Source organism: Caloenas nicobarica, chromosome 15, assembly GCF_036013445.1.
Source record: "Caloenas nicobarica isolate bCalNic1 chromosome 15, bCalNic1.hap1, whole genome shotgun sequence".
Taxonomy (NCBI): Eukaryota; Metazoa; Chordata; class Aves; order Columbiformes; family Columbidae; genus Caloenas; species Caloenas nicobarica.
The window spans coordinates 11,533,320-11,675,336 of record NC_088259.1 but is presented as its reverse complement, the minus strand read 5'-3'; the positions used below and the strand labels follow the sequence as shown (position 1 = coordinate 11,675,336).

The 142,017-nt window shown below is 43.7% G+C and overlaps 6 protein-coding genes across 7 annotated transcripts; 3 read left to right on the top strand and 3 right to left on the bottom strand.

The window, feature by feature from the left end:
* Positions 1-24,695: 24,695 nt before the first annotated feature.
* TAF4 (TATA-box binding protein associated factor 4) lies at positions 24,696-61,450 on the bottom strand. Its single transcript, XM_065645527.1, has 16 exons — positions 61,129-61,450; positions 58,134-59,213; positions 40,895-41,061; positions 40,210-40,329; positions 38,406-38,525; positions 37,520-37,642; positions 36,395-36,484; positions 35,039-35,293; positions 33,609-33,753; positions 33,124-33,238; positions 32,326-32,495; positions 31,594-31,724; positions 30,830-30,955; positions 29,989-30,045; positions 29,787-29,906; positions 24,696-26,120 (listed from the first exon to the last, which is right to left on the bottom strand). Exons 1-16 carry the CDS (start codon positions 61,442-61,444, stop codon positions 25,953-25,955), a joined length of 3,303 nt encoding a protein of 1,100 aa, XP_065501599.1. The 5' UTR covers positions 61,445-61,450; the 3' UTR covers positions 24,696-25,952.
* A 14,608-nt stretch (positions 61,451-76,058) lies between these two features.
* LSM14B (LSM family member 14B) lies at positions 76,059-88,412 on the top strand. 2 transcript variants are annotated; one of them, XM_065645542.1, is made up of 10 exons: positions 76,059-76,279; positions 80,775-80,938; positions 81,289-81,424; positions 81,877-81,993; positions 83,805-83,975; positions 84,089-84,169; positions 85,207-85,368; positions 85,546-85,699; positions 86,576-86,755; positions 87,107-88,412. In XM_065645542.1, exons 1-9 carry the CDS (start codon positions 76,159-76,161, stop codon positions 86,745-86,747), a joined length of 1,278 nt encoding a protein of 425 aa, XP_065501614.1. In that variant the 5' UTR covers positions 76,059-76,158; the 3' UTR covers positions 86,748-86,755; positions 87,107-88,412. The 2 variants fall into 2 exon arrangements, with proteins under 2 accessions (XP_065501614.1, XP_065501613.1); XM_065645541.1 differs by having other exon boundaries at positions 76,079-76,279; positions 84,092-84,169.
* A 723-nt stretch (positions 88,413-89,135) lies between these two features.
* On the bottom strand, positions 89,136-94,996 carry PSMA7 (proteasome 20S subunit alpha 7). Its single transcript, XM_065645654.1, has 7 exons — positions 94,810-94,996; positions 93,142-93,268; positions 91,615-91,739; positions 90,726-90,848; positions 90,234-90,353; positions 89,616-89,678; positions 89,136-89,363 (listed from the first exon to the last, which is right to left on the bottom strand). Exons 1-7 carry the CDS (start codon positions 94,903-94,905, stop codon positions 89,271-89,273), a joined length of 747 nt encoding a protein of 248 aa, XP_065501726.1. The 5' UTR covers positions 94,906-94,996; the 3' UTR covers positions 89,136-89,270.
* Positions 94,997-95,545: 549 nt separating this feature from the next.
* On the top strand, positions 95,546-108,253 carry SS18L1 (SS18L1 subunit of BAF chromatin remodeling complex). The gene is made up of 11 exons (XM_065645725.1): positions 95,546-95,621; positions 99,025-99,101; positions 100,483-100,567; positions 101,359-101,503; positions 103,090-103,287; positions 104,282-104,446; positions 105,380-105,481; positions 105,875-105,967; positions 106,504-106,623; positions 107,788-107,915; positions 108,119-108,253. The coding sequence occupies exons 1-11, from the start codon at positions 95,553-95,555 to the stop codon at positions 108,143-108,145; spliced, it is 1,209 nt and encodes a 402-aa protein (XP_065501797.1). The 5' UTR covers positions 95,546-95,552; the 3' UTR covers positions 108,146-108,253.
* Positions 108,254-112,345: 4,092 nt separating this feature from the next.
* On the top strand, positions 112,346-118,119 carry MTG2 (mitochondrial ribosome associated GTPase 2). The gene is made up of 6 exons (XM_065645730.1): positions 112,346-112,633; positions 113,485-113,632; positions 114,180-114,295; positions 114,912-115,130; positions 116,234-116,372; positions 116,777-118,119. Exons 1-6 carry the CDS (start codon positions 112,346-112,348, stop codon positions 117,142-117,144), a joined length of 1,278 nt encoding a protein of 425 aa, XP_065501802.1. The 3' UTR covers positions 117,145-118,119.
* An 11,190-nt stretch (positions 118,120-129,309) lies between these two features.
* On the bottom strand, positions 129,310-131,828 carry HRH3 (histamine receptor H3). Its single transcript, XM_065645771.1, has 3 exons — positions 131,548-131,828; positions 131,111-131,277; positions 129,310-130,188 (listed from the first exon to the last, which is right to left on the bottom strand). The coding sequence occupies exons 1-3, from the start codon at positions 131,756-131,758 to the stop codon at positions 129,310-129,312; spliced, it is 1,257 nt and encodes a 418-aa protein (XP_065501843.1). The 5' UTR covers positions 131,759-131,828.
* Between the last annotated feature and the right edge of the window lie 10,189 nt (positions 131,829-142,017).

Here is a 142,017-nt window from a genome sequence, read left to right as displayed (position 1 = left end):
ATTGTTGTTATTTTACACCTCAGCAGAAGTTCATGAGGAACAAAATGAGGTTGCAATCCTCTAGGGGAAGCTGGCAAGAGTCACAAATCCATCTTTGTGGAAAGAGATTTAAGCTTAGGTCCAAATAATTAGTTCTATACCCAGGCCTTAAGCTAAGGGGATGTTGAGTTCATCTGCAGAGGCTGCAGAATAACTTCCTGGAAAGCTGCGTTAGGCTCACGTCTCTTTTGCACACTCATTTATAAAGCCGAGGTTCGGAGCAGGGCTGGACTCGGCTCACGGCGCGGGCAGGGTGACCCCGCGTCCCCGCCGGCATTGCCGGGAGAGGCTTTTACATGGGACCAGAGAGACCCCCTGGCTCTATAGTGAACTCATTTGGATAAAAAAGACTCTTTTTTCCCCTATGTTCTGCCTTGTGCTGCCATGGCACAGGAGGACGTCTGGTGCCATCAGCTCATTGGGAAAAGAAGTCCATTGAGGCAGGAGGAGGGACGCTCCACACATGGGGAGCCAGGAGGTCCGACTGCCTTCCCGCAGCAGATCTCTGCCTTGGGAAACTCAGCAATGAATTAACAATGTCTTTGGCACCTCTAATCAGAGATACAGCTAAGGAGAGTCTTGTCTGTGCAAACAGTGTGAAAGCTTTGGGAGACAGAAAGTGGAGTCATCCTCATCGTCCCATGGGTTGTTCCCTGCTCTCCTCCAGCATCTGGATAACCTCTTTGTGGAGGAGTTCACAATGCAGAGCTGCTGCAGACCAGTGAAATGCTGGGCTTTTCCTGGGCTTTAGCTTATTCCCACAGCATCCCCGCTCCAGACACAGCCAAAGCAAAGGCAGGGCTGAAGGATTGTCCATGCATCAGCCTTAGTAACGAGTATGTGCTCAGAAAACATCACTTTTCATCATTGCTCTCCTCCATCACAGCAGCGGCCAAGAGTCTTCAGGGCAGGAGAGCACAGTGAAATGGTGCCGGGGCAGGAAAAGCTGAAGAAAACCATCTCCTGAAGGCATGCAAAAGGGAGGGTGTCAGCCCAAAGTACAGAAAGTTAGCTACATAAATTTCTCAAGCTCACAATGCAAGATAAAGCTCAAGCCTCCCCCAGGCAAAGAGTAAAAGGGTAAAAACTGTCCCATTACAGTGAGCCACTTGAAGCCTTTTGAAATATAACAGCGGTTCCTGTTGCACGGGTGGGAATCCCTCCTTGCTCTGACTGGCCCCTATTGCAGGAGCACGTGCTGCAGAATTTCATCGTGGGATTTTACCCCCAGCTGGTTTTCCCCTCTGCCCAGGAGTCAAGCGGAAGAGCTGGATCTGTGTGAAACTCCTGCTGGACCACACACCCCCTTGGCGAGCCCCTCGTGTTGGCCCAGCTCTGAGACCAGCACTTTGGTCTGGAGCATCCAGTCCTGCGCCACTGTGGAGGAGACACAAGCTGAATTTGTCTCTCCCCACCCCAAATCCCAGGGAAGACCCCAGTCCCATACAGCCGGGGAGCTGCTGACCCCCCAGGCATCACCAGGGCAGTGGGTGTTTGCACCCTTGGGGACACAGGGTGGGTGGTTTGGGACACCTGGCAGCCTCCGATGCCCCTTTTGCAGAGCACTCTGCAGCCTCCCAGCCAAGCTCTTCCCCTCCACCAACACAGCAGAAAACTCATGAGACCCCAGAATTCCACCCTTCCTTCGCATCTTCCCTCAACCCCAACCAGAACTTGTCCCACCTGCACCCACCTCCCTCTTTCCCCCCACAAAGCTCCTCTCAGATGCTTTCTGAAAGGGTGGAAGGTAAATCCTTCAAGCCACACACAAGCTTTAATTCCCCCCTTGCTGCCAGGGGACATAAAACCACCACGCTCACCACATGAGCTGTCCTGCCAGCCAGGGAGTCAGCTGTGAGCTGCAGAGACCCAGCAAACTCTGCTCACACACCATCCCTCCTGCTCCCCATCCAATGGCCCAAACCCATCGGGAAGCATTAGGAAAACCCAAATTTCCATTCTTCTAGCCAGGAGGGAAGGGGAGCGGTGGCCACATGTTTTGGGGACACCGCAGGGATGTATTTCTCAGGCTACAGCTGCCAAAGCTCCGCTCAGAGGAGTGATGGACCGTCAGCACATCCCTCTGCCCGCAGCCGGCTGCGCTTTCCCTTATTTATTCCCTGCTTTGAGCTGCAGCGTGTGGCTGCAGAAGCATTTGGAAGTTTGCGTAAAGGTTTTATTGCTTTATTTTTAACCTCTGCACAAACGTCTACATCATTAGCTTGTTTTCCCCACCTCCCCTTCCCGTATTACCTTCCCTCTGTGCTTTTCTCCTCCTGGCCATCCCTGTGCTCCTGCTGCCTGTCAGCAGAGTGGGATGCGGAGCTGGGGAGGAGATTTATTAGTGCTGAGGCTGTTTTGCTGAAGGAATTGGTCCAGAGTTTTTCAGTGCCACATGCAAAGGTGTGCATGCACAAGGTCTGGTTCTCCACCACTCAATTCATGTCGATGTCTTGACCCCTCAATTGCAAACAAAGCCATCTCGGTCCCTTTCCCATAGCCCATCTCAATAGCAAGGACCCGACATCACCTTCCTGCATTTTACATCTAAACCCATCACAGCAAAGCATCCCATCACACCTCTTGCAACCAGGAGGTTAAGAAAGCGCAGGTGCTGCAAAATTTATCACGCCTTGGCATTCCCGTCTGATCTCTGTGCTTGTCCACAGGCAAGAAAGAAGCAGCACAGATTTTCTTTTTTCTTTTTGAAGATGCTCTTCTGCAGTCTGGGTACACGTGCTTGCTATCTCACCCTCATCGTGACCGGGCCTGGCCCCACTTTTCTGTAATGAAAACATCCCATGTCCTTGTCAGCAGGTCTAACCGCGCAGCTGGACACACAGCACATAAGGACACCATAACTTTTACCCAAACCTTGGCACAGAAGGGGCCCTTCCCTCCCACGGCAGCCGTGACTTGCCATTCCAACAAGCTCTTGACACCTTGGATGTCAGAGGTTGGTTTGCTGCCACTGATGTCAAAACTCACCCCCCATCCCCATCCAAAAACCGGCATGTTCAGGGTTTCAGATAATCTCAAACCGTATTTTCAAGGTGGGGGGTTGAGATATGCAGAACAAAAGTCTTCCAAAATAAGAATTCTGCCTCTGCAAATATTAGTGATGCAGTTGTCGTATCGGGGATTATCCACCGTCATGGCGTGTAGAGGGAAGATGGATTTCAAGATGATAATAGGAATGACACACGTTGCTTTTTCTCTCTTTCTGCTGACACACAATTTAGCAGTCACTGCAGAATTTTCTTCCCATTTAAAACTTCTGTTTAATAGCCAAGAAGCTCATGTTAATTCAGATGATCTTTTCTGCAGTGTGGTAAGGAAGGGTGCCTCTTTTCTATAAGGTGGTTTGTTTTGGGTTTTTTTTTGAGTCTCGGTGGCTGTGTCTAATCAAAAAAACCCTCCTGTGGCTTTCTAAAGAGTATGGAGTATGTGTCCTTTACCACGCTATCAAATGCCACTTGACCCAAGGTTGGGTAGAGTCAACGGTGTTTAAAAATGAGGCTCTCCAAGAAGCGTCTCCTCTGAAGAGGTGCCCACAAAGCTTTTGCAACCCCTTTGCAGGGGATTTAAGTGGGCATCTGCCTGTCACCCCGAATCCAAGGCAGGAAACCTGTGGCAGGCAGGGTAGGCACCAGTGGGGACACTGTGGGCACAACGTGGCCACAATGCAGGGGCAGCGTGACCACAGCGTTGGGACACGGGGCTGCAGCACCAACAGGTGCCCCCAGCTCAGGGCAGACATAGACTTATAGAATCACAGAATAGTTTGGGTGGGAAGGGACCTTCAAAGCTCATCTAGTCCAACCCCGTGCCATGAGCAGGGACATCTTCGACTACATCAGGTTGCTCCCTCAGCCTCTGTTGCAAGCTGGACCACCAGATGGTTGGGCAATGCAGTGTATGTTTTAGATGCTCTTCTTGGTTTTATTCCAATTTTCGTGTTTCCCCTTGGCCGACCATGCCCCGTCCTGAAGCCATACAGACCAGGGATGTGGGCTGCCCTGGCCACGCAGCGGCTGGCCCTACTGAGAGGAGATAACACCAGCATCACAGCCTTCCTGATAACCCACCTTTCCCCCAAGCAACAGTGAAGACGCCGTCTTGGCAGCTTGTGTCAGCTGGGAAAACACCGCTCGCTTTATGTATATATTTTTCCAATGAAGTGTAGCTTGCAGTAAGGCTAACCCACCGAGTTAACTTCCTCCTCAGCTAAACAAACAGCAAAATCATTACAAAATTATCTCCTGTGCATTAGAATTGCATATATTCACTTATCCTATAGAGCAGAAACACGGGGCACTGCTTAATTAAAGCTGTGGGTGTAGAGGCTCCAGGAGCACAGATTTGGCATGCAAATCTCTGGGCGTAAGCGTGCGGCCAGGATACATATGGAGCATATTAATGTTTTGTGCGTCGAGCCCCGCTGTTTAAAAAGTGGTGACTAGACCTAGTCTGAAGGAAGGAGCCCTGGTGCTGATTAATCCTGGGCTTTCTGCTCTTGCTGAACTTTATTTATTTACCAAAAAGCATCCTGTGCACAGAGCCAGAGAAGCGAATGGCATCTTCGCACCAACCTCGGTGAACGCCATCCCTCATCAGAAAGCTCCTCCTCCATTCCTCTCCCTGCCCTGAAATAACTATTTAAACCCAGCGTTTTCAACTTCTTTTTTTGTACAACATAATTCAGGTTATTGCCAAGAACTGCAAATTGTTTACCAGCCTCATGCAAACAAAGGCTTCTGATCAGCTGCAGAAGCACAGCCCTGGGGCTTTCCAGCAAGCTTGAATTCTTTAATTACTTAACAAAAGCTTAGTCTTACCTTTTTATTTTTTTTCTTTTCCTCAGCTGTTACCTTGGAAAACTACAATCCTGGATGCCTTCCATATCGCACGCTGCTAAAAAACCTCGTTTAGTGATGATTTTGCCAAAGTAGTTCCCAAGCTGAGGTTGAAGCGGGACCGAAGCCGTGCCATGGTGAGGAGAGCTGTGTGACACCGGCAAACTGACATCGGCAAAACATGTCTGCTGGTAAAAGCTTCTCCTGAACACACACGCAACTGTGCTCGTGCACACACGCAACTCATGAGCATCTCTTACAGCTCCAAACCCAGCCTGGCGCTGCCCCACGAGCACCCCGGGGCATCGCCCTCTAATTTTAGAACCTTGATCTTTGCTCTTATCTGGTTTTGATCACCAGGACCTAAAAAGAAGTGGTTTTGAGAGAAGACAAATTACTTTTGACCATAGAATCATTTTGGTTGGAAGAGACCCTCGAGATGATCAAGTTCAACTGTTGACCCACCCCTGGCACTGCCCCACGTCCCTGAGAACCTCATCTCCGTCTGTTCAAGCCCTCCAGGGATGGTGATTCCACCACTGCCCTGGGCAGCCTGTTCCAATGCATGACAGCCCTTCTGTAAAGAAATGTTTCCCAATATCTACTCTAAACCTCTTTGACGCAACTTGAGGCCATTTCCTCTGGTCCTATGACTTGTTACTTGGGAGAGGAGGCCAAAACTCTCCACGCTACAACCTCCTTTCAGGTAGTTGTAGAGAATGAGAAGGTCTCACCTCAGCCTCCTTTTCTCCAGGATAAATATCCCCAGTGTAAGTGGGAAGGAGAGCAGACACCAGGAATGCACAGGGTGGTTCATGCAGATAAAACCCGGTTCTGCTCCAGCAGCCAGAGGAGAGCGAAAGGCTCCTCCATCCCTCAGCTCTCATCCAACATCTACACTCCACCGCCACCACAGTTAGAGAAGAGCAAAGCAGGTGGAAAGTAGAGTTTGCTGTAATTTTTAAAGGTGGCTCGGTTTTTTTCCATCTCAGAAAATCCTCCAGCCCCTTCCATTGAAGAAATAATTTGCACATTTTTTTAAAAAATAGTTTTTTAATAAAGAGGCAGAATTTGCATTGCGTTAACTGAGTAGCAGTTCAAGGTGCAGATTAATTCACTGTCAATCTTGGGAAGGTGTCTGCGGAGGGTAAATAAGCCTTGTGCACAGTCAGTTCAGTGTAAGCTGTCATTGCAGCCAATGCATCAGCCAGGAGAAAAACATAACATTGGCAGATCTCTGAATACATAAATAAAACATGCTCAGCACTTGCCATCAGTGAAAAAATTAAAAAAAAAAAAGCGCCTGCATTTCTAGCTCCCCCTTCATTCCCCCTTATCTATACCACTTTGCTTTGTAGCGTAAATTCAGTTTTCAACATCTCTATTTTCACACATCCAAACGGACTCTAAGGAAAGGAGGGAGGGATGGAAAACAAACCCAAAAGTTTGGCAAAGCTGAGAAAAATGCCAACTCAGTGCAGAGGGAGGTCTCCAGCCTCATCTGCCCCGGCCCCCGCCAGTGGTACCCGGGGCTTGGGGAGGGGGGGTCGGCTGGGGGTCTGAGCCCCCAGGACACTGTGAGAACTGTGGTTTTCCAACCTGGGCCCTGGACGGCCACAACATCCACAGCGGTACCATCTCCCAGCCCTCCAGCAAATAACTCTGTCAATTCTCAATCAAATTCCTGGCAGCGCGGATGTCGCAGTCAAATGCAGTAAATTGATTTGCCATAAGTCATATTTACTGTCTCAGCCATAAATGTGTCAAACCCAATCTTTTAAACTGTAAATAATGCCAGAAATTCCCTCTTTTTTTAGAAGCTTCCACTACAAAACTTCCAACAGAGAACTGGAAGTGCTGTATGGAAGTATGGGAGTGTTGAGGTTGCATTTACAAAAAAGATCTGATCCGGACACGTTTTGCTTCATCCTCTGGGATGCATAGCAGCCGGGGAAGCCGAGGCAGAGCAGGATAACCCTGGGGAAGATGCAGGTGAGACCCTCGTGCCCAGCACTCCCCAGCAAAGAGAGGAAGGTCAGAAGGGAGAGCTGAGATGAAATATTTTGCTTTGGGTTTATTTACCCTTCAGGTCCCAGGGGAATTGCACAACCAGCGCTACCAACAACCACGAGCCTGTGGATACTTGATGCTTTATTTTGGGAGGATTCAATAAAAGCAGAATGCCACCAGCTCCAAGACCAGCCTGCTCTGTCCCCACGCGCTGAGCGTTGCCTGTTGTTACTTCCAGAGCTGCCTGTGCCTCAATCTCTGCCCCATGAACAGCGATTTGGGCAGCTCGTCCCTCACCGAGGCCATTCCTTCCAGCTCATTCAGTGTCTTAGTTCCCACTAAAACACTCACAGCACCACCGAACCCAACACGCTGCCTAATATTCTGCTCTGCATCACGTCCGCGAGTCAAACGCATCTGTCTCAGAAACACACTCCACAGGCTGCTGCGAAACCGAGGAGAGACAGAGCTGCAGTAATTGATGTCAAACTGCCCTTTATGCCAGCGTTTCGGGGGCTGATCTGACAGTACCAATGGAAACCACAGCTTTGGTATAAGAGAACGCTCTCCCCGAGAAGGAGACCGAGCTCCCGTCCTCCCCCTGCCTGGAGGGGAAACATCTCCCCCAGCATCCATCACCTCCTCCCCGTCTGCCACGAGCATCTCGACGGTGCTTCTCACCTCTCCACTCCCTTCCTTACACTCTCTTCTCTTTCCATCTCTCTCACATCTCTGCTGACAGGATCAAAGCTCTCCACTGAAACTCATCTGGTTATCACAGACATTCATCCCCATTTCCATGGAATTACATGAGAAAAATCAGCGTGTGTGGCTGCAGGAGCGGTGCTTCCCTCCGGCATGTGGGGAGGACCACCGGCTCCTTCCTCCAGCCCTTCCCAGCCTCTCACTCTCCCACCACGGGTGTCACCATCCCAAGGAGCATGTCCAAATCCATCCCAACAACGGAGACCCATGGCTGGAAGAAGTGGGTTGGTAACAAAGGTGACAGGATTACAGCAGCGAGCTCAGCCCCGAGCTGAGGAGCCTTCTGTCTCCATCACGGGGCTTTGCCTCCAAGGTTACAGGCTGATCCCACTCCATCGGTTCTGTGTTGACCTTGGAAACCAGGGAGAACAAGACCCTTGGTGGGACAGCCTGGTGAGACAGCCAGCAGTGATGGGTCATGGTGGGGCCAGGACTCCAGATGGATGCCTTGGTGGGTTCCTGCCCTGGTATTTGCAAATAGATCACTGGGGAAGGGCTGGTGGATCTGGGTGTTACGGTGGTGAGACAGCCGAGTACAGCAAGACCTCACCAGGCGAACCATTGCTTTTTGCATGCAGCTTTCTAAGCACCATCCCAACACACTTTACCACAAACAGCTGCCCCGGTGCAACGCCCGCTTGTCTCCCCCCACCAAATCTGCTTTAACACCCCCACCATGGTTTCACAGCTGAGCCATCACCCATCCTGCAACCTTTCATGGGGTTCCCCCATGTTCTTAAATTACAGGACCCACAGATGGGAGAAGTTCACACTGGCAATCAGAAGTAAGGGCATCGCTTTGTGAACTTCCAGCTCACTGGCACTTTCTCTGATCATTAAAAGCCTGAATCCTTTGAAGCCAAGCACAAATTTCCAACTAGCCGTGCTCAAAACCAGAAGGTGCACAATGGAGATAGCAATTAGGAGCAATTGCTGCATAGACAGAGAAATAATTGATCGATATTTCTTTGGATGAGCCCAGCGCTGGGAAAACAACCGAGCTGGGGTAGAATGTGCTCCCTTGCCATCCCTGTGGCATTTTTCACAGTTTCATACTACTGGGGTAGAATTCAATAAAAAAGGGTCTGTGATGGATTTTGCTCACTAAATATTGAAAGGTGGTAAGGATCAGAAAGACCTGGGAAAGGGCACTCGCTCCAGATGGGATTACTCTGTGCTGAGCAAAGAGAGGACAGTGTCAGTGGGTACCTACCTCTATAAACACCACCTCCAAGCACCCAAAACACTACAAAGCCGAGGCCTGACGTATCCTTTATTCATTTTTGCAGCAGGTTTTCCAATTTGTGTCACACTCAGCATCTCCTGGGGCTTTGGCTGGGAGCCACCAGTGGCACAGAGGACCTGGGGGTCTGATCCTCACCCGTCAGTGTGGGATGCCCCTCGCCCCAAGCGGGCTGGCTGCACAAATGCTGTGTTGCATATGCAACAGCACCAGTTTGTCTCCAAATCTCTAATTCGCTCAGAGTTTCTACAGGATCTTAAATGGACTCTGAGTTTTTTAATAAATGGGCCGTTCATATTCCCTTGGCTTTCTACGTTCAGCAGTGTCAATGTGTTTCTAATGCAAAGCCTTTGGCAGAGCTTCCCAATGAGCCTGGCCCAGGACTCGAGTCAATGAGATTCTGTATCTCAAAATAAGATTCCTGTTTTCCTATGCTGCATCGGACTAAAGCCAGCCTAGCATAGGAGAGGTTATTAAACCCAAAACCCCCATATGCATTAGATCCTCACAAGAACAAAGCCTTTCTTTAAATCAAATAGAGAACACAGCCCCCTCCTTCCATTCGCTAGCAAAGTTTAAACCACAAGGATAATGTCTGTCACCAATTAAGAAGAAAAATGTCCTACACTAAACAGTGCAGAGGGGAGATGGTGGTGGTGGATGTAACACAGCAGTGAGGGAAGAGCATGCTTGGATGCTTGATTCAATTTGGGCTGAGAATTACATGCTTATCTACACTTTTTCCAAGCTAATCAGAAATTTCACAGCTTTTCATGAGTGGCTCAGGAACGATTACCGAGGTACCTGCTTCCAGCTGACCTCAACAGTGCTGTGGGCAGAGTGGCAGCTGCGCAAAGCTTGGGCTTGCTTAGTTCCCAGCTCAACGTGGACTCACGGATGTGACACAGTTTGAGCCACAAGGTCAAGGTCAAGGTCGGGCATCCATCCTGTGCTGGTGGCACCTCCCGGGAGGAAGAGGAGGGGAGCAGCCGTCCCTCCTGCCTCCCTGGAGTTAGTCATCTGGCTGAGAAAGAGCCTAATGCAAACACTAATTACCCTAATTCTGATACAGTCTAAACTTCCTACGCCTGGCTTTGTGATGGCAGTGTTTCTTTTCCACCATTTGATTGGGTGTGATTTTATTTAGGGGAGAGTGAGCACAAGAAAGCAGAGCCGAGCCGTGCTGGAGCCACTGCATGTGTAAAGGAGTTAACGCGCTAGAAGCTGCTTTCCTATTATCTGGCACCTCAGTCACTACGTAATCAGACATAAATGCAATATGTAAAAGAGGTGCAACATTTAAAAAAAGCACTTGAAAGTTGCTTATAGTTTTGTTCCGTACAGACAGCATTGATCTCCGAAAACATGGGCATTTCAAGGTGCAAATGAGCCTTCCCTGCTTCTTACAGGCTTTTCTAGTGCTTTGACTTCATGTAAGCGAGGTTAAAGAAGGTGTGATAGGCATTTAATTACAAACACACCGAATTCCTTTGACAAGTTCAAATGAGAGTTTGCCTAAGCAAGAATCATTTCAATCCCAGCGCAGAGCCACCACGTGCTCTGAACTGTGCACAAGGAGGTGAAGACAGAATAATTTAAATAAGAGTCAGGGAAAGCAAATCCTTTGACTGCAAAGTTCAGCAGGGAGAGTTGCTGTTTTTATACAAAGCTACTGATCTTGAGGGGGAAGCATTTGCAGATTCGGTGAGGGAGAAACGCAGAAAATTTGCTCAGAAGTCCAAAACAGAGACTCAAATTAACGGAGTGCGGGAGCTGACGCTTGGGTGAGTGCTGCAAGAAATAGCCGCTGAATTTTGAGCCGGAATTTTTAAATGAACTCACCTCATTTAGGCTTGTGCCTCTCCACATATTCGCTTCCCATGAATATTCAAACAGAGCAGAGAATTCGTTGGCAGGAATATTAGCAAAAGCAGTGCCAATATCAGAGCATATATTAGCCGGCACTGGAACGTATTCACAGGGAAGTACATTTCAGAGCCGTAATTGCACTCGGCGGTGCTGGTTCAGCGGGGCCTGGCAATGCCCAGCCTGCGCGGAGCCAGGACCCCCCCGGGCGAGCGATGGGTCCAGCACCCCGGGCACACTCGGTGTCCCCAAAGATGGTGGCAGTGTCACCCACAGGGCTGGCAACCCCTCACAGGGGTAGCTACAGCCAAAGGGTGTAAAAAACAAGCGGAGGGGAAGAAAGCTGCAAAATAGAACCAGGGAGGGACTTATCCCGGGGAGAAAAGGAGGAGATAATCATTAGAGTCATAGAATGGTTTAGGTTGGAAAAGACCTTTAAGATCACCAGGTCCAACTATTAACCCAACGTTGTCAAGTCCACCACTAACCCATGTCCTGAGAACCTCATCTCCGTCTGTCCAACCCCTCCAGGGATGGTGACTCCAGCACTGCCCTGGGCAGCCTGTTCCAATGCCCCACAGCCCTTTGGGGAAGAAATTGTTCCCAAGATCCAACCTCAACCTCCCCTGGGGCAACTTGAGGCCATTTCCTCCAGTTCTATCACTTGTTACTTGGGAGAAGAGACCAACCCCCCCTGGCTCCAAGCTCCTTTCAGGCAGTTCAGAGATCAGGTCTCCCCCCAGCTCCCTCCCGCTCATGGCCCCCTTGAGAGACTGCTGATATTAATGAAGATGAAACCTGGTGGGTCTTCAGCAGATCCCATTCTCCTCAGGTGGGAAGGGAACACATTCGTCATCCAATGGCAGCAAAACCTTGTTAATGCCTTTGATGCCTTTTGCAGCCGAAGCGTCATCCCTGCAGTATTCACAGAACAGGGTCTGCAGATCAAAATTTAGGGAAATTGCTCCTGAGTGGTACTTAGCGGTTGCCCATCAAGCCCCCTCCCACCCCACGTCCTCCTCAGCCCTTTGAAAATGCATTTTCTCATGGCAGCAGGAGGAGGGCTCGTACACCACTCCCTTACTTGGCAGTGTCCATATATCTCAGGAAGCCTATAGACAATGAAATAGGTGACATGCCGAGGGAAGTGGCACTGAGCATATGGCTCTGCGGTGTAATATATTCAGAGAAGTTTGATTTAAATGTAGCGGAGAGGTAGGTGGAGGTCCTACAATCTGTTTAGGGAGAGCCATGCCCTTCAAAGGAATTTGAGGTTATTTGTGACAAAATAAAATGTGACATCCAGCCAAGCACGAGGACACCGGTGCTGAGAGCATGGGGATGATATCAAAGAAATCTGCAGGAGATGCTCCGTTGTTGGGGTGTTTCTGGACCACTGGGCTTGGCTCAGACTGTCCCACCGCTCAGAGGTCACGCCACAGCAAGGTGCCTCATGCTAAAAGGCTGGGTCCATGCCGAGCAGCTTCCAAGGCTTTTTCTGAGCTCCCAAACCTTAAAACAAAGAAAAACATCACCAGAGACCGCACGTGCTGGCTCCTGCCCTGGGGCAGGAGGGGGACGATGCCGAACCTCCAGCCTGCAGCAGGGACACACTGCTCCGACACAGGCTGCTCCACGCAGGGCTTAGAAAAAATAATTAGGTAGAGTAGTTTAAAACAAACACAGCAGCGTTCTGCTGCTCAGATGACCTTAATTAGACTGTAAAGTGGGGAAAACATTAATAGGAAACAGTGCCTGCCTGGAGGTGATGAATAAAATGCATTGATCTCCAAGTACCAACTTGGCAACTCTTTGTTTGGAGGAAAACATACGATTACAAGTAGCCCAAGAGTAAATATAGCACAGAACCTCATTCACCTGCTCTGGTACAGGCTGGTCCAGCACGTCTCTGCATTCAGTGCAGGACCAGCTGCCTGGAGCTACGGGTTGGTTTTCTGTAGAAGTTTGTGACAGAACAGTCCTTCCCGACCTCGAAGCTTGGATCTGTGCAGCCACCCATGTCCTGCTACCGAGGCAGAGTGAGATTGCTGTGGAAAATCCCACTTGAACTGACAGATGCCAGAATGAGGAGGTCTTAGCTCACCCACCTGTGCCACATACGTATCACACCTCGTGTTGTGAGCAAACTCTGAAAAACCTCATGGGGTTACTCGCCAGTAGAGACTCGTTTCCCAGTGCTTCTGTTCCAGCGGCCTTGAAGTCTGGAGGGTCGGTGTGATGTGCCGACGCGTTTGGAGGGCACCTGGGGCTGGACGGAGCCGGCTATTACATTTGGTACTTGCTGGTTGCCAGCCCGGCTGCAAACTGATTCTCCACAGAGCCAGTCATTCATTACTGGAGCTGTTTGGCACAGCTGCATTTTCTAGGGCACGTCTGCGAGAACGAAGGTGAATCTCTGCAAGAGCAGGAGAAGAGAAGGTTTCAGCACTGGGATATTCCTGGGGCTCTGCAGGCGGCTTCCCCAGCATGGGATGCTGGCAGTGAGGCACACGTGTCTTCTCCTTCGCCCTGCACAGCCTGGGAACAGATTTCATCCCACAAAACTCCTTCCTCCCTCTTAACACGTGTCCTGCGAGGCTCCGCAAGTTTTCTTCCTTTTGCACCTCGTGGCGCCGCGATGGCCGGCGGCAGCCACACAGCGATGCCCTCGCTTGCTGGCAGAGGATGCTGGCACAGCGGAGGGGGAGAAGCAAGCAGGGATTTTGTTGGTTTTTTGCGTTTAACTAAAACCATTTTCTTATCTGCAACAGCTGAGGAAGTCAGAAACTCGTGGCAGAGGAGCCAGCAGCGAGCTGGATTTCTCTCGCTGTTCAATATTTATGCCTTTCCCCACCATCCATATCCACAGGGTGTTTTGCTGGCCGCTTCCCACCTCGTTTCTCAGTCTCCAGCATCCCTTTGCCTGTCCCGTCCCCTTCTGCATCTCTCACAAAGCCAGAGAAAACCTGCACCCCGTACCCCAGGGTACACACTAAGTGCTGAAAGACGAGCAAATACAGCATCAACATCTGATTTGCACCAACACCCCCTTTGCAGGCTACAGCAAGGAACCTGGACAAGTTCTTCTATGTGCGTGTACTTTCCATCACCCACATCCCTCCTTTTCACCTGGAAGCACTTTCTGTGTCCCAACTGTAGTGTCATTTTTATATGACACATGCTTGTCTTAGGATATCTTTTAAGGAAATTCTCTGCAGAAGTATTTATTAAATTCCTTTCCAATTCATGCTTGATGTTATCATACACCAGATGGAGCTAAATAAAAACACCACATGAGTGCTGGAGTATACTGATGTGATAGATATATAATAATTAGTATGTGCTGTAAAGCTATTAAGGCTGAAAATCTGAATTATCTGTTATATTTTCCCTATTTCTACAACATTTCTCATAGCATGGTGACAACCAGCAACATTAGCATCCAAATACATCTTTTTAAGGCATATACAGACTGTAGTATCTGCAATATTTATCCTGGTGTGACTCAGTCTATCTGATAATAACAGAATAAAAGCAAAGGCTTCTCTGCACAGCAGACAGCGGCATCCTGGTCCGGATACACCAGATCTGGATCGATTCCTCCGGGTCGGTGGGTGCGGGAGCAGCAGAGCATCCGTGCTGTGAGGATGGGCAGGGACACAGGGACAGCGGCCAGGGCGTTCAGGGACAACATTACCGACTGCAGAAGTGTCATCGCACACTTTGCAGAGAAACCAGCGTGGGGACACTGCTCCCTGCTTGCAGGCAGCAGGAAGACAAGCAGCTCCATGCTGCCGCCTTGCACGGGATGCCAGCAGAGAGGAGCGCGTCTGAGCCAGCGCGGGACTGAGCTACTGCAAAGACATCCCTGAAACATCGCGCGTCTGTGTTTTACCCTCTGGTATCCCTTAAATTAGTGGACCAGCATTCCTGAGCTTGTTTCCGATGGCTGGAGCTGCAACAGCAACGTGGTGCTCAGAGGGACGAGCTGCCCAAATATTTACCCGACTTCTCCGGAGAGACAGCAGCTGGCAGGGAATGCTCCGGCCATGGCAGCAGCTCCGAAGCATCCATACAACTCGCTTTGGTGGAACTCCCCTCCATTCGTGGTTCTCCTCTGCTCAGGCAGCTTATCCCATGGGTCCTGGTGACATTAAGCAGGTGAAGCCACCACTGTGTCCCACACACCCGTCCTGTACAGCCAAAAGCACCCAGACTCACACCTCCCCGTGCCAGACGCCATTGCCAAAGCAGAATATCCGTATCACGCAGCTCAATGATCCCCCTTTCCTCCTGCCCTCCTATATTTAAGATAAAATTAAACCATAAGGCTTTCCTTTGATTTTTAATATTCTAATAACTTGAAGCACAGCAACAAACAGCAGCTCCTCCAAGACCGGGCTTCACCACATGAGGTACGTACAGGGAGAGATGGCCCTTCCCAAACAGGACCACAGTGCAAAGATAAACCACAGACTCACAGAATGTCCGGGGTCGGAAGGGACCTCGAAAGCTCCTCCACTGCAATCCCCCGCCGGAGCAGGAACACCCAGATGAGGTTACACAGAAGGTGTCCAGGCGGGTTGGAATGTCTGCAGAGAAGGAGACTCCACAGCCTCCCTGGGCAGCCTGGGCCAGGCTCTGGCACCCTCACCGGGAAGAAGTTTTTTCTCATATTTAAGTGAAACCTCTTGTGTTCCACTTTGTACCCATTGCACCTTGTCCCATCATTGGGTGTCACCGAGAAGAGCCTGGCTCCATCCTCCTGACACTCACCCTTTATATATTTATAAACATTAATGAGGTCACCCCTCAGTCTCCTCTTCTCCAGCTCCAGAGCCCCAGCTCCTCAGCCTTTCCTCACACGGGAGATGCTCCACTCCCTTCAGCATCTTCGTGGCTGCGCTGGACTCTCTCCAGCAGTTCCCTGTCCTTCTGGAACTGAGGGGCCCAGAACAGAATAAACAAACAAAATCATGATTTTCTATTATGTTGCATCAGCTGTGTTTTGCTCATCCTACCATCAGGGCTGCAATGGGAGCACAGTGACAGTTTCCAAATCCTGCCTAAGCCTCTCTGCTCACCTTTCTGCTCACATTAATAACTGCCAATAATTAGCTCGCAAACAGCCCCGGCTCTAACCCACACCCTTAACCTCCTCCCCTCCTCATGCCCAGCTATCTCCAACTATTTAATTATTAGCCAGGATAGTTTATTTTATTTGACTCCCCAGTTCAGCCCTGCTGTTACCGCATTAACATCAGCAAGACGAGAGCTCCCCATTTCTTCTGGCCCACTGCTCTGAGCCGCTAATTAACAATTTTTAGCAAAGTAAAGCAATGTGACACAATTCAATTAAAATGACAAAAGGAGGGTAGAAATGACATGTTTCGCTCAGTGATTTTTTTCTCTTTGGTCCAGGCAAGGGATGAGCCCGTTCCCCTGCAGCATCAGCACCAGGGATGCAGCAAAGTCTTCACACAAGCAGGGCTGGCGCTGGCCCTTCATTTCCCCAGAGAGAAGCTCAGCTCTGCACCCCAAACCCCTCCTGGGTCATCGTGGGGATCCCTCACTCCCACTGGAAATCCCCTGAGCCTTTTCCCGTAGGTGGGAGATAACACGCCGGGCAAGGATTGCTGACAGCGCCTGTTCTGGAAGCAGCGGATGGAGGGGTTTCTCCTACCTGTTTAATTAAACATGTTAAGAAACTGCAATGAGGAGTTTATTGGATTTTCCCCCATCCCCTTTTCAATGCACTGGAGCTCATTAAAAAATAAAGGGGAGGGGGGGTGGTGTTTGCTGCAAACACAGCTTTCAAATAAGTTTTAATTTAAATAATTAAACAGGCAGCATTTATTTTTCGTGTTGTTTTTATTTTCCTACTGGTTTCCTTGTCAGTTTAGCTGAGATTTAAGGTGCTTTGCAGCAGGGGGGTGGGTGCACGCCTGTGTGATGCTGTGGGCTCTGGACGCTCAAAGATGCTCCAGGAGTTCAGAACATCTGGCCAAGACCTGTGGGGGTGGTCCCATCCCATCCCATCTCTCTCAGATGATAAATGTGTCATCACAGGGTCCCCCCCCTTGCTCTTGGTCTCCAGGGGCTACGTTGAACTAAGCAGCTGTCCCTTTCCCCTGCAACTGCAGCCAAACCTCTGGAGGTGGTGTTTTCAGTTTTTAAAGAGCTTTAGGGTACATTAGACAGGATAAAAATTTTATAAGGGAAACATGATACATTTTTATACATATAACCCTCATGTTTCAGGATAAAAGGCACCTTCCAGCTGCCTGGGGTGAGTGGGAAACTCCTCCACAGGGTGCATTAGAGCCTAATTGTTTGTTATGGATGTTACTTCTTGCCCTGTGGGTATTCACTAAAACCTATGAACTCTCCTGAACATACACACAACAACAACAAAAAAAAAAAGAGTCTGATTTTTTTTATACTTCTGACTCCTGCCTCAGCTGGCCCTGCCCAGGGGACACGGCTCTAGAAATGCACCTCCCGACAGATTCATCTTCTTCCCCACGGCCACATGTCCCCAAGCTGCTGGCACAGCCCGCCCCCCACATTCCAAGCAGATAATGTCCCCACTGCAGCGGGACATGTCCCCTCCCACCCCCCAGATAAACCCCCCTGCCAGCCCTGCTAAAACATCACCAGTTTTTCCTATTAGCAAACGCAGTCAACTAACACGTTTACATTCGGGTTGTGAGCGGTGTCACATCCCGTAAGTGTCTCAAAGAAATACTTGATGATATTCTCTCCCTCGGTAAACATATTGATTAGATTACAAATAAGATTACCGCAGAACGCGGCCCTTCGCAGACAGCCAGGCAGCACCTCTGCTTCCCCCTGGCAGGTACGTTCGAGTTCATTTGTTACACAAGCTCTTGATTATTGCGATTTAATGCGACTCTGCTCTTTCTACCCCCACCCCAGGGACACCGAACAATTAGCAGCTGCATTTTGGGGTGATTATAACACACCTTGGGGGTGTTCAGGAGGCAAAGAATTAAAGAGCAAAGGACTTAATGACCTAGAAAAGGCAGCGGTTCCCTGACACGGTGCTGCCCGTGGGGAGGTTTGAGCTGGAATCCGCGCAGCGATCGGGGCCGAGCCAGCGCCTGAGCCCTGGGGTGACATCAGAGTGGGGTTTGGGGAGCATTGCAGAGGTCTGTGGTGACCCGGGCACCCTGGCTCGACCCTCCACTTGCTGCCGGTGTGGATAAGATGGGACGGAAGGGGGTCACCCCGTGCTTGTGCCCACAGCCTGGCCCTGGGCCCACCTCTCCCCATCACAATATCCCCCAGTGATGGATGAGGGGAAAAAAAATCCACTGCTGCTGAGCTCAGACTAACAGGGATTTAGGGCCAAGAGCCACAGGGAAATGGTGTTTCAGCCCCAGTGAAACCCGGGCAGCAGGGAAACCCACCCCAGAGTGCTTCTCCACGCACAGAAGTTCTCCTGCAGAGGCACAAAGCAGCTGTGAAGTTAATCCTGATGAGAACCAGGACAGACCCTGCTCCACAGCCCCCATTCCTATGCCAAACAGTCCTCCCAAAGCACATTCTTGAGATATTTGGGATTTTCCGCTTCCCGGCTCAGCTTACCTTGACCCTCTCCAAATGCATCTTGTATTGAGCCTTGTAGGTTTGTAACTTGTAGAAATCACAGCACTTGAAAGGAGGGAGGAAATTAAGAGGCGGTGGTTTAAATTGTTGGTTCTGTGTGCACCATGCTGTTTGACACTGATTTTCTTACATCTTGCCATCACCAGAAGTTCCCTTTGAACACCCGTGTCCTGTTCTGTGAACGTTTTTAATCGGCAGCTCGCTTTGTTCCGTGCCCTAGCTTGTACTTGCCTTCGCACTTGTAAGCTCGCAGACATCTGCTACCCTCAGCGACTGTGCCCTCCAAAAAGACTTAAATACATAAATAAATAGTCTGGGGCACCCGTTCTGATCAAAGTCTGCTGAAGCACACAGGCCTGTCCTTGTTGCTCTTTTTTAATTTATTTTTTAATTAGAGGTTTGGGGTTTTTTCCCTACCGCATCAACTAAGCTACATCCCCTTCCCACTTTCTATCATTTAGCACTCAGCAAATGAATAATTTATACTTTGCATTAAGCAGAAAAGCATTCCCCCCACCGCAGCCTGTGATTTCAGCAGGACTGCGTTTCATCGAGGTGGGATGAGGAGGGATGGAAGATGCTGTCGCCGCGTAGCCGGGCTCAGAGCACCATCTGCCGCCTGCCTGTGCGCGGCTCCGGCCCTTCCCTGCGCAGGGAGAGATGGATACGGCACATTATTAATGAAACAACAGCAATTACAGAGCATTTCCCAGCCCTGGGCTTCCATGTGCTCCCTCAGCAGGGGTTCAGCCGAGGCAGGAATGGGATGTGGTGTTAATCCCCTCTGACAGGTGAAGGCACAGGACGGCGAGGACCAGCTGCCTCCATGACCTTCCCCTTCTAATATTTTCTTTCCCCCCCCCACCCCCAGAAATCATTATTTTCTTCTCCCTCAGCCACGCAGCACCAAAACCCCAGGGCTGACCTCCTTACTTTCTCCCACCCAACTCCACACTGACCCCAGTTTTCTCCCATTAAACTCCTGCTGAACATTGAACTATTTTGCCAACACTTTGAGTATTTTTTTTCTCAGCTTCTCACACTTCCCCTTTCTCCCACTTCCAAATCCAGTGACAAAATACAACAGAAATGTTTACTAGATACAAACCATAACCAGTAGCTTTCCTTAAGCAGCTATTAACACCCCTGTTCTCAGAGCGAGCATCCCATTGCACATCTTTCACGCACAAGATGAAACATTTGAAAGGCTCCTTGCTGCACAATTGCAGAACGATCCCCTCTTACACCTCTGAGAAGCTTTGGGTGACAACTTACACCCCCCAATCCTGCAAAATCAGCTTTAGGCAGGACCAGAGATACAGGAGACCTGCGGGGTCACAGAGCCGGCTGTGGGAGAAAGGAGCTTCCCTACAGAGACTTATGTATACATGTGTGTATTTATATATAAATATCTATAAAATCTATATATAAACATATATCTACACATATATTATGTGTGTCTAGATAAAATAATCAATCTGGGATTGGGGAGCCGCAGGCGCTGGCTCAGCGCAGCCTGTGCCCACCCAGCACCTCCCGTCCTCCTTCCACAGTGGCAAAGTGACTTTACAAACTCACAGCTGAATCCAGCCCCGGGACACCAGTTCCCATGTCGGGGAGGGGACGCCAGCACCGGGGTGTCACCCTGTCCTCACCTTCCCTGCAGCAGCTGCCCCCACCCCAGCCCCGCTCACCCAGCACAGGCTTCTGTTGCCAAGGAGACAGAGGATGCTCACACAGCCCTGCTCTGTGTGTTGTGTAGGTACCAGGGGCCTGGTTTAGCTGTTTTTTTAAATTTATTTCCATTGATTATGCACAGGACCAGCTTCTCTCACATTTAAACCGACGTGAACACAGCAGCAGGTGCAGCCTGCGGGGTGAAGCCACCTCAAGCTTCCAGTTTGCTCATCCCCCGGTGCTGCCTCAACATCTCAGCTCTGCTGCTGGGGGTATGAGGGTGGGGAGAGGGGAAGGTCCCACACACACGAGCTCTTGGGCATTTTGCAATCAGGGAACTGAGAGTTTTGGGGAGTTTTGCTGGGTTCAGGCTATGGCATCGCTGGCCTTGCAGGGACAGGGAGGGACAGAGCTCCGTTGGGATTCAAGGGAGCAGCTGGAGTTCAGCTCCACCGGCACCTCTCTGCTCTGCCAACACAACTGTTGTAGGGTTGTGCTCAAAACAGAGACCCTGAAATATCTGCAGCAAGAATAAGCGTAACACACCCAAAACATGCTCCCAACATTCAAGAAGAAAAAAGGAAGAAGCGAAAACATCATCAAATCACACACCTCTGCTGTGCATCTATATGAAATTTCGAGGCACTTAACAACTCTTCTTTCTCAAACACAAATGATCAACCCCACCAACTGCATCTCAAGGTGAAGGGCCTTACCTACGACTTACCCAGGTTTTTCCCTCATCCTTCTCGAACTGGAGTAAAGGAGCCTGGGTGCTCAACGGTGACGCGCCTGAGATGACATTAAGGATTTTCATTTTCTCTTAAAGCAGCTGTATCCAAACATCACCACGTTGGTCTCCTGGGAAATGAGATATATTGTTCTTCAAAGCTCAATCTGTAATAATTGGGCAATGCTTCAATGTGTGTGTTTGAAATTAGAGCACCAAATGCATCACAGCAAACTAGAAAGCCCTTGCAGCTTTTTTTTTTTGGCAACTTAATTTTGTTATTGGATTGAAAAGTATGTAAGTGCTCAAATAAAACCATACAGTACTTTTACAGTGCAGTAAAAGTGAGATTTGTTATGCATTTATTCAGTACTTTTACAGAAGCTGGTACGTATCACAGACCAAATGCTGCTCATGTTGTTTGTACAAGTTGCCTATTGACTTCAGAACAGGGAAACTCCCAGGAGGAAACCAAACGGGGTGCAGCCCAATTCCTTACAGAAAACAACAGCAAATAAACCGAGCAGGAAAACAAAGGGAAAATATGCCGTGTTTCACGAGGAAAGCTATTTCTGAAGTGGCAGAACAAAAGTAAAACCAGGTAGCGGCTCTGAAGCACGAAGCCTCCCCAGCACCCCCGGAGCCCCCGCAGCCCCACATCCACGCAGCACGGAGCTGGGCTCCCCCAGGAGCCACAGGAACACAAGGGCCACGACTGAATCCGAAAAGCAAATTTTAAACAACTTATTTCCCTTTCTCCCAGCTCGTTATGTCATTGGGTAGCAATACCACCACACCAAATCAAGGAGTCCTGAATTCCCCAGCTCGGTCTCCGGTGCAAACCCTGTGCCAGATGGCGATGGGGGAGTGGAGAGAGCAGGTTTGGGGGGGGATGGGGACAGAGCTGTGCTGTTAAAATGCAGTTTAAAGAACAGTCCCAGTTTGCAGCCTGTGGGATATTCTGACTGGGAGCGCCGGGACACTCTCCTACAGAGGTAACACGTGTTGGGTGAGTCAAAGGCGGGTCAGCGAGGCAGAGCCGGCGTCAACGTGCCGCCCTCCCTATTTATCCCTTCAGGGAACAAATACCTCCCAAATTTGTCAGCTTGACAACTTTCACAAACACGGAAGCATCACTTGCTAAAAAAATATCTCAAAATACTGAGAAGCCAGGCTTACACACATCGCTGTTTGCATGACATTTCCAAAAATCTAAAGATTAGCATCAACTCATAGTCCCCAAACCTCTTCCTCTCTGCACTTTATACTGTATTTTAATCCAGTAGGTTGACCTGCACTTGCCTAAAGCCCTGATTTGTAAAAATCCTTGCACAAACACTGGAAATATTTAAAGAAGGGACGCCTCCCACCTTGAACTCGCCAGCACGGGGGTTTGAACGCTCACCTGGACACACGGAGCTACGTACCCGCTCCAGGGAAACGCTGCTGCCGAAATCCTCGCTCCAGCCGTGCACCCAGCAGAGCCGCAGCCTGGCCGCCTCGCCCCCAAAGTTACGGCTCTTCTCTGCAGATGGACAAATAGCCATAAACATAAGAAAATGGTTCAAGTTATCATCGTATTAGACTTCTCATACCATTATTTGTAATTCAGACAATCACGGAAATATGGTGAAGCTTCTTGGATCAGATTAAAATCTTCAATAAAATTTTAATTACTGTGGATTTGACGGCATTCATCAGAGCATTGGTGCATGCATCTCTCACTACGTATTTCAATAGCTTCCTGAAAACGCTTCTATTAAATTATACACCTGCATAATACAAAACTCTGAGTGCCTCATTATATCCTATTTGTTCTGCTGACTTTTGTGCTAGAAAAGGATGATACCAATAGTTCAGGAAATTTACAGCTATGTGCTATCTAACCAAAGGCGTTAAAAAATATAGAGACATCAAGGCTTCTGTCAAGCAGGGTAGAGAGCCCACCTCTAGGTCACACACACAAGTGCTGGTAAACTCACAGGCAAGGGAGAAGCAACATGTCACTGACATGGGGCCAAATGTGATAAAAAACAGTACAATAAAACATCATGGACTTATCCATGGAGCTTCCATGGGTCTCCAACACAAGCACCTCCAGTTTTGAGGGTGCTACAAGGTTGCATCACTTTTTGGATGAAGGAAAGGGACAGTAAATTCTCTTGCACACTAACTGTTCCCATTTTGGAGGAGCTGCGCAAGCCTACGGGCCAGAGAAGTCCCAGTTTGTGTCTTTACAGGTCACCAACACACAGAAGGGCTGCTGGACACAGACACTGCCCTGGCCACACCACCCCTCCCCACGTATGACCTTGCTCTCAAACGTAAGGTTTCCGAGCAGCTTCGGAATAGTCACTTTTTTATCATAATAATAAAAACAAGAAACAAACAGAAAGCTATGAACAACTCACCAGCCATGAGAACACCTCCCGAGGAGTGTGCCCGCAGCCCCGGGAGGCAGCGATCACTCCGGCACCAACAATACAGCGAAGAACCAACAGCCCTGTCACAAGTGACATGAGTTTGAACTACCACCGGCTTTTCAGACTACAAGAACAGGAATTTCTAAAAGCTGAGAATAATCCTATGGAGTGGAGGGCTGACTGTGCACTTAAAAACCGTGTTATTTAAAACAAACCCAAGAGCTATGGCCTTACCGACAATCTCTCCGTCCTCCCAACTCCCATGGCCTCCCCAGCATATCTCCAAGCTACAACCTCTACTGAAGAGGGAGAACAAGTACAGCATACTGTGTAACATTAATAACTTTGATTTTTCAAACACGTCTTACTCCCAGCTTCCTGCTGGAACCAACACCTGCAGATCAGCTTCTTCCCAACTCACCTGCCACAGCTCGGCAGACGCTCGGTCGCTGGACGGCCAGTGATAATGAACATAACCAACAATTAAAGGGAGGCTCGGACAACGTTTTGGCCAAAAGCAAAAGTCGTTTCTTCCCACTTAGTAACGTTACAGAATTTGAAAGACAGTTTGGAGTTTACAGACAATTAAAAACTTCAGGTAAGTCTCAGACGTGGTAAGCACATCACATGAGGAGCTAATCTGGGTTTTTGGAAAGAACTGGTGTGGTGAGGAGCGGATCCGAGCTGGGCTGAGGGCCGGGCAGCAGCAGCCTCTGTTGATAGATTTGTCTGTATGCAAGAAGTAATTATCAAATTCATGTGATTTTTCTATCACATCACAACTGCGAATTATCTTTTTTAAGTTGTTCATGAGAGGGGGAATTAAAAAAAAAAAACCACAACAAAAAACCAAAAGCTAAACATTCAGTACAGTGCGTCAGAAATACACCACCTCAGATTTTCATGTTAATAATCAAGTGTGTCCCCGATTAAATTCTTTTATAGTTGTCCTCCAAATTCTGTGGTATAAGTTACACCTTCTTCTGAAAACCACTGCAGTTAATGGCATTTGAACGAGCGGGCTGCCCTCCAGGAGAGGGTGTTTTATTAAACCTTCACTAGACAAAACTAAAATACTTTTAAGATGTCTTCAGAAACCTCCTCTGCTTAAAAAACAAATAAACCAAACCCCACCATCCATTGATTTTTGTCCAAGACCCCTAAGACAACAATGAGATTTCAAGATTCATAACATTAAATACTTCCAAAGCACTGACAAAACAATATAAAAAACCCAAAGTGCATATTTAGGAAACAGCATCCCCTCAGGTAGACTAATCTTTTACTGTACCAAGAAAAATAAATCCAAGAAGAGAAAAGATTTAGAGAGAAAAATACATTAGCAAATACAGATAAATTTGTTTTTAATAAAGGAGTTAATTTTCTTTCAATCCTATATAAAACAATAGCAATTAAAAACTTCATTTTTGAAAGTAAAATATTTACATATGAACAAGTAACTGTGCAAAATTTACATGAAAAAAAAAGGAAAGACAGGATTTCCTAAAAGACAAAATAAAAGGGGTGTAACAGTTGTCAGGTGTTGATAAAAATACTGATCAGCATTCAGTTTACACGCAAGAGAGTTAAATTCTACCATGAGAGTTCACACAAAGAAAGCCAAAGTATTTACAGTCATAAAAGTACTATCAATAGACAATTTAATACAATAACCTCTGAAAATATAAAGAACCAATTAGTATATTTGTAATAAAAAAATAGGTACAAAGAAGGGACTTTGCTCTGGACATCTTTAAAGTAGGCCCACAGCTTGCATACAGTCTTTTAGCAAAATAATTATAGTTTACATAGCCATTTTTATGTTATGTGCCAAAAATTATGTACAATTACTGACAAAATACACCAACCATTTTTCAACACTTGATTCACACTGAGAAACAGTCTTTTGATGATTCCTCTCAACTTTGATTTTATTTAATCTAAGCTTTCACTTTAGCTAAAAAACACAGTGCAAGTAAAATATATTTATGCTGAAAAGGTTTCTCTTTTTTTCCTTTTTTTCCTTTTTTAACTTTACAGCTTTACAAACTATAGCAAATAAAATGCATTTTTACAGATGCTGCTAAAACATTCAGAAGTAACCCTCCTTTATGGGATTTCAGGGCCTCTAATAAGCAATAATGTGATTAAAATTGAGGTTATGTTTAAAATTAACTGTATATCCCTCTAGATTTTGAACATTTGGGGGAAAAGATAAATATTCTTTAAAAATCAGTTTGCTTTGCTAACTGACTGTTTAAAAAAAAAAGCTAAATGAAATGAGGTCATCTGCTGTAGACAATACGCCTATATAATTGATTTAGTTGAATAAAACTGAACTAAAATGTACAATTAATGTTGAAACTGCTACAGGGCTGACAAAGGGTAGCTAGTTATTTGCTAAACGATTCCATCAGTCTTTATATATGGCTTGTTTGGCAAGAAGGCCACTCAATCAAGAGATGAGTTAAAATTTAATTGTCCTTTTATGGTATCCACAGGCCTTGTAAGTATCCTCACTGTTACAGAAATGTATTTCTCTTATATCGAAGAGTTTATTTATAAACAGGAATATAAAACTGTTCCATGTAAAGAGGTGGTTGTTTTTTAAACAATATCCCATTTGCTTGTTACAAAAAGGCGTAATTTGCAAATATATAAAAAATGTCCTCAGGCGTCTCTCCGTCAAAAATACCTTGATCTTTTCCGTTTTACTTAAGGAATGCTTTATATAGCAATAATGAATGGCTTGTCTCTCGCTCATTTTCTAAACAAAATATGAGGTCCCTGAGGTTCACCCGCGTTATCCTTTGTCGCGTAAACTGTCTGGTTGTTCCGACTCCAGAGCTGCCCGGGACTGCTGCGCTCGAACCAGATCCCTGGAGATGAGAAGAACAGATAAATCACAACGTGCCAGGGTCCCCAGGTATTCCAAAAGTTTTCAGAGAAAGCACGTGAGGTGAGAACCAAGTGACTAAGCACGGGAAGCTATCAAACAGCATGCTGTATGCTACCAGATCAGCGATTTCTTTTTAATTCTTATTTATAAACAAATAGTCGAGCAACCAGAAGTTTTCAGTGACATTTAATACAGACCAAAAACACCCCAAAGCCCTGCTCTTATCTGGAGGACAGCGCTAACGACAGGTGATCCCAACAACCAAAACAAGAGACAGGATTCTTCACAACATCACACAGATCCCAAGGGCAGCCCTGGAGCTCTTGACAAACTGGGGAGTAATCCCACCCCCTGGACCGTCAGGTCTTGAATAAGGTCCTAGATCCCCCTTGATCTTCACAGCCGGGTGCCATGAGGTCTCCTTTTGGTGACAAGAGCTGTCACCAAGCTCAGGATTAGATTAAGAAGTAGCTACGTAGACACAGTCAGACATCCTCTAATGATCTCTGAATTCTTCTCCATCATCCACCAACACTTATCCCTCTGGTACACACTGGTAGCTATCTGCACAAACCAGCGAGATAAACAAGTAGTATATTATTATCTTTGTCACTTAAAAAAGGAAAAAACCCAAAACAATTGATATCTTGAGAGATACCAACATCCTTCAGCTGTTTAGACACACTGACTGTTAAGTGAGTTATAACACAGGTCTCCTGGGGCTGACCCCAATGCATCTTCGCTTGCAGAAACCACAGTTCTGATACGATATATATGATTAATGCAGCTCTTCCATGACAATTACGCTTTCCTTCATAAAAGCAAGAAAACCTTGGAGTGCTTTAAAGTAACCAGCCATCAGAATAGGCAGGAACACCACCCAGTAACAAGGTGCCTTGTCCAGTAATGACTGGGATTTGGTCGCATTCTCTGCACAGGCACCAGAAACACTTTTTTTTGGCAGCAGGAGGGGTCCGAGGGCTGCGGGGACCTGAGCAGCAGCACTAAGGCACAGTCGCCAGCAGATGGCATGCAGAGACCAAAAAACAGCTTTCAACTCCAATTTTGAAGTCAGAAATCTTTTTGGCAGTTGCCTGTTGCCGATACCTTGCTCTTGGTGTATTCATGTAAATAACAAAGGTGTTCCAAGCGATTTGGAGCAGGTTATATTTCTGTGGCTTACCTATGGATTCTTTTTTTCCTCCAATTTCATTTATTAGAATAATGTTTTATTTTTTAACAGAACTTCAATACTCAGTGACACCAGAAAGTCTGAACACATTCCACCAGGGAATAAAGATTTATCTGCCTGAGAGTCTCGAGAATTTTAAAAGGCTGTTCTAAATAAGAACACACAGCCTTGAGAAAAGCCCAAATTTAGAGTAGTGCACAAGGCTGCTGAGGTTCACACTAATACAGTCCTCTCTACCTGTGAAAGTAGACTATTTATGATCAGTGCACATAATTGATTAAGAAACTAATCTGAACGTGTGCTGGAAATTACCATCTCTGGGCTAGTTGTACACTGGGTTCTGAGTGGGTACGTTTGCTTCACCACACAGCTACCAGTGAAGTCAGACTTTCGCTTCTCAAGGAAGTCACCTCTTAAACCAGCATCAAATCACTGAAATTCTGTAGTTAAAACAGTTTAAAGGTTGGATTTTCAAAGGGATATTTTAAGTTACTTGCACAACTTAGGTGCCTCATTTTCATCAGCTTCAATGGAAATGAGAAGATGCAGAAGAGCACTGGATGCAAACTAAACTTTGTCAAATACATACATGTGACTACTACCGAGATAACAGAATGGTTGGAAAGGTTCTTAAATTTTTTTTTTACATATTCTTTAGTAGAAGCTCAAGCCTGATTTTATTGTGTACACTATCCTACTGTAAATGCAAATGTAAAATTTCAGGAGTCTTCAAAGACAGAACAATTTTAGTCCTGTAGGCATGGAATAAGTTAAGAAGCTTTTGGTAACTTTCAATAAAATCACGTGGATACAGAACTCTAGAACTGACAGCAACCTGTTATGTTGAATTTTGAAATAAACCAGTACAATTACTACTTAGAAGTGATTTTACATGTAATTAAAATTCAGCATTCCTAGACATCAAAAGCTTACATTTACAGATCTGTGTCTAAGTAATGACAAAGCTTATTTTCCACACTTGTAATATGCCTGAACTACAAACTGCACACAAATGGTGACAAGTGGAGCTCAATTCAAAAGTGTCAAGTGACACGGCAGCAAAAGCGCAGCTGTGAGTCTATCAGATCAAAAGCAGCTGGTTCTTAATTAAACAGACAAAAAGATTAGATTTCCAAGAAACCTGTAGTTAATTGGTTAACCAGTAAGTGATTAATCTAGGATAACTAAATTAGTCAGATTTAGATGAAATACAAACAAGTGTTCACAGTAGATGTAAAAGACATTCCATAACCTAAGTGACATTAACAGACTATTAACGTTGCGCAGTTGAGCCTGCGTAAGTAAGCAATGCCAACGTTAATGCTGCATGAGATACTTCAGCGTATTCCTCAGAGACGACTTCATTTATACAGACATCTATCTTTGTAAAAGTGCCACATGCTGCAATTTTTATCATTTCAAACCACATTTATAAACCTTCAATACAGTAATTTCTTAACTTACATTTAAAGTCTTATCACTAACAGGTATTTTAGTAAACTTCAAAACCAAAAAATACTTTAAAAGATGCTCAAGAGGCTCCATTTTTCATTAAATAAATATAACATTTACTAGTATTCAGATTGTTCTCTAACATTTTTATATCAAGCACATGTAAATCATTGCTTCTAGCAATTCATTATAAAAGGAGGTGAATTGTTTTGAAACAAGAGGCTTTTCTACAGTATAAATGCTTTAGCACTAAAAATTTGTAATGCTCAGGGAGTCATAAACAGAATTATTAAACGATTACTTTCCTGCCACTTGCTATCAGATCCAAAACTCTGCAGGGAAAAATCCCCAAATTATGAAGAGAGCTTTTGGCCCCATAAACGCCAAGTTTCAAGAAGATTTTATTGTTCTTTAACACTAGAGAAATCCCACGTTGCATGTGGGACGTGGGTTAGTGGTGGACTTGGTGGTGTTTGGTTCACAGTTGGATTTGGTGACTTTAAGGGCCTTTTCCAACCTAAACAACTCCAAGATTTTATAATCAGACGGAATTGGTCAAACTGATCTGCTGTAGAGATACTGAAACTAAGGAAAATCAACAGCTGAAATAAGAAATTAGGCAAGTTCCTATAACCTGAAGCTCCTGCTGTCCAATTTAGTAGTGATTCAGTCCTACCTCACTCACCTCTGCAGCATTACTCTGCACTCTTAGATTGGCTACAACCACAATCTCTTCCCAAAACTCTGGAAGTCCGAAAAAAACAGACTCAAGAGAACAGTGATGTCTTTGTCATCATTCCTCCAGTTCCATCAATCAGGGAATGACAACTCAAATTTTATTCCCTATGCTGCTACACAGATGCTAGAAATTGATCCTGGCCTTGAAGCAAGCAAATCGGAACACAAAATACACTTCTGCCACTCAGAAAGCTTCCGCAAACTATGGAAAAGGTTTTTACAGAGGCTGACACAGAAAAAACAAAGATTACAGTGACACTGTACCTCTGTCCCCGATCCAGATCCCGGTGAATCTACTTTCCTTTTCTTTCTGGGACCGATGGCAGCTAATGCAGTCAGGTTGGCATCCCTCTGTCTCATCTGCGCTAGCTCTTGTTGCTGCATCTGCATTGGCCAGAACAAATACAGTTCATTATTTTTCTTTCAATTTCCCAAAATAAGAGTTCATACTAAGGTGAACACTTACCTCCTTCGCCTTCTGTTTCAACCTAAGCTGCTCTGGATCTTCTTGTCGAGATCGAGACTATGTTGATAAAGGATGAACACAGAATAGTTGGAGAGAAATAAAAAAAAAAAAATTCAGTTACAAAAGCAGTTAAAGAGAAGTTTTACATAGCATATGAAAGTTTTTCTTAAACTTCTGCAGGAAGCGGAGAATATCCACCACTCCTGGAGAGGCCAACAGGGGAAAATCTAACAGGAACCAACTGAAATGAAGGTGTTGGTTCACAACTTATGTGCGAACATTGCACCACAAAAATTGGATTTTGACATTGGCAACTCATACTGGATTAACAGACCCAACAGAAACCCTGGGCTGTTTTATGAATTATTTCTAGAGTGCTCCCGCCTAGTTTGTCTTATTCATCCTATATTTGTGTCACTGAGTAAAACGACAGTCTAATGATTACGTATGTGCTCACATCAACTGCTTCCTATTTATTGTATTTCTGTAAATCTTTCTGAATTCTATTTCTAGTTTCCAAAATACCTGTAACCTCTCTGTTCAATTTAAGAGTACCATCAAGCTATGAAATTATCTTTTTTCCCACAACGCGAAGTGCAAAAACTAAGTTTCAAGACCCACTTTAATTTGGGAACACGCAATGAGCCTGGCAAAGCAGCCGTCTCACATGCTTTACCATGAAAAGCACAACAGAGCTCTCACTAAACAACATATTAATCAAGTTCCAGCTTTGAAGATTAGTCTTCCCCTTCATTGCAAGCACTTTAGAATTAAATGAAACTCTGCGGTTTTGACGTCAAAAATGACACTTTGTAAATGTGTGTGAAATCCAAGCACTTGCCTTTGCTGCACGCATTAAAATTTCCCTTTCTTGTTCATCTTTACGCTGCTTTTCTATTTGATCAAGTTGTTCAAAGAACTTGAGCTGTGCCCGAACATCACTTGCTTGTTCGTATCTTTCATCATCCTGAAAACACAAATATGTTTCCCATTACATTTCTTAAAAAACAAAGTTGTTAGCTCGTACTGTACTGTAGAAGAACATACACATTTAAAGCTCAAAACGTTCACTTTGTCCTTTTCAAACAAATAGCAAGCGCATACTTGCACCAGTCAAACTAACTAGAACTCTTAAAAGCATTTTGTTCTATTCTGTGAATCATCAGATTTTTGACTTCTAAACTAATGTCATCACAGATTTAGCATCGCAAACATTTCACAGAGCTGTGGGGGGGTTTTTTAAACGCTGTTTAGGCATTTGCCTATTAAGAACACACATCTGTCAGATAGAAGTCTCTTGAGAATTCAAAGCAGTGCTTTTGTCTGCCTGAGGTACAATCACTCAGATTCTAAACATTTGACATAAATAAAGGGGAGGGTACACTTTCTCTGTATTTGTTTTAAAAACATGTAGTATATGCAAGCCGTGGAGTTCTAGTCATCTATGTGTATTAATATCTTAATGTAAGATGAATCAGTCGAAGAGAATAAACAACCTAACTTCACAGAACGAAGAACACCTGAAGTCACACGTTATTGCCAACACAATAGTCTGCTGTATTTGTGCAATTTTGCCATTTTATTTGTGCAATTAAATACAGTTACCTTGTAAGAAATGTTCTTTTGTTGAGCAGTCTCTGATAATTTTTCCACGAGGTTTTGTAGTCTTTGTTGTGTAGCATGCGATACATAGCTAACTACATCAGGATGGATTTCTGTTATTCCATGTTTTTTACCTACGATCAGGACAGAAGTCAACTGTAAAAAATGATTTTACAATGCAGCTAAATATATGGCTGATCTCAGTCATGGGAATTTAAATGCTGTTACCAAAACAAGGCTTTCAGGTATTTCTCAGACAAGCATTAAATGGGAAATGGCAAACATACAAAAATTTACATCAGCTTAAAATTTAAAATCTCTTAAGAAGTGCTGTATACTGCAATATAACAAGTATTCGAAGAATGCTTTTTGTTCTACAATCTGTTCTAAACTAGCAAGTAAATATGATAAGTAAGAGTTTCTGGTTTTATTTTTTAAAAAAACAAATGTCATTTTTGTTACGCCTTATCAGTTTATACAGTCAGAATTTTATCCAGGTCCAGTAACTTTCGTGTTAAATTGCCATCATTTTAGAAGGCAACTCTACAGGTTTGCTGTCCCTTAACACTATTCTAATTTCATAAGCTCAATGATTGCCCACGAGCATCAGAATATACAGAAGTTAACAACTCCAGCAACTTTAAACTATTCAAATCAATTTCTATGGAAAACGCCTTTGGTTAAACCCAAGACTGGTGAAATTTGTTTATTAAAGTTCAAGAAAAATCAACATACCTATTTCTAATATCCTCCTTTGTAAAGGTGCTGGGAAAAGGAACGTTTCATCTTTACAGGACCTCGTTAATGTGCCCACTAGCTCTGAGTTTGTTGCCAATATCCGAGCACTTTCTTCTGACAGGTTGACTCCAGCCATTGATGCAACATCATTAATGTCATCATCATCCCTTAAGAAAGGAAAATTCATTATAACCATAACATTTAGTTCTTATCTGCAAACAATGCAACAATCCCCAGCTGCATATAATGAATTCCACAGTGAACTCAAATACTCATTTCACTTTTGCATTTTATTTGCTCTTATTATATGATAAAACTGACATAATTTGATTCCAAAGAGCACAGAAAGTATTTTCACAGTTTTGTACTTCCTAACTGTTTTCTCGAGATCCTTTCTTACACAACATTTCAACACCTTGAAAAACAAGAGAACAGACACATGTCTACCACAAAACAATAATAAACTGCACTCATCACTGCAAGACAGGCTGTACATCTGAATAACCTAAGCAGGAGTGAAGGAATGAATTCTGTTTGCTTGTCCAGGCAGCAATTGTTTGTGAGGTCTGATTGTGAGGTCTGAGTGAAGCACACTCTTAGTGCCAGCTAAACGCTAAAACCAGTCTGGCACAACTATGTCCATGGCTGTGCATTGAAGTCTTTATTAAAGCTCAAACCTGCTCACAGAAAATCTCTCTCTAGTTCTTGCGCGTTGACCCAGCCCGATCCAGCACCCTGGAGCACAGGGACAGGCTACCCAGGAGCAGGAGCACAAACAAGCATATGGTTCCTCACCTAAAAGAGCCTCCCCCAGGTTCTTTCAGTTTATTCTTCTGAGCAGCAGCTACTTGTGTCGAAACGGTGGCGATAGCTTTGTTTCCAGGTAATACGGCTGGTTTTACCACAGGTACTGTAAGAAGAAAACCAAGATTTGTGCTCTGTCAAATTTCTGTGAGAGTTCAGATTTACAAGCCTGTCACGCGTAGTAACAGCAACGTGTCTGGTGCAAAGACTTTACCTTTATTAATATTTTCTGACAGCATTTCACCCACCTAAAACAGGATCCTCCCACACAGTTCCAGCACCCAAACAATTTCTCTGACTGTAAATGCTGCCCTGACACGTGTATCCCCAGTCACCACGGCACTATGCACTGGAGATTTTAGCAGCCCTACAACAGCCATCAGACAGCTACGAGGCACTTCAGAACCGACATTCAGAAACCAGACTTCAGTTAATTCTGTCAAACGTGGCATAAACCAAGTATCTTGACCCCTTACCTGTCTGAAGTTGATTCAGTTGAATTTGAGGAGTAGTGAGCATGATACGACTGTGTGGTTGCCGCAACGCTACCATTGGTGTCTGTGTCAACGTCACCTGTGGAGGCCTTATCAACGCCCCTGCTTTCTGAGGCTGTTGGATAACCTGCAAATAGTAAGAAAAAAAGAACTGTAAACAATCGGAGAAATAACTAAGGCTAAGAGTCAGGTGGGAGGAACAAACCCTAACAATCAACTTGTAAGCTGTGATCTTAACACATCTGTTCATTGATCCAGAATCAGCCCATCTTAAGGTATTCAAACATTTATTCAGATATACTGTACCCTACAGGAAAATTAATATTCCACTTTCTGTAATACAAAAAAGAAATCACTAACCTATTTCTAATTAAAAAACTCAAACATCTATATCACAAAGGTCCAGTTAAAACTTTCTACATGTGGTTTCTACATTAAAGATACAGACGCAAACTGGATCTGCCTGAACAAGCTCTAGAACTAAAAATAGAGACATGATGATAAAGATGGTAAAGATAATCCAGCTCCTTCTACATGTGCTGTTTTCATCCAAAACCAGCATAAGTTACTGCTGTGTAATTTTGTACTACTGGATTGTAAAGAAATCTACCAACTCTGCCTATTTTGCTAGTTCCATTTCTATACCTCTGCAAGTCTGTCTTTTGCTACTGTTTTACATAGTTAAGTTAAAGAACAAATGGTTTTATTGTAAATCCAGTACTAACTTAGTCAATGTTCAGTTTTTACTCCTCCTCTAGGTTCCTAACATCTTTCTGTAATACCTAGGTTGTAAAGGCAGTAGACCAACATAATCACCAGCTTTTCTCTCAAGGTAAGTGAAAAACATTTGTGGATTGACAAGAGAGATCTCTCCTTTTCATTTTATGTGAACATTTCTAGACAGAGCAGGTCAGATGAATGCTGAAAGTTCTACAGAGCATGTTGAAGTAGTAAGTAGCAAAAAACCTCTGGTAATTCAATAATGTATATAATTAATAAGTATCCTATAAAAAGTTTACACAGATGCTGCTTTGCTATGAGAAGAGTCAAAACAAGGTGCTGCACACTATACTGTTCTTATTTGGTTTATGTGCAGGTCTGAGAAAGTCTCCTCTTTTGGGGAAATCTCTTGTCAGACTTGTGAAGTAGGGAATGAAAGATCCTCCAGAACCCTGCTCTCTCATGGATATGCAGTGACTGAGACAAATCTGCCAATAATTCATGCTAAAATTGGTAATAATTTGTACTTCAACCGAGACTGGATTTTAAATTATACTTTGTTTTTTTTCTTAGCAGTTAGTTTCTCTAAAGAGATCAAAGATCTCTGATTAAGCCAGACCACCAATTTCAGAAGAGTCGCCGTATTAAGAAAACCCTGTGCAATAACAGGTGATGCACTTCAGCTGACGTACCAGCGGCGTTGACTGCCCTTGTTTACTAACACCAACTTGTGTGGGCTGAGTGAGGCTGATGACAGGTTGTTGGAGGGTACTCGTTACGGTTGCAGTCGCCTTCCCCGCTGTGCGCTGAACCGAGGAGCTCAGGAGCACGGCCGCAGACGGGATCGTCGCTATCGCCGCTTGCGTCGTCGTCGGCTGCTGCTGTTGACTTTGTTGAATGAAAGCTGCAGAGTCTGGTGTTAACTGTCTCAAGGCGGGTAAACTCCTCTGGAAAGAGGAAAGAATTTGCTTGAGTATTTTAATCCTAGATCACACATGAAAAACATTAATCGTAAAGCAATGCATTCCATTTCAGTCCATTGGATCAGTCTCTGCTCACCTGAGGAAATGCAATAGCAGCGCAGCCAGAAATGTCACACTACTTCACGTTTAAAGCTGGACAGAGTGATGGTACCTTTAGTTGTGGAAGTCTGGATATGATGGGCACCTGGGTTATGCAAACCCATCTGGAACCCCTGTGTGTATTTAACAATCCAAGCCCAGGCTGCCTTCCTCAATTCTGTTTCCTACACCTATAGCAAGCTATAACATCTGATGGCTTAAAAGACATACTGGAACACCAGTGAAGATTATAGAATAGCTCGGAGACCACAGTATTTTACCAAATTCTTACCTTGGTTGTTTTCTTACAGTAACAATTTTTGTCCTCATGAACAGCTCAGGTTGAACAAGCATTTAAGAACCCAGAAATGTAACCACACACCTACAACTACAACCCTTAATCATACATTAGTCAAGTGGAGTTATACTCTTAGCATACAGTGATGTTGTATTTTCTCGGATTTTCAGATGAGAAATGTTTAGCAATAAACATTATTTTGAGATGGGTCCAATTGCTATAAAATTTATGGCAAACAGGATTTATTAAGAGGTGACAAATTTCCTGTTTATCCATACAAACAGGTATACGGCACAGGCAGAAGAGTACGAGTCTGTCCAGAAGGTACAGTTTTCTGTATCATTCAATCCCTTGTTTTCTTTCCAAGACTAAAAAGAGGATAATAAATCAATTCACAGGTTTGGTGCTAAGGAAAGAAACTGCTTACAAGTCATAAAAAGAAAACTTTACAGATTCTCAAAAGAGCTATGATGTGACACTATGGTAGAAATTACATTATTGACTGTGCCAATGAATCATGTTAAACTCTCGGAACCAAGAGGCAGAAATATTTTAAGGGAGCAAAGTCTAACCAGGTACCATTTACACTATTTTGGAATTCCATCTATACTGAAAAAAAGATGTGCTTGTGTTCATTGCTGCTGATACACAATCACAGAAATACATACAGACTAGTGAACACAAGTTACCTTCAGGAAAGGCACAAGGTAAGGTTGAGGTGAAGAATTCAGTTCTCTGTACAGCCTACTGGTAAAGTCTTCTGCTTCAATTTTTCCATCCTTCGAAACAGAAATTCCAAATGAGCAAACTTGTAGAAATTAACTTTGACAGATATTCAACAACAACAAAAAATTAAGACTTAAACATTTATTGAAAATAAGTGGTTTTATCATCCATCACTATTTTCAGTTATCAATATCTTTATGGTAGTAACTCATTTTACTACAGATTTCAACTAGTAAGACCTGCAGTCCCACCTTTCCTTTCCTTCTTCCATCTTTCAGTCAATTTTAAGAAACATCTTCCGTTGTATTCACCATTATGGGAATATCCTATGTCCAGACCAAAGAGCCAAATGGAACCTCCAGGAATATTTCACGTGACCTTCAATCAGCCACCGCTCAGAGCCGCCGGGCAGCCCCAGCCCTGCTGTTCCCTTTGCCAAAGGTATTATAGTTCCTCCATTTCAAATGACTGAAGTTGTGCCCATCATATGCTCAAAAGACAGATGTCTCTCACAAAACTAAACGTACATCCCTCATATGAAGATACACTCCGCAATTTTGGTCTTGTGACAACCTCTGGTTAGCACGTATTTAACATCTGGAACACACAGCTCTCCCTGAATTTAAAGGTTGCTAACAACTAGGCTAAGCAATACTAGTATTCATTCTATAAATATTAAGTATGTCAAGCTTTTACATTAGCTTCAGATAATATTACTTTTTTTTGGTAAAAACTTGGGATTTCCTAACACTCAGCTACTGCACTAGCTGTAGTGTCTTCCCTCAAGTACATAATTCATCTTTTTTATTCACTGTTTCATCAATTAAAAAGTGTATAATTTAAAGTCACCATTTACCTTACTCACACTTGAATCCAACTCATGTTCTCATGCATGAATATGAGAAGTGATATCTCATTTACAAGCTTAAAGGAAAATTCATGCATATATTTTAATTCAGAAGAAGCTAAGTTTCCACTTGATTTATCTCAGATTTTATAATCTCCCTCCTCTCCAAAAAAACCCTTCAGTTTTGAGTCTAAATTTGCCCAAATACTGTTTCTTACAACTTCTAATGAACTTGTCTTACCAGTAGGTTCTGTACCAATTCTTTCACGTTCGCCGCTGTCTCTGAAGACTGTTTTCCAGATGATGCCAGTTTTATTAATGTGGACAGAAAGTTTTTGCATTTCTTCACATTTTCCATAGTTTCCTGTTATGAGAGGCAGAGAGGTAGAAGGGAAACAGTCAGAGAAGGGAAGATAAACTCTTTTGAATATATGATCTGACCACACACTCTGAGAAATAAAGTCTTTCTTTCATTCACCACCGCAGAATATTATTTATAGATTCATGTCCCTCACCACTTAAGACATAATCAGACTGAAATTATTATTTTGCCTCATATTTACATATGCATTGTACATTTTTGTTGCCAAAATTTAATAAATTTTTAATGACGTTAGGAAACATCAGGCAGTTTAAGAACAGCACGTTGTGTATGGGAAAAATACACATTTTAGCAGGACAACAAATAGCAAAGTTCCTCCATCCCCAGGCATAGCACAGTGCACAGATTCTCCTTGTTGTGCAGTCCTGGAAACAGGCACCTGAATGAGTCAGTGACAACTTCTTACCCCTTCTCACACCACTTCTACCCTGCAGTGCTGAACAATTCGCTTTTCTCTAAGATACAACTAATATGTTTTAAAAAAAAAGCAGTGCTTTACAAACTTGCAAAAATCAAAATGAATACTTTGACAGCTATTGGAATTCAAGTGACCTGTGTTCACACTTTGTAAATTATACAGTTCTACTAAAAGTTGACCTTTTCAAGACCAATAGCTCACAGAACTCCTGCATCTTTACTACTCTCCACTCCAATCTGTGTTTATGTGTACGTATGTATATATGTACGTGCACACATGTATATGTGAATGAACGAAACCAGATTTTAAATGCGCTCGGTATCTTACTGTGGCAGCGGTGGAGGTCGCCGTTGTTCCTTGCACTGTCCTCTGAGGAGTTCCAGTTTGTACGGCTGTTGCTGTCCCCAATGTAGTTGTTTGTGCAGTACCACCCAGAACAATCTGAGGCTGTAGAGAACATAAACATAACATTATTTTACTCGGAACATACCAAAGCCCCTTTTCCTGAACCAAACAGAAACTGAGCCACAGGACAGCACCTTTCACAGCTACTGTAACATAAAAAGCAGTTACTCAGCTGTTGCAGTGGAAAGAAGGAGCCACCAGATGGCACAAAACACTGCACATTCAGAACTGAAATCCTCAAAGTTGATTGAGAATTGCACGATTTTTGGTGGGAAAGTAATGCCATAAACATATCCTCATACACTGTGGTTTCAAAACACAACTAAAACAAGTACTAAATTCCTGTGAACGCAATAGCCTTTTCTGCCTGTTCCCCTAAATGCCACTTTGCAAAGGGAGGAATTTCTAAAAAGGCACAACAGACACAAAAGCTCAGGTCTTATTCAGGTCTTTTTGATGAACAACGGGACAAAACTTTTTTTTTTTTTTTTTTTTTTTAGTTTTGTAGACAAGTTGGTAAATCAAAGCAGGAATACTGCTTTTAAAGAATCAACACTGTAAACAAGAACTTTTCACATACCCAGTTAATTCACAGACTTTTGACACATTCTAATTCCTAATGTCAAGCCAACTAGAGGGACAATAATTGTTACCAAGCTAGCGCTCAGAATTTTAAATCATTTGTAAGCTTGCTCTTTATATAAAGACGCACAAGAAAAGAGGCTCCAGTGCTGCTCAAGCTAACTTGCATTGGTATTTTGGGAGACAGAAAAGGAGACAAGGATTTAACTTGTCTCGATTTTTGAAAACAGGATAAATGAAGTCCATGGTATGCTCATTACAGAAAAAATATGCAGATGGAATCATTTCTTTTTGTCCAGTGTAACAGCGGTGCAAATTAAGGAGACTCAGTTAGGTAAATTAACTCTTAGATCTGGAAAGATCACTGGCATAGGCAAAGGCTCTCCAAGGGGAAAAAGGTTAACTGGATGCACAGCAAAACCTGCATGTTTTAAATTAAAACTCTCTAATCCTGTCTACTCTCAAAGGCTGAAGAAAGCACAATGAAACAGATTAGGCAACACAAATCATATTGTATCACTGTTGCCTGGAAGTCATGTGGAGAATTTCACACTTTTGCTCTGTGTTTTAAACTCAAACCACCACCACTCAAAAAAAAAAAAAAAATCTACAAGAATCATTAATCCAGGCCAGGCTGTTAGAAGGGAGCCCACATACTAAGACATCACTATTTATCCCCGAGTTATCAGAATCTCCGCAACTCCATACACCAAAGCAGAGACTTGTGTAAAAAGAAGGCTTGTGGAAGAGAAGGGCACCAGTGCAGCCTCTTTTGTAATCATGAATTTTGCTGCAGAATTTGGAGGAATGCAGATCCATCACAGGAATAACACCATGGCTCCATACCCAAAGGGAATTGGTGTCAACTTACCTTTATGCTTTCTGCCTCAAGGATTTTATTTTAGCCAGTTCTGTGATTATACAAATTGATACAAGGATAGCTTTAAATATATATTCATATAGGTACAATACACATCCAAAATATAAAATGAGATCGGCAAATGTTTTAGAAAGGATAGTCCAGAAGATATTTCTCCCATCCATATAACAATTATATTTCCTGTATTTCTCGTAGTCTCAAGCAGGTTTTCAGCTAATCTTCACTGACGTATCTCATGCATATATTAATTTTCTACAAACTCACTTGCACAACAGGAGGACGCTGTAGCGTTGTTGTGGGTTGCACTGTTGTTTGAGCCTGAGACACTTGCTTGATAATAGTAGTTGGTGTCACCTGTCGTGCAATAATGGGCGTTCCTGGAGCCTGGGGAAGAGGAGAGGAAAAAAAAAACCACAAACAAAACCAAAACAAAACACGCGTTAGTTCCTATATTTAAATACAATCTCCCTTATCCAGTATTTTGTTTCTGGATGGTTGCCATTATTACAGATACAAAAGAACACATCTGGACCACTCTAAAACTGTGAGAAGGATTTTTAGTCTTGAACTTAATGCAACTGTGATGATCTCAGCATACATATATCCATACCCACTTTTTTCTTCTAGTCTTATAAAGAATAATGATTCTTTAGGGAAAAGAGTTCTGCACATTAACCATATATGGTCTTGAACTGTCTTCTTTATATCAGTTTTAAACTTGATGCCATTCAGCTAGGTAAAAAATATTTTTAAGAGTAACAGACAAACCAAATTAAGCACAAAACACAATGCCTATGCCACGTGGAAAAGCCAGTACGGCACCAGTTTGATCACTGGTTTCTTCAAGTCACTAACATCATGCCTTACTTTTCGGTGTATTCTTCAGAGGGGGAAAAAAAAAAAAAAAAAAAATCTTTGTTTTTTTAACACTATAAATGACCGAACCAACCTGCACTGTGGATATCTGCACCGGAGGGGCACTGGTGGGTGTAGCAGGACGAGGAGTCAGAGTGTTTTGCGGCTGGGACTGGGCATGTGCCTGCGCCTGCATCTGCGCCAGGGCCTGCTGGGGGATCACCAGCAGTTGCCCGTTCTCACTGCGCACCAGGACCATGCCTGCAACAAACAAACTGGTCAACAACACACACCCTTTGCAAATATTAAAGAACTTCTTTTTTCAGATTTTTTTTTTTTAATCCAAGTTGCATACATATGGAATTAATGTACTGGTGAATGACTACACGGCTAACAAAAGTGGTTTAGAATAAAAGCAAACCACCCAGCTGCATTCTCACATTTTGTATAGAATAGCTTAATTCCAGAAATACTCTATCGAAACGTTCCGTGTGGTGTGCATCAGAACACACGAGGAGTCATATTTGCTCCAACCAAAATATTCCACGTGACTAGAGGTTAAAATGAGCAATTGTGTAAAAATCCTACCTGCTCTTTACTAAGACATTTGTTTTATGGAACACTGCAAATAAAATAAAATCGTGTCATTAGGCAAGATTCCTGTTAGCTTTTCTTTAAGAGGGCGGGGAATCAAACAGTCTTCACCACCAACAGGAACACAATTGTCTAAGTTCTAAATTAATTTCCCATAACAAATTTAGTAATGAAAGTAGCTATAAAATCATAATCTTTCTCATGTGCACCGGCAGCAGACTGCACTGTGCTGTGTTACACCTCAAAAGAAAAATAAAACCGAGAGAGAAACAAGGCAGGCAGTCCCTGCTCACTCACTCACATCCATACACTTAACCCCACCGGGTAGCTATAGGGAACCAGATTTTAACATGCAATTTTCAGATTATAGTCTCTCCTTCTCAAAGGCACAAACAGGATCTGAACAACATGAATGTTTTTCAAGAGCTCATTCATTCAGCCCAACTCAGGCCACAAGAGCCTCAGGACCTCATCTGCTCTGAAAAAGCCACCTAAGAAACCCACTGGGGCCTCAAAATGAGTCTTTCTGAGCAACAAACCGCAGGAGGAAACTTCACCATGAAAATCAAGAGGTGCTACCGAAATGAGAAAGTTTTTCTGAAGTGTTGGTCAGCCCATACATGCTCCCCAACAACACATGGCGATCTGGTCTGTGCCATCTCAGAGCACGACTCCTGCAAAAGAATTGAGCTTTTATTTGCTTTTCTGTTCAGATGAAGTGCTGAAACATGTATAAGACAATACCTTAAACAGTTTTCTTGGGCTGTTTGAAAATTAGTGTTAAACTGCAAAAACACGTATACTAATTTCTATAAAAATGAGTTCAAAAGAAAAGGAGATTCTATTAGTTGATTCGCCCCCGATTTTTTTTTCTTACATTCTCCACATTAGCTCTCTGATAATGAAGCAGAGTCACACAGAGATGTTAAACTAATTGTCATCAAGAAGGTGACTTTCCATTGCGACTTACTTTGAAGTGTTAAGGTGGGACTGGAAGGTGCTATGGGCAAGAGTTATATCCAGAAACAAATATTTTCAAACTGGTTTTCTGTAGGAAAGGAGGGGGGGAAGCTTATTTATAATCTTGCAGACTGCAGAAATAAATACTCTAAGTTTAGCTGTCAGGTCCAAAATAAACATTTCCCAAGCCATCCCAAAAAGTAAGGTCTTTTCTCCTGTAACTTACATAGGGAGAAGCATTTTCACTAAAACAGCCAAGCCAGACACCATCACAGCTTACAAGAAAGGTAAAAACCTCAACAGTGAATACAGAGCTTGATCCCATCAACTGCTCATTAGAACCATCACAACTTTCTCACCATCAGCCTCACACTATGGGAAAGGGGCTACTGATAAAAACCAGAGAAATTAAATATTTTAAAGAGTAGAGAGTGACCTGTGACTATACCAAGCTCACTCCCACGTGAACAGAACCTGGCAACCTCTTCCAACCTGCAAACATAAAATCTTGGGAAACGAACTCACGTTGCCTATTTTTGTCACTCCTCATAATAATCAGCTGAAGAAGCCAAACACTAAATCAGTGGAAATCTTCAATATTATTATAACTGAAAACACCAGTACAGTGGCAGTCTGATTAGAGGAGCTATTTTCAACTCCACGTCAAATATTAAGGCTTGCTGATTACCATTTAGTTTCTAGAAATTGAAAAGGCACAATGCAACTACACACTCCTATGCTTTCAGAGGTTCTTAAATATCACAGAATTATGTTGACATCCCATAAGATTTTTTTTTTTTTTCCTCAAAATTCACCATTCTTTCTAGCACCAGGCACCAGCACACAGGTCTCTGCTGACTGTTCAGTCCCCAGCTCCATCCACACACCAGGCAACACCCCAACCTCCCCTCGGGACACCGGCACTGTCAACACAGCGTTTTGCTCCCCAAAACATGAATCAGAGAGAAAAGAAGGGAGAAAACCACAAAAATGAAGGCTGACTACCCCTGAAGAGCAAGTATGATGGCTGAACAATGAAATATTCTCCCCAAGCTACATGTAAAATTAGAACATGCCTACACATTAACACAGCACAACTGCTGGAACAGACAGTTGAAAAGCCTATTAATGTGAGCTTTAGAAAACATATCAAGAAAGTTCAATTTTTGGCAGCCGACAGACAAAACAATCATTTGTGATTCAAACCCTGACTCTAAGCACTATCCTGCTAGATTTCCAACTAGGGGAAGTCTGAACCTTCCTTCAAGTATTGAAGTCGTAATAAAAAAAGTAATTCGTATAAAGCTACATTTGTGTCTGTCCCCATTTAAACAGTTCTTTTATACTCCTGCTCATATTTGGTACGTTGTTATTTCCAATTTATAGAGTTTCTAACGTGTTTAAGTTATGGTCTACCACTGATAAGCTCTATATAAACACAAAAACTACAAACATCAGACTAGCCTTGCATAAACTTTAATCATGGTATGATGATATATTTTACCTGCTTGAAATTGTATCTTGTTAGTGTATGGGCAACTTCAGAAAAGGTATAAAAATTCAGATAATGATGAACTTTGTTATTGACATTTCTGTGCAGAAGTTCACCAGTAATGCAGTGTGTGGGCAAGTAATTTTTGACTGAACAATTAACACGTCTCCAGCCTCATTGAGACCCAGCCCAACTACAGACTCTTCTCCAAACCAATGAGTTAAAAAGAAACTCACTAACCCAAAACTATACCCAAGACAGCATTAAGTGGATTTTCAGTGAAGTTCAGAAAGCTCATTGGAGCTAACTTGATTAAGAATTAAAAAGAAAGTCTCATTTATTTCCTGCTTCTAAACAAACTCAACATAGGACTATACCAGCCCCTTCTCTCCATCCACACATTAACTATCTCTCAGTTGATTCATCTGTTGCAACAGAAAGAAAAGGAGGGGCTGATAGTCATATGTGTAGAAAAAATAAAACACTTCTTTCTCTTATGTTCCAAAACTGGTATGTTAAATATTTAATTACAGACAAGTATCATAACCTCATCTCCAATGCATAAGGGTGCAAGAGCTGTAGGAACCAGATCAGAAACTACTACCAGGCACCAGAAGACAGCTAAAATTATACCAAGGTAACTCACTTCTCTAATTAAATTCATCAACATATTTAAAATAAGGATGAAAAAAAAATCTTTGTTTCAAGTTTACCATCCACGTTTTGTTCCACAAATGGATGAGCTGCTATTTGACACCAAATAGCTAAAGATGATGGGAAATGTTCAATTAGAAAAAGGTGACAATAAAACTTGCCCATTTTAAATATCTCTCTGCCTTCTTTTTCCTAGAAAGTCTGATCACGTGTACTCTAAAATCATATTCACTATTAAAAATGCAAACATTCAAGCATTCTTTCCAAGTCTCTCATTAAAAAACTAATTGAAATTAAAATTAATTACCATTTTTGTTAGAAGTTAGAGGCTTAAGAGAACCCTGAAAGCAGCTCATGTTTTATTTTGAATTGAACAATACATCACAGCTCCAAATGAAGGATTAACAAAATTGAGCTGGATCGTTCCTTATGCCCAGAGGACTTGTGCTCCTGGCTACCGCGATGGTCAGTCTCACATTCTGGTGAGACCTTCCCAGATCTCACCTGTTTGCAAGAGTGTTTGGATGGAAAAGTTTGTTATTATATGATGTAGCTTTGCGATTCTACATTGTGTCATCTTTGCCCCTTGTTGTTTGTATTTCCACCTGCTAATGGCATTTCCATTTACAAAGTGTTATGCTTGGGTTTTGTTTGTTGTTGGTTTTTTGTTTTATTTTAATTCATAAAACTTGTAAAAATCACGCACTGGAATAAAAGTGAAGAGCTCTGGCCATACGACATGTCAGAAAAACACAACCCAAGCTTTTTTCTAATGCCTTCCTCTTCCTTCTTTCTTTGAAACATGGCTTGGCTTAGCAAAGACTAAAGAAAAAAAAAAATCAGCATAATAAAGAAAGATGAACAAAAAATACTTTGTAGCCTTTTCAGACCACTGATTAGCTGTGTAACTCTTGAGACATAGAGCTTTCTTGCTAGAAATCCTCTACATCCAAAAAACCCTAACCAAAACAGTTTTCTGTTTGTTACTGGTTTTCGCTGGTAAACCTCAATTAATAATAGTTATAGGAGCTGGAACACTTCCCTCCCTCGGGGACTCGATTCATACAGTAGGTGATAAATTGAAAAACTCCATCTACAGTCAGCAAGCACCCAACACCAGGACCACACATGTGTGTTCACGCTTGTCCCTGGGCACACCAGCGTGCAGGAATGAAACTCTTGCCTACCTGTGAAATATAAACCCCAGAAAGTCTCCGATCAGATCCCGAGTGACAACAGCTCTCCTTCTGATGCAGACACCGAACACAAGGACAGGTTCAGGCACACAGATTTTGCTCATTACCCACAACATAGCTCATGGTCCAATCCACACCAATTCAGAACCATTACTAAGGAACCTACACTTTTAGTATTTTTTTTATATATATATAATAATAACTGAGACATAACAGAAGAATTAATGGATGCATGCTCTTGAAATTGCATGGAGAATACCCTTTTCCAGTTTCCTGAGGAAATTTTCTTCTTAAAGTAAAAGAGTATCTGAACTTTATTTCCAGAGGGAAAAAAACAGGGTCAGGAAGAACTGTCAGGCAGCAAAGAGTCACCTTCAATACACACACATGCTGGTGTTCAGAAAGGATGCCCAAGCCTGAAAAAATAATGCTTCTGGTATAAGAAATTGAAGTCCTTACAAACATCTCCAGAAAAGAGGGTTGTTGATCATACAATCGAGCGACATCTGACAAATCTTCAAATCCTAACTGGATTTGCTGGGAAAGTTCACTCAGAGGTTACCTGAACATCAAGGCAGTTTGTGCCTTAAACTCTCAAGCACACACTCATTTGTGGCAGATGCTGCAAACATTTGACATGGCAAAAAAATCTGACAGTAATCATAAGCGGGCTGTGCCATATTAGCAGAAGAAAGCTTTATAATAGTATTGCTTCTGTATTGTCAGAAGAGATTCTGTTGCAGCAATAAGGAAAGTGTCTGTGAGGTTATGCAAGTTGATATACAGAGCAGAAAAACCATATAGAGCAAAGGGGTAAGTCAGTGCTCTGGAGATGATTGGATCAGGCTATACAGAGACCCTGGAATGGCAAAATCATTATAAAAGGACAAAGTTTATAAGATTTTTACAATACAAAAAAAGCTAGAAGAATACTGGAGAGATAGCTGGAGAAAAGGAGAGATGCCTGTACAAACTACAGGAAGAACTTTCAGCAGAAGTGATATATATGATACGGTCCCTTATTGCAGAAAAGGAAATTATAACCTGGTATCAACATCAACGCTGTCCAACAATCCACTTTTTCTCCTCTTACGACAACTGACCCATCTGGAAAAGTTCTCACTCTATTGGAATGAAAGGCCAGGAAAAGAAGGAAGAACCTATCAAGGTCTACTAGTCCACTGCAGCTCCATGAAAGTCTGGGTAATCTTCCTTAAAACAAAACAACTTTTAGCAGGCTTAGAATTATCTACATATGTACAGAGCACCTGTAAAAAACCAGCAGATGAGTAGCAGCTCATGAAGGACAATCTATACACGAACTCATGAGAAACTGTGATGACAAATCAAAATGAACAGCCCAGAACTTTAAAATGACAACACAGCTGTGAAGCAGGTGTTACTGAAGACACATCACTTTGTCCCTGATGAGAGGTGTGCACGACCACATTAGATGCACATAGTTTAGGTGCTTAGAACATCAGATGATCTATGCTGCACAAAAGATCCAGAAACAACTTTTACTTGAACTCTCTTGCCAAAGCCTTTGACACTGTTAGCGATCTAGGCTCTTGAGTTTCATGAACAAAACACGATGCTGAACGCATCTTACAGGTGCCTGTTCAACGTTCAGCACCTGCTGTGCTCAAGGTGAGCTACAACTTGGCATGAAAAAACACGGCTGTCAGGTGTTGCTTGAGCATCTCTGATACAAAACACTTGGAGTGTCTCCTGACAGGCGCTGAACACAAACCACAGTGAAGAATGGCATGGCACAGAGTTTTGAGTGACAAAAGCACATCACTCCTTTCACTTTCCAACTCATGTCACACTGGAATAAAGTCACATTTTACCACAACACGCCATTTCATTTCCCTATCAACACTCCCCCCACATGCCCAACCTGCACACACAGATCAGAGATCACAACCGACAGTTGCGGTCTGTGACATACTAGTTCTTGAACAGCGGATTTACAATTATTGCCAACATAGATGAAAGATATATCCTCAAAAAATCATCAAAAATCCTGACAGCAGTGTATAGAAAAATGTATTTTGTACAGACCAAGTGCACAAGTTCACATTATGAAAAACTGCTTTTGTTTTTTCTTACTAAGGAGTCAAAAGACAAGAGAAACTCAACTTCATAGGAAAAGCTTTTGCTTACTCTTACTACACAGGCATTCAGCTTCAAACTACAAAACTGCTGTCTAAAAAGGAAAGAAGTGAATCGTTTGTAAGGTTCACAAGTCTTTTAAGAATATAAGTTAAAGGAATAAAGTCATGCTGGAGTGCCAAAAAGTCACTGCATTTAACAGTGATCTCATATGGAAAAAAATTAACCTGCTCAGTTGAAAAGGCGTGTAAGAAGTGTCCTGAGAAATACGTCATTTTATATAGCAACAATTGACAAACACTTCAACAATAGCGTGATTTGAAACTATTTTGACTTTTCTGGAAAGCTATATTCCTTGAAAGTGTCTTAGCATTCCTTTCTAGTCAAGCATACAAAGCCAGAACACCAGAGTGCTCTGTCAAACTGCAACCCAGTCATCACGGAAATCTGTCTTTACTCTGATGCAGAAAGAACTAAGAAAAACACTATGAAGAGCTAAACCAATTACTTTAATTATTGATCTCCAAGTGGTTGAGATTTAGCTCCGCCATTAATTTCAATATCCTGACATCAAACAACAATACAGCTACACCAAAACTGGATTTGTTTTGGAGAAAGGAAAACACAAAATAAAATGTCACTAATTCTTTTGACCTGTTACTCTAAATAGGAGATTTCAAAACTCAACTAGTCTTCATCTCTGGCAAACAGTTTGTTTATATCAAGTCATATAAACATTAGTGCTGTTCAAGCATCTGAAGAAATAGGAACGAACAAGCTACTTTGCATTTACCACAGCCCATACACAAATACTTAACAAGGAATAATGCATTAAATCCACGTTATCCTCCATCAAAAAGCAACACCCTAAAACAACTAAGTGCATGAAAACCCATAAAAATAGGTTTCTTTAGCTTGTCCTGACTGTGAATGCCCTACTCTAGGTATATACTCTTTGTAACAGAAGTTATTCTGGTTTGAGAATAAGCCAAACACTATACCTGAGCGTTCAAATACAAACTATCCATGTGGACATGTCATTTGGCTGATAGGAACATTTATTAAATAACACTGCTTTTTCAGTGAGTCTGAACTTGGAAATAAAGGTATTTTCACACCTGTAAGCCTGAATTCAGAAAGCTTTTAAACAAAAATCAAATCTAGTTTTGATTTTTACTAACCATTCAAATGCACAGTCCTGCGTAATGACTAAGCTTAATGACTGGGCATGACTAACACTTATAAATAATTAGTGCCTTCTCTCCCCCTCCCCCATGGAGGAGAGGGAAGGGAAGAAAACCAAACGATTCACTGGAAAAAAGGAAGAATGAAAGGAAATAAGAGGTTGAAGTTAATGGCATGAACACTTCCAATCCACCCTTCACACTACTGCAAACATGACTGCAGGTATGTTCATCAAAAACCAACAGCTCCCCACGCTTTTCTGTAAAGTTCTGCACAGTTTAGCCACTCTCAGCTGTCCCACTGCAGATTTCTTCGCCTGATCTCCTCCATGGATCCCTCAGCAAACTCTTCTGGTCACCTGCACGGACTCTTTTGCCACAGGTGCTGCAATTCCTCAGCTGCTCCTCGGAGTTGGTGCTTCTGACTCATGAGAGCACAACAGGTCCCACTCGCCCCACCACCACTCAGCTGAATGCTCCTCATGTTATTACACTCAATCTCACCCTCCCTTCCAGAAATATTCAATTAATAAGCTGAAAGCAAGGTGTGAAGACAGCTCACTGCAGCCTTGCTGCCCTCTCAAGCCATTTAAGACAGACCAGAGCACGGCACCACACCTCATTGCTCGGTTTTTGTTTAAACTCTGCTATCTAGAGTGCACATTTTTCAGCTGAATCTATACTGGTTGCCTGTACAGAGTCTACCCAGCATGTGCTTTATGCTGTACAAGAGTACTGTGATGGCTTTTAACAGTTCAACTACCCCCAGAAGCAAATATTAATCAAGTTAGAATGGTAAGTTAGACCATTTTTTCTACAAAGACTTACATGATTCAATACAAACGCTAGAATAGCCATGTGGGCCATGCAGAATATTACACACTGATGCAAGTTGCAGGTTACTAGTTGTCTAGGTACTGGTTACAATGTGTTACTGGAAAAAATGCTTTAGTAATGCATTTTAAGGAAAAAAGCATCAAAATTAGAAGATGTATGGTGCTCATAATTTACAGTTCTAATTTATAAACAGAGTTCTACACTGACAAGAAGTTGCTCAATTTTTATCAATATACTTTTTTCCAAACCCCACAACTGAGTCGAAGCTTGCACTAAATCCTGTGCAAATACACAGTAAAAGGACTGTCCCTGGGTAAAAGGATTTATAACCTATTTATGCACTTCGCTGAGAATCAGCCTTTTATGTTCAAAGTGTAACTTTCTCATCACTGGTAATACAAGTACAGAAACTCATCTTTTAAAAATGTTATTTCTAGTCTGACAACTGTTACAGAGCCAAAGAATATCTACATTTATACGATGCCTTAGGACAGCTCTGCTGAGGGGCCGAACTGCACTTACACAGACCTCACTGCAGAAACAGGACACAACTGTACCAATTCCTTATTATTATCACCTCTTTCTAGGTTATTGATTATCTATACCATTAGATAGAGAGGATAATCAAGGTTTTATCCTCTCCAAAAATATTCTATATTAAAAATAAGTAAATAAATAAAAACACCAAACAAAAACTTCAAAGCATAAAAAAGGCCTCAAGGAAAATTATTTCACTTTATATTAAATATTACACTACAGACACATGAAGAAAATTACTCCAAGACAGGAGTCTCTGTGGTAAAAATTTGGCGCTCTGTTTTTTGAAACACCCAAACATCCAGAAGACAACTGGCATTTCTGGAAGAAAATTGGAATAGAACTGTGGTAAAAACTTCTAGATTAAGCTGAAGTAACACAGTCCTAAAAGGTAAAAAAATTAAAAATAAACAAACAAACAAAAAACCCCCAAGAAACCACAACAAAGATTTATTCCTGAGGCACCAGTGTTTTTCTAGGATAACCTATTCACGTGCCTGTGGTCTCAATGAAAAAAAAAGCCTCATCTAATTTCAAATACGAGTGATCACACAATCTTTACACCTCTTTAATTGCAGCCTTGTTTGTGTACAGTTTTTACACTTCTCCCAACATTTGAGCTGGAAATGGGACCATTTTGCCACAATAATTTAGTGATACAATCTCCAGTGTGGACATAATCATACCATTATAAAAGATGCTTATTGTAGTTATGATTTTCTTTCTCTTATGAGGCAGAAGTACACAAGAGGGCTGATAAAGCAAAAACTCTATCCAGACAAGAAAGGTTTTACAACTTCCAAGAAACCTGTAAATACACTACAACTTCTTGCATTTAGACAAGACCTTAATTAGTTTAAAAAATAAATTAGGGTTAATGCATTGACAGCTTAAAACAACACAAACCCAAAGCCTAAATATCCCCCCAGCCACCGTCTCTGTAAAACACCTGTGTGACCTGTCAGAGGGACGAGGACACCCTAAGCCTTCAGTCCCAGGGAAACTTCAGCAACGCTCACAGATCACAAACTATTTGTGCACAGAAAAAGCCCTTTTAACTCATAAGTGTCACATATTCTCACTAGAGCTTGCCCTCCCTTCACGCACAGCTTTATAGTTCATAATGCAACTGAAGTAGCTGTCTACGAAGTACCACTAAAAATTCCTTTCTATCAGTGCCTTCAGTTGTGAGAAGCACAATTTTCAAAATTACTTTTTCATGCCACTACCTCTTCAAATCTTTCACAAGAGATAATATGCCTAACATTAGAAAAGTTAAACTTGTAACACTTACTGTCTTCCAACTGGCAAAAGATTTCTTTTTAACATCAAACAATGGCATCAAATTCAAGGAGCAGATTCAGACAGATCAATGGAGTTATAAAACTTCATGAAGTTTCAAAACAGACAACAATTCTGACAAGAGTGGTTATTTTCAGGTAAAAATGCTGATTTTAAGTATTTCTGGCAAAGACTGCGTGCACTAGCAACAAAAATGTTTAGCATGTTGTGTTCTTAAATTACTTTATGTCTGGTTCCTACCAAGCAGACTCTCAGTATTTGCTCACCCAGTTTTTACAAGAACAGAAAGCAAGCTTTCCACAAGCCAATCTCTTCTCTTTGGTAAAATCCGCTTAGGCCAATTTCCATATTTTTAACCATGTTTCTGACCTACTCCATACATTTTTTTTACAATTCCATTTACATATCATTTCCCAAAACAGAGAAGACAATAGTGGGAGTTTTCATACACCAAAATATTTCATTTGAAGAGAGTTTGTCAGACCTCCTAACTTGCGTCTCATCAGTGCCTAAACCTGTTGCATTTTCATCATAGATCAAAAACTTTGCTGCAGAATCCTGGGTTAGCGAGTGATTCAAGTCCTGGGCAGCATCCACATTTGTGGTCCTCAAACCAAGATGCTGCATTTTAGAAGTAATCCACATAGATTTCCAGAGATGGAAAAGTTGTTTAGCTTGCTGAACACAGAACAAGTCACCATGTAACTTCTAGAGTAGCGGAGTGCAAAATGACTCGAAATAAATAAATCATTCACTTCTGGTCATTGACCAACGACCTTGATCATAAGCCTAGTGATACCCAAAAATCCCACAAAGACAACCTGAAGTGTAGATGGGCATATGAAACAGATCCATACATGCTCTTCCAAAGGCTGTTGGGAACAACAGCATTTTCTGTAACAGAACTGAACGATACGTAGTCAAAGTTAACAGCCTGCACAGCTTAACGGAATCACAACTGTATTCCTATTAGATCCCATCACTTAAAGAGATGCCCTTATCAGACATGCAAAATGAGGCGTTGATTTGTCTCATAACGCTCATTAAAAGAAAAAAAATCCTATTGCGCAGCTTGAGTCTTAAGTTCTTTGGGGTACAAAGCTAAGTGTGCAGGATTCCTCAATTATGAAAGTTGCAATAAGAACAAACACAACTTTCAGTCTGTCAACATATGGCAGATCTGATGTAGCAGATTTCAAGTAAAGCAGAATGTTCCTTTTGCTGATCCATGATTTGAACATAAAATCCACCCCTCACCCAGAAGAGCTCTGCAGAAGAGATCCACGGTTGTCTTTCAGAAAGAGAGATACCACTTCATGTGCCAAGTATAGGAATCCCAAGCTCTAATTTTGGCAAAACATCGATTCCTTTGTGGCCTTGGGCAAGTCAGAACTTCTCTAACTTGCTCTTTCCCCCAGCTCTCAAGCAGAGTTCATACTACTTTATTTACCAACTACATGGGCATGTTGCAAGGATTAAGTTTTGCAAAATGCTTTGAAAGTAAAACACACTATAAGTAGCTCCTATTATCATTGTGCATTACAGACAGTATTTTTAACAAAATACAGCCATGCCAACACAGTTAACAGGCATAATATTGGCAGCACACGCAACATACAGGGAAACTATAATCAGGATATGTTTCAACTTGCTTGCTAGTCAGTGAGAAATAGAAACAACTACATTCCACTACTTCATAGTATTTCGTATTTCATATTTCAATACTATTTCATAGTATTTTCCTTTCTATGTTTCCTGTATTATGGAAGTCTGCACATCTCTTCATCTATTTATATCCCTAGTTACTTTCCGCACTTCTGGGGTATGTTTCAAGTACAAAGTAACCCAAAGAATGCCACATTCGCTATGAAGAGGTAACAAATTGCTCTGCAGTGAAAAGATTGTCTGATTCTTCTCAGCCTGCCGCTTTTCTCCTTTCTCTATCCACCGTCTCTTGCCCAGCACCCCAGCTCCTTACTGAAGGAAACTGAACTTCTCCTGTTGCCGTTATTTTTCAGCGACTCCAGCTCCAAAAAGTATGACTGTCCAAGTCAAAAGGACCTGAACCCATGTTTTAAATTAAGTAGATGTTCTGGTAGTTTTTCCATCCTAAAGCCACTCTAATCAAGGCCTAAGTTAGAACTCTTCTTAGATAGCTAACACAAGCTAAAAGTCAACGGTTTCTACAAAAGTAAATCTTCCATTTAACACTAAGTAGAGTTTCTAGCCTCTAAAGCCATGAAGAAAACCTTGAACGTGCGAATACGTGTAATCCATCCTCCCGGGTCCGCAGATGTGCGGTACCAAAACTCTTCCAGGTACCCGTTGCTTCTAGAAAGCTCCAACAGTAAGTTTACACCAACTGTAGAGTTCGTTTGCATGAGTTCTGTTCGGAACTCTGAAAGATTCAAGTTTTAAAGGAGCCCCATCCATTCCATAGCTGGGAAATGGTCCGTTCCGTGGTCACCACAGAAATGGCACATGAGACACATCCAGAAAGTCATGAAAAAGTCCAGTCTCATCCCCTATCATCAGCTACTGGTAGATCCAACTGAGTTTTGTGAAAGTCATAAAGAAGTTTTATTATTAGATACAAAGAAAAGCGGATGTGCGATAGCAGTTCTGCTACAGCTGCACAACTGCATTACTGTTCAATGAGAATACTGGTCATGATCACAGAAGTAAAAAAAAAAAATCATCACAAACTAGGAAGACAACCCATCATATCTGTTATCTGCAAACAGGAGTGAGTGGCACAGAACCTTGTTTATTCAGGAAAAAAATAAAAAAAGGTATTTAAGATCAAGCTAGTAAATTTTCATCAGTACTAAGATTCACTCAGAAGGTAAAAGAAAAGAGAGGGACAGGGAGAAGTGAAGGTTTCTAGAGTTCAGTTTCACCTGAGCTACTAGAGAAAACTGTCTAGACCTACCAGCTCTATATTGTTCTTACTACATATCTATAGCACTCTCTCCCACCGACTCATTCCTTTAAGTGGACACCTTAAAAGCTTAATATGAGATGCTCGTACATAAAAATAAAGCAGAAAGTAACAACATAAAGCATCTGCAAGAACAGAAGCCAAATCTTTGAGCCCTCAAGTTGCCGATGCTGCTAAAGTAAGTATACACTCATAGACCTTGGGTTTGTAGTTGTGTTATAGTATTGCTGGAGAAGATAGTATTTTGAAAAGTGATTTTTCAAGTACACAAGTTTTGCCATTTTACAAGATGATTCTACCATGTGTCAGCAATGACCTCTAAACATTTTACAAACACCTGCATTGCAAATGATTAATCTTATAGCATAACCTCAGACTTTTCTGAGTATCTTTTAACAGCAAACACTGACTGCTTTAACAAACTCGTTATTTTTCCTACCTCTTATATTACTTTACACAAGACATTTCCTATTATTGCTTGAAGCAGTCTGAAACAAAAACTTCTACAATTTCTTTTCAGTCACAGTTTAAAAAGATGTTACATCTTAAAAGCAGCATTGTATGAAGAGAACCTAGTGTTCCCACCCCCTAGAAAATTACCTGACAATATTTTTGTGTCTTTGCTAAGCAGCTGCAAATAAGGTTATTTTTGGACCTTCATTACCCAGATCTGTCCGATTTGACCACAAAGTTCCAAACACAGGCTCCTGAAGAAAGGACTAAGCACAATCATCTTCTTCCTCAAAGATGTCAGTAGCAGAAAACCATTATTAATGAACAGATACTCTGAACAGTCCGGTTTCTTTGAGAAGTAATATACCAGAATCCATCAAGGTCACAACAACTACGGACCATTAGCCCTTCAAAATCTCTAATTTGGTCAGTCAATGTTTGTTGCACAATTGGCTTGATGCAATATAAAGCATCATTCTGAAAGTAATATTTCAAAGAGCGTTGTTCTAGCTGATTTTCCACATGCTCTTTTTAAGAGAATATTCAAAACCTTTCAGGGTTTTTAATTTTCAGGTCCCAGGTTAATAACACTTATCGACATTTTATATGCTGCTTTCCATACATGCAAAACTTCAGCTGTGTGTTTGAGAGCTAGAAACAGTAATTTGGGGTAAGAAAATAACTATAAAACACATGTTGCTTATTGGTCAAACCTTGCATAAGAATTTTCTTTCGAAGTGTTTGTAAGTCCTGGTGTAAAAAGCAACACATGCAGTGTCTATCTCAAGCTATTTCATGCACTAAGCCTTACAAACTCTTATTAGCACACACTACTAACTTTTACAAACAAAAGCTTGTGTGTGCAAATTTGATGCATACAGGAGATGCGCAGCACACAAGCACTGCAGTTGCAGCTTCATTCTACCAAACTGCCTTTAAAAATCTGGCCAATGACACTGTAATTTGAAATTACAATTTCAAAAGCAGAGCCATCTATTCTTTCACTATGGATGCAAAGGCACTCTACTGAAGATTAAAGCAGTTGCACGTGGCTGGACTTCCAGAGGTGCTCAGCCCTTGCACCCGCGAGATGTTTGTAAGAGCTCGACATCCATCAGCTCCTAAGTGTTCTGTGCAAAATGCTTTATGCAAAACATTTTCAAAGTTGGCTACTTTTGCAAGGTATAAAAATGTAAACCAAAGCAATTTTTAAAAAAATCAGCTGTTCCACTAAAAGAAAAATCCTTTCCAATATTAAGTCCATCTCATCATGCAAGAACCCAATTTCAAATTTCTATGTATTCGGTCATGAATACTTGCTTATTTTAAGAGTCATGCTATTCTTTTGAAGTTATAAATATTTTTAAAGCGTAGCACAGACAAGAAAAGTGCTTAATAAAAAACCTCAAATGTTTAGAACCTATATTGTTTCACTTTGATCTATCGAGACCTCCAAAGGAGCTATTTATGGTCCAATTATGCTTAAGGACTTGCAACGCTGCTTCTAGGAGCAACACATTTCAGTACGCTATGGCAGTTTGGAAACATCGGCTACCTGGAAAAAAGGTCCCACTGGACTCAACAGTAGCATTTTTCCCATAATCAGGTTTATAATGCAGTATTAGTGAAAATGTAGGCATACACAGCAATACACTGTAAACCTGGAAAATCCTTTGATACACTGTGGCAATAAATAAATAAATAAGGCTTGTCCAGCCTATCCATTTACAAGCTTCAAATTAAGCACTGGGACTTCAAGGTCTGAGTTTTACTGCTATTTTTTTTTTAATTAGTAACATGTGTCATTCAAATTACTCATATAGGGAATAATCTTCTATACAAAAAAAAAAAGGAATATTTATACCAGTTAGAACTTGGATACACAGGATGTCTGACAGACTTCATCAAACTGCATGGCATCCCATACCATAAAAGTATATTACACAAAAAGATGGTGTGTGGTGACAGAGTACGGTTTCTAATCTACCTTATGTGGCAGGTGCATTGCTTTAAGGTTGGTGAGGAGTTTCAATAGATGTATTTTTACTACGACAAATTGAAACAGACGATACAAAACCACCACTGATTTCATTCAGTATTAGCAGTAAAATGTAATTAGTTGTTCTTTGTATACTGCCCCAAAACCAGTGAATAGTAAGAATACAGCTATTATTATATATTATTAAAGAGACAGGAAACTATGTGTAGGTTCACACAAGTATTTTCAGTTAAGAACGAAACTGGACACAAGTACAAGCCTTGTTTAAAATACTAGCAAATATATAACCTTAAAATCTTCAAATCTAGGATATTTAAGGAGGGACAGAACAGTTCTCAGAAGAGAAATGTTTCTCATCCTGCTTTTTACCCACCCACTGAGTTCAGGACCAGATTCCTTGTCCAGAGATGCTCAGCACTAAGCAGGAGAGTAGCTACTACAAAAGCTGCAGCCCCAGACACAACAGGGTGAGGTAAGGACATAGGAGGACTGCCTTTTGTATCACAACTCCACCAACTAAAAAGATCTTCATAAGCTTCAAATCTGTGAGTTTTTAAGTCAGACTTTGAAAGTATTTAAAGCAAAAGAAAGTAGTTTTCTTGTATTGCATCTGCTGCTTCTCTATTTGTGAGTGCTCTATGGCACTGGGGGCACGCAGGGACAGAGAGGGAACAGAACAGCACGCGAAGGTTATACATACTACTGACAAAACCACCTTAAAATTCAAAATGCCTCATGTGAATATCAAATAGCATCATTTCATTTGATAATATTCCATTGTCACGCTTTGGCAGTTTGCAGCTTCATCCACACTTACATCATAACAAAAATACCGGGCAGAATTATTTTCAAATTATTACTGCTGAAAAGACTTTTTGGTCACCCAAAAGCATAAGCTAAGTAGTGGAATGCTACTATTCTACTACACAAAACCAGATGATTCTCATTGTTAGATGTAATGCCTTTTTCACAAGTCACAATTAAAGAGCAAGAAATCTGATTTGTATCCCTTCCTTCCTGCAAGAAACACACTTCCAAAATAAAACCCCTCAATCCTCTCACTTACCTGGTGGTAACTGAAAATTCTGAATGTTAGTTGGATTCTGAGGCGGCTGAGGCAAACGAGGTGCTAAAACTGTAGGAGTCAAAGTTGCTCTGATTCCACTTGTAGTTGCTGTTGGAGTCCTTGGCAGACTTTGTGCCACCGTATTGGCAGCGCCTTTAGCCATTCCCGTGGGGGTGCCAGGAGCCGCAGGAGGTATCCCACCAGGATTGGGAGCAACATTGGAGAGACCAGCTTGCATAGTTTGCCCAATAATCATGTTACCCCCTGTAGTACTGGGCTGGCCACCAGTAGCCAGCGTCTGCTGCTGGGATACTGCCTGGACTATAGTTTTAGGAGACTCAGATTTGATGACCTGTGTGGTGGGAGCTGCTGGCACAGCGGAACCAGACTGGCTGTTCACAAGCGACGTCTGGAGGGAAACTCCAGATCCCACAGTGGCTGTAGCAACAGCAGGAAAACTCCCCACACTGATGGTTGAATTGATCACAGTATTGCTCCCATTTTGAGTGGCCGCACCAGCTGCAGCTACTGTGGGTCCTGCTGTGTGAATCGGTGGCCTCACAAGCGTTACCGTAGGCGCCCCGGTTCCGATGCTCGGCAGTGGCTGTGAGGAGATAACTGTGGGTGAGGAGGAAGTTGCAGAGGACGCAGCAGTATTAAGGAAAGAAGTCTGGATGACAGTGTTTGAAGCTGACGGCAAAACAGCATTAACAGTATTTCCTTTCCCCACAGATCCAGGTCCATTGTTAACAAGAGGGGCAACAGCAGGTGCAGAAGCAGTCACAGGAGTCCCAGAGAAAGCAGCACCTCCTGTATGGTGAGAGTTCATCACCACATTACTCCCATTCAAAGTTTGCACTGTCGTGGTCCCAATCTTGCCATTCCTGGTGGACAAGGCAGTTGCCATGGTGCTGATAACCACCGATTTGCCCTGACTGAGGGTCCCTGGAGCAGCAGTGACTTCAGATCCTCCTGCTGCTGCAGTGGTGGTGCTGGTGCTCGTTGTGGTGGCTCCATCCAGAGCTGAAGTCTGGGACCTGGTGTTATGATTAATAACACCCCCTTGCACTCCTCCTGCTCCTGCAAAACAACAACAAGGTTAAACAGAGAGAATGAGCGAAGTCCAGGAGACAAAATGTTCTCCCTCATCACCAAGTCTTCTCCATCTCCCAGGCTCCCTGCCTGGAACCAAGAAAACAGGACAGACTACAAACTGAAGATGGCTTTGAAGACATTAGCTTGAAGACTCCAATTTCCCACCAAAGATTGGCGGATTCAATATTAATTGTAACACCCCTACTTTCAACACTACAAGAAGACAAAATGAGGAAAACAGATTTGATATGAACCAAGCAAAGGGAGGAGGAAGATCATCTTAGATCTGTTCCCCATCCTATAACCTGAAATCACATTTAGCAACAGGACTGCAAGGAGGGAAAGATGGCAATGGAAGACACGTTAACAAGACATATACCCTATGACCAGCACACGCAACCCTCTAATACTTCCATCTCCTACAGAGTAACTCAGATCAATAGGCTCAAAACCAGCAAAATATAAAAAAGTGAAAGGAAATAAAAATATCAGCCTGGCAAGATACGAAGTACTGCAAGGCCCTCAGTAGGTTACCAGAAGACCCTTCCACTTTATTACAGAATTTGTTCTTCTGGATCTGAAGTTCCACAGCCAGAGATGGTTAAAAAATAAATAAATAAAAAGCAAAGCAGGTTTTGAGAAGGGACAAGATGATGTAGCTTCTTGTCCTGAATAATCCTCATGCCCCTTGATGAGGCCTGGTGTTATCACACGTACAATCACATACGGTCCAGGTCCTGGTCCTAAGGAGACAGAAATGGCAAAAGAATAGTGACAGACAGATACTGAGATGCACATTATAAGGGTTAAGGAGATCCTCCTAGGAGGGCTTCATTAATCATAACAGAAGGTCTGTAATATCTTCTTACACTTCAGCAACAAGAAAGCAAGGAAAAAAAAATAGGGGGAGGGGAGGAATTGCAGAGAGATTCTGGGGAGACATTCTTTTTTTTAAAAAATCTCCCTGAAAACCAGTTTCCCTCCATTCTCATGTAGTGAGCCCTTAATCCCAGACTTCACCCTGTCCCCCCACAACCTCCACAACATGAAGAAGGGGAATATTCCCAGGTAGCTCGGGAGGGTGGGAGAAGACACCGCACAAGGTGGGGTGTTGTGGCCCGAATTCCCCCCCTTCCCAGGACCCGGTGTTGTGACAACACCCCCTTGAGGGCAGAGGAGGAACGCGAGGTGTGGAATGTCCCCTCCGAACCCCGGGAACGAGGGGAGGGCTGGGGGCAGCAATACCCAAGGCAAGCAGATATGGGGGGGAAGCATTTTGAGGGACTTCCTCCCCTTGAAATCCCCCCTCGCTTCCTCCTCTACAGGAAATAGGTGTCATGATTAATAACACCCCCTTGCACTCCAGCAACAGAGAAGGGGGAGGGGAGGGAGCATTTACACAGACAGCTAAGGCGGCATTATCAAGAGGGAATCCCCCCATAGCCTCCCCCCCGGGAAGGGACGGGGAGCAGCCCCAGACGGCACGGGAGGCACAGCCGTGACCGAGGGGGTGGGCTCTGCCTCCTTCAGCCCCCCCCCGATTCAGAGAGACCCTCTTCCACTCCAGCAACAAGGGCAGGGAAAGCAGAGGGGACCGGCAGAGTCCCGGCCGGGCAGTGCCGGCTCGTTCGGCCCCCACACATGATCCAACACCCTCTAGTAAAGCAGGAGCGAGGAGGGAAAATAAAGGGGAGGGAGCAGAGGCGCGGATACACACCGAGGGGGCATGATGAGGGGAGGCTCTCCCCCGTATGATCGATACCACCCTTTGCACTCCCGCTCCTGCCACAACGAGAAGGAGAGAGGGGGAAAGGGGGGAAAACAGTGAGGGAAGGAGCCGGGGAGTGGGGGGAGGGGAGGGCCCCTCTCCCTCTGAGCCCCCCACCCCTGCCCATGTTACCTGCTTTTGTGATCTCTGGGGCACTCAGTCCCATCTTGCTGCTGTTGCTGCTCTCTGTTTGGGCATTAGCATTGCCTCCTACTACTCCTCCTCCAGGGCTTGGGCTAGGGCTGCTGCTGCTACTGCCGCTGCTCACAACATGGTTCCCCAGCAGCCCCCCAGCGGCCCTCAGGGGCTCCTGCGCCTTGTGGTGCTGGTGGTGGTGGCCGGAGGCCGCCAGCTGGGACTCCAGGGATCCCACCAGGTCGCTCACCACCTTCTCATCCACCTCCGTGTTCAGGAAAACCTCATCCAGCAGATCCGAGCCCGCCGCCATCTTTTTTTTGGAGGGTTCCTGTGAGCTGCTCCCTCCTCCCCCCCCTCCCCTTTCACTCCTCCCTCCCTCCCCCCACCCCACACACACACTCGGCCCCGCCGACTGCGCAGGCGCGCGGGCCCAGCCTCGCATCACCGGCCGGAGAGGCATTCCGCCCGCCGCTGATTGGCCGCCCGCCGCCTATAAAAGGCAGGGCAAATGGCTGCGGACGCTTAGTTGGGAGTCGGGCGGCAGCGGCTCGGCGGCGGCGCGGCGGGGCGGCCGGGGGCTGGCGAGGAGGGGCGGGCGGCGCGGGGCGGCGGGTCGCGGCCGTAGGCGCGGGCGAGGCCGCGCGGGCGGCCGGCGGAGCGGCGGGGGCGGCTGCGGCTCTTTGTCTGCCTCGGCCCAAAATGGCTGCATGTTTCCCTGCTGCTCCCTGCGTCCGGGTCTCCCCCGGCGGCGCGAGTCTGAAGGGCGCCCCACACCTGTGCCAGCTGCGTGTAACTGATCCACCGGCGGAGCGGGGCGGGGGGGGGGGACGGAGGGCGGGCGGCCGGGCCCCACGCCCAGCCCCGGGCGGGGGCAGCGGTCGAGGAGGAGCGCGCCGGCCCCCCGTACCTCCCTCGGCCGCTGACAGAGGCGGGCGGCCCCGCAGCGCTGCCCGCCCCGGCGGCCGGGGGCCGCGGTCCGTCGGTGAGGCGGGGGGCAGCCCCGCGGGCCGGGCGGCGCCGCCGTGCGCCAGGCGCGGTGTCCGCAGGCTGCGATCCGCGGCCTGGCCGGCCTGACTCAGCACGCTGGGCCCGACACGGAGGGGCTGGCGGTGAGCCCCGGGAAAGCGCGCCCGGGGAGGGACGGACGGACGGACGCTGCGATTTCAGCGCCGGGGAAAGAAAGAGGGGAGGAGAAAAAAAAAAAAAAAAAGGAGAGGGAGATGACAGTTTTAAACGGGCCACTCGCAGCTCGGAGCCCGGCACGGCGAGGCGGGGGCCCTGCCGCGCTGGGGACCATCCCCGCCTGTGTGTCAGCCCGCGTTCCACCCCCGCTGCCGCTTAACCCTTGTGGGGAGCTGCAGAACGGCCCTTGGCGGGGACCGGCCGCCCTGCGCCCGCTGCAGCGCTGCTGCCCGTGCCGCCGAGCCCCGGCCGCGGCCGGAGGGCTGCGGGGTGCCCGGCCGGGCGCTGCCTGCGGGTGGCCGTGTCTTGCCGTACAGTAGGGAGCTGCACTTTGACCTCGTTGTGCAACCGTCATAAAGGAAGTAAATATAGTTAAAGTAAAAATACAACCAGCCTTTTCATAAATGCTCGATTTCGCCAGGCACCGTTTCCCCAGAAAGCTTGGCTGTTGGGATAATATTAACTGAAAGATAAATCGTAGCATGTGGTAAGTTTTAAGGCGTATCCAGCTTAAAATAACGCCTCTTATTTCTGTATTATAAAATAAGCTTTGCTCCTACGTATTGGGAATGGGTGGAATTAGAGGCTGGGACTGTGCTGCAGTGGGACCGACTCAGCAGCTGCTGATGCCCTGGGTGACAATGCCCAGGACCGGCTGGCCCGGTCGCTGACTGAGGGCTGTGAAGGTGGAGACTTGGAAGAATAAGAGCTCTGAGTTATCTCTGAGAAGGGATGGCTTTAAATAGGTCAGAGTCTTCTGTGTTCAGGGTTGCCCAAAAATGGGTGTCAACGCTTCCTGCGTTACATATTTGCGGTGATCACTGAACTCATAGTACTGTAACATGAATTAAATTGCTCTGCCTGCTGTTTGGCCCCATGAGCGATGGCAACAGTGCTGAAGTTCTGGCCCTGTGTCTTATCCTGTCCCCAAATATTCAAACGTGTCTACATGGAAGAAGCTGTTTGCCAAAAGCTCACGGGGGCAACATAAAAACTGGCTGGTATTTGTTCTTAACATAGAGGCCTCAAATATAGGGTCTAAGACCCTATTATCAAAAGTCTTAGAAATTCACAGTTTATGGTAAGGGATATTACTGTTCGAGTTTCTCATGTCCTCTTGCCTGCAGCAGACTTGGGCTGCTGAGTAAAAATTACAACATTGAGCCTTTGCTAAGACACTGATCACTTTACCAAGTGGCATCACTAGAAGGGACTGCCAAGCTCCTCTGAGATGTTTTATATCAACCTTTTATACTTGTTCTCAAATGTTTTGTACTCTGCAGCTTTTCTCAGTCATTCGAAACTCAAAGGAGAGAATGAAAACGCCCTTTCACTCTCTATGACTTCTAACTTCCATTTTATCAATTTTTGCCAAATTACAATGCCACAAAGTAGCTGCAATTTTACAGATATCGCTGTAGGTCATGTTGCCCGTTTCTCAGGCGGCAGGAATGTTGCTTCAAGCAGGGTAGTCCTGACCAGTCTGCTGCTGCCCCAGTCAAGCACGTCGCTAGTTTTAGCTATGGTGAAATTCTATAAGCAACATACCAAAGAACTATCTAGAATAGAAGTCTGTTCACATTCCCGAACCAGTGGAAGAGTTAATCTGCATCAGCTGCTCAAATGATTTATTAAGGGTAAAAAGCTAGACTTAAGCTAAACCAGCACAAAGGTGCAGAGTGGCTGCAAGTCTTTATTTCATGGCATCTCCCCAGGAGCGCAGCCCCACGTGGGGCTGCGGTGCCCAGGGAGCGATGGGGGAAAGAGGATGATGGGGGAGATGGATGAAATTATCGTCAGCATGAAGGGTCAGAGCAGCCCGTGTTCCTCTGCTGCTCACATTCTAGGACAGCTTGAATGGAGTTTACACTTGCATACAAAACTAGAAATAAAAAGCTCAAAATCTTCATGTCCTTGTTCGAACGCTCTCTTTAGTGTACCATATGGCATATCTACCATATTAGGTAAACAACTTTACAAAATTACAAGAGCAACTGAGATTCATTACAACTTGTGCATGATAAGTGTGTAGGATTCGTTACTGAATAATTTATCTTTTCATACTCTCTGCCTCTTGTTTGACATTGGAAGTAACTTTCTAGACTGGATTCCTCAGGACTGGGATTCCAGCTTCTCCGTACTGTACTGCTCACCTTCTGTTTTAAATGGCATAAAAGAGCAACTTGCACGAGAATTCTAGTAATGGATTAGTGGTAATTACTAGTGTTGGTGTACAACTAGTCAGACTCAATATGCAGTGAATGCCTTGTATTTCACCCATCAGCAATTGCATCAAAAGTTATTGAATGTTTCAGGCACATATGGATGCTCTATAGTGTCAAAGGAGGTGTTCCTTTAACCTGCTCTTTTTAGTATATATATTTTTTAGTATATTACTATTTAAAATACTTCTTTTTCCCCCCTAGAACTGGCCTATGTAGATCATGGCGCAGAGGCTGTGCTCGAAATTCAAGTAGTAATGCAGAAAAGATCTGTTAGAGACCACTTATGAGCTTGATTTTCAAAAAGAAAAGTTAGCTGAGCACCCAAGTGCCTTGACAATCTTCCCCAGTTTGTATGAGACAGAAACTGCCACCAACACATTACGTGCAATTCAGAGGGGAGTTAAATTTATGCGTGGCTGTACTGAGACATACCAAAGTCCATGCAACTCAACATCCCGTGCCTAAAATAAGATGCCCAGAGAATATACTACGGGATAAAGGATTATGGTTTAAGGGCCTTCAAGGCTTTACAGTATAAAAGTGCTATGGAATATGTGGAATACTGTTTTTTCCTTCCCAACTGCTCTTAACCTAACTCGTCATGCTCGTTACTGCCTGCCAAGATAGGAAGTATCAATATTCAGACTCATCTCTAAGGGAAGAGCAAGGAAACTTCACTAAGAAAAAGGAGCATTTGTATGAGAAGATGGAAGTTTCCAACTACATACTCCAGCAGCTTGCAGTTATTTTTTTAAGCAAATATTCTGAATGGAGATTGCAAGCAAATGTCCAGAGTGGTGTCTGAGGAAGAGACAAGAAGCAGGCATGTCAAGAAGGATTTGTGTTTTATCTGTTCTGAAAAATGTATTGTGCAAGTCGGCATAATTCATGGCAAAAAAAAATATTATTAAAAGATTAGTAGTCCTTCTGGTTACTACAACTAGCTTCAATAATTTCACTTATTTTGAATTTAGCGAATTATTAGAAGTGACTGGGCAAAATGAAAATGCTTTCCTCTCTAAGCAAATCAAAGTAACTTCTGGAAAATTGAATCCGAGTGATACTCTGACAGAATCTGTCAAGAAAATGTGCCTACTGATGGGCCTCATTACGAAAAATCCAATTTGCACATTGTACAGTCAGGACTTATTAGAATATGTTTGAAATATTTCTTTGTAGCGAGAGGTGACTTTGGCAGTTTTTGCTTCAATTGTTCTGGGATTCTTTGTGAGCAGAGTCTTACCCTGCCAGGGATATTTGCCCAACAATATACCCTCCGACAACCTAAACATTACACTAATACAACGGATATTCTGGTTCTGGACTCTTTTTGCGCCCTCTTGATTCAGAGCTGTTCTAGTTCTTCTCCACCAGTCCTCTTCACTTTTTGAGCAGCGTAGATCACTTCTCCTCATCCTCCTTTTCTGGATTCCAATTCTCCACCTCCCAGCAATTTAAAAAACGATGGACAAATCAGTGTGTTGCCTCCAGACACAAGCTTGGTAGCCTGCTATGGTCAGAAGGTGCCTTCTGTTCTGCTTACAGCTCTGTCCAGCTTCATACATGACAGCAACACACTCTTAAAACTGGAATTCCTTCAGGAACTGAACACGGCTTGATTTTTTCCAGTCAATACCATGCTACAGCCTCATTGCCTTTTTGCCCCATCAAAAAGAGTTTTTACTGGACGCTTGTTTAACAATTGACCAGGTACGGCAATTGGTGTTATCCTCTTTATGTGCTTCCCTCCACCCAGCTTCAAAAATACATAACTAAAAAGGAATGAAAGAGCTGAAGATAAACCTTCATCTTGCTCGTTCTTGGCCAGTGCCAAGAACAGGTACAGTTAATGCCACATCAGTTCTGAAACAGCAGTTGCTGTAGATGAAAACATTTGTCCTATGGAATGTGATAGGCATGTATGTGTTTTACCACGACGCCTAGAGACCGTAAGTTACAGGAGCAGAGCTGGACACATTCTTTGTCCCTGTGCCCCTATCTCGACCATTCAATAGCCCTATTACATCCCTCTTTCAAAACAGAGGAGTATTTAAAAAGAAGATTGTGCGTGTGCCTGAATATACACATTTTAGCTCAATAATAAGAAATGTCAAATGAAACTAACAGGACATAAAGTTGGTAAAACTTTAAGCATACATACAATATGTAGGTCAAAATCCAGATTCTTGTAGATTTGAACTGGAAGAATAATCACATGTGCAAGCATTTCTGAAAGTCTTCAGTTGATAAAAATGGCTAAATCATTTTCCCTACCCCATCTCTGGTTCACAGTCTGCCAAATGCTCTTACCGAGCCTTACGGGACAGCAGGATTCCTGAGAGCACCCTGACTCATCTTAGTGACATTCTAAAGAAAACAGACACAAAAGACACTGAACTGTAGACAGATGAGGTATGGAAACTTCATCATTTAAAGAAAAAAATGAAAGAAAACAAGTAAAGGAGGTTCATTTTGGTTATAATGAAATGAGATTGCATCTAAACATTTTGTGGATTTGGAATGCAAGAAGTATGTAAACAAGATTTTGCCAAGTTTTTATTTTAATTACTTTTCTGTAATAACTGATTAAAATAAATCATGCTGTAGCTTCTTTATTGAGCTGCCTTGGACTTAATGAAAACACAGGACAAAAGGCTATTATACAAGGGTTTTTTCTGAATTCTTCAGCAGCCTACAACAGTTACGTATATGATTCCAGACGATAGGTTACTTTCTTACACTACCTAAAATATATCGTGACTATTAGAGACATAATTCAAGGACTTGCCCCTATTCCTTTAATGAGCTTTTGCTCATTTTGGAACTCCAAACAAACCCAATAACTCAATTAAATATAGGATGTGTTTCCACTGTTGACAGAAGAAACTAGTGCATGCTTTGAAGCAAGTCAGACCAATATTTTATCTCTGAAAATACAAGATGGGGAAAACTTCCAGCCCAAAGAAAATTACACACCCAGATGGGGGGCCAAGTGTTTTTTATGTTAAGTTGTTCCTTATTGTCAATTTTGTCTGTATGGAGTTACTTGCAATACTCTTCCATTAACACAGAAGTATAACAACATTGCCATAACTATTGCTTACTATTCTAGCTAGGACAGTAAATCCACCCATCTATGTACAATAACCATTTATTAACAACTAGACAAAATGGCAGGGAACAAATATCTTGTTTAGGAAGGATGATTAGTTAGGGAAGAAATAGACAATTTGTATGTTCTTGCGTAAGAAAGTAAAATTGTTTTTATGAAACTGTAAAACTTGTTTATCTTAATTATTTTCAGCAGAGCAAAAGAGGGAGATAGTTGTGCTGTTTTGTACAGCTCTGTGGGCCAGTAAGTTTACTCATTCATTACTATTCCTTGACATGAAGCCATCCAAGTAGTTTTCTATGACTTGGCAGCTTGAAGCCATCCCTGCTACACCTTCATCCCCAGCAAGAACCCATCAAATGTAACATCCTTGCAACTTGAAAAGCTGTGTGAATTTACCTACTGGTACGTGTGCTGGTATCATCATAGTTCTTACCCCTGCACCATTACCAGTATTTCCACTGACTCAAAGAGGGAGGGGGAAAAAAAAAAAAAAAAGCCTGTGCAGGGCCAAGTTGCCCCCTTCCTAAAACTGTCCTGTCATTAAAAGAGATCCACGGAAAACAGAACTGTTAAACCTCCTCTTGTAGTTTGACTGCTTTTAGATGTTCTAAACTCAAACTTTTTAATTCGGAAGGATCAACTCTCCTACAGGAGCCACACCACCCTCTTGTACCTGGGTGGAACAGTGAGCCACCTGCATCACACACAGACCGAACCGCTAACTCTTGCCCCATAAAGCCCGGAGTGCATTATTATGCTGGTACAGCTCAGGCTGCTCTTTGCAGTGTTATTCAGTACAAGGTCACTTTGGGCTTCCAGTTTATTCTCTTGCAGATACGAATATGAAATTTCTTTCAGTTTAGAAGAAAAGAAGTTATGTGTTTTTCTAACTCACAGCCTCGCCCTCAGCTGTACTTGGGGTTCTTTCTGCTTCATCAACAATAATTATGATTCTTCGGACCAGTTTATGCTCTGAGTTATACTTGCACAAACATTTTGCCTTCAAAATGTCTTACTAACAACTGTATGTCCCAGATACCCTATAGAAGTTTGTCACAGGTGATGTCATGGGCAGAGTAAATGCTGAGAATGTTGCTGAGTAAAATGCAGAGTCCAAGATGAAGTTGTGAGGCTCTCTAGAAAAAATTAAGCATATTAATATGAATTAAGTGAGAAAACAGAAATGCCAAATCTCGAATGTTATTGTTAGGGTTACTTTACCGAACAAAAATGTAGTTTAAAAGTGCACTAACTAATAAAACCCTTGTCATACATGAAGTAAGAGAAATGAGGTGTGAGGTACAGATAATTCAAAGGCTTTGGAACAGTAAATGTCAGAATTTTCAGGCGTATGTGGAAAGTGTGCATGCAAATACCACAACAGTAAGGGGAAGCATGAGTTAGAACTGACCAGCCATAGAGATGCTGCTGTCTTATGTGGACTGACTTACAGTTTAGCTTCTGAAATGTGAAGGAGATTAAATGCCAGTTTATTGTCATATAAAAATAAATTACTTTCTGAAACTGCACTAAAATCCTATTGCTATGATTTACCTTACCATTCTTGGTATCTTCAACCTCAACCTGAATTAAAACCTGTAAACTCCAAAGCCCGTTTAGTCTTATTTTAAAAAGTAAAATAACAAAGGAAGAAGAACACCCTAGCAGATAAAACAATGACTAATAATTCACATCCTCAAAGACATTTCTGAAACATGCCTTTTAAAACAAGTCCAAGAACAATCCAAGCTATGCAGCAGATGTTATGCAGGAAAGGAACAGCATACTGCCGAGTCCAGGTAAAATGATACGTTACCTCGCTGAGCAGAAAGCAGCAGAATCTACTAGTCGTTTGTAAAACAGGTAAGGAGAGGGAGATTCATTTCTTTGGCTCAAGAACGGAGTCCACCATGGAGAATTAATGCAAGTGAGGTCTCTGACCTAAAACATGTAATAAAGGAGCTCTTTCCTCTGTGTTCTCATCCCAATGATGTGTGCTGTCCTATGATTTGATTTGCAGTAGCAAGAACTGGGCAGCAGGTTCTTGGTTCAACCCCGTTCAAGCCTCCCTGCCAATGAAATAGTGCCCAATACTGATTGCCTGAATGTGTTTGATAATTAGTAGTGAGAGAAAGAAGTACGGAGAAAAGAGGAGGAGCTCTTAAGCACAAACTGCTATTGAGCTTTCTGAAATTTTAGCCAAACCCAATTAGCAAAGATGGATTTCTGTACAGGGAATGGTGAAATTTGCTAGTCTGCAACAGCCAAGGGGTCTGAAGGACGCAGTGAACACAACCTGTACTCTCCAAAACATATGATTTTGTTCTGGAAAGACTGTCCACAGTGCGATGTATCAGGCTCCACTCCCATCTGCTCCTTAGCCTCTCCACTGAGATGACCGTCAGGTGTACCAGTGTCAGTTGTGATAGTCCAGTTGTAACTTGGACTCTTTTCAGCCTAGAAGTGGATTTAGATCATTGGTTATCACTGCAGCTCTTGAAACTCTTGGTGAGTTGTGCATAAACCTGAAACCCTACAAAAATCTTTTATTTGCAGACTAATCCTCTGCAGCATTTCATCCCTCAGAGACAATTTTTTGCCTTTGTCCATTTATTATCTCCTATTTGCTCTCAGCACACTCTTCACTCCACCTTTTGCTCACTTCATGCCTGAAAAAATTTTATGAAATCCCAGTTTCATCCCATCCCCTCACATCAGTGCATCTGTGAGAAGGATGCACAGAGGCTTGCAGATCACTTCAGCATAACACTACCCAGGAAAAAGCAGCCTATGCAGAAAAAAAACCCCCAAAAAACCAAAAACCACAATGAAACGAAGTCAGAGATTTTTCCTAATGGAACTTAGTATTTTAGGCTATGTTCGGTGTTCCCCACTGTCCTAGATAGACAACTCTCTTTATGCCCTAATTATTTCTAAACTTAGGTCTGAATCATCTTACTCATTTGAATGGGAGACAGATGCCTAAACACCTTTTTTAGAATCTAGGTCTGGCTTGTAAGACTTCATCCTTCAATTTTTGTGACCAAACTGCAAACTTCAGCTTTGTCAACCTTTTTTGTATCACATACATCATCTATTTACCTTTCTTCATGAAAGGATCTCTTAAAATTATCTCCAGCTTCCACATCTGTGAATAAATCACCACCTAGTTAGCCAGGATAGCTTCATCTTGCCGTTTGTGATGCAGAAAGCCTCAGTATAAAAGGTATTTGCATTTTTCTAACCGCTCTGTCCCCCCATGTTTCAATGATGAAATGAATTGCAACAGCAGACAGGATTTTGGGTCGTGTTTTTGGTCTTATGTCCAGTACTGAGTGTGTTTTTCTAGTCTCATTTTCACAGCTTGTCGACACTGTAGTGTAGTGATGTGAGTGAGAAAAGTCAGGAAGAGCAGTTTGTGTTCATTCTAATAAAAGACGTTATGCATGTCAAAGATATTTCAGTTTTATACAAATAAGTAAATGTATGTTCCTTCCTTACTCTGTTGCATCAAAAGTGTCCCAACAACTCCTCACCTCTCTGGGTTCAAGTAATCAAACACAACTTTTATAAGCAGGCCGTGTAGATTCATGAGGTACAAATAGCAAAGGCTGGGCAGGTCAGAACGGCACTCTTGGCTCATCCCATAATTTAAACGGATATATTGAACCTATCTTAAAAAACTGAAGAGTTTAGAAGTCAGACTGGTAAGCTAAATCCCCACACGGTAATTTGAATCTTCCACACAGAAGTGCTACACAAACAGAAAAATTCCCCAGCATTTTTTTGTAATCTTACCATTGGACTTTCACAAATACAAAAAGCAATTATTTTTTTGCATTATAGCAAAGAACTGTCTTTCCCTATAGAAAATGATTGATTTAGCAGGGAAAAGAGTAAACTGGATAGAGTAGAAGAACTGGTATTGAATGCATACACAGAACAAGAAAAGAAATATATACTATTTTAATGTGAATGTTTTTATAATAAAGCTGGTTAAAAATTGTAGATTAAGAGCCTGTTTAATGTAGTATATAAAAGTACTACTTTGTAAATCTCTATAGGTAAAGCTTAATCTCAGATACAGATAGCATACCTTATAAAGACTGTGTATCTGTACAAAATAATGTTTGTTTTCAGGCAAACTCACGTGAGCAGTTCCTCCCCTTGTATTTCATACAGACATATTTGGATTTCACAGTGTTAGAGCACTGAAATAAAGAGCAATGCCCAAATTGTGCTCTTGCTTTGACACTCATAAACTTTGTAGGTCTGGATAAGAAGTTCAAGCTCTCTGCCACTGCATTTTAATTGGTAAAATATATTTTGTCTTGACTGTACAACGCACTTGGACTGCTGAGAAATGCAATGGAATAATGCAGATTTATGCCAGTTCCACTAAGCACACTAATTAAGAGAGCAAATTCCACACAAGCCTAAAACTATGACATTTTATAAAAGATTTCATTTAAATCCAGGCATTAAACTGACTTTAAATTTGATATATGGGGGTGGAATGAAAGATGTCAAAATTGAAATGTCTGAGGCACAGACTCAAAACTGGGAAAAGACAAAAGGGAGAAAGGGGAGAGAGGACAGAACTGTATCACATATATTACAATCTATTTTCTTCTGGAATAAAAAAGAAAACAACACCTATTGTTATGATGGAATTTTCCTGAGATGTAAGACAAAACTAATGTAATGAAGCATTATTTCCTACATACATCATTGTATCTCTTTTTCTTAGACTGTGGGAAATGGGGAAACTAATTGTATAAAGAACACATTATCTAAATAAAAGTTACTAAATTTTCATTTTTTTCCTACTGATTCATGTTTCTATTTTTTCATTTCCTTATTTCTTTCTCCTTCCCCCTTCCTTTTATTCTAGTTTCCTTCAGTTGACTTTACATGTTTTTTCTTTATTCTACTTTCTCTGCTTTTCTTTATTGAGAATAAAAACACTTCCATAGATCGTTTTTTTTCCTTCTCATCTGTCCTGCATATTTTCAGTTTCTCCTTCTTTTTCTAATCTCTCTTTCTTCCCTGGGCTCTTTTCTCCTACTCATTCCCTGCACCACTATAGAATCTTGTTCTGTCCTTGGTGACATTATCCTCCTTCCCTGCAGCTACTACATTTCTCTTTGAAACTACTGGTACGTTTCTAACTTTTCTTCCTCTAGGGTTCACATGTTTCTCCTTCCCTTTGGGTCATTCATGTTGTTTGCCACACCCAAATTCAAATCTCCCTTCCACTTTAACCTCCTCCATTTTCCATGCCTGTCTCTTTTCTTCCCTCTTCCTTTCGAGACCCCAGCCTTCCCTGTGCCACCTCTGGTATTTTTCCCCAGCCAACTCCCAGAATTTCAGTTCAACCACCGCTACCATTAGCTGCTGTTTTCCTCAGCAGCTGTGTGTGTCCCAGTAATTCCTTGTGCCACCAACTGCAAACATCCCACTGTCCCCAGGCGCAAGAGGTGACGCTCCAGCAGCCAGTGCCTGGCTCACAACTTGTTCCAGACATCTTCCCAACAGCCGCCCTCTGCCATTAACTCTGGCAGATGTCAGCTCCGCTCACACTGTCACAGACATGGCCATCAGCCACCACATAAGTGCTCTCTCGCCATCACACACCCCACAAATTTCCAGAGTTGCTCTAAGTCACAGGTTTCGCTTTTAACTGCTATGAAATGTTATTAGATCTATCAGTGGTGATCATCGCAAATGCCACTAATTGCATTCCAGCTGCCATGGGAATCTCCTTAGTTCTGGCAACATAGGTTTTCCTGTAACTGAACTAGCTCTGTGGTGACCTACTGACTGTACCCCACCTCCAGCCTCCAAAGCCCACAGTCACTGCTGGTCCAAAATGCTGATCTGTGAACATTGTGTCTGCTGCTATCACCAGGTGCCACTCTGCTCGGTTTCTTCCCAGCCTCATGATGAGCTGCGATCGGCTTCTTCAGATGAAGCCGAATATTCCCTCCTCATATGAGGGATGCCCAGGATTGCACATTTATACAGTGAAAGGTACTCTTTCATTCCCCTTTTCAACACTTAATGAAGAACTGTATTTTTTAGCAGAATAAAAACCACTAACAATGCATTTAACATGTCAGGTGTCATATTTCTTCTTGCTGATCACTTATCTCTGATTGTTGTCAAACAAAAGACACCGAGGAAATTCATTACAATATTTTCCAGAGGCAGGTCAATTCATGGCCATGATGGTTATAACTAAAATTCTATATATTTACATATCACTCCTTACCAAGGTATAGTTTATGCCACTTTGGTGTATACTTCTTTTTTCCACATTGCTTTAATTAGCCTTCCTGTGGCACCCACATTGCTGTATCAGTAAAGGATCGTCCCTTTCTCTTTCCCGGTATTAAAAAAAAATAAAATAAAAGGATAAAACAATCATAATACCTTTTGCTGAATACAGAATAAAATACTGGAACTAGAGGTGCTCATGCATCAGCGACGTTTTGGTGTGCATAAAGAAGAAAAAAAAGGAGCTGAACCGAAAAAACCTGGAGGCCCATGTACCATTTCTAAAAAATATTTAAGAGTGGAAATAAGGAATATCAAGTGAAATTTATTGTGGGGTTGAAGAATATAAACCAAAAGAGGGAATACTGCTTCTCTACCTTTGGTTGCATTGCCTCTGCTGACATCATTTTTCCCATTCAAAGTAATTATTTGTCACTGCCCCCATAATGAGCTTTTTATTAGTAGTATTTCTCATCCTATTTTTTCTCCATTTGAACTTTTCCACATTCTTATACTAGAGACTCCTCACAGAGGGGAGCTGGATGAGTTTTTTTTCATCAGAGAAGTTTCTAACCAGTAATTTGCCCACTAAAGGGCACTGTTTACTACAGTAAAAAAAAGAGGAATCTTTCCTTGCTCTGTATACGCTGTATTTAAGGCTGAGCTAAAAATCTAAAAAGATTGACTTTAAGGGCTGACTTTCTTATTGAAAAATACTCTTTGCCCAAATAATATATACTAAATAATTGACTATATATATATTTTAGCAATTCTCTCCATGCTAGAATGATGAAAATTTAACAAGAGAAAGACTGCACATGTGTGTTCATAAGGCGACTTCCCTATTCAGAGAGATCTGCTCTCCAGGCTGTGTAAACAACATGAAGAGCAGCACCATAAAATACATAAGGTCACAGGGCAGACAGCTTGGCGCATTTGCAGAACAGCTCTCTGAGCCACGGTGCACAAGGAAGGAGGTTGTCACGACACGAGGATAAACCTGTGGACCGCACATCGCTGTGTCACCGATGGGAGACATGTCACCGAGCCATGGGCACACACAGCTCCAGCAAACCCCTCAACGCTCAGACAATGGCTCGCACTGTACCGTCTCCAGCTGCTGGTTTTGAACCTTATTCATCCGCGTCACACAAATTAGTGAGATTTGTGCACTCTGACCTGCTGCCCCAAATGTAACGGCCCTGCCTGCTCCCCATCCTCCCTCACGTTGGTTTAGTGACTTCTCCTCCCGTGACTGTCTGCCAGATGCTGCCGGTTGTCTCTCATTGACCCACAGATGGCTTGGGGAGCCGGAGAAATCCCGGGAGACGCTGCACTGAACGATTCATTCTCCAGCTGCGGCCTGGCGCTCTGGTCCCTCTGTCACCGTGTCACTTGCCGCCATCGGCGCAGCGGGTGCATCTTGTCTCCCTGCTGAACAAAGGCCCGGTGCGCACCTCACAGGGGAGGCCCCTGCGAGCACCGCGGCCTCTTGCAGCGCAGAACCGGGCTCTGCTGCCGCCGCGGCCCGGAGGGAGGAAAGCGGCTCCGGCGGGGGCAGCCAGCCCTGCTCTCCCTGTCACAGCCCTCCCCGAGGGCCAGCGGCCCTGGAGCGGTCTCTCCGCTGCAGAACCCGCTGGGGAGCGGGTGAGGCGAGGCGGCGCGCGGCTGGCAGGGCGGGAAACGCTCCCCTCAGAGACCGGCGCGGCGGGGGGTCGTGCGGGGGAGGCGATCGCCCTCCTTCCCCGCGTTATGTGACAAAAATCTCTGCCACACGGGCGAGCGGGCAGCGACACGCGGCCGGCCTGTGCCGGCAGCGGGCCCGGCGCCGCCGCTCCCCGCCCCCGCTCTCCCCTCAGCGGCCGCAGCGCGGGAAGGGCGCGAGCTCCCGCCCCGCCCCGCCCGCCGCGCACGTGGCACGCCCGCCTAGGCCGGTCACGTGGCGAGGGCTCCGGGCTTCCCCCCCCCGCCTCCCCTCCGCTTCTGACCCCGTCTCCCGTCTGGTCACTCGCAGGCGGCCCGGGCGCATGCGCGGCGGGGCCGCATCACGCCCCCTCCACCCCGCGCCCGCTCCCACCCCGTCTCCCTCCGCGCTATATAAGGCGGGCGCGGCGGGGCTCCCGGCTCCGCAGTGTGCGTGGGCGGGCGCGGCGGCTCCGCGCAGCGGTGCGGCCACCCGCGCGGCCTCCTCCGTCCCCTCAGCCCGGGCCCAGCGGCAGCGCCATGAGTTCGGGGACCCCCTACATCGGCAGCAAGATCAGCCTGATCTCCAAGGCGCAGATCCGCTATGAGGGCATCCTCTACACCATCGACACCGAGAACTCCACCGTAGCGCTGGCCAAGGGTGAGGCGGCGCGGCGGGGCCCTCCCGGGGCGCTGTGGGGGGGTGTCGGGCCTGCGCTCGCTGTGGCTCCGCCGCCGCGGCCCGGCGCTGGCTGAGGGGACGCGGGGGGCCTGCCCGCCTCGCCCGCCGCCTCCGTCCCTGGAACAATGAGCCCGGCCTGGAGCGGCCGCCGGAGCCCGCCCGCCCCGAGGGGCTGCGGCCCGGGCGGGGTGCGGGGAGCTGGGGGGCGGCGGGTCCGGAGCCCCGAGCCGTCGGCGCCGCTGCCTTTCCGTGAGTCAGCACTCGGGAGGCCGCTCCGCTCGGCGGGGCCGGGCATGGGCCGTGGCGGGGGCTCGTTGTGGCTGCAGGGCGCGGGGTGCCGGGGAGCCCTTGGCTTCTACGGGACGTTCTCAGCCCCTTGGAGAGCGACAGATGAGCTGCCAGCGGGGCTGGCTCCTCGTACCATTGTCAAAGCCAGGAGGGTGATGTTCTGCCTGTCGGTCCGTGGTGGGGTTCCCCTCTCCGGTCTGTATGGAGACGCCCGGTGGAATGTCTGCTCGGCTTGAGCAGGGCCCTGGGCCGGTGCTGGAGAAAACGGAGTTGCTGTTGAAGTGTCTTTGTTCCTTTCGTGATCGATAACTGGGCTCTCTTCAGGTGAAGAGCTGGTGTATCTGCACACAGGTCTGGCTCTTCCTACCTTGCAGGCAGCTCATCAAGGCTTTGCATTTTGTTCCCCTGTAGAAATAATGATCTGCTTAAATGGTGTCGTTTCGATTCAGTTGTCACCTGCACTGGGAACTCCTGTATTGACTCTTAAAACACCAAAAAACCCAACAAAAACCATACCTGTCCTGTCGTTTAATCTCTCAAACGAGGTCTTGTTTCTGTATTGCCTTTAACGTTCAGCTTGACTACTCCAGCTAATGGGCATTAGCTTGTTCTTTCCGAGTTTTGTCCTTCCCTGTTCTGATAAGTTCACACCTTCTTCATTGCCTTCAGCAACCCATGGGGGTTGTCCACAAACCAAACATCTTTTGTTTTAAAAGACTATCTGCTGGCACTGACTAGCCTGGTTTTCAGCTATCCTCAAGGCAGCCTGTGTCACAGTATTTATTCAGTGTAATGATGGTTATGTGATGCTGGACACAAGTGTTTGACACCTATTAGTGTGTATTCTGAAGTTTAAAATGTGAGTTTTCACAAATTCACCTTTTTTCTAGGGATGTAGCTATTTATTTAAATGTACAAATGGAGCTATTTATATTAGTGTTTCACTCAAAGTAATTGAGAGGTTGCAGGAAGGTTGCAATTCCTTTACTGTATGTGCAGGAAGGTCTTCACCTTCACCCAGCAGCAAGTAGAAATGTTTTTTTACATAGTTCTGGTTTCCATAAAGCACTTGCTACTTCAGAGCTCAAGTGGTGTGTTGCAAAGTCATATGTGATTAAAGTGCTTTATGGTATGAGAAAGTGTGTGCTCTGTATAAGATTTCTGGCACTTCTTATATTTATTGGTCTCTTAGTGTTCAGTTTTGTTGAACTGGAATGCCTAAGAAGTAGTTGTTACAATAAAGGGAGATTACATTTTTCCCCACTTAAAGTGCTGCTCTATAAACTTTACAGTGGAAACTCTGCTTTTTTTTTTTTTAGCTCTAAGGGTTTTTTACATTTAGAGACTTTATATCAAAATTAGTGTCAGAATTATGAACATAGCAACATTGTTGGAGTTGGTGACAGCAATATCAACCCTGTGTGTTGGGAGGAACAGCTGTTTAAAACACTTGATCTCTGAAAGGTTAGATGAACTGTGAATTACTGACATGCAGTTGAAGTTGTCCAGGTGGATGGTAAATTAAGTCCTAGGTGCCACTGATTAAGGCTCATACAACTTTAGTATGTAAAATAAGTGCTATTCTCTTGACTTTTGTCATCCAAGTGATATAAAGAAGAATTTAGGTTGAAAGAGACCTCAGGAAAGAATCTCATTAGCAGGGCTAACTTCAATTGATTTGTATTTTGTTCCTGTTAAATCTGGACACATGCACAATATCTTAGATTCCATGTACTTAATTAAGCACTGCAAGAAAGTTTTCTGTCTTGTTAGATGCTAAACTTAAATTGCAAACAAAAGAAGTCTAAGACCATTACCGTCCTGTCAGAAGTGAACACCAGAAATTTACTCTCCCTTCTGTAGAAGTCTGAAGAAACTAGAGGTTTTGAGCAAGAAATATCCACAAGCTCTGCTTTCCAGACATCCAGTCACTCTTATAGTGCTTCCTGACCCTTTGGAGCTCTGGCTCAGCAGAGCCCTGTAACTGAGTGCAAACTGTACGGTAAAACAGGGGCTGCAGCGTGGTGAGGCTGGTTTCCCGTTTGCCTGTAAAGAATAGTCATGTAACCCTTCATGGGCAACAGCCCTTTGGATCCAGCTGTATTTTGTGATGTGCCAGAAATGGTGACAACACTTCAGGTGCAAGGTCAGGCATGCTCAGCTCCTAGAGTCCCCTCAAATGCCCTCACTGCTCTTTTGGCTACAACAAGGACACAGTTTTACACCTCTTTTTGTTAGCAACCTTGGGAGCAGCCAACGAAGAGGCTGCCTGGCCAGCTTTGGGCTTTGCAGGTCGTATGTTTCTCCATGTGGAAGCTGATGGGCTGATCGCAGTGCTTGGAGAAGACACGGTGCTTGCCAAGCTGGGCGTGGGACTCTGCAGTAGCCCTTGGGTAGCTTTAGTGTGTCTCACCATGAGCTATGTGCTGCAATAATCTGATCTTCAGCAGGGTTCATATCTCAAAGGCCACAAGCACTGTCTTCAGTTGGTAATCTGTTTCTAGTTGACCAAGTTACAGCTGTAATATGATCAAACAGCAGCTGGAGAGCTAAAATAACTTGGGGAGGTTATATACCCTAGTGACTAATGGGAGACGGTCATTCTAAGGGAGCGGCTCAGAGCTTGTCCTTGCACCACTTACAATTCCCTTCCAGTTAAGTGTGAGCTGAGGTGATAAACAGCATCAGCACTATGGGGACAACGTTTGGCCTTGGCCTGCTGTACCCAGAGCTTACAGCTCCGTGTGAGCTGACATCGCGTTGAACCGAGGTGAAGACAGCTCGCAGCCCTGACAGCTGCTTGGTGGGGGCAACCACCTGGACACAGCTTTTTGTCTCCAAAAACAGGCCTCTGGATGAGTCGCCCTGTCCACAACCATCAACACCCCCAGTAAGTTACTAACAGTAGAGTATACCAGGGATGCTCCGCACTGGGGTTGAGTGGATCCACTTTGTGTTGTCCTTTTTGTGGGGAAGCTGCGGTGCCCTCCATCCCCATTATCCCTGTGACAAGGCTCTCTGTGCTTGATCTTTCCAGCTGTGCAGCGGGAGTGGCAGCTGGCTCGCATGTCACCGTGGAATGTGACATGGCAGGTGCTGGGGAAGGGTCTGTTATGGGTGGAATTTGTGAAGTTACTGCAGGAGTCATGGTGTCCTGGGTGCTTCTGTGGTAACCTGCTAGGAGCAGCTGATGCAACTCTGATCTATTGGCAGAAAGCACACATCAAACCAGTCTGTGCAGGGGCTTATATGAACCGGCAAAGCTTTGCAAAGACACAAAACAACTAGGCTAGTAAACTCGGTGAGCTTCTGTAACTTGTGACTGAAAAAAGTCTCTGTACCCATAGACCATGCCCGTTCTCTAGCCCATTTCAAGCTTTCACGGAGCAGTGTCTGATATAGCTATGCTACATGTTTTCTTGCACTAACAACCCAGTAAGTCCCAGTCTGACCTATTCCTGTTTAATGGCTCACATTAATTTATGCTGCTGCCTGGTAGCTGCCATACACAGTTAGCTGCAGCCTTTTTTCTACTCTAATGTGTAATACTGCTGGTTGGTACCTTCTCAATAGCTGGGACTCAGTAAAGTCTTGGCAGGCACTGAGGTTTTGGATCTATCACTAAAAGCTTGCTGTGTGGTCAGTGGATATTAGTCAAAATACCAGTGGTGTTGGGTAGAGAGAATTTTAATAGGAAGTTCTTGTCATGGATAAAACTTTACCTCTATCTGTATAATAAATATATGAAACTGAAGGTGCAAATTTGAGCTCTAAAGCCTTGTAAGATTTCCCCCCGCCCCCGCCTTGCTGCATTGGAGCCTCTCCTGTTCTCTGTTGCAGTGGCAGTTGTCTCAAGCAGAATGCTGACACGGGACGGGGCTGTGGAGGGAGGGGATGTGGCAGCACAGCACAGTGGGGACGTCCTTGTGTTTGGAGTAGGAGTCTTCGCTCCAGCTGGTCTATGGTCTTTACCTTCACAGCTTGATGTAAACAAAACTGTTTATGCAGGCTGCTGAAAAAGTTGGCATTTGAGGGAACGGGTGTGTGTGATAAGGAGATTCAGAGGTAACCTTTCTTTTTTGTTATCTTTGGCAAGTATTACAGGAGTACATTTTAATTGCATAAATATCTTGCACAATGCTGCAATGGTAATACTGGACTAATAATAATCTTTCTAATGCTAAAGTGCGATCCTTTGGTACTGAAGACCGGCCTACAGACAGACCTGCTCCTCCGAGAGAAGAAATCTATGAATACATTATTTTTCGAGGAAGTGACATCAAAGACATCACTGTCTGTGAACCTCCAAAAGCTCAACATACTCTGCCACAAGATCCTGCCATTGTTCAAGTAAGTTAGCCTGAAGTGTCGCTAGAAAGCTATGATAAAACATTGGTGATGGAAGACTTGCTTTTTGGTATAAGCTTAAAACGAAGGCCAGTAAGTGTCTCCAGGAATCTTCAGGTTGAAGTATCCTGAATTCCATTGTAATGTTTAAAATAGCCACATTAAAGACTTCAGTCAACAAAAGCCAGAGCTAGTTACCTAGCTGAGGATGCAGAAAAACCATAAAGAGGTAAACTAACCCTTCTCAGTATTTACTTAAGCTTTAGTAACACTGTATGTGAAGTAGAGAATCACTGCCAAAACAAGCTGACTTGTGGATGCTGTAAATGGAAATGTACTTTGTCTTGTTACAGTCTTCACTGGGCTCTGCCTCTACATCATCCTTTCAGCCACATGTGCCTTACAGCCCGTTTAGAGGTATGCCACCTTACAGCCAGCTCGCTGCCAGCTCTTTACTTAGCCATCAGTACGCAGCTTCATTAGGTTTAGGTAAGTAAAAACTTCACTTGCTAGAATAAAGGTGCAGTCCTTGTATGCAGCTCCTGTGAAATCAAGTAACAGTAACTAATTCTGAATTCCTTGCCAAGTGTCACGCTGCAACAAGCAGTGAATAAGTAGTTAACAACTTTATTGCAAAGAGGCCTGCATTTCTCTTAAACACACACATAGAAAAACATAAAAGAAAGAAACTAAGTAGCTAAAGTTTGTTTCTGAAAATAATGTGAATACCAAACAGTTGAGGCCAGTTCATTTCTAACCTAACATCCCTCACATATCCATCACATGTAAAAAGAGCCTGTATTCACAGAGAGGACTGTAAATAAGCTGCTCTAATGCTGTTCTAGAGATTCTTGTATCTCTTTCCAAGTCCTTCAGATGTTTCACTACCTTGTATCTTATCCATATATCTTTGCTTTCTCTTCTTCCCTCTATCTCTTTAGAGAAATTGGTAAGCCCTCCAGCATCAGCAGCTGCTTCCAGCCCTAGTTCTTCTCCGTCTCCACAACCTGTTTCAGAGCCTGACATGTCTTCAGAGCCCCATCAGCTCTCTTCCAAGGGTAACAGCAGTTTGAGGACTCCAAATATTTGGAAGAACTGCATGGCACTTGCAAACACTCTGTTCTTGTTAACCCCTCCTAGAATGGTAGTACTTATGTGGATAATGCAAGTAGAACTAGGTTGTTCTCAGCTGGTTTTGCCTTTCGTTATGTGAAGTTATACCTCCTGTCCTAGAAGTATCAATTAGAGGGACAGGAGAAAGAGAAAGTACAGGACAGCGGATCCTCCTGTGTAAGTATCAGGAGAGGGCTGAGGTTTAGCGATGCTGATGTGCTGCATCCTCTCCAGGAACGTGTGTCACCTTAGAGACTGGGCGAGGAATTAATTAGTCTTTTGTGGAAAGAGAAGCTCTCTGTTTACATTGTTTACATTGTGGGTGGCCTTGCTGCTAGAGACAGAGGTTAACAGAAAATTCAGGAGTATTGCTGTAATTGAGGAGATATCAGCATAGATTTCCTGCATGATGGGGCACAGTACCTTGTTAAGACTCCCGATTAGTAAAGCATGACTAACAGTAGCAATTTCTGAGTTGTGGTAAGCTGAGATAACATAGTTCTGGGTGCTTGCTTCTATGTGTACAAACTCTTAAAGGTGGTTGAGTAGAGATACTAGACTGATCATCCTCAGAGCAGAGAGACCAGGTGCAGCCTGCATTTAAACATGGTAATTAGTTTCATCTGTTTATAACTTAAGCATGTTTGCTTGTGTTGGCATGAAACTGTTTTTACTTACTCTCTGGTTTTGGCCATCTATCTGTATGGACTTTCTCAATATTCTGGCTAAGCTTTGAAACTTTCTCATGTTAAACACGCACAGCAGCTTTGTCCTACTGATTAATCCTTAGGATATGTCTGTTTTCCTTGCAAGTTTTCCAGGTGTACATTAACTGGGAACCTGCATGATGGTACCTACTGGGTATATCTCATGTGGACGTGGGTGACCCAGAAGTGTCAGTGGCTTGGTTTGTGTGTACTCTTCAGCTTTTCACTTTTCCTGCTCTTAAAGTATATTCAGTTAAAAGTTCGCTTCCAAGCAGTTCTTACGCATAACTACATAAGCCTGTAGTACTCCAAAACTTCTAATTAAATCTAGAATGCAGTGTTTCTTCTGAGTACTGAAGACTGTCACTTTTTAATATAATTGGTGTAAGGTATACCAAACCATGAAAAGTATTTACATGTTTTGTAGTGTGAATAAATAAGCCTGGATGGAAGAGCAACAGAAGTCTTGGTAACACTTTGGCCTTGACCAAGAAGGAATTTAAAAGGGTAACTTTGAGATCCTGGTCTGGTTTCAGGTTTTCTTTGTCTGAAAGCTAACAATAAGCAATAGGGTTGAAGGACTTCTAAAAGTGGCTTACAAAACGGGGTATAGTTGAGGTGGTTAAACTTTTGGTACAAAACTTTCTTGACAAAGTGGGGAAGCTTTCTTGAGCAGTTCCAAAATGGTGGATTTTTGCTTCAGATGTATGTAAAGTAAAATCCTGTATAATGAAGGATAAAACTAGAAATTAGATTTTGGTATAAACTGTCTTAAGAGACTGACCTGGCTTGCTTACCTAATGTGTGTCTAACTTGGTTTAAGAAATAAATGGGTAGATTTCCCGATTTTAAAGCTCTGGATTTGAGAGCCATGACTTGTGTGGCAGTAGCGCCTTACCTACTGTGTGTGCCACTTAAACATAGCGTGTAGTGATAAACACTCAAGGCTTTGAGTAATTCTTGACAAAACGGATTCTCCATAGAAGTGGGCAGGGTTTGAACAGTGGCAGACTTTCTGAGAGGCGCTTAGTCACTGGGATTTTTTCCAGGTGCTGGCTTTCCTTCTGTTCACCCAGTGCGCAAAAGCCCCATGGTGGAGCAGGCTGTGCAGACCGGCCCAGTTGACAACGTGAATTCACAAAAGCCTCCCCCGGTGAAAGTAACTCCGGGGGCTCAGCGCAATGGGCGGCAGGTTCCGCAGAGCAACAGTAAGACAAATGGTTTGTATCCACCACTTTAAAGTGTTGTTTTCAAGCACCAAAGGTGCGTAGCAAGACTAAACTGTTTGGTTTCGTTCTTGTGCTCCTTTACTGAGTTTATCCTTCTCGTTCAGTAGATGCAGTTCAGGCAGCACCTGTGCAGACCCAGGGACAGGTGAATGATGAAAACAGAAGACCTCAAAGGAGAAGATCAGGTAGGTGAACCTGACACTAAATAGTTGTGATAGCCTGCGAAGGCTGATATTGATAATTTCAGTGACGGATTATTGGACAGGAGATTGAGAGGGAAATAAAGCTTGATAAGGCTTTGGGTATCCAGAGATGCTCCCTGACAAAATAGGTTCTGGAGTCACAGAAGTTCAGAACATTTCAGGGACAGAATTCTGGTGTCTTTTCTAGACACTTGAAGGTACGTTATACAAATTGATGCTATGAGTTGGCAGCAGAAACTAGATTTCTCTGCAACCTGAAGTATTTTTTTTTACTGGGAAGGGTGGCATGTTTAAGAATTTCCAGAGCTCTTGTAACTGAGAGGAGCTATGGAGCCCTCACTTCCATAGAGCAGAGGTCTTATCTCAGGACTGAAGTTTAGTGGTTCTGTGATTAAGCACAGGTGAGAAGAAAGTGAAATTAAGTTCAAATAGATATTTCTGCCCAAGCAAAATGAGAAAAGGCAGGAAACAAAACTTCACACTCTCAGGTCTTCAAATTAATTTGCCTGAGGAGCAGCACAGTAGAAGGGGTTATAGCTTTTCCAGAAAGGAGTTGATAGCTTCTCAGTTGGAAACCAGAAGCTGCACAAAGTACAAGCCCCTTTTGTGGGCAGGTAAGTCTCGAGTGGGTTTTCTGAACCCAGTGACCTGTTCCCCTTTGCCAATCACGATAGCTTTGTAGCCTGTTTGTGCCCTGCTCGCAGATGAATAGCAGACAGAAAAGGTAGTTTTCCCTGCTTGCCTCAGCTTTTCTTGGTATAGAACTTGTTCTGATTCTCACACTGGAAGGAAAGTTGTGTGTACTGTCTTAACGGTAAGGCTGACATCCAGGAATGCTTTTCAGAAAGTTAAAGTATTGCTGTAAAATGTCTTCTACAGTTCAGAAATTACTTGCAAAGAGGTGTGGCCTTAACCACAGGACTAGAAACTCCTGAGCTCTAACCCTGGTTCTCTCTGGTCTTCAGCAAGTCATTTAACCTCATGTGCGTTACCAAGTGTTTAAACTCTCCTGCTTTCAGGAAACAGGAGAACCAGAAACCGTTCCAGAGGACAAAACAGACCAACTACTGTGAAGGAAAATACAATAAAGTTTGAAAGTGACTTTGACTTTGAAAGTGCAAATGCACAATTCAACAGAGAGGAACTTGATAAAGAATTCAAGAAGAAACTAAACTTTAAAGGTTTGTGACTTCATTAAATATGAATTACTGAGCTGGTAGTAAACACTGTGTAGACAAACTTGTTTTGAGAAACTGCATGATTAATGTGGCAGCATCTCAAACCTTGTTTGAGGGAGCAGGAGAACAGATGGCTCTTCAATAAGTATCCAGGAATGTAATACCTTTTGTTATCTTCAGATGACAAACCAGAGACGGGGGAAGAAAAAGGGGACCCTGGAGTGGCAACTCAAAACAATGACGGCAACGTAGAGGAGGACCTTCTGGGACCCAACTGCTACTATGATAAATCCAAGTCTTTCTTTGACAACATTTCTTCAGAACTCAAATCGAGGTGAGTGTTTTCCAAAAGCTTGCTTTTTAAATGCAATTTTTAGGCATAGAATTCTGGACATAATCAGTATTACATGGTTTAATTCATTAAAAGTCTTAGAATGCAAGAAAGTTGGCAAAACAGTCCTTAGAAGGAGGGAGTATTGGCTCACAAGTGGTATTAACCGAGCTTTGTGCAGTGGGATCAAACAAAAAGCGCAGATTTCAGCTGAAACTGATACACTTGCCCAAACTATGATACAGGAATTTCCAGTTCTGTTTCCCAGTGCTGACTTTGAGCCCATTGATTTTAAACAAATTCCTTATCTCCTTTGGGGGAGGAGGCATCAGGGTCATGCTGTGCTGAAGGTGCTGCAGCTTGGAGACAGGAGCAAGCTGAGGCTGGAGCCTGGGCAGAGACCTCAGGTCTGTCTTTGGAAATGCATTAAATTAAATGTTGGGAATATTAAAATAAAGCTTCATCTTTTGCTGCTGACACTGATGTTATCAACTACCTGGCAAAGTCAGACATCCCTTGAGTGTTGGTGTGAAATTCCCTTTAGCTTTTCTCCTTCCCTGAAAGCTTGCTTCCAAGCGCTGTGCAGTGCTCAGGGCCAGGTGGTCTTGTATTTTTCAAGAGAACAAGACGGGGTTTGAGTTTGTAGACCATGGTCAACCCTTCTCTAGGCTCGTCTTTAGTTTTCCATGTAAAAGTAGCTCACAAAAGCCAACAGCTGGCACTGCCAAATCCCCGCTCAGCAGAGGAACTGAGTTAGTGTGTGTGTCCACTGCAGCTGGTTCTTGTTGTGCTTTAGTTCAACACAGGGTGCTTGAAGCTTCCTGACTGACTTACTGGCCGTTGAACATTTATATTGCATCTGAATGTGGTCGTGTTCAGTTCTAGGCGCACCACGTGGGCTGAAGAAAGGAAGCTCAACACAGAGACGTTTGGAGTGTCCGGACGGTTCCTTCGTGGCCGCAGCTTTCGTGGGGGATTTCGAGGTGGAAGGGGAAGCGGAGCAGCGAGGCGAACCCAAACCACTCACAGAGCTGGTACTGGCAGAGTGTAACTTCAGAGGCAAGTTTTTTAGCAAGAATAAATTCTGTCTCTGAGCCAGGTTTGTCTCTTGTTCCTTGTCTGAACTGTCTCTGCAACCTCTCGGGCTCTCCAGTCTCATGGATATATCAAGATTTGTTCATTGTTGTATCTGATCTATCCTTTGAAGTGGTAGAAGGAAATATGAGGAGTTCTAATGTGTTGATTTCTTGGGCCAGCTTTCTGTCTGAGGAAGCAAGAGCTGCTTATTGGGGCTGAGGCTCTTGCAAAGCATTTCAGTTGATACCTGGGTGTGAACTTTGCTGCTTTTTCTTGGGAGAATATCCCCATTATATCAAATCTAATTCTGCCATATTTCTTTTTTCTGAATAGGTTCTAACATCTGTCCTGAGAGGATGAAATTGTAAATAGAAAGAAAACAACCAACTGCTGCACTAATGTGCGAAAATTGTTCGTATTGTTTACTGTCTCAGCTCAAGTGACAGAACTTCATGTACTACTGCTTATATTCTGGACTTATTTTGGACCAGCAACTGTCAGCTGGAATATTCTTTGGAAGAGGGAATGTGTTCAGGGGTACCTTCTTCAGGGTGTCTTTTTATTTGTGTTTGGTTTGGGTTTTTTTAAGTGCAGACTAACATGGTTCTTCTTTCTGGGTCTCTCGAAGGCTGCTATAGTCTAAGCTTAAAGTCAGATTCCTTTTCTGAACCCTGAAGAAGACAAATCATGCTATTTTAACACGGAACCAAAGCTCACCTGAAATAAACCAGCTCTAATTTGTTTGTTCTGAGTAACCAAACGGATTCTTTGGTGCTGCTGGTCTCACAGTTCTCAGCAGCAGGTGTGAAGTAGCACTTGGTATCTGGAAGAACAGATTCCTGGTGCTGAGGAGTTGTGTATATTGTCACTTGGGAATACTGGATTGTTGATCATGTAGTAGTGTAAGCGACTGTACAACTGTTTGCCAGCTGGTGCTAGTGTGGCGGTACTACAGGTTTACACAGTGCTGTGACTCCCTCCGGCTGAAGGGTGCTGGGTGCTCCCCGGAGGTTTGGGGGCCAGCGCTGTGTCCTCGGCAGGATGGGAGCGAGTGGCTGCGCCCCTGCGCGCAGGTCATGGTTTTTGGCAGCAGTTGCTGTCTGGGAAGGGGATCTGAGCTCTGAGTTCTGCCTCTGTTCGTACCTCACCCACAGGTAGCACTGAGCGCAAACAGTTCTCTGTACACTAGTAGGCTGTGGTGGAACACTATGGAATGTTTTCATTAAACTAGGGATGGGATCTATGTAATGAAGCTTAGCAGATGGGCATGTTTAATTTGTTTCCTCTGTACCCCCCATACTGTAAATAGTTTAGTTGTTTTTTCTTTTGTTTTTTAAAAAAAACGTGTATGTGGGGAGAGGGACTGGGAGGGGGGTTACATTTCTTTGCATGAATATGTGGGTTAAATTGCTATAGGCATGTGTCCCTTTTTTGGTTGGTAGAGAGTTTCGTTGAAAAAGCACCTTGATGACCGAACCCCTTACATAGCTAGAATGTTTTAGTTACGCATTGACCTAGGTTACTGTAAAAGCTTGGATTTATTTTTGTAGGACTTTATTGCTGAGAATTAGAACATAGCAGTGGGGCTGCTCTTTGGAGTAATGTAAATTGTAATTATAATAAACATGTAAATGTTTAATGTTTCCCTCTTGATTTGTTCTGGATGTAGCTCAGTGCCATCAGCCTGTGCAGCTCGGCAGACATCTGTCCAAGTGGGACTCAGATCCGGATTGTATAAAACCGCACTGCAGTTCTGCCAGGCCTGGGAGGGGTTACAGAGTATTTAGACAGGGCTTTAAAACAAGGGAATGACACTGGTGACTCGGGCCATCAAAATCCCAGTCCAAGGGCTGATCAATGAAATGCCAATTCCAGGCATTCACTTTCTCTCCCTGCTGTGGTCTAATGCCTGTCTGAGCAGGAGGAAGCAGCTGCAGCTCTCCTGGCCTTGATTCCTGTGGGATGCTCTGCCCACACTTGGCTTGGCAGCATTGAGCTGTAAACAGCTTCCTTGTGGTGTGGGGAGGTCCTGGGGCTGTTCCAGTTCCACTCCCTTGGTGGACAGAAATAGGGAACTTGTAATAGTTGTCCCTTTATTACTATTGCAGGTGGGTGCTGAAGCCTGGTGGGTAAGAGCTCAGGAGAGGACTGAGGTGGCTCTGAAGTGGGAAAAGGCAACACAAAGCTCTACAGCACAAACAGCAAAAACTGACAACTCAGCATGGACAAGAATCATTAAACAAACTTAAGTGTCCAGGAGGAAAAAAAAAAAAGCAAAGTCTTTGTCCTTTAATGGGTCACAACTGCTGTTTTGCATCCAACCACATAATCCCAGGTAACTACATGCAAGGAACAGACAGACTTTAAAATAAAAAAAATCAGTAGGTTTATTGTAGGTCTCAGGAGGGCACAGTATGAGTGGAATGCCTACACATCTATACAGAACAACCCATCACTTGAATTAAAAAGCAGCAGCTAAGCAGTTGAATTTCATTCATCATGATGTTTTCTTCTGCTTTTTCTTTTCATTTTCTTCCTTTTCTTTTTCAATTTCAGCAACATATTTCTCAATTTCTTCAGGGTTTAGGATCTACAACAGAAACAGAGGCAACCCTCAGGATAATAATGCAACTCAGAGGCTTTTACTTAAGCATCTCCAGTTCTGACAGGGAGAGTTAACTGGTATTTATCCAGACACAACAACATTCCTTGGCCACTACTAATAAACAAAAGCATTTGCCAGGGCAGAACGTGAGATTAAGGGCTGGAAGCTCATAAAAATCATCAACAACAGTATCAGAGAAACTGGCTGCAAAGGGAAAAGACAAAACTAAGACTTTACCTTCAGCGGCTGCTCTCGCCTCATAACCGCCAGCTCAATGTTCTTCCCACCAGACTGCACCACCTTAACAAGAGTCAGATTTAATATTAGGAGTGTGTCCATTAATTAATTCTAAGAACCCCCTTTCAGGTGGTCTTAGAAGGAAAGTAGACACAGATCGGGAGTATTTTGCTTGTGAGCTCTAAGCTCTCACTGCAGTAGCTGTGGGACTCAATAAGGGTTTTGCTGCAGGCAACAGTGAGCTCAGCACTGGAGAACAACCCCTCGTTTGGGCTGTTTTCTGGGTCTTCAATAAAGGAGCAAAACATCCTGCACACGGTTTACCCCACCTTTGGTGCATTTAATGCCCAGACCTAAAATCTGTTTTCCTCCCCAGACAGCTGTGAGGAAATTCTTCTGTGTAAGCTACAGAAACTGTTACCTGAAATACAGGGTGTATAATACACCCTCTGTTCTGACCCTTGAATTTAATCCCCCACGTATTGCCCACAACAAACGGTTTTCACAGATCCTTTTATAGAAAATCCTTGTGCGTGTCACAAGAAAGCGCACACGCTCACATTTCAGAAGCTAATCCGGACAGTGAAAAGCCTCACAAGGGATTTGAAACAGACTCACCTCCAGAAGAGCCTTGATGACAAGCTTGATAGTGAGATCGTCTGTTTCAATGGCTTCATCAGTGTAGTTTTTCTCCAGAAACTCACGCACAGATTTGGCTCCTCTGCCAATGGCATTAGCCTGGAAACATCGAGGGGAAAAAGATGATGAGTGGAAGTTTAGAAAAGACTTCATTTACAGAATAAGCAAGAAATACAAGTTGTTCAATTATAAAGTCTAAAGCTGTTTTGTGATCACCGTGTATTTTTCAGAAGACTGAACATGTTACTGCCCACATGTCACACAAGACAGCTGCCAGGCACAGGTGGGTTTTTGGAAAACAGGGCAAGATTTCCCAAGGAAAGCTGGACTGCAGACTGCTGCTCAGTAAATTTGATCATGAGGGATTTTTGCAGCTGCAAACCAGCACCATCTGGCCAGTTAGATCTCCTTTCTACACCAGCCCCCCCCAAATATTTCATTACTTCTCCGCAAGAGACAGAATCAACTCACCTTCCAAGCGTGGTACGTGCCAGAGGGGTCGGTCTGGTACAGCCGGGGGGTCCCATCGAAGTCAAATCCCACAATAAGAGCAGAGATACCAAAAGGTCTGCGGCCATTGCTCTGCGTGTACCTCTGAGCAGAGAGAAGAGAGATTCATCTGGGCGAGATTCATGGTTTATAACAGTTTAAGAGAAACCAGGAATGTGCCAGAATGAAAGACACAAATGTGAGATCGTGGTAAAGAGACAAAGCGAAACTTTGGAAAGTGGCGCTCTGCTCTGGCAGATGATTACAGGAATTACACTATTATCATCATCACTACACTAATACATGGTTGTGCGTGAGTAAATTAGGCTTTTTCTAATCCCCACTAGTTGCTGAAAATCAGTTTAATACCCTGGCAAATGAATAATTTTATCACAGAATGCAGTTGGACATATTTTGAAACTGTTAATTCATTTTAAATTCATGAATATCAAATGTAAAATACATTAAGTCCTGCAGGGATTTGCTCCCCTCTTGCCCCTCCCTGCAATGGCTCAGTGGGAGGAAAAACAAACAGGAGCTGTGAAGAGGTTCTGACAACAACCGGGCACTGTTGTTATGAGAGTGAGCGAGAGCTGGAGATTAGCAGTGTGTTCCTGATGATATCACCCGCAGAGTTACGCAGTCCTCACCAGCACTATTTCTTAATCTTGGGAAAAAAACCCAAGCAGTAATCAACCCTCCTTTTCTATTGCTCCATCCCTATTCCAAATAAACACCCGCAATGTTTTGTTGTGCTGATTTTTACCAACCAGCCAAGTAGAATGCGGCCTGGACAGATGTTTTCCATATTTAATCTGAAGCACTGTTGGTCAGGACATATTTTTAAGCATCTCTGTGTGGTCCAATGTACCTGTTTCAGACTCGCAATGTAGCGTGTGATGTACTCCACGGTGACAGGATCCTCCACGGTCAGCCTGTGGCTCTGACACTCCACACGGGCTCTGTTTATAACTATTCTGGCATCAGCTGTCAGCCCTGAAACGACAGGGTGTTCTCAGATTCACGCTTCATACCATACGCAAAAATAAAACACCTGTTCTTGCCCCAAAAGGCTCACAAGATCAGTGACAACAGCGATGAAAAAAGCAAATGAGAGATCGCTTTTCCTGAGGTTTGCTGGGCGAGAATGGCATTTGGGAGGCAACAGAAAGAACCTAATGTACCAAAATAAGCAGAGGATTTAGTTTACAGCTTTCATGTTTAAGTTAGATAACGTAATTCTGAACCAGGTAATGGAAATATTACTGACAGACAGCACTACATCTGACAGCAAATTATCAATCTCAATTCTCACACACATTGGATTTATTTCTTATGTAGTCACCCTAATTATAAACCAGCTTTATCTGCACAGCAGATCTTGTCCAATCAACGAGGCTACAGCAGCATGATGTTAGTTGACAAAAATGAGTATGATCCTTTGAAAAAAAATTTAAAATAAATTTCTTATTTTACTTTTTAGCTAATGGTGCCATTTTCAATTTACACCCTTGTTTCTGCTAGACAACTTGTCTCCAAGCTTGTGAACCCCTGTGTGTATCACAACCCTCAGCTGAGGAAACCAGGCAGCAGAAGGAGATGCGCCCGTCACTCCTGATGCTAAAAACCCCGGGGTGTGCGCAGGTTAAATCAGATCTGCCCTTAAAGCACTAGTGACGCTGGCACAAAGATTCTAAACTACTTGAAGAGAAACCTCTGAAACAGATTTTATCCCCATTTACGTTGTCTTTAACTGCCTCATGTTTAAGCTTTGAGCAATGGAAATTAAGGCGTTTGGAACAGGAAGAATGTGGAACTGGAATATTTATGCTTCAGATCCAGAGCTGTTCATTCAGGAAGCGCCTTCTGAAGTAGAACAGAGGTGATTTTTCTTTGTTTTATGCAAGACTGCAAAATTTAGCTTTTTTGATTTGATGCATGTAGGAGAAGATCCCCAGAACTGACAAATGTCTCTTACAGCTCCGGTGGTACGTGTTAATAATAGGTATTGTATATATAACATTTTAACTATTTAATTTTTAATATATAAAATATCTAAAACAAATGCATACATATACATTTAAATATATGTATATTTAAATGGGATATACCTGTATCTGTACCAACGACACATCAGTTCTCAGTCTTCATCCTCACAATAAACGTAGAGGACCTTAGCAGCTTTAACACATATTTCCTATCATTGGATCATTGGCTCGCTCTATATATTTACCCTTACAGCAGGCTACTCTTATTTTTAAAAGAATAAGCAACCGTGGAAATATACTCCTTCCCCACAGTCCTCAGCCAGTTATGCTACGTGTTGTATGTTCTCAGAATCCGTTAACGTACCCAAAGGTGCTGTGGTAACTGCCAAAGCCCCAAAGGGACCACGTACCTGCAAAGGCCATGCAGACGTTGTCATCCAGAGCACAGATCTTCCGTACGGTTCTTTCATCCTGAAGTTTTGCCACAGACTTCTTTTCCACACCAAGAACAACAATATCCTTCCCTCTTACTCCAACCTTCAACACATTAAAAGAAGAAGAAGAAGAAAAAAAGTTAAGCTAGGCTCAAAATACTTAGTCTTTGCAGACTTTACGGAAATGAGCAGGAAAAAACAATGAACACAAGACCCCCACTTTGTAAACATTATTTCTGCTTAAAGTCAATATTTCAGTGCCTATTGCCACAACCTGGAGAAAGAACTGATGTAACAAAAAAACACATTAGTTTCCAGGGTGCGGTTTCATAATCGGCTTATACCAATTAATATCCATGTGGCTCCCCAAGGAGATATTCCCACTCTTCTGACCAGCGGTGTTTTCCCCAACTCTCTCGACTCCACATTGGCCTTTCCGCAGCCACAGAAGCAGGATGAACAATAAAACTACAACTAGTCCAGTGCTATCGCTCAAGTCAGAACCCAAAACACTGAAGATCAGACCAAGTAAAACCTACAAGCAGCCTGTCCGCACCTTGACGTCCCAATTCAGACTTTGAATACAGCTTTTCCAACACCAGGGAGAAAAAAAAAAAAAAAAAAAAGAGTTGAGCTTTTACACTCATTCCCACTGCATCTCACAGGGTGCTGGGAATAATTTTTTCCCACGAGGTGGCCCTGCTGTTACAGATGCGTTACAGATGTTTCAAAAAACACTAAACACAACCTACCACTCAACAAGAGGCAAGACAGAAGTATATTATATTAGACGTTAGCTCTACTTTTACAGTATTTTTCATTTCTGGAAAAAAAAAAAGTGAAGAGTATATTCTGCAGTAACTCTTGTTACATTTATTCCCATCTCAAAGGCAGTACATTTTCTTCCAGGAATTTTGTTGTTTGGGAATAAATATTAACACATCTTTTCCCTCTCAAATGAAATTAAAAAAACCAACCAAACAAACAAACAAAAAAAAAACACCAAAAAAAACCACCACACAAACCCCCAAAAAAACCCCCCCAAAAAACAAAAAAAAACCAAAAAAACCACCAACCCCCCCCCCAAACCAACCCCCAAAAAACAAACAAACAAAAAAACACCCCCAAAAAAACAAACAAACCAAACCAAACCAACAAAAACCCCAAAACCAAACCAAACCAAAAACTTAATTGAGCAAAAGCTTGGGACATCTGGAAACTAAGAGCCAGAAAGTCGCTCCCACATGCCTTTGCTGACACGTTGCCCAACCCACCGGGAATCTGCATCTCGCAGGAGAAGAAACCGGAGCCGCTGCCGCTCCCGGCGCACGCAGGGAGTGAGGCAGAAGCTCCCGGGTCGGCTTTGCCGGGGGCCGAACGGCAGCGCCGGGACCGCACCTGTCCCGGGCCTCACGCTCAATGCACAAAAACCCCCGACGTTCCCCCCAAAAAGCCACAGGAGCGGCCTGAAGCAGAGCGGGAGCTTTACAGCCACCCCTGTGAGGAAAGCGGTGGCTGTTGGCGCGGCTCCGGGCCCAGCGCCCGCCCGGCCTCGGGGCAGCCCCGGGGCCGGTGACAGAACCGCCGGCCAGGCCCCGGCCCGGGCCTCCCCTCAGCGGCCAGCGCCGCCCCGGCTTCACTCACCGCCGTGGAGCCCTTCTTCACCGCCTCCTGCGCGTACTCCACCTGGAAGAGGTGCCCGTCCGGGGAGAAGACGGTGATGGCCCGGTCGTAGCTCATGGCTGCCGCCCGTGCGTCCCCGCGGGCCGGATCCAGCCGCCTCCCTCAAAACAGCACACTCATCCCCCGCCCCCCGCTTCCGGAGCCGCCCGCCATGCCGACGGCGCCCCCTGCGCCAACTGCGTACGCTGCACCCCGCGGAGGGGCGGGGCCCCGCCTGCGCTCTTGGCGTACGGAGCGCCGCGTTACGCATCCAGCGTAGGCCGGCCGGCGGCTCCCCCCTTTTCCCCGCGCTGGCGCGCTTGGCGTACGCGCCGGCCGCCTTACGCAGTTGGCGCAGCGCCGGCAGGGAGCCGGCGCTCGGCTGCGACAGGAAGCCCCGGCTGCAGGGACGCACCATGTGCGGCCGGCGGGGAGGAGGCGGCCGCGGGGGCGGCGGCGGCGGCCGCTTCCCGCCCCCTTTCCCGAATCCCCGCCGCCGCCTTCCCGCCCCGAGCCGGCGGTTCGGGCGGCGGGGCGAGGGCGGTGCATGCCGGCCGGCGGTGCGGTGCCCATGGCTCATTGCGGGGCGCAGATCGTACCATCTGCGCCGGCTCCCCTCCCCGTGCACTGCGGAGAATCTGTGCACGGCAATAGCAGCCAGATAATAACAATATTATTAGAGCCTGGAACCAATATATTATAGACACATTAAAAAAAACCCCACCATGTCGGTTGCCTTTGCTTCTGCTCGCCCAAGAGGCAAAGGGGAGGTCACCCAGCAAACTATCCAGAAGGTAAAAAAGCATGCTTTTCTACAGACAATTTTAGACATTTATTCCGTCCACGCTCCTGTGGCTGAGGCAGGAGGTTTATTTCTAGGGCGATGAGGAGAACTCCTGAATTTGCGAGGGCTGCAGAGATGGACAGCTGGAGAGAGAGGTGGGGGAAGGAGGAGGAGGAGGAGGAGGAGGTGGAACAAAGCAAAGGTGTTCAGAGCACTGCAAAGGGAGAGCCGGAGAAGGACTTAGGGAATAAAATTGGGATGGCACGTCCTACTGCTTGCCAAGGGGAAAAAGGCTGCCAATAATACCTTGGGAAATTGCAATAAAATTTGCAAATATATGATTAATTTATGATGGCATGTTAGCTTCTGGCCCCCGAAAAATCCAACCTCAAAAATTAATTAAAATACCGAATTTGCAAAGGATTTCTTTTGTATTTGGATGCAGAATTTTAATCTCGCAGAAGACAGAGGGAGCACCGATCACTGGTATTTTTCATATACTATTATTATGATTTGTGGTATGTTTCTTGATGCTTGACGACCAACAAAGGCTTTATAAGATTTTCTCTGGAGAGAAGCCCTCAGAGGGGTCTTCTGAGGAGGCCAAAGCAGAGGGGTCCTAGTTGGGAAGTTGTCGTTTCCTGTTTCGCAGGGTTGGCAGCAGGACTGTGCACACATCCCAACACCCCTTCCTCCTGCAGAAGGAAACGGTCAGGAAGGAAGGGGCTGGAAATGTCAATAAAGAACATGCACGTTTTTCCTTTTCCCGCTAATTCTCCTTTGTACTTGTACCATATTTCTCGCATGCTCCGCGCTGCAGAGCTGCGTCGTGGTGCGGTGGCACTGAGGTGTGTGGTCCACTCAGAAATGGTGACCGGTGGAGAAATGTCACTGGTAGTACAACAATGAACTGGTCATCACTGGGTTTTCCAGCCAAACCATCATCTGATGCCAATTTGTGACTTCTAGGGAAAAAAAATCCCTCAGTGGAAGACTGTGACAGAACAGAGGTTAAGGCAGAACAAAGTGCCACAGGAGAGACCGAAGAGGTGACTTGGATCTCAGGAGGCTACGGGGAAACTCGTCCCATTTTGTGTAGCTCTTGCAGCACGTGTGGTATTGTGAACCCAGTGATTTTAAATACTAAAATATTTCAGACTCAGTGGATAAGTTTTTCTTTAACCTCCAGATTGGTTGGGGTTAGGACAGAATTTCCCAATTCAGATAGTTTGTACTTAAAACCACGAGAGTATCCACAGGCAAAGGGCAGCCAAAGTATCTCCAGTTTGATTTTCAACCCCTTTTTGCATATTCATAAACTTTGTGGAAGCTTCAAAATGTTATTTCTTTACAAACAATGTGTCAAAACATTTCCCATCCCGGGTACATTTGCTGGTGTGTTACCTCAGGACTGTTCATCAGTGCTGGGCTGTTGGCCGAGATTTTCTGTCGGACAAGCGGTGGTGCTGAGGAAGAGACTCGCGGGTGCCTTTAATGGGATGTTTCATCGTCAAGGACAGAAACGGGGCCATGAGTGAAGGAGCAGGTGCTGGGAACTCAAAAATCCTCATTACAGTGAGCTTTCTCCAACACACACCAGCGTGACAGAAAAACAAGATTACTCTTACTTGCATTCATAATATATAAGCAGCTTATTTTTATTTATTAATTCAATTTTGATAGTCTTTCAAAGCTGTTATTATCCCAGTACCAACTGTTCCTGAAATGGATTTCCCGTAAGAAGTTAGAGCTTTGTGATGCTTCAAAATTGTTCATCAAATAGCATTTGCAGGGCAGTAAACTTCAGTGGAGATGCAGTGGAGATCAGAACTTGGTTCTTTTTCTCTAGTAAGTTAGGAAAAGAGCTGTTCCTGATGCCTTTTTCAGTAAGTAAAATGTTTTCCAGCTAATTCTAGAAGCATAGCCCTTTTCTGATGAATATTATCTGTCATATTGCTTGGCCTCTTGCTGTTGAATACACATCTTAACTGAAAGTGAAAATACTGTCAGTGATACCTGCTGTGGAAACTGAAAAGGATGGGTTTATATTCTTTGCTAATTGTATATACAGAATTTCCACTGATAGAGGTGAAAATTCTGTACAATGAGGACAGGGCATGAAACAAAGAGCTGCACTGTACCGCGGGCAGCAGTATTTTCCCTTAAAATGACACATGGCACCCAGGTTGCCACGAGAGCCCAGGCGGGCGTGCGGAAAAGTAAAGACCAACTTGGAAATGACGAGCAAGAAGCCGGACGAGCTGAGCTCCCTGAGGGAGTGACCACCGCGGTCGCAAGCGCAGCAGAAAGACTTTTCTGCTTGTCTTCCCATCGTTGAGCCCTTTGCATCCGAATGGGTCAAGAATTTGTTCTGAGCAGAACACAAACCTACACAGATTAATTCACATTTAACTCATGAAAAAATGTTATTCTTTCCTCAAGAGTTCTTCTGTCATAATGACACAATGGTTCAAAGGCCCAGTCTTGTAAGCTCTTAATAGTAGTGGTATCTACAAGTTGTATTATGTAGCGAGATTTTGCTTGACGCAAATCTAAATTTGTAAATACTGTTATTTTTCCACTCATTCACCTGCAGAAAATTTGCTGCGTTCACAAGAAAGCTGAGGGAAGGAGACAAACTATTGTATTTGAACTTTTAAAACAAATCAAAGATATTTTAAGCCTGTCATTGTAGTATCAGTTAATTAAAGGTCAGTGGCTCAGTTGTCCACCAGCCCGGATTTTCTTGGCACAAGTCAGTCACTAAAATGTACTGAATGAAGCTAAGCTAGCAGCCACTAAGACACATAAATTAACTGATATATAATTACTCTGTTTTCATTTTAAGCCCTTCCTGTATTAGAACTGAACTACCCCAAAGAACATATTGGGACATAATTCTCTTAAATGTGCTTTCAGTAGATCCAGTAATGCAAATTTTCTACTTCATCAAGTTCAGTAGTCTGCACACACAAGTCTTATGCAGGAAAACCAGTAGGTTTAAATTGCTTGAAAGTATATTTCTTATTTGAAAGTAGGCGCGTTTGTAAAGTCTGAAGTTTTGGAAAGGGCTGGATGATATTTTAGAATGAGGCAGAGGTATTTCTTAGTGAAAGTGTTTTCCTTCTTCAGCACAAAAATCTATTTGCCATTTAAGGAGCAAAAAAGGTAAGTCCGTTAATTCTTCTGAGTTGAATATTTCAACTAACTCCTTTAAAGATAACTGTTCATAAATGATGATTCGAAAAGCACAATCTTGTGGCCCGATAAAGTCACTTGTAGGTACTTTGTAATATCCCAAGGCAACAAAACTGCACAAGACAGTGCGAGGGTGAGTGTGGAGTATCACAAGAACAGAGGACTTTGATACGATTCTCATCGTAACATGTTTTGATCATATTTCTTTTATGCAGATGCTAGATGAAAATCACCACCTAATACAATGTATTATGGATTATCAGAGCAAGGGGAAAACTGCAGAATGTACTCAGTGAGTATGATGAGGTTTGGGATATGTCAGAAATTTTTGGTGTACTTAAGAACAGTACTATGAACAGTTCTGTTCACTCATCACTGAGAAAACAGTTAGACTATTTTTTTTAGATTCACTTGTATTGAGAAACGTATATGATTCTTGGAACAGAGGGTTTTTTTCTGTTAAATTATTTTTAATGTAATAATTAATATTAATAATTATTAATAAATGTTATTGAATTAAAATAATTACTAAATTTCTATTAAATTATTATTAAATTTGAGTATTTAATATTTACAATATTTTAGCAGATCATTTATTAAAATAATTATAAACAGTTATGGTTATTGGACCACTTGCTCTGTGCAGATTCATTAAATACAAGTGGAATCAGGTACAAAATAAGTAACACATTTTCATCAGGAGGTAATGAAATGTTAAGGACCAGCCCTGTGGTTATCTATGGCTAAAACGATGTGCATGTGGACACACCAGTTTGTGTCACTGCTTACTATTCCTAATCTTGAAAGCAACATACTTCTATAAACTTTAGGGGTTAAATCTCAGTCAAGAAGAATAGCCGGTCTGCCCCATGAAAGGTAAAGTTATGGGACCAAGCCCAGAAAGCTGTACTTTCAGAAGAAATGTCTAAAAAAGATACTGTTGCTAAAGAAGTCATGTCACCATTCTGGCTTCATTTTTTTTGCCACTTTTCCCACTTCCCAGCCATTTTCCCCCTTATCAGAAGAAAACTCAAGCTAAATAAGAAATTATTATTTTCTCCTTATTTTTTCCATTTCCCAAAGTGTGACTCTTCACTTTGCTTGGTGGCACAGCTGTCAGTTTTCTTTTGGATGCCCTCCTGTTCTTCATGAGGAGCTTTTCCAGTTCTCCGAGAGCTGCAAAGAAGCGTAATTGGTTCTGGTGGTGCTTGCTTGGGTCAACACTCCAGCTGGAGCACTCTTGAAAAAAACCTTTTGTTCTCAGCTTGCTGGCAGGGCAAACAGGTCTTGGTTTTTGGAGTTCTGGAATTTCATTACTACCAGGATCCTTGTTAAACAGAGGAAGAAAAAGTGGGTAATTGTTAGAGCAGCTGAGCGGGTGTCGGTACCCAAAACCAGAGGTCCCAGCTTCACAGATGACTCCAAGTGCTTTCAGAGGAGAGTGTGTTTTACCTCTCTCTTCCCCCAAGTTTACCCATTGGTAAAAGGGGTGTTGAACGCACTGATCCTTGATGAAAAGTTTGACAGCACAGATATATTTATTATGACAGATGAAAAGTGGGCTAATTTAATTTAACTCGTCATTTCTAAATAGCAAAAAAAAAAAAGAGAAAGGTTTGGAATTTTCTGTCTTGTTAACCCTTTCTAAATAAGCTTTACTCCTTATTCTGTAGATACCAACAAATCTTGCACAGAAACCTGGTTTATCTGGCAACAATAGCAGATTCTAACCAGAATATGCAGTCCTTGCTTCCTGCTGTAAGTACCAGTGCTACCATCAGGTATTTTTACTATGCCAGAAGGAAATGTTCTTTAATTCTGTTCCTGATCACTCTCAATAAAACATTTTTTAGTGTTTTTCCAGCTAAAGTCTTGAAGTGGTCCAGTAGACCACTAAACAAATCAAAAGCTACTTTTACTGTGTTTAAAACGTATTCTTTGAGACATTTGTGTTAATCTATGTGTCTTTACCTCAAGGTCTATATACTATAAATGGTGCAGGGGCACAGATCTGAACAGGCTCCATTTGTTCCAGATTCATTATTCTTTACCTATTCTTACTGTATTCTTTACTCAGGAAAAACATTCCACTATTGTATATCAAAAATCTAATTCAGCATTTTGGCACTGGTTTGTCTTTAAACATTGTGTTATTCTTGCTAAATGGGTGGATTTTGGAGGTATCACACATAACACAAAACACAGCGTAGCTTTATGCCTGACAAAGGTCAATTTGTCAACACACTTCTGCACTGTCTTTGCTAATGCAAACCCCCTCAGCAGTTATGTTCTAACCCGCACAAAATGAAATTCATACAAGTAAGGAAGAATGGGCACAGATCTTCACGGTGCTGCCTGCCAGCTTTTCTGTATCATGCTGAATGTCATTCACACACAGTCAAATTAAAGGTTTATGCAAGCAAGCCCAAAATGTGCAGAAAGCACATACTTAGTTGAGGCAGTTTTTACTCATAGTCAGGCTAATTTGGGGGTTATTATTTTTCTAATTAAAACCTAACCAAAAATTCGCTTCTCCTCCTTGTTTGCAGCCACCGACACAAAACATGAACTTGGGCCCGGGAGGAATGACTCAGAGCACGTCCAACCAGTCTCTCCATTCCCAGAGCAATCTCAGCGATGCCATCGGGACGGGCCTTCCTCCGTCCTCCCTCATGCAGAGCCAGATCAGCAATGGTGAGCTGCCGGCCCCTTTGTGCTGCTTCGCTGTTGCTCGGCAACAAAATCATTAATGCAGAATATACTTACTGAGCTGTAAAAGACCTTTCCTAACTCACCTTTCAGGCACATGGGGATTTCAGGCACATGCGGAAATCGTCACGAAATGGCTACAGTCAGTAATGATGTTGGCTTCTGCGAGGGCTCCGGGCTGCTTAGGATTTCTATAGGGGAAATCAAAACAATTTTTTTTTAGAAATGCGTAATGAAAATCATCAAGTAAAGATGCATCCACGTTTTTAGTAAGAGAAATTATATATTGTGTTATGTTTCTCTTGAAGGTGGTGGGGTTGGCCAGGGCAAAGTGGAATTGCTTGCGTGACTAACAGCGCAACTAAGCCTTTAGATTGCAAAGACCTTCTAGGATTCATGTCGTCTTAAAAATAATTTGGTGTTGCCTCAGTCTTTGTCTTCTACAGAAGCTTGCAGAGATTGTGCTACGTAGCCAAAGAGTTTGCACAGGCATTCATATGAATAAGGCAGTCTATTTATTTCTTTTGTTTGTGCAACTAAAAAGAAACTAATTGAAAGAGAATTTTTTTTAAACTCTGTGCATTTTATAGTATGAACGATCTGTTTATTTATTCTGTAGTTCATAGTTATTTAGTCAGTTCTTGCTTCTGTGGGTCTTTCCCAGAGTGACAGAAAGAGAAAACGGTTTCTCCAAATAGAAATATCTGATTGTAAAATCACAGACCTTGGCAGGGGGACTCAAGCAGATGCAAGTCATGAAATCACTTCTGACATTTTAAAATATCTATTTGTGGTCAAGCTGATAGTACCTTTTAAACTAATGGATGAGGTACCTACTTTAAACAGTTATAGCTTGTAAAATGAACTTATTACATTTATCTGGGCCTTCTTTTTGAAAGGTTTATTACCTAGTATAAGTCTTATAATAAGTCAGTCAAAACATTGGTTTGTGTTGCTAAGAATCTACATTTTCAGTGTCACTGTTGCTGTTTTTATTTATTTGTGCCTCCTGCCCCACCCCAGTTTTTTTAGTGTAATTCAGTGCTGGTGGAAAGAACCAGACTGGCAGTCCTGGAGACTCGAGTCACAGAATCACAGAATCACAGATTCACAGAATGTCAGGGGTTGGAAGGGACCTCAGAAGATCATCCAGTGCAATCCCCCACCGGAGCAGGAACACCCAGATGAGGTTACACAGAAGGTGTCCAGGCGGGTTGGAATGTCTGCAGAGAAGGAGACTCCACAACCTCCCTGGGCAGCCTGGGCCAGGCTCTGGCACCCTCACTGAGAAGAAGTTTCTTCTCAAATTTAAGTGGAACCTCCTGTGTTCCAGTTTGAACCCATTACCCCTTGTCTTATCATTAGTTGTCACCGAGAAGAGCCTGGCTCCATCCTGGTGACACTCACCCTTTATATATTTATAAACATTAATGAGGTCACCCCTCAGTCTCCTCTTCTCCAAACTAAAGAGACCCAGCTCCCTCAGCCTTGAAGCAGCCAGGGTGTTAATGCTCACTGCACGTCGCCAATAATAGGCCAGATTTTCTTGTTGCTCTCTTTAATTTTTCTAGGTCCTAATCACGTGTCTATGCAGCAGTCAGGCCAGAACACGATGCCCACAACCTCTCTGAGCATGACTGTGAGCAGCCACGGGACTGGGCCTGGTTACAGCCACACGGTGCCTGCGTCTCAGAACGTGCCAATGCAAGGCCAGGGGTCAATAGGCAATTACGTCTCTCGAACAAACATCAACATGCAGTCTAACCCAGGTAAACTCCCTCTTCCTCCTTCTGGGCCAACTTGACTTTTCAGTGACCTCGGAAGTTCACCACACATGAATTTGTTCTGTAAATATTTGCTGTAGACAGCCACAAACATCCAAGAGGAAAAGACAGCTTTAAGACATCTCTGAATTTCAAGGTGTCGGGCAGCGGTGCAAGTCAGAACAGTTTCAGACTGGCTTTAACTTACACTGACTCGCTGTGGTTTGCAGTGAGCTGGGGAAAAGACTCTTGACTAAAAACGCAGCAGCTCTGATAGCCCTGGAGAGCAGATCCCACAGCTGTGGGAGGGATATGAGAAGCACTTTTATCTGAGCTGAAAGAACCCGCCAAAGAGTACTACCCACTTACCGTTTGTACATTACTACCCCATTTTTGTTATGTTATGGGTACTTCACACTGCTTGCAGGGCATAGAGAGACTAGCAGACAACTCAGAATTACTATCTCTTAATTTATAAAAATGTTTGCTGCTGAGTATGGAATGAGATGTCCAATACTTAAGAGTTCTTTCTGACAATATGAAACTCAGGGATCGAATAAATCTTAGAATGTGAATTTATTTAAACTGTGTAATCATCAGGTATATAATCAGATGGAAGTAGAAGAGTTGATTAGAAAAGAAATGCAGCAATGAATTAGTCAGGAGGTGGAGACGAACAAGCATCAGTTCTTATTTCTTTCTTTAATCCTGCTGTAATAGTGATTACATTATTTTAAATAAACTAAGAATAATCAAGGCTAGATGTATTTTTACATGTCTGACTGATGCAAAGGGCAAGACCTGACTGTGTAGTAACATCCTTTATGGGTTACAGTGCAGAAGAGTTAAATACGTGTAGTAGCAAAACATCCCCCGCTGTGGAAAACCCACAGAATTATCAGGATGCATGTTAGTTGAAGGTTCTAACTTGCTTCCAAAGAAACTAGGGTGAGAACTGTCACAGCCTTTTAGAAACCAGTCTTTTCCCTGTACATCGTAGTGTCCATGATGCACCAGCAAGCAGCAACGTCACATTACAACTCTGCGCAGGGGGGCAGCCAGCACTACCAGGGCCAGTCCTCCATCGCCATGATGAGCCAGAGCAACCAGGGCAACAGCATGATGGGCCAGCGGCCCATGGGCCCGTACAGAGCTTCACAGCAAGGTAACGGCTTGGGCTACTTACTGGTAGAATTATCATTGCATTGATGATATTCAGTCCGTCCTGCGGGGGTAAGTAAGTCAACAGAATTTCCAAGTCACCCTAATGAACAGGGAATTCCCATCCGGGAACAGAGGAAATCTTGAATGGTGGAAGGATCACGACAATCAGATGAACTTTAATCTATTTTTCAAGATTTATCTATTTAATTATTTCAGGTGTTTAGAAAAATAAGTCTATCTAAAAATGATCATATATCTCTAAAGAAAAGATGAACAATTTGATATACAGCTCACTCAAGCCTCGGGGAATCTTTTCAGTTCTTTCAAATGGTATTGGATCCGCCATATCATGGTACAGTTACCAAGGAACACATTTCTGCAGAGAAGATATATTTTTCCAGCAATTAGTATGAAAAATTAGGCCAAGGAAAGGAAAACACCAGAGGATAACTACCATGCTCTAAGACCTCTCTGGAAAAAGTTCTTAAGAGGTAATAAAGCTGCTAGACTGATTTTAACACAAACCGGATTTTGCTAAGAAACAGATTAATATATTAATTAAAATATATTGAATTCTGACTGTATTCTAGAGCATGAAATATGTTCCCGAGCTTTCTAATAACTCAGATCAGCAGATGAAATGTAGCCATTACTTTCAGTATTGCCACAGAAGTGAGTGGTTTTAGGACACATTACTGACTTGCGTAATTTCAATTTCAGCCAGCTTTTCCTGAGAATACAAATGTATTTCCTTTTTTCTAGTGAGCAAAACATCTTTGAAACTTCTCTCAATGTACACAGTTTGTTTACTTATCCAGATGTAAACACCGTTTTCTTAAAAAATAAATAAATAAAATAAATATATTTATATAAGAAAAACCCATCCGTTAGGAGTCCGCGGGCTCAGTTTGCTCTCTCTTGTCTTTGCCTGCAGGTTCCTCGCAGCAGTACATGGGGCAGGAGGAATATTACAGTGAACAGTACAGTCACAGCCAGGGCTCGTCAGAGCCCATGAATCAGCAATATTATCCCGATGGTAATTCCTCTGAGCTGTCGTCACTGGAATGCTGCTGTAGACCAGCATGACCGCCACATCCAAGGACATGGCGAAGCCCTTACGGTTCATTTCCAATTGAAATGCTAGAAAATTCTAATCCCAGGGCATGGGAGCCTGGTATACAAACATTCACATCAGTGCATCCCGCAACCCAAACTGCTTCAAAAAGAGCACAAAGCCAAGTTTAGATTGTAAATGCAAGAGATTTATCCATAGGTGTGACTTCTCTTGCCATGTATTTGACCTCCTAAGTGGTCTATGTTTCATTTTTGCCTCATCTTTGTACGTAAGCAGCTTCATAATATATCATTCAACAATACATCTATAGTTATATCAATGACATATCTGACGAATCTTTGCAATTCCTTGCAGGACATGGTGATTATGCCTATCAGCAGTCATCCTACACTGAACAGAGCTATGACAGGTCGTTTGACGACTCTACACAGCACTATTATGAAGGAGGTAGGAAAATACGTTGGCAATCTTTGTAAAGCAAAGCTCTCTAACCCCCTAAAACACTAGTGAAATGCTTATGAAAATGTAAAATGTGACTTGAAATCTCTGCATCACTAAATGCTACTTAGCTATTACTTAAGGAGTGAGTGTCCAGGAAGCAGAGATTAGCTATGGATAGCAGTTTTTATAGAGAGACTCTATCAGACAGGATCCATAGCATCATGTCAGTGATATCTTTGTGACTCTTTTTCTTCAGAAACTCTTCTGGGATTAAAAAATATCCTTTGGGGAACAGGTTTCTTGTTTGTTTGTTTAGCGATGTGTGTAAATAAACAGCTCTCTCCTGTTCAAAAAAACCCTAAAAATCACTGAAGACATAAACATCCTGATTGGCAAAATGCAATCATCTGTTTCTGAACAGACTGCTTGTCTATGAGTTCCAGACCAAGGCTCTTTACGCCGTTGTTTTCCTTACGATTCACATGTACAGTGAAATACCTGCCTCATCTATAACCAAATTGTTTCAATTCTTCCCTCGTTAGGAAATTCTCAGTACAGCCAGCAGCAGGCGGGATACCAACAGGGAGCTGCACAACAGCAAACATATTCCCAGCAGCAATACCCAAATCAACAAAGTTACCCGGGACAACAGCAAGGATACGGTAAGAAGACCATCGCTGACCAGTCAACTGTTTGCAATTCTTCATCCCGACGCCTCCATTCCTAAGCTAAACTGTGCTGTAAACAATTTTCTGGATTAACCTTGGACATCTACGTACCAAAACTAGCTAAAGAGCATAGCTTGAAAAGGGATTGTGGGCAGTAACATACATTAGTACAGTACTGCATTCCATACTGTCATGTTAGCGTCCTGAATCCCTCTCTCATGAAAGATAGAAAGTTCACTTTTGCCTTTTACCTTTGAGGTAGCTTGTATGTATCCTCAGTCTTTGGGAGAATTAGAACATTTATTTAGTGTTATTTAGTACAAAAACAGAGGCCGGAGAGATTGGAATAATCTAAAGACCAGCTTCAAGGCAAGGGATTGCTGGTGCATCTCCCAAATGTGATGGTACTTGACTTTGAACTGGCCATGTTGACCAAACTTAATAAATTGATGTTGATATAAACAGCAAAGCCATTTTAGAAATGTAAAATCTCATGAAATTTATTGACATCTGACTGTGGTACTAGTAGATAGTTCAGACTACTCAAACCAGACATATTCTGTTAAATTAAACCCCAATTCAGTTTACGATGTTAAAATCTGGCCTCCTCTTTTTAAAGGTTATTCTTCATGAAAATTCAGGAAAAAAAGTGCACATAGCCATCTATACACAGAATATACAGTCCCAAATAACAGGAAATCAATATCCCTGTGCAGTTGTGTGTCTGATTTCCATGGTTTTTTTCCTAAAGTATCTCTACATGCAAGAGATTTCTTGGGTTCTGCCTGGTCAGCAGGGCTTACAGTGGATAAATAGGAAGTTAAATGTGCAATTGTTACTAAAATAAAGGCCAGGTAGCTGCATATAGGTAATAACTGAGCTGTGCCAATACAAATTTCAGAGAGGCAAATCACTTAAAAGTATATCATATTTTACGAGCAAAGTTTGAAACTTGAACTGAAGTTTACATTGCTGCAACTAGATCATTATTGGTATTAACTCTTTGGAGCATAAAGCTAGAGGGGAGGTCTGGGCAAATTTACTTACAGTTGACACTTGCAGGGTGTACTTTGTTACCATCATGTTTTACACTGTGTTAACCATCAGAACTCCCCCTAGCAAATCCAGCTTTACTAACAGATTCTGGTGTCTTCTCAGGTCCTGCACAAGGAGCCTCCTCACAGTATTCCAGCTACCAACAGGGACAGGGGCAGCAATATGGAAGTTACAGAGCTTCTCAGTCAGGCCCATCCGCTCAGCAACAGAGGCCTTACGGCTATGAGCAGGTAAATTGTCTAAATCTCTACTAGGAAAAGCAGATTTAGCTGTTAGCTTCGCAGAGAAAGCTATCTGATCATTTGATGCAGGCATATTGGTGACACTTCAGTGGGTCTTTCAAAATTCATAGAGCAAAAGAAATTGTCTAACTCACTGTTTGTAAACCTCTGGTATATTATTCTCCAACGCTTTTATTTCTCTTTTTTTATAGGGACAATATGGAAATTACCAGCAATAAAAGAATACGATCCTGTATCAGATTCATTTCAATCGTATATCTATCTTTTGAACTGGATGTACAGGCAGTTTTGATTAATTGTAATATGTTGGTTACCCCTTAGCACAAAGCAGCGTCTGTATGTGAACAGTGTTCATTTCATGCTGGATATGAAGCAGTGCACTACTGGTAACAAGACAATGCTTTAATGGTTTGATATTTGGTGCTGTGTATAGTACTGTATGTTGATACAATGCAGAAGTTTTTTCATTTACTCCCCCCCCAACCCCATTCTTGATGTTTCTAAATAGCTTTAGGCTCATTCGATCACAGTTGTGCCCCGCTCTGGAAAAGAGCCAGGTTATTCTGCAGTCTGGCTCGATACAAAGCCATTCAGTCCAGGGAGGAATCCTGTGGTAGGTTACTGATCTTTTTTTAACTGAATACATGGAGGATTACCTGCCAGCCTCTGAAATCCATGGCTCTTAACTTTATTTCTTAAGAACAAGGGGATGGATACATTCCTTATGTGGAGACAGGTCTATGCTATATGATAAAAAGAAAATTAACTGCAACTTCTGTAATACCTACCTACCCAAGTCTTATCATTCAGTAATCTGCCTAAGTCCACATTTCTGTTTTACAAGTTACAGAAAGAGGTTCAACACCTGTATTCAAGGAAGTGTTAATCAGTAGAGACACCTTTTATAGATCCATATAAATCCAGGTATTTCTGTCATGGAAAGAAATATAGAAGGGAGCTCCGAGCTCTGCAGTGTCAGCCTACTAGGCGACAATATTGCTTCATATTGTGCTTAGCTGAGAAAAACATCTGCCAAAACTCCAGTCTTAAATATGCTACTCCAAAATTTATAACTCGCATATACATTTTCATGCCACATTTCGCAAGCAGGTGGCTGGCATCCCTTCTTTATTTCCCGTTCTTCCATTGCCCTTGCTCAGATTTTCCAGCAAGCGTTATAACCGTAAATATTGTCAAATTTTGGTTGACTGTTCTTGTAGCTCATCATCGCTTTTATTTTTCTCTTGTAGCTTGACAGAAATAGTTCAGAAGTAAAAGAAAAAAAGTCCATCTTTGTTGGAGATAAGCAAGTAAATTCAGCTTTAATTGTGAACCAATATCATGCATATAGAGAGGGGAACTATTAATGGGGTCAACCAGTGAGAGAATACCTAGAGAGAGAGAATTTAGAAATAAAAACTAGTGGTATGTGAAAGCCAGTATGAACAATGTTAAAGTCACTTCTATTCAGTTTTATATGTTCTTTAAAAGTGTCTAAAAAAAGCACTTATAAAGTGCTTATATAAAGTGCTGAACAAAACACCATGTCCAGACTTCTCTGAGGCAAAAGGCTGGGATGACGATAACCCATGAGCATTTTTTAATATGGGATTAATTTCAAATTTACAGTAGAAATACACCCTCCGTAGGATTTTCTCCTTTTATTTGCCTGAGCTGGTGTATTTATGGGATTTTGAGTTCTAGTACTTTATGTTTTGAAAAAGCAACACCACAAGGAAGGAAAATAACAGATCTCTCAATTTGTTACTTTTTTTCCTGTAGAGGAAGGTATTTAACCAGACTGCTCAAGAGTTGACTATTAAATGTTGTCCAAGCACTGCCCTTGCTACATTATTGATTTTAATTACTGATAAAATAGAAGACATTTTTTCAGTCAGTCCTCATTTCTCTCATCTTTCCTGCTGGTGTTTTCATACGAATAACTACTCTCAAATAGCAAGGAATGGAAAAGAAGAAAGATTGTTTTCTTTACATTATATTAATATAACAGGTAGCCAGAAGAATGCAGTATTGCTCTTTGCCAGCTTGGAAATATGCCTTTTATGTGGTTTTTGAGAGAATATGAACAACAATTAAAACAAAACAGCAACATTACATCAGTCTGAAATGTCTTACATTAAGAACTTCTTGAATGTTGTGTATATAATGTATTTGAAAGAGCACTTTGGAAATAGTTTGTACATTTATTTCCTAATTTATACATGATTTTTGGTGTTAATATTTCTAATTGTTAATAACAAAATGTTTATTTAATGTGTTGTCCATTTTTATGTATTAATGTGGAAACAAAGTGATGCCAGCATTTTGACTTCTTCCATTAATTGTATCATTTTCTGTTTTGTAATACAGAATGCTTGAAAATTGTTTAGGTTAAATATTATCTGAAAATGAAGCTGGTGGTACTTTTCTTATGACACAGACTTTTGAATGGAAACAACAGATAAAAGGAGATTCTTGTGAGTTGCACCTTCTCCAATACACTTCATAGATAATTGTCATAGAATCACCGAATGTCTTGAGTTGGAAGGAACCCATAAGGATCATCGAGTCCAACTCCTGTCCCTGCACGGGACACCCCGTAGTTCACACCATGTGTCTGAGGACGTTGTCCAGTCTCTTCTTGAACACTGTCAGGCTTGGGGCTGTGACACCTCCCCGGGGAGCCTGTTCCAGTGTCCAGCACCTCTGGGTGAAGAACCTTTTCTGAATGTCCAACCTGACCCTCCCCTGACACATCTTCCTGCCATTCCCTTGGGTTCTGTCATGTATGGATGACAAAAGCTTGTTCCATCTTTCAAATTATGTGACAGAATTATAGAAACATTTTGGTTGGAAGAGACCCTCAAGATCATTGAGTCCAAATGCTAACCTATCTCTAGCACTAACCCATGTCCCTGAGAACCTCATCTATGTGTCTGTTAAACACCTCCAGGGATGGTGATTCCACCACTTCCCTGGGCAGCCTGTTCCAGTGCCTGACAGCCCTTTCCAGGAAGAAATTTTTCCTAATATCCAATCTAAACCTCCCCTGGCGCAACTTGAGGCCGTTTCCTCTTGTCCTATCATTTGTTCCCTGGGAGCAGAGCCCGACCCCCCCTGGCTCCAAGCTCCTTTCAGGCAGGTCAGAGATCAGAAGGTCTCCCCTCAGCTCCTGTTCTCCAGCTGAACCCCCAGCTCCCTCAGCCGCTCCCATCACACTTGTGCTCCAGACCCCTCAAGACCAGCCGCCCTGTGTGTGCAGTGGGTGGATGGAGTGCCCAGCTCACCTCGGAGCAGCGCAGAGCGGGGCACACGCTGACTGACGGCTCAGGACTCCTCAAGGGGCCGAGACCCCGCGGGTCACTCACCGACCCCACGGGCGGCAGCTGCACACGCGTGGTTTCAGCCGCACTGCGCGGACAGCGACTTCTAGCGCCACGCAGAACGAAGCGAGCAGGACAGCGCGCCCCTGAGGGGGTCGCCAAACCGGGCTTCCCGCTTTGAGACCGCATCTGGAATATTGCGTCCAGTTCTGGGCCCCTCAGTTCCAGAAGGACAGGGAACTGCTGGAGAGAGTCCAGCGCAGCCACAAAGATGCTGAAGGGAGTGGAGCATCTCCCGTGTGAGGAAAGGCTGAGGAGCTGGGGCTCTGGAGCTGGAGAAGAGGAGACTGAGGGGTGACCTCATTAATGTTTATAAATATATAAGGAGTGAGCGTCAGGAGGATGGAGCCAGGCTCTTCTCAGTGACATCCAATGACAGGACAAGGGGCAATGGGTGCAAACTGGAACACAGGAGGTTCCACTTAAATTTGAGAAGAAATTTCTTCTCAGTGAGAGTGCCAGAGGCTGGCCCAGGCTGCCCAGGGAGGTTGTGGAGTCTCCTTCTCTGCAGACATTCCAACCCGCCTGGACACCTTCCTGTGTAACCTCATCTGGGTGTTCCTGCTCCAGCGGGGGGATTGGACTGGATGAGCTTTCGAGGTCCCTTCCAACCCCTGACATTCTGTGAATCTTTCTGTGAATCTGTCTGTGAATCTGTCTGTGAATCTGTTCCCGCTCCGCTCAGCCCCGGGATGCGCAGGGTCACTCTCTCACGGGCTAATTTAACCCTTACGGGAGCGAGCCGCGTCCGGGAGGTTCTAGCCCGGGACACAACAAGTGCCTTTGTGCGCACCTCGGTGCCCAGTCTCCCTGGGCCGGCTGCTGGTGTACGAGCGGCGCCCGCGGGCTGAGGGGAGGCGGGAGAGAAACCGCCGGGGGCCGCCGAACGCACCTTCCCGCGCTTTCTGCGCAGCGGGGCGTGGCCGGGGGCGGGGCTGGCGCGCGGGCGGCCGTTGGGCGGGGCGGCCGTTGGGCTGGGCGGGGCGGCCGTTGGGCGGGGCGGGGCGGGGGGCGGTTGCGCCCCGGTCGGGCGCCATGTTCGCTGTGTGCTGGGCCGGGCCGGGCGGCCGGGCTGTCCCGGCGGCTGTCAGCGCCTTGGTGCCGCGGTGCTGGGCCGGACCTGGTGGCCGGGCTGTCCCGGCGGCTGTCAGCGCCTTGGTGCCGCGGTGCTGGGCCGGGCGGTTCCACTGGAGGTCAGCCCTCCTCCTCAGCCCAGGGCCGCTGCCGGCGGGGGGCCGGCAGGCGCCTTTCTCCACAACCTGCGTGAGGTGCTCGAAGAACAGGCGACTGAGGCAAAAAAGAGCGATTTCGGAAAGGAAACTGGTAAGCCCTGGAGTGAATCACCTGTCGGTTTGTAATGCAGTTGCCTCCCAGGTACATCTCAGCAAACAGAGCTTATCGGCTCTGCCGTTCTCTGCTCAGGATGATCGAATAGATGCTTTTCATGTGAGGAAATATCGTTCTAAAATCTGATAAGCTTTCTGAGCAGTGAGGAAATAACTCTACCGTGTGACACTGTGGGTGTCCAGAGGGGTTGTGTAGCAGTGAGTGTGACTTTAGCCCCAGCACCCCTTGGGCTGACAGCAAGCATGGGTCCATAAAGCAGAAAGTCTTACGTAGCTTTAAGGCTAAAATATTGTTTCATTTCTCCCTGCTTTTATAGTGTTACATAGTAATCGGATGCCAGCCAGACAGCATTTTATGTCAAAGAAACTTCAGAGTCCTAGAACTTCTCATTTATATATTTTTTTTCCTAATTATGTGCCTATGGAAAACTTTATTTTCCAGGCATCGATAAATCACTTCCAACTTAAAGCAATAGTTTCATATCTCACCATGTGGTGGTGCCAAATACTTTTCTAAAAGAAGCTTTTAAAGAGATCACTGCTCATAGCATAACTTAAATTTTCAGGAGTTAGGGATTTTTTTTTCAGTCGCTTATCTTGGTATCAATACTAATACGACTTTTCCTCCCTCACAAACTGTTTGGGCTGTTTAATTGAAGTGACCCTTATTGCTCATTCTCATTATAAAGTCCCTTAGTAATTGGCAGAATCTGAATGTTACTACAATCAAGGTTGTGCGCTCTTTTCATCTGGATATGTGAACAATCCATATGTTGGAAGAAGGCTGATAAACTGTACTTAAAGGGTACAAACCCATCCTTGTTACAGACACGCTACTTCGTGGATCACCGCAAAGTGCGTGTGGTTGGAGGCCAAGGAGGAGCAGGAGGTCACTCTTTTCACAGTGAACCCCGAAAAGTATTTGGAGGTCCTGATGGTGGAAATGGGGGTGATGGGGGTCATGTCATCTTGAAAGGTAACACTCACTAGATCTGTTTTGTTTCATGTTGTCTTATCACTTAAATGTCAAAAATGTTAAAATGGTTATTTCTGTATAAGATGTCTTTGCTTTTGAGGCTTTGTCCTGAGCTGTGGTAACAGGGACATAAATGACACTGGCAGTGTTAGAAAGCATTTTTTGAAAATCAAGATATTTTGCAAACATTTTAGTGGCTGGTGCCACTTATGATAAGGCTGGGATCTGATCAACTTTTAAGATGGATAAAACTGCTTCTGCCACCACCCTGCTGCAAAATCTGCTAATTTAAAGAATGAGTAATGGTTGATTTTGGAATGTCCACTTAACAGAGTGCATGGTTAATAAACCTAAAAAGATACGTAAAGGCAGTTAAACTTTATCATAACTTACAATAATATTAATCTTCCCTGATGTTATTGTTGAGACAGTAAAGAGGATATGCATTCATGCAGTATTCAAAAAGACAAAGAACAGTCATGAAGTTTCTCTTCTGTGCCTGTTCTGCTAAAACAACATGTTTAAAATATGCATATTTTTATTACAGCTGATCAGCAAATGAAATCACTTTCTTCAGTCCTCCCCTTCTATCAAGGTTTTAATGGAGAGAGAGGAGGACGCAAAAACTGTTACGGAGCTAATGGTGCATACGTGTATGTTAAAGTAAGTAAATTAAGGTTGTGTGCTACTCTGTTAGCTTTCCGTTAACACTGCTGATCTGAGAGCTGGATGACCTTATTGTGAGAGAATCTCATTTGTTTTTTTCAGGGAGCCTTGTGTTCTGTCTCTGCTGAGACAGGGCTGGTTGGCATATCGGCAGATCAAGCCGCTTGAAATTGTTTATAAAAATTAGAGTTCTTTGGAAGGTACACTTGACCCAAACAAATATGTAGGCATCATATGCCTGGAGCTAATCACAGCACAGAACTTCTTAAATGGGAAGCAGACTTTTCTTTTGTACTTTTTTTTTCTTCAACATGCCTGGTTTGATGTACACCTACAATATGTTTCTTAGGTCACTACTGTGCTTAGGCTTCTTTGCATAGAAGGAGAGAAAGAGGTTTATAGTACTCTTAACATTTTAATGACGTGTAAATGTCTGACAGTGCTGTTTGGGTCCAGAAAGTGAGCCTCAGGAAGTACACTTCTCTTCTTGGATTCCCCAGCTTGAGAATGTGAAGGAATAATTTTCACCCAGTCTGAAATCAGCTGGTAGAATATCAGCTCCGCTGCAGGCTTTGAGCGTCAGCGTAGTGCTTTGATCTCTCTTCACTCTAAGGTCCCTGTAGGTACGTTGGTTAAGGAAGATGGAGAAGTTGTGGCTGACCTCACTCGACATGGTGAAGAGTATGTTGCAGCTTACGGAGGAGCTGGAGGGAAAGGTAATCGCTTTTTTCTTTCCAATGAAAACCGAGCTCCGACGTTATTCACTCCGGGAGAGCCAGGGCAGGAAAGGGTCCTCCATTTGGAACTCAAGACAACAGCTCATGCAGGACTGGTGAGTGTCCAGTGGTTCTTCAACTCCCTTATCACTGTAGGATGACACTTGACTGACTGAAGAAATAATGTTTGATAACATTTTTGTTAGCCTTTTGGTTTGCTTGTTTAGAGATGCAACTCGATGCTTTCTTGTTGGTACTTGGTAGAAGGGTGTCCAAAGTGATTTGCAGAGCTGTCACTCTCTTGTTATTTGATGTCATCCTACTTTCACTAAAATCAACACTATATATAGAAAAGCAATGTGCAAGATTCATGGGTGATTAACAGACTCGCTGATGATGTACAGCAGGCTTGGTCTGCTGATTCTGCAGGTGAGCAGTACAGTACGGAGGGTTATTCTAGACTAGTTTCTGTTTTCTTGGTTTTAAAAAAATAAAAATTTATAAAGTTCAAATCATCTTCTATTTCATCCCTGTATTTCTCTTTTTACAGGTGTTAACATTTGACTTTGTTAGTTCCAGATTTAGCATCCTCTGAAATTAAAATACTACTTAGACATGAATGCTAAGTCAACTTAGGATATCCCAGAGTATCTTCATTTCTAGAATGGGTTTGTTTAAATTCTTGCCTTCTCCCAAAAGGCCAAGCTTCAATTTAATTCTTTGATGTCAAGATTATGAGAGCTGTAAAATCCCAAGCTTATAGGCATTCTGGTTACTTCTAGGTCAATGTATGTTACTGAATCAGGGACAAAGTTAATTGTGGATTCTTTTGGAAAATAATAAATAACACAGTTAAAAAACACAGATAAAACGGAAAGTGTAGGACTAAGTGTCTTATCATTATTTCAGGGTAAAAGTGTTCTTATGGTATATACCTTTTTGGTTCTGAACAAAGGAAGTACTTAGGGTGGCACAAAGAAATTTAAGGGGACCCTTCTATGTTTGATCTATTTAATGTTTATGATAAAATACACATATAAGTAAAACAGGGTTTAGGAGAAACAAAAAAGGGAAAGCAGGATGTTTTTCAAACCTAAGTACGCAAAATTAATGTTATTATATTCGTGCTGGAAGAACTTTGCCACATCTGTAAAAGCTTTTTTTTTTTTCAATCGGGTTTAACCTAGAACTGTGGCTTTAATAAGTGTTTGTATTCCAGGTGGGCTTTCCCAATGCTGGCAAATCATCGCTTTTGAGAGCGATCTCCAATGCAAAGCCAGCTGTGGCTGCCTACCCATTCACAACCCTAAATCCCCACGTCGGTGTCATCTGCTATCAAGACTATGAACAAGTAGCAGGTAAGAACTGTAGGATGTTTTGTGTACCTTGATGGCAAGTTGTGTCACCTGGGTTATTCTTTGAAATGCTCCAGAAATAAGCTTAGCAGTTCTGTAGAATTCTTGTGAGTTCTAAATAACTTCAAACAAAACAATACTGAAAGCCCATTTCACATTCACTTTTGTGTGCCCTTAATATCAAACTAGCAATCTGTATTCTGTCTTCACTGGAATAATCCAAATTTAGGGGTTTTAAAAGATAATAGCAGCCAAACTTAACATGAGGAATGCTTTAATATTGATGCATTGAGATGTAATTGTAACAGTACTTGCACTGGCTAGTAAAAGACTGTTTTGGTTTTGTTGTGTTGTGGGAGGTTTTTTTTGGATAGGTTGGATTCACTGTCAAATTTCTCCCATTGCAGTTGCTGACATTCCTGGCCTAATAAAAGGTGCTCATCAAAACAGGGGCCTCGGGATGGCCTTCCTAAGGCATATTGAACGCTGCCGCTTCCTCTTGTATGTGGTGGATCTCTCTGTGTCTCAGCCGTGGATTCAGCTGCAGGACTTAAAATATGAACTAGAACAATATAAAAAAGGATTGTCTGAGAGGCCTTCTGTTGTCATCGGGAATAAGATCGACCTCGCTGAGTCCAGGCTCAATCTGCCGCTCCTTAGAGAACAGATAGATGAGCGGGTCATTGCGCTGTCTGCACTGACAGGGGACAACCTGGAGGAACTCTTCTTGCATTTGAGAGAGCTGTACGACGCTTACGTGAAGACAGAACAATGACAAGGGCAAAGCCCGGTCAAGTGGTAGGAAACAGAACTACTGTGAACTGTACAGGAAGGAGGAAAAAAAATCATAATTTGATTAGATGACATCCATGTGGTTTTTGGTTTATTTATGGGGGGTTTTTTGTTTGTTTTTTAAATGCAAGGGTCACAGCATTTGGACTTGTTCTGAACTGCTGCATTAGATTCTTTTGTTTGCTCACTTTCGAGATCTCTCAGGTGTTTTACAACAAAATTTGAAAATTGTAATCATGATGAGTGTTGAACTGGAAACCTGGATCTTGTTTGGCATTAGATAATTAATTATGGAACGAAGTGAATGCTATCTAGTAGAAATGACTGAAATTCAGGATCCACAGGAGATGCTGGCTTGCTTTCTGCATCAGTGAAGTGACTTCTCAATTTTTCACTGGTCAAAAACTCTAAAATAAAAATGAGGTGATCCCATGTTTATCTGTTTTTATACCATTCTAATTCTATCATCCCGTACAACTTTGCATTTTTCATCCGTAATGCTTCTTAATGTTGCATCCCTAAAAGTCTGGCTTTCCTGGATTCCATGAACGATGGACTTTTTTCCCTGACTGCCTGTGACTGGACGGGGCAGTCTTGTTCAATCTCTAACTTAAAGCTCAGCTTACACCCTCCTGCTGGATCAGTGTTGGGATCAGCTCTGTGATGATGATTGTGAATTAGAACTAAGTTTGCTTCTATAAGAAAGAAGGTGCATACCCCTTCTTATTCTTAAGATCACAGGTTTTTATTCTGAGTAAGTGCAATGTTGACTCAAACGCCTGAATTTTTAACTAAAAATATAGGCAAACCAGGTAATTACCTCTTCTAAATTCACATTCTGAATATTTCTATCTGTGATTGGATGTGGAAAGTAATCTCTGCGTTATAAGCAGTGATATTGGTATAAATATGATTGGGGAAAACTGAAAACAAATATTAAATCCCAAAGTGGCTCTTATGTTTTGTTTCATACTTGCTTCATCCCTGGGATTTACCCAACTGAATTATGTAGAAATTAATATTCAGTTCAGTTCTTTTGTTTCACTTTGTTCAGCATTTTTAGGTTTCACTGTTGTTTTTCTTTCTGTTAGTATGTGTTTTTCAGCCACATTTAATAAAACCAGGAGAAGATTGCCTGAATACAAAAGCTGGTGCAGGTACTTTGCAGAACGTTTGATACCTGCAAGTACTCTGCACTCTCTGTATTGTGCATTTGGCAGTCTTTGAGAATGAGAGAGGCTGTTTTGAAAGACTGTCCTCACAGGAGCTTTCACGCTCACTTCCTAGTGTTCGTGCAACCTCCATTCTTAGAGTGGAGATTATTTTGTGTACTGACGTGTAGAAAGCACAGCAGGTCACTAGGTAGCTTAACAGAATCTCCAACTGATCATATAATTGGTTTCTTTCTTAACATTTCAGCCACCTGTTCTGAGATGATGGTACCAAGCCCCTAACCACATGCTTGTGGGGTTCAAAGAGGCTTCATGGGCGCTTCTACTCCTTCGTCTGTCAATGAAAAGTGCCAAATAGCTCCTGTTTCAGTGTTGGAACAACTGTTTGTAGGAGCTTGAACTTACTGTAGTCAGTGTACATCTGTACCAAGTGAAGTAACCTCGTGCTGGAGGTTCCTATGGTGATGCCGGACGAGTGGCCATGTGCTGCTCCGCGCAACACAGACGTGGTGGCTTGGGTCACATTTCTCTGTACTGCTCCTTCAGTTTTAGCGCGAAGATCTCTTGCGTCCCACTCTAATTGTGAGGTACAGAACTGCAGAGTCACCTCTGGTTCTGCTGAAAATAAGGTATTTACAAAGGAAACTTGTCTAGGAACAGAGAAGAAAAAGTAATCAGGTTAAGAGAGAGAATGATGAATTGTTCCAGGGAAGAATGGTGTGCTATCACATTTCTTCCCTCTTCTTTTTTGGCTGGGGTTGGGGTGGGCAGGCTTGTTTTGCTCTAGGTTTTGGGGAGGTTTGAGGGGCTTTCTTCTGCGTGCCTTTCCTTAACTAGCTTTTGCTTTCTTCTGCTGAACCCTTTGATGTCCTTGCTTTTCAAGTTGACAAGAGGAAAGAGATGAGGGATTTTATTTCTCATTCTGACAATGAACCTTATTTTAGTGGGAATTGAAGCCCAGTCTGTTTTATGTTTCCTAGAGAAGCTTGAGCCATGATTTTGTTTGGCACTTTACAGTTCTAGTATTTATCTTTTTAGTACATGATTACAAGTGTATTTCAGTGCCAATTGTGTTTGTTTATATTTATTTGCAATCCTCTCCCCCTTTGTAGATTCTTGTGAAGCGTAGGTGGTATCAATTGAACAGAAAAAGAGAATGAAATGTTAATAAAAAACAAGCATTAAAAAGGACCACACTTTTGAAACATATGGATATCGAGGACTCATTGCAGTACATCAAATAAAACATCAAATCAGTGTGTTTAAGCATGGTATATTTTGCAGTCTGCTTATACAGTTTCGTTAAGCACTTTTTTAAAAATTACATAACACTTTTTGAGGTGAATCACAATGTGTTTGCACTGAATTGAACAGACAGCAAGAAAAATGAGCCCCTCGCTGAACTTGCGCCGAGCGGTTCCGCTGCTCTGCGGCACCACGCTAGGAGGAGATCGAGACCGGTCACCCCAGTGCTGGGGGGACACGACTGTTGTGTAAATTTGTGGTAGGTTAATAGGTACTCAGACTTGAATGTGTTTAAAAACTTCTAACCTGTTGGTTCAAAATGTTTATTCCAATTACAGAATTACAGGAATGGCTACGAAGCAGAGACACTACTGCTAGTAGAACAGGATCTTATGTAGTTTGCACGTTTGTCCAAGCTACGGGATCCGGAACACCAGCCGAACTCCTCTGTGGTCTCTGCCCTAGGATGTTGCAAACTGGGCTCCTTGGCTGGCACCCATAACGCAAGGTTAATGTTGGGAGCAGGGGTCAGGTGTGCTGCAGGTGTGCAACTTAATGAGGTATTAATTGAATGGCAAGTGGAACATAATGAGGGAGCAGACAGGCTGTTGGGATGCTAATGTGTTGTTTGAACTGTTAACTCTGCAATGGAAATTAAAGGACAATATATATTTTGCCTTAATCTGTCTACAAATACCATTGTTGTGTAAAAATTGATCTTTACTAGCAGCCAGATTACCTTTACTTTGGGAGCTCTTATTTTTGGAGCCACCATTATCTGGAGATTGTTGTCTTGCGTAAAAGCTGTGAGAGATGAGGCTTTTGGGGAGCAGTAGCGCGTTGTACAGTGTGTGTAGGGGGAATAGTTAAGTTTGGAGCTGAGTGTTTCTTCAGCAGGTCTACAGCCCTGTGTTCCTGTGAAAGTTATATTTTGGTTTTGAACCACTTCGCTTAACGATGAAGTTCATCACCATTGTGAAAATGGCTTTGATATAAGTTAAAAATTTGTCCTGATATTGCTGAACTTCATCCCAATATTGATGTGTGCCTGGCCTTTAAAGAACAGCTTTATTTTCTTCCGCTTATCTTCCATGCTGCGGTTTCCAGAGCTGTTCCCCATTAACAACTTTCCCCATCTTGTTAAATAGGGATTAATTGTGCCTGCACTATGGAGGTCTGGAAAGACTGAAGTTATTAATATTTGGAGGGGAGCTTATATATGTGTGCTAATAATGATAAGGGGTGATTTTGCAACTCTTGATAATAGAACAAAGCTACCTTCAGGCTGCACTCTCAATTTTTCTCTATGCAGTTCTGCAATTTATTATGTGGTATGTGCCCATTTTTCTGAGACATAAAACATAGCTGGTAGGACAAAGGCAAAGAGATTTTTATCAACCTTGTTTTAATATTGAGATTGTGTTTGTCCTTCGTTTACTGAGAGTAATTTTTCATCTCCTCTTTCCAGATTGAAATAGAATTGTGCAAGGTGGCCTTAACAGCGGCTGATTTCTTATCCGCAGAGTTGGCTTTTTTTTTTCTCTGCTGTTGTTTATATGAAATATCGCTTTGACTCCTTGGTGTGTGCACTCCTTGGTTAGGCTGTATTATTTGCTTATTGCTATACTGTTGTGTCACCAGGGTAGAAAGTATTTGTGTGTTATATATGTATGACAAGTGAAGACAAAAGACTGGCCATACTACTAAACCCTGTAATTCTGCTTTAATAACTAACTCATGTCTGCATGTTCAATTTCAGTAAGCGGTAATGGGTATAGCTGGTTAACTTTGTTAAGATCCATTTTATTCTGGTAACATTCCATTAATTTTAATTGCAGTCACGCTGGCATAATGCAGTGGTGACCCAGGCCCAGGTTAGGAGTTTTTTTTGGTTTTTGGGGTTTTTTTTCAGCCTGAATGTAGCATTGCAGCATACTCAAATGCTGTTATTTTATGCCATGGTTATTAGGTAAAATAAGACACAAAGCATGAAGAGCCTTGTGCTTTTTCAGATATGCTGAAAATGTTTTATACAGACAAAATCACCTTTTAAAATGCATGCTTTAGAAATGCACTTAGATCCAGACTTATTAGCACTGATTGAAAAGCAAGACTAAAAACTAACTGTAGAACAAATCACCTTTTGTTATTAAAATCCCCAGTGGGTGCCTTGTTTTCTTTGAAACTGGAGAAATCCATAGTCAATTAGTGTGTAGGTAAGAGCCAATATTTTAGAAAACATCTATGGTTTGGGATCAGCTTTAGCATATGGAAAAGCTTAGTCATAGTTTTAAAGATTTGAAACTTGACATTTGGTTCTTCAATGCTTAATTACCATTGAGACTGGAACATCACCGTTTCCCAAAGCCTTGTGAATCCCCCCCAGCACATCCTTTGTACACACACTAATCAACCACTGATAGAAATTATCTATTCACTGTCTAAATCCAGAGAAATTAATCTTCCACTGAAAGTGGAAAATGCTTATGAAGAAAAATATTTGTATAAGGCAATGTAATTGCTAAAACACTGGTTGTCGAGAAGACATCTGTGATATTACGGATGAAATATCCATATTTTGATTATCTTATTCATGAAATCATACTGGTTTGTGGCTATTCATTTCCTGTTGTTTTCCTCTCTTACAAATCAGGAAGATGAGTTTGAGCAGCTAGTTTGCTTTGTCCAGACAGGACACACATTTATCACATTTGAAAAATAACTTGGTAAAAGGTCACTCTATTAAATCAACATTTTTTTACTGCATTATTTTAGCAAATGTTGATTTTCTTCATTTGCCCACCCCCACACCAGACATGTAATGGAAGTTTTAAACAGTAGTTCAAATCAACAATTAGTGGGACAGTGAGCTCTGTCTAGAAAAACAAAAACTGGTAACATTTAGTAACTTCAGTGCCAGAAATTGTGGTTTCGAAGCTGGCCCATCCATGCGATGGGTCAAGACCCATGTGAGCTCTGCAAGGTCCTTATGGGCCCCGTAACCATAGAAGTAAAAAAAAATATTTTATTTTGGTATGCTAACTCATCTCTGTTTCTATATCAACTGAAATTTTCTAGCTTCATTAACTACTTTATCGCCATTAGGAAAATGGCTTTGAGGGATGAACATTTCATGTGTTTTACATCGTATCTTCTTTTTTATATATATTACCTTATGTTTGAGAGTGATTTATTAACCATCTTTGACTGGTAGAAACTAAATCACAGAAGGCTCAGGCTGGGTTTTTAAGGTATTTAGAATTACTTTCACAGTAAATAAAACTTGATTTGTAGATGGATAGCAAATTGCCATGTGAAACATATGCAGTTTATTAACTGGTGCTACTAATTCATGTAAATTATCACTAATTAAATGTTCTAAAGATAGTGTGGGGTTTTTTTAATGCTTGTTAAATGTATCGAAGTGACTTATGAAACTGATGAGCACAGAACAGCTCTAGAATTGTACATTAAGACTAAATTAAGTTAGTGCTACAGAAGTTAATGTCCTAATGTATTTAGTCTGGAACAAAACCAATAATTTAACTAACCAGGGCGCTTAATGAATGAGTGCACAGTTGGAAATTTGCATTTGGTGAATACTCAAGCTAAAAAATAGCTATGTTGTCACTTCCATGCTAATAAAGCCTAAGAGCTTATATATTAATGGAGAAAATAATTGCAGAGGGTCACAAATGTAATTGAATAAAGAGGGGACTTGTTCAGATTTTCTCAGAAAATATCTTAGGCTTGTTCTTGTCTTTGATAGTTCATATATCTGTTTTTCTAAGGCAGTTGGGTAAATCCCTTCAGCACACAAATCCTTCTTAAGAGACTGTTATACGAGTGGCATTTAGAGTAAGTAAATGTGTTTTGTGCTGCTTTGGTGTGGAGGAGGCAATTCTCTTGTATTACCTGCTGATTTGATAGCTTGTCATGCCGAAGTTCTGATTAATATTGATTAGAACTCTTTCCTATTTACAAATTGTGATTGAAAGGCACTCAAGTGGTGCACAGTGATGGTACTCAGTGAGTTAATTGCTGAGGTGAAAACATGGTTATTAAGATGAGTTGCTCTTAATGACCTTAAATAGTTGATTTCCCAGTTGTTAGTCTTCTGTTCAGTACTTTAGCTGGACAGCCTCTCAAGAGGTAAATGAAGGAAGGTTATATTCTAGTTTTTTCACAGGAAATTAATATAAACCCCATGTTTTCAGGAACCATTTTTGAGATGGTCACTTTGTAGCAGAGGTCAAGAGCATGTTAAACTTCTGAGGGGGATTTCCTAGGAGATTTCAGCTCTTCATCTTCCTGAAATAGGTGAACTGTTCTGCATACTTCAGTCCACATGAGTTCTTTTCCCTGAGAACTTCAGCAAGGATATATTGGGCGTTTTGGTCCCCTGCTGAGGGTTTAATTGCCCTTGTTGCTGTACACTGGCAATGACTGTCATCCCTGCGTGTTTGACTTCAGCCTTTCCCTTACTCTAGAATCAGCTGTATGGCAGCATTCTGCTGTCTGTGTCATTCTGGGAAGTACTTCGCGACCTTCATTTCGATTAAAAGTACTAATAGCAGCAACAAAGGATTTTCTTACTTGTTACTTTCATGAATTTCTTGAATAACAGCTTAATTCCTGGTTCTCAGAGTGCTTGACATAGGCTTCATGCAGGTATTATACATATTATTTTATCCCTGTATATTTTGAATACCAGCTGTATCAGAGATATTAAACAGTGCTTATCTATAATGGCCTGTTAAATTTGTGCTTCTTAGAGTGTGAATTATTTTCATAACGGAGGGTAATTGCTCTGCTTTGTCAATCCATCATCGATTCATGCACACTGCAGGGTGTATGTGCAAGCTCATGTTCAAGGAATTACATATGCAACTCCCATTATTGTTTGTTGTTCAATAAACAGCTTCTAATGACTAAAGCTGTGTGTGAGCTGTTACTTAACAGCTAAAAAACCTGCCAGAACTGTCATTGCCCTTCTAGCAGAGACCTTGTTGTTATCAATGCTGAGATATCTTGAATGAGATTATTAACTACTTTGCAATCAGTTTTCCTTCAGTGTTAATTGTGCTGCTAAATCCTAGGATATTGTGTTAAAAATTGTTCAAAAGCCAGTGTTGCATCGCAGATGCATTTTTGTACTTAAAAGAACAGATGCCTGAGTTGTGGGCATAGTCTCTGCCTATATAAACTCTGTTTTTGTCATGAATTGTGTGTTTACATGGACAGGAGGGATACTTGTGATGTTAGTACACACACGCACCACAGCTACCTACTTTCATACCCTTTCCTTGACATCTCTAATATATAGTAATTTTATGTTATGGCAGGGGATCCTAGGAATTATTGCCGGGTATTTGATGTATAAGAAAAGCTTTTTACAACACAACAAAACGTCCTGCTTAGTGCATCTGAGTCATTTAAAAAAAATGTTTCATGTTGTAGAATTTTACAAATGGAAAAATAAGTCTCCCCCACAAATGAGCATGCATAGCTCTACCTATAATGCCCGGTAATTGGATTAAATATTAATTCCCTTTCATAGCCAGACTGTGCAAGCAGCTTGCAAATTATGGAGTAAAAATGTGGGGCTTGTAAGTCCCTGGTAATAAGTATTGCTCATGCATCCTGGACTCTAGCAATACAGATGGTGCTGATTTAATGAGTCATCAGCATTCCTGAGATCCCAACAAGAGGTTTAGGGACAACCTCGGTTTTCTTGCCCGTTAGGTATGTACAAGGCTTCCTCTCCCAGGCAGCAGTGGGTTTGTTGAAGTGAATGCCAGTGATAGTTTTATAGCTCAATAAAATGATGGTGGTAGGTGTAACACCTGATACCTTTCGCCCTGCAGAATTCCTACTTGCTTTTCTAAACCCCAGAATTCCTTAACCCTGCAAATGCAACTATATTGGCAGAAAAGGATGTTGTGCAGAGGGAAGGAGGAAAGGAGGAGATGCAAGTCAAGGTTAAGGGAACACAAGTGCTGTGAGTTCCCTGCAAGGAGAGCTGTGAAGTCTTGAATGAATGGCCAGCGCTGTGGTGTTAGAAATTGAGAGAGCTCGTCCCTTTTATGGCACTCATCATCCATGGTGGCCAGCAAAGTGGTTTTATTCTTTTCTGCAATATCCACATCAGAAATAAAGGTCAGAATACTCCTTGTCATATCCCATTTATTTGCAGAATGAGTTCTGTGGAGCAGAGAATGTCTCTTTCAAGACCAGGTCTATACTGCAAAGTTGTGCTGGTGTCATTGCATGGGAGATGGGGTTATGAAAAATCAAAGCTCCCTTAAAGATCACATTGTTAAACTTCTTTCTAGCAAGGATACTAACCCATGGTCTTCCCATCCTCATTCCGCTATGAAAATAAATGTTCTTTTACAAACATGGAAGGAAAACCATTAGCATTCTTTTAAATCAAAATATAATCGCATCTCCCAATTTCAAAGCCCATCCCTCTTGGCAAATCTCATTAATTATCCCACACAGGTGTTTTTCAACAAAAGCTCCTTCTTGTGTTTTCTCCTCTAGCCTCCTACTTGAGCTAATGGAGCTTCCCTGGTGCCTCTGGAACAATGGAGCAATTTATATAACTGCAGGTTGGAGGGAACAAATAAGGAATGGTAATTGAGGCAGCAAAGTTCCTCTGTCTGTGGAAAGAGATCACTCATTGTTGGTGATTAGGGAGGAAGCATTACAGAACCAAAAAAAAAAAAGCAGCTATGCTGAAAAATCTTCTTTGATAGTTTATTGATATGCAGATGCTGCTTGGTGGAAGGACCCCAGACCTCGTTATGGTGACACATCCCCCAGTTAATGGAGTGGGGTTTGTATTGGGAGAACTGGAATTACTTCTGCAGTCACTTAGCTTGTTTCTTTAAAAAGCTCCTCGGTAGGATTTACAGCTGCATGAACATTGTTTACTAACACTCCATGCATGAATTGGATACTTCTCTCCAGAAATAGCTGTTGTGGTTTGGTTTTGTATTTGGTTTTTTTCTGTGTGGAAGCCTATGTGCTTCCACAAATATTTGATGCATATTCATAATTACAGCAAGTCGTCTTTCATGGTTTTTGAAAACAGGTCCTGCCGACTCAGTTTATGTCTAGACAATAGGAACGGGGCATTTTTTTTTTAGCAGATATGGCAGCAAAAAATATATATTGGTGTTTTGCTAGGCTAGTTAACAAGAAGCTGTATCTTGTCTAGTGGTAATGCGTTTTCACAGCTCATATTTGATTATGCCTAGCAGCTCCCTAGTCCTTGCCTCTTCCAAATGCATATAGACGTTTATATTCTGGACACTAAAAATCAGCAGAACTTAGATACTCTTTTAAGCATATTTGAATTAGTCATCAGCTACTCTGAAACTTCAAACCAGCTCATAACATTTTCAGTAGGAAAACCAGGCTCAGGTGCGACCTCACGTCCAGGCATAAGTAGTTCTTTTTCTTTTTTTTTATTTGGCAAGGCAAGAGCTCTTATTTCAAGAAGGAATATAAGCATCTTCCCTGCAAAATCCACCAATGAATAAATGAATAAAATTACTTTCAGCCAAGTGTAGGTAATTCTGCCCCTATGGAGGTCAGAGACTATAAAAATCCTGTGCAAAAGGCTCACAGTGAAGTGTGTGCATTTCCTCACTCTCAGGGAAAAGACTTTAAGACCAAAAGCTTATTCTAATGCTCAGAGAAAAGTACCAGTAGGGCTTTAAATTACACAGAAAATATTGATGTCCTTAGTGGGACTCCAGGAATGTGCGGTGCTCACACAGGTTGCACATGCGCTTCACACAGGTACGCTGGGCTCTTACAGGCTCTATAGGCTTCCACTGTCTTCTCAGACAAACCCATAGATGTTTTGCTTTCAGTTGGATTTTACCATTTCCAGCAACATCCTGTTTACCATAAAATGTTTGATGAACTTCGTAGAAAAATACTTTATTGGGCTTTTCAGAAGGTAGCAGACACAAGGAAAGGTACAAGCAGGCTCAACAGCACATACTGACAATTCTCAGAACACATCCTTCAAAGGATATATTTTAACCCATATATAATGGTCTGACCAAACATGTCACAAGACTTAAATGTCCTACAGACAAAACAAGACATCATTTAAAACCTGACTTCAGATGACAATACTGATCTACTCAACAAACGGTACTGGAATAAAGTTGGACAGTAATTTCTTTTATTCCTAGCAGCGGCCAAAAAGCAGTTTGCTTACAACAGCGAAGTGTAATTGGCAATCACAACATCATCAGCTTTTGGGTACTACTTTACAGCATTTGGGTTTCTATTTGTACATGTAGTTTTCAGACTTATTATCTTGAGCTTCCCTGTACAATATTGTTAAATATGAGCATTTACCATGGCAACAAGTTACGTATTTGTATTCCTATATCGCTGAGCAGTGCCAGCAGAGGTGCGGAGCTGAAGTCTTTTGCTTTATGGTCCTAATATCTTTATTCCCAGAGAGATTACAGAAGAAATGGGCAAGTCTGATGAAGCATGACATGGGAAGCAGAGTTGAAATGCCCAAGGTTTTATGTTAAGACTGAGGCTAGAGCCATAGTCACTTGGATCTGATGCTCTATCTGTGGAAATAGTTGACTGCTAAAAAAAAATAAAGAGATTGATGCTTATATTGCCTGGATCAGCTCAACCTGGGTCTCCATTCAAACGATGTACTTTAAAAGGAAGCATGTGAGAGTTGTGGAACTTGCTAGAATTAAGAGGTCTGAAACAAACTTTAAAAAAAGAACACAAGTTTCACTTCTCCCAGTGCTGTCATTTTCTGGCATGTTGCCAAAAGAGTATTTTTTAAGATCCTGCAGAAGAGATTTTAAAATGTCTTTGGGTCACCAGGAAGGGGACTGTGGAGAAGCCGATTCCCTGCCGGCACCTTCACCTCGGCACCGCAGCCCTCGCCGTTGGGTCTGCGGGGACTCCACGTCCCGCAGGACCAGGGCCTGGGTTTGCACAGCTCCAGGCAAGGGAAACGCTCCCTGTGCGTGCGGACGCAAAGGAAACCGGATCAGTTTTGACGCAGGGATCAGGGAATGCTGACAGAGTCCTTCAGGATGCTTGACACCTCCGAGTCTGGCTGTAAACTCCTTAGGACAGAGATTTGCCCCTTCATAGGGGATGGAAGGGACATCTATTGCACCACATGCATCCAGACTATGGCTGTAGCTACCGTAGCAGTAATGAAAAATGAGGTGTTTTCCTTCTGGTTCGTTCTTTTCTTTCCGTATCATTACATATGTATAATATCTTAAGCATAAAGAAAAAAAACTCTAATTCATGGGAAAAAATCAGGTTTGCAAGCAGCTTAGTCCAGTGGGTTTAGGTTAGATTTTTTTGTTGTTGTCAGCTTTTATTTTTCAGTTTTTATTTTTCCTTATTTTAACAAAATGCTGGTGCTGCTCCGGCTGACTAGGTGGCAGCAGAGCTCTTTTGTGGCACCTGCAAGTGGAGGACACGGATTTCACCAACTGTGGTTAATGTCAAAAAAACCCTTACCCTTCTATTCCAAGTGATTTTGTTGTTGATGGACTACAATAGATGAACAGTGGTCTCACTGCTGCCTTCCTCACATGTCCCAGATCAGCGCTCCCAGATTCTTCCAAAGATGCAACCGCTACAGTAATTTTCCATAACACAAGTGCATTAAAGAAGGTTGTTCTCATCCTCACACAGGGCTGGCTTCACTTTCAGTAGTTCTGAAGTGGATCGTGAGGCTGAATCTTTAGCTTCTTGGGACAGAGGAGTTTGATAAAAGCCCTTCTGAAGCTGTAGTGGCAGAGAGGGTAGAGGATGGGGTTGACAGCCGAGTTGATCCAAAGCAGCCAGAAGGAAGTCTCGTACCAGTAGTCAGAGATGCAGTGGCCGTGGCAGCCAGCACGGATGATCATCAGGAGGGTGTACGGTGCCCAGCAAATCCCAAAAATGCCCACAATGATTGCCAGGGATTTAGCCACTTTCTTGTCTCTAGAGAGCCTGAAGCGTTGGGTCATGCTCTGGGACACCACCTTCATCCGCTTCTCCAAGGACAGAGTGCACGCAGAATTTTTACAGCTCTTTTTGTTGCAACACTTGGGTTTCGTGGAGCTCTCGGAGCTTGTTGACAGCAGGTCGTTGGCACCCAGGCTGGCAGTGGAGGCTGCTGCTTGAGCTTTGCTCTTGGAGAGGTCGAGGGTCTCCGCTGACTCCTTCTGCTCCCACTTACAGCATTTCAAAGAAAGCTTGGCTTCTGGGCTCATTTCCATCTCTTCTGTGAAGGACTGGTTGTGCACTTCGTGCAAAACATCCAGGCGTATTTTGGTACGCTTCTGTATGTTCAGGTAAATGCTCAGGTTGAAAAACAGCACACTGATGAAAGGGGTGAAAAACTCCAGCGTGGAGGCTGTCATGAGAAAATACCAGTTGTAGAAAAACTCCGCATAGCATTCCCCAGTGGGTATGATACTCCGGCCTGATATATACTCCCAGCTGATAATGGCAGGTCCGTAAAGCAGGAATGCTAATACCCAAACCATCACCATCTTCAGCACCGCTTGCTTGGTGTTGCCTTGCTGGGCTCTGTAGGCGACCTGCAATGGGGAAATCTTTTCTTAAGTATGGCCACACACCCCAACTGGTTGAGGCTCTTCACAAATGAACTGTTAAGTGTTCCTGGCAAAGTTGCTAGGCAATATCTCAGCACTGTAACAAATTCATATGCCATAGGCAACAGGAGCAATTGCTAGATAAATCACACTCCTGCAGGGAAGACTTAGAACCCTCATCTTGCAGTTCCAAAACCAGACGTGGCTTCTGCTTAGTGGAAATGTACGGATTTGGTTGGAGCCTGGCAGTTGGCTGCGCTCCACCACTCGCTGGAGTTGTCCCCAGCTCCCCCTGACCCTCCCGGGGAGAAGGATGATGCCTCAAACTCCTGGGTTTTGCAGGCGTCTCGCTCTGGCTCTCTCTGAGCCTTGTAACTAATCTATGTTGTATTTGGAGTCAGGGAAGAAGCAAACAGCAATGGATCTAATCTGCCTGCGAACCGCTCGTTACCTCCTGTGGAAGTCTGGGTGTTTTCATCTCACCGTGCACCCAGAGACCTCAGGGCAGTGCCCGCCAGAGCTGGTGCTGCAATCTGCTGCCTCGGTAGCCAGGGAGAAGCTGAGAGTCCCACTGCAATCTGCTTGTTTGTCCTGGAGATAATAAGCCTCTGCAAGTTACTAACAGGTCTGCTCACCTCGCTGACTCACTTGTACTCCACTATCCTGTCATCTGGGAAGGGAACACCTGCACAACGGGGTCTGAACCTTAAATGATTTAATTATGCCAGAAATACTAACTTGAAACCACAGCTGAATTATATATTTGTGGATAATTATTGCTTTCTATCACAACCTGAAAGATTAATAATTTTTGGACGATTCACAGAGCTTTTAATTATTGCAGAGAATCTGGAGAATAAAGCAGAAGGAGAGTTATTCTCCTCTCAGCTGCCATGACAGGACTCACCGCTCTTGTCACCGAGAGGAATCTGTCATAGCTAATCAGCACGATGTTGAAAACCGAAGAGGTGCAGAGCAGGTAATCAACTACCAGCCAGAGTTTGCAGAGGCTTCTCCCGAAGATCCATCTCCCCGTCAGCACATAGGGCACGTACAGGGGAATGCAGAAGGCACCTGTAACCAGAGGGGTCGGTTGGCCCTGGGGTGGGGGCTCTGCACACCGGCTGCCCCCCGGGATGCCGGGCCGGCTCCTTCCAGAGCCCCGCACCCGGCCGGGGGTGTCGGGAGGGGACCCCGGGGCTGCGGGAGGGTGTCGGGGGGCAGGAGCGGGGGGTGCCGGAGGGGACCCCGAGGCTGCCGGTGCAGGGGGCGGCCCCGCCGCCAAGTTGCTGCCGGGCCGGGGCTCGGCGGGCGCGGATCTTTACCTACTAGGCGGCACTTTACCTACTAGGAAATCCGAGATGGCCAGGTTGAGGAGGAAGAAGTTGTTCTGGGTGCGCAGGCTGGAGTCCGCCACGAAGGCCAGCATGACCAGCGCGTTGCCCGCCACGGTGACGGCGATCAGCAGGGCCATGAGCGCGCCCAGCGCCGCGGTGCCGGCGGCGGCGAAGCGCCCGGCGGCGGCGGAGCCGTTCAGCGCCCCGCCGCTCTCCATCGCCCGCGCCGCTCCACGCCGCAGCCGCGGGGCTGCCGCCCCTCCCCGGCCCGCCCCGCCTCCCCGCCCCTCCGGGGGCCGCAGCTCCGCTCTGCCCTGCGGCCGGTGGGACCGGCACTCCAGCCCTGAGCGTCCCCGAGTCACCCCAGAGGAACCCCGAGCCCCTGGAGGCATCCTTGCATCCTCCCAGAGCAATCCTGACTGTCCCAGAGCAAACCCGAATGCCCCCGAGCATCCCTGCATCCTCCCAGAGCAAACCCGAATGCCTCCGAGCACCCCTGCACCCTCCCAGAGCAACCCTGACTGTCCCAGAGCAAACCCGAATGCCTCCGAGCATCCCTGCACCCTCCCAGAGCAAACCCGAATGCCTCCGAGCATCCCTGCACCCTCCCAGAGCAACCCTGACTGTTCCAGAGCAAACCCGAATGCCTCTGAGCACCCCTGCACCCTCCCAGAGCAACCCTGACTGTCCCAGAGCAAACCCGAATGCCTCCGAGCATCCCTGCACCCTCCCAGAGCAACTCTGAATTCCCCAGAGTAACCCCGAATACCTCCAAGCATCCCTGCATTAGTCCAGAGTGTCCTTGCATCCCCCTAGAACATCCCTACGTTCCCCCTTATTCTCTCAACCTGAGAGCATCCCTGCATTAGCCCAGAGCATCCTTGCATCTGCCTAGGACATCCCTACATTCCTCATCCTCCACCCTCAACCCAACAGCATCCTTGTGTCCTCCCAGAGTATCCTTGCATTCCCCCCAGGAATATCCCTGCATCTCCCCAAAGCATCCCCTGGTGATAAAGGCCATGGAGAGTGCTTATGGCTCCTGCATTGAGTTCTCTGCACTGGCAGCAGGAGAAAGAGCTGAAGCTGCCCATGAGCAGGCAGCACTTTACCAAGTGGCCACAGCATTTGTTCTGCAAACCAAGGAGCCCTTGCCCACAGCCCCCGGCCCCGGTGTCATTAATGCTCCCTCTTCCCTCCGCTTAACTTTTCATAGCTAAAGAGAATTACTTTTGTTCGAATACTTTCTTCAGAGCTATACTTTCTTTGCAGCTGTTAAACCTCATAAAGCGCCGTGCCTGCTCCAGACTGCAGGAGTAGAAACATCTTCACGGGTGTCGTGTCACCGGGGTAGGATCAGCTCACCACAGTCACCAGCTCTGGAGAATGGCATGACAATGTGCAGGGCAGCAGCACTGGAAACCAAAGATACTGGCCAAGCGCCTTTCTTTCTGGGGAAGTCTGATAGGTTGTGTATGTCTTTGAAGAACACAGATCAAAAGAGCAAAGCAAGAAAATTGTGCAAACCTAGGAATATGCAGGAAGCTAATGCCCAAGGGGTTTGCTGTCTTCTGATTACTCCAAAAGCAATTTTCACATCAGGGACTGTTACAGCCTCGCAGAATTCCTCTTCAAACCCACTACCACGATTGCTATCTTGATAGCAGATGCTGATCCTGATGGGAGGAGGCAGAAAAGGCTTTTTAAAATCACGATAAATCATTTGCAGGCAGCAGAGCCGGGAGGCGAGAGCACCTCCCAGCATAGCGCAGGCAGGGAGTCCGCCAAGCACTCCCGCATGGGTGGCCTTTGGTGGCACCCACCAAAGCTTGGCCTCCAGCAAGGACCAGCTTCGTCCTGTCCCTTAACTGGCCCAGCACAGAGACAATACGCTGGCTGCGTGTTGAGACCTGGGATTTCTGTTTGCAGGTGCTGTGCAGGGGCTGCAGCTGCGTGACGCCGTGTGTCCCCTTCCTCAGGGAGCCAAGTGTCCCCGAGCCACTCCACGGAGCACAGGACGCGGTCCCTGCCGCTGCTGCGTCCTGACGGAGGATGTCACTGTGGGCTCGTGGGAGCCACGGTGGGAGAGCAGAGGATGCTGCGTGTGGGACAAACTCCCAGTCCGTGGGGCAAGGGCTGGAGGGTGCGATCCACCCCGGGAGGCTTCGAGGAGCTTTGCGCGTGGCTTTGGTGCTGCTTTGAGGAAGAACCACACTTGAGGAACGTCAGATTTAACCAACTGAATGCCCAGCAGGGTGAGGAGCAGCCCGGCTGTGCATCTGCAGCATGACCACAGCGGAGAGGACCTGGGTTTTGTGCAGATTGTCGCAGATGTGATGCAGAAAGGGCTTCTTTTTATTTTTTCCTCTGTTTAATGAACCCACAGATGGCTTTCATTCTGTGGCTGTTTGTGATCTGGTGTTATTTGTAATCTCTAGCTATTCAGACAATCATTAGTATCCATTGAAATGTTTACAAATTCCAAATTATTGTGTGCGTGTTGCAGCATTATCACTCAGAGCTGTTTGCTGTTTGTTAGCTGACATTCATTATTCAAAGTTTTCATGATCCAGATAGAAAGCAGAAACCATACTTTGCACCTAAGGTAATTTATAAAGTGATTTACAAAATGTAAGGTGGACAAATCTCAATTATTGTTTATTTAGAGTAATTTGCCAGGAGTGTTAGATAAATAAGAGATGACAGAGCTGAGCAGACTGTAGTTTTCCTGGTCCTGATGTTTCTCTCTTGCTTCAGCAGAAGGACAAATATATTTCCAACCTATTTCCGGAAACATGCTATCTTGTAATAAAACAAAGGAAATCACCCAGCCTGGAAGGGGTAATTAAAGAAGATTACATACAGACATGCGAGCAGATGGTATGATAGCTCATGTTTTGACCTGGCTTACACAGTATATATGCCACGTGTGGATATTGCATATATTCATAAATGCTTATCTATGTTTAGACAGGGTGTATCGATCACCCTGCAATCAGCTGTGAGTGTCCGCAGCCTCAGAGCCTAAATTCTACTTAATCTTTCTGTACATACCAGCGGCCAAAATGGGACCTTTCCAGAGGGCCAGAGCTACAGCTCAGCTATAAGATCTCCTGAGCCTGGTTTCTGTTGATTCTAAGGCCGTGACAGGGGCTGGGGATGGCAGATGCGGAGGTGTTGGGGATGGCAGATGCGGAGGTGTTGGGGATGGCAGATGCGGAGGTGTTGGGGATGGCAGGTGCTCCCGGCTGCAGGGACGTCCCAGCTCGTTGCAGCGGGGTGGTGGAGGTAGCACAGCTCACAGCCTGGGTGACAAGGTAATTCAGGGCTTCCTGATCACCAATTCATGGTTCAGCCACACTACAGACAAGCCCCAGAAGCCCGCAGGAAGGGTGCAGAGCTGGGCACAGCCCTGCTGCCGCTGCCTGCAAAGCAATTGCCCTCCTGGGGGGCTCCCCAGCAAGGGGGCCAGGAGCTCTCCTCTCCTCCCTGCTTCCTTCTCTGCTGTATTTTTGAGAAGCATTTAGCTTGAACGTGAATTCTGCAGATGTTCTATATCTTTACAAAGAGACAAGGATAATATGTGCCTTTTTAAGGCTGCTTTGTACTGGAATTGAAGTCTGCACTTGAAAGTTGTTTCGCGTTCAATCAGAGAGTGAGTAAGAAGTGAATAACCCTCTTGTAAGACGGGGAGTTTCTCTGTGATGTGCAGCCTTCAGGCTAAGAGACAAATAGCTTCTGCAGCCTCCTGGTGTTGAGGGAACACGAGCTTTGGATGTAATTTAGCAGTTGGCCTTGTACCGGCTTTTGGGCACTGCAAAGTCTGTGTCTGGGACCGCCGACTGCCGCGGGCTTTGCTAAGCCTGGCTGGTGACCTCTCTGCTTGGTACTGGCTAAAGTGGGCAAACAGGCCATCAGTCTGACTCACGGGGTGTTTTGTACATGCTTTGTATGCATGTGGCTTAGAACCACTTGCTTCTGTGTCTGTTGTTTATTATTTTAGTTTAAAGGTCCTAGAGAGACCAATTTGGGGTTTTCTTTGCATAGATATATTCCTGCTGTTTTCTCCTGTGACTTGGAGAATTTAGATTTACAAGCTGGGCAGAGGAGGTACGGAGAAGTTCTGCCTTCTCCAAGAATTTGTGTCCAAGTAAATAAACTTTCCATGCAGACAGATTATGCTGGCCACTGAAGACACAGTTCTGGGATCCACTTTTCCCACTGGGGCATCGTCTTCTACAGGCCAGGTTTAATTCTCCTTCTTTCTAAAAACTAGCATCCTGTAGTTTTCTTAAATCCCCATAATTCCCACATTATGAAAATACTACAGTTTTATTAAACACTCAGTTCAAGATGTTTTCACAGTAACACTCGAGGGAATCCTTGAGCTACAAGGCATATGCGATAGTCCATGTCAAATCAGGGCCTATTATACATGCATCTGTTTTATCTTAGATCATTGTCACTGTTTACCTCACGTATTTATTTGCAATTCACGCAGATCTCAAGGCGACATACACAAAACACTGGATGTGGGGAACCATGCTACAAAACCAGTTTTCACCTTCTTAGAAGTGCTATAGAGGTGCTGAGATTTTGTTAGATGCTTGTTCATATTCTTAGATCTTGTTAGATGCTCCTTCTCTTTCTAATAAACCAAGAAATCCAGATGCAACGAGCTGGACTGCTCCCTGTTCTGTCAGTGATGAGATAGCTTTGTTGGCTTGCTTTGTTATTTTTATCTGATCCACTTAAGTTTTATTCCACGAAAAGTCTGTTTAACTCTGAATAGTACATTAAAGAGTTTCTTAAAGATGGCACCATCTTGCCTACAGGTAGCTCTTCTATACAGTAAACCTGGAGCGAGGAGGATATTCCTTTTCAGCTGGTTGATTAAATATTGCTACATAATGGACAGCATCTCCCCCCTTCAGAGACTGTGCTCTTCTCCAAATGACAAAGTGATAATCATGCCTGAGTCATTAAAACAAAACCAAATTTATCCTTAATACACACTGTCTCCTTGCAGTTTGTTTTGGAGATTTTATGACCTGAAATCACTTTCACACACATCCCATTCCAAACCGACTGAGATAGTTGCAGCCAAATTTTACATGCAATATACCCCCGACTCCGTGAGGCAGCAGATGGCTGAAAAGGTTCTAAAATTTGCTGTCCCGCTACCCCAGGCACATCTACAATTCAGTGTTTGCTCTGATGCGCTTGGCTCTGGTTCAGGAATAATACAGTTCTTCGACATTGGTAGAAATGCCTCTGTTGTGTGGCACAGGTGTGGGGGCAGAGCATCCCACCCGCGGGTGAGCTCAGCTGTGCCGGGGCACACACGTGGACTTAGTGTTGCTCTTGCTTCTTCCCAAAGAAGAAAGATGGAACTTCCCGTTTCTCCTGGAATAAATCAAATAAAACCGGTAAATTAGGTGTTAACAACGAGGGGGTTATTCATAAACTGTAGGGACAGGTGTAACGTTCCCTGGATGTTGATCAGCCTCATCCCACCTCCCACGGAGGAATTTGCGCTTTGGTACCGGTTTAGATCTGCATCATTGCAATTACACAGCGAGGACAGCTGTGTCCCCAAATCAAGAGTTATGGAAATCAGAAGAGGCATTAGCATCAGTAACATTTAACGAGGAAATGACGGCTTTCTCTACACCTTCTCTTTGATGTATGTCTGTATTTGCATTTCCAGGGAGGCAGAACTTCCACAGCGAGGGGTTTGCTGGTCCAGGGGTCTGTGAGGATGCACAGGGCTGGGGACGTGCAAGCTCCAGACCTCCAGGAGAGATGCTCTTATTGCTCTGCATGAATTGCAGTTTCTCCACTGCTTATTTCTGTCCCATGGGCCCATCTTGCCTGTAAAACAAACTTTAAAGAAAGAGATGATTAAAAAACCTCTTTGTGTTCATGTCTTTACTGGTGAGGGTTGAAAGTGCTCTGGCATTCACACAAGTATCTGTCACTATGAAACCCGTCCCTTTGTTTTATGTCCTTCTGCCTTTCATCATGGGAAATGTTAATTCAGTTTGGAAAATTCCCTTTTTTGAGCTCCGGCTTCGCAAGTTCCCAGCACTCATGGGTGAGGGTAAGGGCAATGTGGCAAAGTAAAGAGATCCCAGAGCAGCTGAGGACGAAATCTCTGGAGGAGCCTTTGAGCTCCGGCTTTGCCAGATCATCCAGCTACTGCGCAGGCGGGGAAGCCAACCCCCAATATGAATTTTTTACATGGAGCATCAGAGGACAGGACACAGAAAATGCCAGGGAACGTTTCCCATTCTAGAGACACCTTTCCAGTGAAATGCTACTCTTTGATATATATTTCTCTTTTAAAAACAAAACTAATAACAACTTGTCTGTCACACTGGGGGACTTGCTAGGAATGACAAATAGCTTGGCAATCCGAACCTGGATGGGACACCATGGAATCTGTTGTTGGGTGCGCTGCATCCTGCTGCTCAGACAAATGTCAAAACAACTTCTGCTGGCGGAAGGTCTTTTCCTTGCCATATTCCAAGGGCTTTAAGCGTGCAAATTTAGTGATGGATAAAGATGATGATGACAGGAATATTCCTACACCTTGTCGCTTCTTTCTTCTCCTTCCTTTTTTCCTCTCCTTCTTTCCTTTCTTTCCTCTGTTCCCAGCTGTAGCTGCAACCTGCAAATTCAAACTCCCAAAGTGTCCGAAAATGTGTCATTTAGCGCAGAGAGACAGTTGGTGGTTGGACCTGTCCCAAACTGCTGTGATTGTTTTCACCTTCTTGGGAACTAACTCCTTAAAATTACAAATCACCTTGTCATCAAAGAAAGTCACATTTCTAGTCTTGTTCAAACTTTTGTTAGTGTGAAAATGCTGAGTTTAGCTACTCTGGGGGAGGAAAACACAGCAGAACAGATGAGCAATACGGTTAGTAATGAAATAACTGTCTGATCAGAATTAACACCTGGTTCTTGTCAAGGCAAATTCAATATTGCATTTTAAAATGAAAATTTCAGAGCACGAGGGGAATAAAAACAAAAGTTATCCTGCATCTGTCAGCTTGGACTGAGTTGGCAGCTGCTGTTAAGACCAATAGATGTTTTCAGGGAGAGACAGCAGGGCCTGGATAACAAGACGTGATATCCATGTACAGCTGCTACCAACAGCGCTGGAAGCATTTTGCCACATGGAGGAGTAAATATTACAGCTCTGTTGAAAAACTATCAGTTAAATTTGGCACTCCGTCAGGGGATGGTTTGAGAAGCAGGGCTGGGCTTTGTTCCTAATATTCTTAATGGCAGTAAGTGGTGTGGGTTAGAAGTGATGTGAGGACATTTGAGGAGGACTAAACAATTTCTAATTGAAGCCAGTGCTGTTCCCAGGCAGATGGAAAAACGGAGCAGCTGCAGAGAAATGAGCTGGGTTTCTCTGGGCTTTGGCGCACGCTGCAGCACAGTGTGCTCCTTAACATTTCATCAAACTTTGGAAAACTTCATGACAATAAGCAATTAGAGGGCTAGGGTTGAAGCCCACGGAGTCCATGGTTTTCTTCAGAGCTACCATCAGGTTCTCATGGGAGAAGACCTACAAATGTCAGCGGGGAACTCATTGGTAAGCTCATGTAATATTCAACAGCCTTCCTGGGCTAATTAAGTATATTACTTTATATAGTAACTAACATATCTGTAATATGTATCAAAATTTAATTCTGTTTAATTCAGCTGCTCAACGTGGGCCTGATTCTCTTCTCCCTCACAAAGATGCAACCACATTAATTCATCATGTGCATCAGGGGGGATAACGTAGCCCTCGTCCTACCAGATAATTTCCAAGCACGAATGTAAAGGTAACTTTGCTCTAGTCTCTGCACAACTTGACTGAATCAAGAGAATTCCTTCAGAATCACGCTGGCATAATGGAGAGCAGAAGCTGCCCCCAAACCCTCCCGTCAGATGTTGAGTGTCTTACGAGCTGGATGGTCCTTCAGGCACAATATTTGAGGGGTTTTTCTGTAAGTTAAAGCTTGGATTTGCTGTCTGGTGCTTATTCCCCAAGTGCTTGTAAAAGCAACACAGCACAACAGGAAACGTATCTCTCTGAAGAGCAGAAGGCAAACAAGATCTTTGCTGCTGAGATTAGAAAAACCAGCAGCCTATCTCACTTTAACTTGTTTGACCCTTTGACTTCTGCAAAGCCCCTGATGCTGACGGCTGGTGTGTCCAGCTGCCGGACAGTGTTTAGCGGATCCCTGTCCCGAGGGATTCTGCTGGTGAAGGGCAGCAAAAGTTACTGGAGATGCTGCTATTGTCACTCTTAGCAGGAATTTCAAGTGGCTGTGTGTATAAAAGCACTTTCAAGGGCATTCTGTGAAAGGTCCAACAGCTTCGTAGTTATCAAGTGCATTTTCTCCAAAGGAATGTACCCTTCCTGGGGAAAGGGGACCACGTCCCTCTGTCCTTCCATCCCTTGTCAGCTCTGTCGGGTTCCCTGTCCCCCTCCCTGGGAGCCACTCTCACCCTCTTTTCCATGTTAGAAGAGGCCAGAATCTGCCCAAGTTTGTTACAAGTTTGCTCGCAGAGGGATGCTGCTCCCCACGCTTGCCCATTGCTTTCCAAAGCCTGGACCCCAGTCACCTGCAGCCTCCAGATCTGTCTAATTTAGAAATACCTTCATCTGTACAAGGGCTTTTCCTGACTCCTGGCTTTTCTCATAAACCCCCTTGTCTCAAACCCATCTCTCCCTGCTCCTGACAGTGCCAAGCTTGCCCTTAGATCTAACAAAGGAAGAAAGAAAATGTATTTCATATTGAGCCTTGGTGTGCCTAATGTGTTCTCTTCTACTAGCCATTTCTCTAGGTTCTGATCTCTGATTCCTCATCTTTTCAGGCTTCCTTTTGATGTTCGTTGCAAGGCAGCAGAGACTAATAGAGAGTATGTCAGGCATCTGACTACAAAAGCATGGGGAAGAGGGATTAAAAGGGACACGGTGACAGGAGGAAGACAAAGCATTTAGGAAGCATCAGCTCCCTGCAGATGAAGCTGCAATGATGCTTGGGATGTTGTTGGCTGCGCTGCCGTCTACAGGGCTCCTCTTCCCAGCCCAAATTTACATTCCTGGAGCTGCTTTGGCCTCTAGACAAGCCTGTCATTGTGACTCAGATTTGTGCAGAGAGAAATAGTACAGAGCAAAGGAATCCGAGCAGCCCTGGATAGGGGCTGAAACCCCCAGCAGGTCTGTTTATTGGGCTGGCTTGCAGAAAACAGTGATTTAACAACAAAATCCATCATCTCACCACCCAGCCTGGTTTTTGCTGTGGTTTCTGGGCTGTTCTTCCGTAAACAGAGGGAGTTTGCTGCTGCTGTAAGTCACAGAATTCTCGTTTTCCTGACTGCATCTATGATATACTCTTCTTGTGAAAGCGCTCAGCTAAGCTGTCTCGGGGGACTCCAAATGCTGCAGAGCTGCCACCAAATGTAACAGTCACTGTGATCTTAGCAGAGTTCAGAGCATCCTGGAGCAAATAATGGGGGAAAAAAAGGAAAACTGAAAGTCCTCCCCTCTGCAATAAGTAATCACGTCCAGCAGCGCTGACCTCTGGCTCACCAAGGGGCAGCCCCAGGGGAGGTGGGAGACGCCGAGGACAAGGAACAACATCAGACGCCTCCGGTGCGAATTAAGGGACTGAATCACACAAGAGCTGCAGGAAAACAAGTTGTGCAGGAGCTGGGTCTTCCTTCTGGAGGGAGTTTGCCATCGTCCTCCTGGTCCTTCTCCGCCTCAGCACGGCTGGTAATGTGCAGGGTCGCTGATGGGATCCTGCACCTTCGGGGGATGATGATCAGTCGGTGGTTTTCCTGCATGGTACAGTGCAAGAGTGCGTGTTACGGGAGCAAGAATTTGGGGGGATGCTGGGAGACAGGTCTCCTTTTGGCCTGTACAATAAACCCTACCCGCTTATCCCAAAGCCAGCAGTCACAGAAGCTCCTCGTTCCTTGTCTCTTCCCACGTGTCCCTGCAGCGCGGAGGCTGTGAAACTGCCTGTTAGCAGGAGAGAGAAATAATTCCTCACCTGCCTCTTTTGTTCTTCTTTCCTTCCTTTCACAGGGCCTACAAGGCACCAAGAAGCTTGAAAATGAATGTCAACCAGACATGAAACTCCATCGTGCAACTTTTGCGGGTGGTATGAGCTGATGGAGGCTGGGCTGGTGCTGGGTGGGTGGAAGGTTCCTCAATAATTTACTTGGAAAACAGAGGAGAGCAGCAAAAGTAGGAATGAGATGCAGACCTGCAACTGGAGCAAGGGCATGGAGATTTTTCATGGTTATACAGCTCCCGCAGGGCCTGGGGGTATCTGTGCAGAGGTGTTTTTTCTATCTCCTGACCAGAGGCTGAAGGAGAGAAAAAGCAATAATTGCCCGTGGTCAGATGGGCTGGCGCTGGGGCCAGGCGGAGAAACATGATCAGGGCAATGGGGAATGGGGA

What these genes read in the sequence shown, in the direction of transcription:
- SS18L1 (XM_065645725.1), top strand. Translation starts at nt 95,553, where the DNA reads ATGTCGGTTGCCTTTGCTTCTGCTCGCCCAAGAGGCAAAGGGGAGGTC. An exon ending in GTACAGAGCTTCACAGCAAG is followed by an intron (nt 104,447 to 105,379) that starts GTAACGGCTTGG and finishes CTTTGCCTGCAG; the next exon opens with GTTCCTCGCAGCAGTACATG. An exon ending in TCAGCAATATTATCCCGATG is followed by an intron (nt 105,482 to 105,874) that starts GTAATTCCTCTG and finishes AATTCCTTGCAG; the next exon opens with GACATGGTGATTATGCCTAT.
- LSM14B (XM_065645542.1), top strand. Translation starts at nt 76,159, where the DNA reads ATGAGTTCGGGGACCCCCTACATCGGCAGCAAGATCAGCCTGATCTCC. An exon ending in AAGATCCTGCCATTGTTCAA is followed by an intron (nt 80,939 to 81,288) that starts GTAAGTTAGCCT and finishes GTCTTGTTACAG; the next exon opens with TCTTCACTGGGCTCTGCCTC. An exon ending in GAAGAAACTAAACTTTAAAG is followed by an intron (nt 85,369 to 85,545) that starts GTTTGTGACTTC and finishes TGTTATCTTCAG; the next exon opens with ATGACAAACCAGAGACGGGG.
- HRH3 (XM_065645771.1), bottom strand. Translation starts at nt 131,758, where the DNA reads ATGGAGAGCGGCGGGGCGCTGAACGGCTCCGCCGCCGCCGGGCGCTTC. An exon ending in CATCTCGGATTTCCTAGTAG is followed by an intron (nt 131,278 to 131,547) that starts GTAAAGTGCCGC and finishes CTCTGGTTACAG; the next exon opens with GTGCCTTCTGCATTCCCCTG. An exon ending in TCCTCTCGGTGACAAGAGCG is followed by an intron (nt 130,189 to 131,110) that starts GTGAGTCCTGTC and finishes TCCCCATTGCAG; the next exon opens with GTCGCCTACAGAGCCCAGCA.
- PSMA7 (XM_065645654.1), bottom strand. Translation starts at nt 94,905, where the DNA reads ATGAGCTACGACCGGGCCATCACCGTCTTCTCCCCGGACGGGCACCTC. An exon ending in ACATTGCGAGTCTGAAACAG is followed by an intron (nt 90,849 to 91,614) that starts GTACATTGGACC and finishes CTCTCTGCTCAG; the next exon opens with AGGTACACGCAGAGCAATGG. An exon ending in TCATCAAGGCTCTTCTGGAG is followed by an intron (nt 89,679 to 90,233) that starts GTGAGTCTGTTT and finishes ACTCTTGTTAAG; the next exon opens with GTGGTGCAGTCTGGTGGGAA.
- TAF4 (XM_065645527.1), bottom strand. Translation starts at nt 61,444, where the DNA reads ATGGCGGCGGGCTCGGATCTGCTGGATGAGGTTTTCCTGAACACGGAG. An exon ending in GAATTTTCAGTTACCACCAG is followed by an intron (nt 41,062 to 58,133) that starts GTAAGTGAGAGG and finishes TGTTTGTTGCAG; the next exon opens with GCATGGTCCTGGTGCGCAGT. An exon ending in CCTGGGGGAGGCTCTTTTAG is followed by an intron (nt 32,496 to 33,123) that starts GTGAGGAACCAT and finishes TCCTTTCTTAAG; the next exon opens with GGATGATGATGACATTAATG.
- MTG2 (XM_065645730.1), top strand. Translation starts at nt 112,346, where the DNA reads ATGTTCGCTGTGTGCTGGGCCGGGCCGGGCGGCCGGGCTGTCCCGGCG. An exon ending in GGGTCATGTCATCTTGAAAG is followed by an intron (nt 113,633 to 114,179) that starts GTAACACTCACT and finishes TTTTTATTACAG; the next exon opens with CTGATCAGCAAATGAAATCA. An exon ending in AGACTATGAACAAGTAGCAG is followed by an intron (nt 116,373 to 116,776) that starts GTAAGAACTGTA and finishes CTCCCATTGCAG; the next exon opens with TTGCTGACATTCCTGGCCTA.